Source organism: Pagrus major, chromosome 11 (genome assembly GCF_040436345.1).
Source record: "Pagrus major chromosome 11, Pma_NU_1.0".
Lineage (NCBI taxonomy): Eukaryota > Metazoa > Chordata > Actinopteri > Spariformes > Sparidae > Pagrus > Pagrus major.
In genome coordinates, this window is record NC_133225.1 from 8,744,057 (window position 1) to 8,856,244 (window position 112,188).

Here is a 112,188-nt window from a genome sequence, read left to right on the forward strand (position 1 = left end):
AGTGGCGCCGCTGACGGTTGACTGCGCAGGGCTGAGGCGGGCGGACTGGAGGTGGAAACCGGAGCCAAAAGGGCCTAACGCCGCGCTCCAGATCACACACACATGCCCGGGGAGAGAGGGAGGTGAGGCGCTTCCAGGTGTACACGGATCACCTGTGTGGACAGTCACACACACACAGAGCACCTGTGTTTTGAAGCCGGCTGCTGGTGAATAGTTTATTGTGAGAGTGTAGGTAAAAAAAATGTGTCAGATCAGACTGAACCACTTGTGGGAATTTAAAATAAGTCAATTAAAGCTTCTTCTTTGCTGTCTAATTCATGTAAAAGTGCTGTATTTAATTTATTTGAGGCCTATTTTCACAAAGGAAAACATGGATAAAGGTTAAAATATCCCACCCTCCTTCCTAATCCCATTTTTTTATATTATTATTTCGCAGGGACTGTTTTTCTTTTTCTTTTTAAATGCAGTGTTTAATCTATTGTCAACAGTAACTCAAATTAAATCTGAACAGCCAGCAGTGTGTAGTTAACAGTGTGAGTGCTCTCAGATTAATTAGCCGTCAGATTATTTTTGCGTTTCCCCATCTCCGGCGTGGTGCTCGTCACCATGGCAACAGTCAAAGTCGCAAAACAAAAAAAAAAAGGCTGCAGTACCATTTCTGACCACACCGAGGGAGCAGACGGGCTGGTGGCGCTGTTGCGTCACATTATACCATCAGGTTTTGTTTAAGTATTTGCATCCTGTGCTTCTCCTGCAAGCCTCTCTTGTAAACAGGTCATGTCAAACTTAAAATGTTGGTTTTTAAGTGACAGTCAAGAGAAAATTATATATACATATATATATATAACCCACGTACTTATTTTGGGTAAAAACTGTCCTGAAGTATGAGGCCTATATAATTTATATACGCACATTTCTATCCCCCTGGAAGTAAATCAATGGGCTACTGTCTATAATCTGAGTCAGACTGAGTGCCCACAGCAAATAATTTGGAAGTTAGCCGTACTTTATTGATTCAAGTCCAACATGACTTGAGTCCAGTGTTGTTTTATTTTGTTGAGTTGGCCAGAGGTCCTGCGGTATTTTACACAGAAGCTCATTCTGTTCAAAAATCTCAACTGCTCCCAAACTAATTAAAATTTTATTGTGAAAACACTTGTGTTCATTGTTGTTTGTGGTGAAGTCACTATTTGTGGGCTGGAAATGCCAGCAAGCACTCAATCCTGGACCCATCTTGAGCCAAAAATGCTCTGTTCTGTAAAACCTTCACAAACAGGGTGGAGTGTGTTTTACCGTGCTGCAGCTGAACCATGAAAAACTCCTGCCGTGTTGTACTGATGCACGCAGAATACTAAAAACACACCTCTCTTAGACATTTCTGTGCCTTTTTGTAAATTTGTTTATATCTGTCATACTCATATGTGTCTTATCAGTTTTATCAGGGTGTCAGATTGGTGTCATAATCATCACACAATCAGCATGATCTGAATAAATATGCACCTTTTGGGATTCATCTTCTTATCATACCCGTAAAGGTGAGCCATACTTTCAAAGGCTAATGAAAACATACATACCAACTGTACACCATGGATAAAAACATTACTGTGCATACATTGTATCTTCCCATCTTCTCTTACACATCAATATAAATGAAACCACCTACGAGTTTGAGTGGCACAAAAGTAAATCTTAGATTGATCTGGGTGGTGATGGTGACATCTACTGTTTATAACCGTAATTACGTATTCAGGGAAGAAAATAACAATTTCCCAGAGAATTATCAGTGTTGTGGGGTTTTTAGGTTTTATTATATTTTGATTTGAGTTTTACAAATAAAGCTTTCATATCTCTCATGCAAGTCTATGAAATAAAAATTTTAGTATCAGAAAACAGGATCAATCCAAATATTCCTAATGTTGTAAATGAACTCTTACATTTTTGTTTTTAAAGAAGAGTATGTGTAGGTTTTTAAGATTGTATTTGTCATAACTCATGCATGTTGTTGTTCCTGTTCTGCACGTCTTCCGAATGCAGTCAAAGTTTCTCATCCGTGTAGCAAATCAAACCAGACCCGACCACATCATAGCAGTTTTAATGCAAATGACACACGCATATAACATAAAATAAAATCTGGACAAGTGAATAGTATTTTAATCATATTCTTTGTGTACATTCAGACATCACTATACAGCAGTGGTAACGGGCCGTGTTTGGAGTCTGGATCACTCAGTCGTCGTGCAGCAGCTCGGGTGTCAGGGTGTGTATGGTCTCTGGACACTACGCTTCAGAGGTGGAAACTCTACCACACAATAATGACACACACGATTAGATGATGATTATAAGAACAAATACACTTCTAACTCCATATAAACATGGTGTTAGCAGCCTCTAGTTCATTTTAATTCTAACAATTACTATTGCAATCAGGATAATGACAGGATTTCAATAGCAATTATGGACTGTGTGAAAATTACTGGGTTGTTGAGAGGAGATGATGGTTTTTATCCGAGGTCCTCCCCAGAATTATTAAATGTTTTCTTTGGATTTTTGCTCAAAGTCTAACACCCTTTCCTCCCATTATCGCAAAAATAATAAACAGTGTTAAATTGGTACTAAACACTCAAACACTATAAAAGACTCTTTTAAACTGTAATTTTTCAGAGTTACCACTAAAATACACATTAGATGTTAAAAAGTTATAATATCTGAAGTGAATCTAAGAAAGATGTCATAAAAACTTGTTTGAAAAGAAGATGGACGTCTTTTCAACATTTGACAAAGACCTTGACATGACGTCTTTTGGACATTTTGCTCAGTGGGAAATCATTAAAAATGACAAGCTGTCTGGAAGGTCTCCTTCAAATAAATGTACAGTTGCACGGTTTCATTATGATGTGAAAAACACTGCTGTCCTCTACATATAGCAAATCAAAAGTAATATTTTTGATACACTTTCACTCAAACTATTTGTTGTATTTGTATAACTATTCTGTGTTATTGTGAATTTTAGGCTGACCCCTACATTGCATGTTTTAAAATCCTTCCTTTGGCCAAAAATTAAACCTTCCTTTGGCCAAAAAACAAAACAAGACACCTCCCATCCTACAAATTTCCATACAGTCCCTGAAGCATCCAAATGTTCTTGTATCATGTCTTGTGTCCATGCATGTTGAGTATTACCTTTAATTTAATCATATTCTAAGGATCGTCTTCCATTTCTTGGCTGTAAGCACATAAAAAAATGTATTAAATGTTCATCATATCATCAAGGACAATATACTTTCTTTTACTTCCTGACATAAACGTGTTGAACATGTTCATACCCGGTAGAGGAAATAACCTCTGCTCTGGATGCCCCCAGGTCCCTGGAGTTCAGCCTGACACACAAAAAAAACACAGAATATAACTTGAGGAGAAGAACATGTTTTTTGACACTTTCTCAGCGTTGCCTCCGCCAGCAAAAGCCGACAGCACTCGCTCAAACACTCTCCGCATTTCTCACTCGCAATTCCTCTGGGTCCACTTGGATGTCAGCTCTTGTCCGCAATGAGGGATAAGTTCACCTGTCAGCTGCACTAATTTTAGACCATAATTACTGGCAGCTTGGGAAAGAACAACTAATGTATACTGAGGCTGTACAGAGAGTGATGAGAGCTGCCCGATGTGAAGCAGCATTATTGACACGTAAGCTCCGGGAGAGCGAATCATACGTTCAGGAGGCAGAAAACACACATTTCAATACCAACATTTGACAAAAACATACAAAACTACAACACAAGTTCCTGTTTTTTCAACTAAGGATCCGATCGCAGTTGTAACATCTGAATGAATTGTGAAAAGATGTCATAAAATAGGATTTTCATGTTTGCACCACTGATTGTGTGCAGGTTTTTGTTTGCTAAAAACAAAGAATTTGTTTTCAATATCTTTGCTTTATCAATCAGTGGCTGTGAGGCTATTTTGTAAAGCATGAAACAAAAGAAATGGGGAGTGAAAGGAGAACTGACGTGGGTAGTACATACGCGCGTTGAGAGTCCTTTCTCTCTTCTGGTATGGAGTTGAGAAACTAGATGTAGGAGAGGGTGCGACTGAGGGGTCTGACGAACACAGAGCCAGACACACAGACATGAATAACAGCTCCAGCGTACAGGAGAGTACAAACATGGAGTCTTCAGAGGGAAAAAGAGATAATCTCAGTTTCTCTCTTATAAACACACAAGAACATGCAACACAGAAATGCAAAAATAAAACAAATGCTTCAGATTTCTTCATTGCAGCCTCAGCCTCAGCATCGCATTCTCCATTATTCACACATCAGTGTTGGAGGAGCAGGAGACAAAATAACTTCACATTTCATGTGAGAAATATGGTTTGTTGTGGCAAGTGAATGTGCATCCTGGAATGTTTTATGTTTCTGTGGGAGAAATAAATACAATGCATATAAATCATGACTTATTTCTTTCTCATTGAGTCTGGTGCAGGCAGTGGAGATATTTCACTCTACTTTCATCACAGCTGCAAAGAGACAGCTCTCTGCATCATCTTTGTCGAACTTTTATCTAATAATTGATCAGAAATCTTCTGTACTTTCAACTCACTCATAAAAACAACCAAGAAGGATCATATTTAACTATCAATATGCTCTTTGATATCTAATTTCCCCAATATCAATAGCTATACTAAGAACTGCAGGCATATTTTGGAGTATTGACATTATTTTTCTGCAACTTTTAAAGCTTTTCCCTTGTTTTTTTGATCAACATATATGTGTTTTTATTTTGTCCAGTGTGAGTAACAGAGGGGGCAAACATGATCCAAGTTCTCATGCAACCAAGAAATAAAGCTGGCTGTGGGGCCATGCCGTCTCCTTCCTGCACAAAATGCTGCTGGTTTACGAGAATAAACATCTGACATGCAGAGCACAGAACAAGGGAGACTAACACTGACAGAAGATTTTCATTTTTGTTTATATGAGGACTGTGTATCCACATTGTAGTATTTGTCTGCATGCATACACATACACTAGTGGGTAATACTTTAATTTACAGGTTGTTAATTAAGTAGAAATGGGAAGAAATAACAAAAGTAAAATCAGTTAGAGCAGGATACTTGTAAGGAATCACTGTAGAGTGTTTGGTAATTACAGAGCAAAATGAATGCAGAGTAAAGAGGATTATATTAAGTTAACAATATACTTGTGTTGTCACTGAGTATTTAGCATTTCTAACCCTCATCTTATTGTAAAGAGACTGTTAGTAGATAATATCAAGTTGTTAGTGTGGTCTCATGTCAACACTCTTGTTGCACAAGGTAAATGCAGCGGCCAGTTTCCATGACTTTCAGCCATTAGTGACCAGAGAGCCTTTTTGCTACAAAAATACAGATAAAAGGATGAGAAGAAAAAAATACTCCTAAAAGTACCCAAAAAATGACTTAAGTACAGCAATTTGAGTAGTTGTAATCAGTTACTTCCACCACTGGAAACTACCCGTATGTTTCAAGGAAAAAAAATAGGAATTAGGAGTAATTAGGAGTTAACTATGGTGAGATCACACCACTTGGTGTTATCGACGCTATAATGGATAAAGATGGAAAATACTAGCTTAATTGCCATATAATTAGACCATTACTCTGCATTAATTTTACTCATTTACTCAATTACCCAAGCAATTCAACTTGTCATTACATTTGTTTAACTGATTTTACTTTTGTTATTTCTTTGCAATTTCTTCATATTACTATGTAATGAACAGGCCTCAAATTAAAGGGTTACCTACTAGTGATCCTCTGTGATGGTAAATGTGCATCGGCATGCATTTTGGTTTGGTTTGGGGAATGAAGCATGATCATTAACAAAGTTGATTCAACAGATTCAGTCTTTTTTAACACAGAAAGTGCAGGTCACACATAGTTGTAAAACATCTGAGGTGCTTTCTTAAGTCACGCAACATACTGTAACAGAGATGTATCTTTTACCTTACTTACCTTACCCTTTGACAAGGCAGAACCATTTGCTCTAGAGTAATGAAATAAAAACTGCACATATGGTGCATAACAAACAAATAAATGACCACACACAAGCAGGTACACACAGACACACAAACAATTCAACACAACGCAATCTGTCATTATGTTTAATCTTTACATGTCTCTGTGGGTGTAGTTGAACCATTTAAGGGAAAATAAGAGAAAAATAAGTGGAGCTTACCCTTTTGCTTTTTTCTCCCGCTTTCAGCTCCTGTGAAAACAAAATGAGTCTTTTAGTGGACGTCACTCTGTGGATCTACTCAGCCATGATCAACGATCAACATTTCACTGAGCAGTTTCATATCAAATCTCCTGTAGAAAAACATACACACCATACCGTAACGTTTCCTCTGAGATGTTTGCTAAGAGATTATAAAGTGTGAGGTACCTTTGACCTTTGAACCAGCATCAAGACACAGAGTTCTCCTAAGACATCAGATGCCTGGAAACAAAAAGAAGAGATTAATAAATGTGCTATAAACTTGTAATACAACAAAAATAAAGGAGAAGCCAGGCAGAATCGCATCTCACTCACCCAAGACTTCAGGTCTGCAGAGAGGTAGGACGAGCACACGGCGTCTATCTGTGGAGCATCACAGAGGATGATGAAGAGGTGAACAGGAGGGATGAAGAGGAGAGAAAGAATGAAACTGTGCTGCTTACAGTACCTGGAGAAGCTGCCTCTGGTCTGTTGTGGCTTGCTGAAGTTCTGCTGGAGCACCTTTGGTTTCATACAACAACACAGAAGTAAACAGTTAATATAATACTGATAATTCAATATCATCTTTAAATTTAACATTCAACATAAATAGTATGCGTTTATCGATGGATGCTGCAGGTCGGCAGTGAACACCATCTCCTGCACGACTGTTTTGTTTACGCTCTGCTTCGACTTGATTGCAGCGGGTGTCGATTAGCAGAGGTAAAAGCTCAACTGGAGAACATGGAGGGAGTTATCGTCCAACATGATGATGGAAGTCTGCCGCCCTCTAAATATCAGCTTTTGAAAATATTCCTGATTCTTAAAAAATAGATTTCATTCACTTTTTTACTTTTCAGAATCTCTCTAATCACATTTCGATAATGAAGATGCGTTAACAGTACAAACTGACGATGAGCCAATCTGACATCGTCTGAAGAAGTGATGGTCAATCTACATCTTTGCACATCTCAATCATTTGTGACTTTGTGTCAGACAGTTGACACATCGAGTCGGAGGCTTCAGACCAAAGCGAGGGTTCTGGCTGTCTTTGCCTGTTTGACACCACATCAGTTACGGAGAACAAATGACAGCGATGGGTGGATGATGGCTGGATAAAAATCCTTTTTAACATGACTAGATGACAAATATTCAGAATATAGATTTGAATCAGCCGCAAAACAAAGTGAAATTACAAGTTTTTATATTTAAAAACAGTATACTTAAAGGTGCACTATGTAGTTTTGGAGAAGACATTTTAATCAGAAGAGAAAGATCTTCATTGACTGATTTCTTTTATGCCTAAACACACTAAATAAACAAACTCTTTGTTTTCATGACTGAATAAACTGAACAAACAAACTGACCTTAAAGAACAACACAGCTTCATACTGTTTTACTTTGTTTATCTGTGGCGGACCCTGCCACCTTTCTAGCTTCAAACAGTGTTCAAAATTTTCCTTTTGAGAACAGCTTGTTTATTCACTGATCTGAGTTTGTATTATTTCCTCATTAATACTGTAAATATTCAAATTCTTAATTGTAATTGTTTTTCCAAAACTACATAGTGCCCCTTTAAACTGAATATATCTCCATCTATCAATCGATTCTTGTCATTAACTCATATACAAATTATTGGTCACCAGTAATAGACAAAAAAAGATACAAATTTCACATATTTGCTATGAAAATATATCATTATTTGTTCCTATTAATCCCATTATTACTTAACAGTAACCATAATGTTTGGTTTGTTGAAAAGCTAAAATGTTACTACACATATTTATTTGATTTAAGTATTTATTATTGTGGTTTTCCCTCCAAATGTGTTGATTTCCCAGATTTCCCATCTTAGATTTTAGTACAGATGAAAAGATACTCTTTATTTATCTATTCATACTTATAGATAGATAGATAGATAGATAGATAGATAGATAGATAGATAGATAGATAGATAGATAGATAGATAGATAGATAGATAGATAGATGAGGAAAACTGAAAGACAAAAAAGTTTGATGCCAGAACACATGCAAGACTTTCAGAGAGTTTTATCTGCCAAAAAGAAAAAGAAAAAGCAGCTCTTACTGTTGCAGACTGGGATGCTGAGGATGAGCAGGGCTGTGAGGGTGATGCTGGCCGTGCTGAGTGGACTCATGGCGCTGCTGCTGAGGCTCTGCAGGCTGCTGGCGGCTCCGCGCGGCGCAGGCTGACTTTGGCTCTGGAAGGTCCTCATCGTCTCCCCGCTCTGCTGGCCTGTTTTTGGGGGTGGTTTGGTTTTTTTTGTTGGTCCGCTTGACTTCTTGCTCTCTTGAGACTTTCTGTCTCACGTCACAGAAATATGCAGGCTCAGTGTCGCGCACACACACACACACACCCACGCGCGCTCCACAAACGACTGCGTCACTGAGCTCCGCGCGGGCGAATAAAAAGTTGGCGGGATGTGGTGAACAGGTTGGACTGAACGTGACGTGAGGAGGTGATGCTAATATAAAGTGAAGGTGAGTGAAGTGTGAACTCCAGCTCAGGATACCTTAACTTTGTTTTCACGCACCTGTTGCTCGTGTCAAGTCAAAGCTTCACCACTTTTGTGTCTTTTATCACATGAATGCAATTTGAGGCAGTTTCCTCTGAGAAAAGCACTTATTTAGCTATGCTATACTTATCTTGAGATGCCATGATGGCATGGACACGTGCACGAGTAAAATACACCTTGTTATCATTCAGTAATTTGCCCTGTTTTACACCTCATGTTGTAATGGTAAGTGAACATGAGGACAGCAGCCTCACACAGAATGTAAGTTTCTGTAAATAAACTTTCTCAGAATCAACACTTCTTTAAAGCAATACTGTAAAAGAGTCTGTGGTCCTGAAACCACCACAGTTTTTTTAGTTGGTTTTCGGTTAAATGCCTCAAATAAGATCTGTGGAGGCTGAATATATTTACACATTTTGTAAAATACATAACTCAGTGTCCCACAGTTTAATTATAAGGCGCTTAAGTGTCTTAAAAACGGCTAAGAAGTTGTCATGGACATTGAAAGTCATCACGCCGTACAGTCCAGACTTTTTTTTTTACAAACTATCCTAACTCTAACTTTGCAACCTTTAGATTGATCAATTTACAGAAAATGTGTATAGTAATAGTATAGTCTGTTTATAGCCTCACGTTAGCTTTTTACTTCTTAATTTACGCTTCGAAAATCACAAAAGTGGTGTTCACCTGTGAAGATTATCGTGCTGAACATAACGTGTAAGTATCATAAACTTGTGTTTGTCACAGAGGTTGTTATTACAAAATCCAATTAAAAAATCCCATAGACTTTTTGTGAGGGAACCAGGGCGATGCTAACTTCCAGTTTAGCCAACAAAAATACGTCATCACTACACTCGCTGACTCACTTCTCCCAATGTAAAGTGCGACTACAAACAAAACTCGGTGGCGTCACGCTCACCCAAGTTACATAGTCCAGAAACAGGCGCAGAGTGGCTGACACAGACAGTATTCACCCTTTTACAAGTCAATGTACCATCAAAATGATTTTGTGTTTTTAAGGTTCAGTAGTGACAGAATGTTGCAGGGGCAGCAAGCACTTCTGGAGAAAAGATAGTTCAGTGTTGAGTCTCATTCCCAGGTTGTCAACATAACGATGCTTTGGGTCGGTGGCCTGCCAACAAAAACATCATGTCCACATACACAAGTCAACATCAGACTTTTAGATTGTAATTTTGTGTCTGTTATCGTCTAAGACAATTCAAGTTTGTTTGGAAAGGGCTAGCATTTTTCAACAGCATTGTAATTTAGAGTGCTTCACATAAGAATAAAAAACTGCATTAAGACAGGCTGTAATCAGACAATAAGACAAAATAAAAGACGTGTGAATAGGATTTTGAACAGGCGATTTAAATTAAACTAAATATGAATCCAACTGAAAAAACAGAAAAGAGTTAATTAAAGTGCAGTGCAGGATATGAGTAAATAATAATCTGAGAGTTGGACTGATGTGATCATCTTTCTTGGTCTTTACGAGGACTGTGCTGTTTCTATTTAAAATTGGCTCTAATTTTCTTTTCCTCTGGTTATTTGGAAAACATTTCTGTATAATGTCTTGTTCTCATATCACCTGGCTGTGTGATGGAAAATGTAATTTCACGCTTGAGCCACATAGTTATGACCAGTGGCAAGATGTAAACCGGTTTAGAGTTATAATACCATTTGAGGCTGATCCTTGTATTATTACATTTTTGACAAAATTCAAAATCATACCATAAAACTACAAAGTCATCCACCACAGCTACATGTCCCTTTTATAAATAAAAACAAAGTAAAACCGTATGAAATTGCGTTGTCCTTTAAAGTCAGTTTATTCAGTCAGGAAAATGAAGAGAGTTTGTTTATTTAGTTTGTTTAGACAAAAAAAAAATCAGTCTGTGAAGATCTTTTTCTTCAGATTAAATCTGTAACTACATACAGTAGTGCGTCATCAAAAGGCTAATGTACAGTAATGTAATCTGACTGTTCGGGGATAAATAAACACTCGCGCGCTAAACACAAATGATCCCAATCAAACTTTTAAACACACTATTAAACAACCACCATCGTGGCAGAAATCTAACTGACCTGACTCAAGCACAAATGTTCACAGAAGAGGTAATGATTTATAGACGCATAAACAGCCATGATGCATTTAAACATGACAAACATGACATATTATTAGCGGCATTAGTTTTGCGTTAAACACTAGCTGCCATTATAATGTTTCATAATGCCACTCCACCAAATCAGCTCAAGCCCAGCCTGAACTGTAACTGTTAGTTCTGTATATTAAATAATGCTTTACTTTTCATGCATTCACACATGAATTTTACATCATCTTATTATTTGAGAGAATCATTACTGCTAAATCACCTTGTCCTATAAAACTCAGATAATGTGTTGGTCTTTGTGTGAAGCTGCACTTGCGATGGCACAAATACTCTGGTGATATGACTCATTTTGATCTGTTACAATAAAGTAGACGACCTAATTAAAAAAACAACCACTGTCCTGTTTTCCACAATGAATACAAGATAAATTAACGTTATAAAGGAAGGTGGGTTTATTTTGGATGTAATTGGCGTCATTGTTACAAGAGGGGAGTTTCGTTTTATGATGAAGAGGAGATGTGGGACAACCTGAGGAGAGACGAAGATCATTTTTAAAGATTTACTGGAGTCGTGTAGCCAGTCCTCAAGGATTTTGTACAGAGAACGTACGATGCTTTTGCATTGCAATCCTGGACTTTTGTCGCTTACATACAAACAACAATTTACATAAATAAATCTTTCTGAAAACATAGTTATATCCTGATTCATCTCTTTCATTACTTGTCATGAAAGCAAAGCCTTTGTATTTGATCACAAATGGCATATGATTTACGAGGCAGATTGCTGAGTAAACAAGAGACACACTTGACGGATGACTAAAACAACCAGCGGTCACGCCCTCATCACAGCTTTGTCTTTTGAAATCTGATGTGAGAGTGCGAGTAGCATCAACCGGAGTTCATTGGTAATTGAGCAATTCCAAAGAATCATCACACTCATCCCCACCCATGTCATCCTCCTACAGTAACATCTAGCCTCTTTTAGTGTATGGAGGTCAATCAGCAAGCACAGCAACAGGACGACAAGTTATTATTCTCGCAGCTTTGTCATAGGTGCGTTGTTTCTTAAAGCCCTTCGCGATGAAATGACACAGGTTACTAACATCACTGTTGCATAAGTCACAAAACTTGATGTGTTTCTTGTCTCCTGGAAGCTCTGGAGAAGCCCTGAAATGTTGTGACCTTTTAAAGACATTTCCTTTATTATGAAGTTGCCTTGCATTTGCATATCTAATTGGTTTATTTGAGGGAAAACCCCAAAGGTATTGAGGGAAGGTTAATATCTGTGATTCACACACAGTCACACCTTGAAGGCGCCACACAGATTACAGTCTTAATTGTATTCTTATAGAGTGGTGTTGTGATGACGTATTTTTGTAGGTTTACCCGGAAGTCAGCGTCGCCCTTGTTCCCTCGACAAAAGCCCATGGGATTTTTTAAATTGGATTTTGTAATACCACCTGTGTTTGCTCTGTGGCAAACACAAGCTCATGATACTTACACGTTATGTTCAGCAAGATAATCTTCACAGATGTACACCACTTTTGTCATTTTCGAACCATTAATTAAACCGCTGGAAGTAAAAAGCTAATGTTAGGCAATGAACAGACATTGCAGTCCCATGACTTACACACAATTTCTATCCACGCTTTCTGGAAATTGATCAATCTACAAGTTGTAAAGTTAGAGTTAGGATAGTTTGTAACTAAAGACAGACTAGTGAGAAGATGAGTCTCCGTGTTCGGTCCCTGACAACCTCTGTAGTTCTCATTTGACCATTTGTTGGCAACCGACATTTTTAAGACAAAGTAAAAATGCCCTTTAATCATTTAACACAGTGGTTGTATCGTTCAACAGAATCAGGCTAGCTGTTTCACCCACATTACAATGAATCCCACAGTTTATTTTTGCAAGAACCGTCCTACTCCACCTTTGATTGATTGTCTTCGTCGGTTGCATTTTCTATGCTTGACTCACACTGTTAACTTAAACTGTAGTGTGGGTATGTCTGTCTTTCTTGCGGCTCTGGTAGTTTACGTGCTGTAGTTCCCCCTTTTGCTTTAAGCACTTGGCCTAGAGTCATGAACCAGTAGAAGTAGAACCAGAGCCGCCAAATGCGTTCATCTCCTACACATAAAGTGTTTATCTGCATGTTCTGACTGATGTTCATCATTTGAAACAAGAGGAAACTGAGCAAGGAAACAAGTCACATCCTCCTCCAAACACCATTAGTTAACCTTATAAAATATGACAAGCCTCTGAGTTTATTGTATTTCCAAATGGTAGAAATCATAAAAAATGGATCATTTGAAACAGCTGCCTTTAGTGAAACATCTCGTGCATGGAAAGGAAGTTACTGCCTTGTCCAAAGACTAATGAGAAAGTGCTTCTGTGTTTATTGAATAATCTCATTGAATATATGAGTTTAAAAATGCATGAAATATAAATATGAAAATATTCTCTTAGTTCATTTCAGAATATTCTGTTAATACGATCCCATTTAGATCGGGCTGCAAACTAAACCAGGAACTGGTGCTTTAATATTATGTCTTAATAATAAAGGAATATTAACTTCAATCATTTGTATATTGAGGAACCTAAATATGAAGGAGATCCTCTTCATAAATCTGATTATTTTTACTTTACAATCTGCTTTAATTCTCTAACTCATAACATGCAATTCACGCAGAGTGCATCAAGTAACGGGAAATCCACTTTGACTTATGTTGTCCCGCTATTTTGACATATTATGTTTCCCTGTCATTATATTTCGTCATTACTCTGAGTATCACATTGTATCCCAGCACATTCACAATTTCCTGTTCAGGCGGAGCCATGCTAAATGAATGTGAGCATGCAATAAGCAATCCTGTTACCCTCACTATGATAAATGTGAAATGGACAGAAAGATCCTTTCATCCCATCCTTGTTCTCCATGTTGGCAGTTCAATCAAGTTAAACACGCTTCCTCTGAAATCCTCCATGAAGTCTTCATTTTTAGAATGACATTTAACAGCATTAACAGGCAAATAATATACCATTTATCTTAAAATGCATTCGGGATTTAGAAAATAGTGGTAATGCACAACTAGTGCAGAGCTCATGATTATTAACACATCAATTAATGGAATATGTATCATGAGTTTCTGTTGCTGGATGGATCAGCGATAGTCAATATGACATTAACTCACAGTCACTTCACACGATGTGTAAGTCACCACGTTAGCTGGAATCCAGTTATATAGAAAAGGGCATTTCAGATCCGTGGAATAGGCTCCATCATACATCCTGCGTTAATGCAAAACTTTTGACGAAAATGCACTTTTCTCTTTCTTGCTGCGAGTTTGACATGAAGCTTCAGCCAGCTGTTTGACACGTGTTTTCCCCTGAAATAGCAAAATGTCATTTCTTCATTTAGGTTTTTATACAGATTAAAAAAATAAGATATTTTTTAAAAATTAGGGTCATTACCTTCGTCTGTTAGATTAGTTCTCTTGTTATATTTGGAGCTATGATGACTAGGGCTGGGTTTTGTTGAATTTCGATATTACAGTTCCTGAACAACTTTTTACAATACAGATTTTATGAAATCTGTTCAAAACAGAAAGATTACATTACACATACACCTTGTGAGCCATAACCTAGTGTTTTTCCTGCACGCCTCAAGACAGCCAAACACCAGCACTATTAGATCTTGGCACAAAAAGCATGCTGCATGCTTATTGGTTCACTGACGCTGATGAGATTAACTCCTTAGGTTTTGAAATTTGGTAACGAATGAAAAGACATTTTTCGATACTCAATAGCGTCAAGGCAATTCGGTCGGTGCCATAAAAGTGGCTGAAAACTGTGGCAGCCAAGTGCTGGGATTTTGTGGACCAACTGCCTGACCAACCAGAGCAACGTGGTCACAGCTAAAAAATGTGTTGAAGTAATGAGGCTGGTAAAAGAAAACATCTCCTGTATTTTGTTGTTGTAACCAGCATTTCCTCCCATCAACCAGCAGCATCCATGAGCAGCAACACAATACTTACTACATTATACTATAATACATTCTCAGTTATTGTTATTGTCAGATCTGATTTTATTCTTAGCTAAATTCCTGACATCTTTCTTTTTGTACTTTTCCAACAACATTGTGAATTCATTCTTGTTTTCACATTCATTCATAATAATCCTGCTTTTTTATTTCATCTCCTACACACGCTCTGTCTCTCTAAACCCTAACTAACCCTAACCCCACGCAAACAAACCAGAGAGCGCCTTCGCAAGAGCACCTACGCACACCGTACACACACACACACACACACACACACAGACACGCACACTGTAAATTACATGATTACTTTAAAACAAAATCGCACACGACGGACCCTCCTAACAAGCAAAGAGCTTTACACGGAGCGTTGCTCATGTAATAGCGGCTCTCATGCTCACTTCAGTTTGGAAGACCGGCGTGTACTTCTCTGTGCGTAATTTGGCCATGACGAGCGAAGACCTCACCTTGGGATGGGGTTACCAAAGTGACGCCACAGTTTTCATATAACTGCTCCTACAGAATGTTTGCACTGATGCGTTCAGGTGTCACGATTATATGTACTCTCTTTAAAACCACTACAGCTGCAGAAGGACACCCGAGTCCATACATGTTTATTCCAGTCTGAAGTCAGAAAGCTGTAAGAGATGTGACCTCAACAAGTAACGTCATTCGAAGAAGTTAAAGTCAGGCTGCACATATGCAGATTTATTCTGATTTTTATTTTTCGACAATGCAACAAATATGGATCTAAAACAACACGGATGATGCCTCCTTCAAACGCATTAAAGGGCTGCACTAAATGCCATCCAGATAGCAACTCCAACGTTTCTGATACCAGCAGAAAATGCTATTAGCCTTTAATCAGCAGCGTGAATGTCAAATGTAGATTACACAGATGTAATCACCTTCCCCCGACGCTGTGTGAAAAGCCCTTTTGTTTGTAAGTCACATCTGCATGTCGCCGGGGCTCCCTCGACGCCGCGGTGCCCTCCTTACACAACAAGTTCATTTTCGAGGGAGGACCTCTCACCTGTAGAGTTTATGTTCCTCCTCTGAACTGACTGAAAGTGAATGCATCTTAATGTTTCCAAAGCAAACGATGTGTTGTTCTCGTTTGTCCAACAACGAGAGGAAAATCAGCACCGTCCGCAGACCTTTGACATTAACAAAATATATAGAGAGTGAGTGCCAGAGGAGCAGAAAAGGTGAATCATGACTACAGGAGAGCACAACATGTGGCAAAAACAGAAATGTTAATGGTAGTGTGTGTTTGTGTGTGCCTGCTTGGTAACATGTGTGTGTTTGTGCATGGGATTCAGATGTATATTACACATGTTGGGCTGAAAAACTATATTTTTTACAGATGTAGCAGCACAAATACAAGAAATATATATTTCTAAATGACTTAAGGTTAAGAAAAAGTTGTTGATTGTTGAAGGTGCCTTCGTGATCATTTAACATTCCTATGAAGTCTAAATCAGCTTAGGTGTTTTTCACATCTGGCTCGCTCCATGTGGCGAAAAAAGTTGTTTTGTAGGTATTTTTAAAGGTACTTTAGAGTTAGTAACTTCCTGGAAAATCATTAAAAATATTGATCACTCATCCTGCACTCAGGGGCGGACATACATTTAAGTCTGCGAACCGGACTTCCCAGATTACTGTGCAAAAACACAGCTTGTACATAAACTGAGTCGTGTTTCATGGAGAAACTTTGTTCTGGTTTTCTGCTCTCTGTGGTCCTCGGGCTGTTCTGCCTGGAGCAGCTCTGTGCAGGTCGCTTTACTAGAAATGTGTAACTCCTTATGTCATGTTGCATTAAATCCAAAATAAAGATCAATAAAAATCTATTTTAATTGATTAAAATGGCCTTTCAGTGTCACCTGTACCGGCTGGACTTAATATCAGCTTCTTCACTCTTTCCTGTAAAGGCAAATTATTAATATTGTTGTGTGTTTGTTTACATATTAAAGTGATAACTCTACATATGTTCCTACTACTAAAAGAAAGACAGTAATGTCCAGGGAAATTCATGTCAAATACATCATCGTGACAGCAGCACACTGAAAGACACCACAGAGACCTGAGACATGATTACACACCCCACACTGATGCTGTTTTCTTTGCTTTACTAACACCTATAATGTTCACTGTAAAGAAGATATATCTGTCTCGTAGCTGCTGTAACCCGGACCCATAAAACATGGTTTATGTTAAATAATGACTGATGCAGATGTTGATACAAACACATACAAAACATCTTTCAGATACATGTTGAAGCATTTCCGTTGCAGTGTCGTGTTCGGAGGGCTACGTCACAGGCAGCAATAAACGATGAATTTAACTGCTGATGACAGCACACGCCACATTCACCAGCTGGGAAATCCAGCGTTGTCCCCGCTCAATAACTTCAACACAGACGGAGCACCTCCAGGCACTGTCTGCAGATCACTTGTTAATCTGTGACTTTCTTTTCCATCACGTCAGACTCGCAGTGTTGACATTTGTTTGAATGGCCTCTATGGGCGTTTGATGCAGATGGTGCGTCGCTTTTATTGTTAGAAGAAAACATGATTATACTACAACGTGGAGAAAAAACACTGACAAACAGATCAAGTAGAGACACACAAGACAGAAGAAACAGGGTACTTACAGAAATTGTAACTATAAAGTGGATTAACAATGCCACCTGGTGTCCTGAGAAGAACATGTATATGTGGCATTTGCAGGTTTACTGTCAGAAGACATCATCATGATAAAGAACTCTGCTGAAATAATGAGAAATTGTGCATTTGTATCAATATTTAATCAATACAAAAGTCAATTTTCTATTATTTATTCATTGGTCAAGTAGATAAACGCTAAAAAAACCCAAAAAACTAAATGCTGTACCTTAATAATGATCTTTCAAAATACGAGCAGTAAAAGTATGTCCCTTTTTCAAACCTGGCCTAGCCGCAGTGAAATCGGCCTGTTTTACTGTGTTAAAGTCCATTTCTGATCCTGCATGTTGTCAGCTCATTGCTTGGATGGAGGTCAGCTCATTCTGATAAATGTGAGAAAACTGTGAGTCACAATTTGAGGCTCTTTATGATAATCTGTCTTTCCCTCGTCTGTGCTTTTGACGCAGAAAACGTCTGAATGTGTCCCTCAGTAAAACATGAGTAGAAGATTCGACACAGCACACAGTATCCTACACTCTGTTTATTATCTACTCAGTGACGGAATGTAACTAAGTACATTTACTCAACTAGAGCACAGTTTTCACTTGAGTGTTTCCATGCGTGTTTATACTTTTTACTCACTACTTTTGTTTGATAACTTTAGTTACTAGTTTCTTTCCAGATTACATGCTGCAGCAAAGCCAAAGTAGCAAATTAATTTATTAATTATTTTTTTTATTAAAAAGTATAAACATTCATGTAATATGTATAATGTACTGCTTCATGAACTTTTGATACTTGAGTACATTTAATATCAGACACTTTTAACTATATATATACTTATAGACTCAGGTACTAACTGGAATGGGTGACTTTCATTTTTACAAAAGTAATAATTTAGGATGATATCTTTACTTTTCCTCAAGTGTGACCTTTGGGTACTTTCACAACAGTGTGTTTACTTTGTGCAAACACAAGGATGAGGACTGTTTTTCTGTGCTAGACTAATATAATACTACTGTGGTCACTTGATTGAAGATACATTCATTTAGGACATTTGCTGTAATAATGGAGGTCCTACAGGTACAAGGTAAATATATGTTTTATTTATTTGTATTTCATGTACATAATGATACATTTAAGTGTGTTTGTGTGTATAAACCTCAGAGAGACCAGCGGAACTGGGTGCAGCAGCCTGTCCTGCCTCTGTGACTGGACCAGGGCGGATGTTGACACTGTCGCTGTCACATGACAGCTGCGTCTGCGAACCAGGAAGTGGGAGGGCGGTGCTTTGCAGAGGGCTGGTGGGCTGATAAAACAAGGTAGGAGCTATTTATGATACTTACCTCTGTCAAAAAATACAACAAGAGTGCGTTTTTGATGAACAGCTCTCAGTGGTTTCGCAGATTATTTCGGTAATGTACCCACAATCTGTTTTAATGGTTGCTACCAGCTAACACTCGCTAGCTCTCTCAAGCTAACAGCGACGTCATTAGCCAGCGAGCTAACACACACAGAGAGGACACCAGTTCATTTATTTTAGGAAGGGCCTGTGGGTGCTTCATTGCTGTTAGTCCGGTGTTAAAATGCCCAGCTCCGGTAGCTGACTTTGTAAACGTGTTTCAACACCTTCTCGTGGCGTCTTCTGGTCACTGTTGACAGCCTGTGACATCCTGTTATGTTAGCCAGAAGTGCCGAAAGACACCAAACGAGTATTCGCAGTAGGTTTAGACAACCAACATGACAAGAACAAAGCCACAAATACAAGATCACAGGTTGTCATTTATATACATGTAATTAAGTCAAATGTGGGTTGGTAAGTGCGTATTAAAATGACTGTAAAATCATATATATACATATTTATATGGTCCTTGATGGCTGTGGTTGCTTGATATTGGTTGAAGAAATGCTCTATAGGTGAAGTGGCGTGTGAATCAGACTTTGTGGCTTGTGTATATACGTGTACAATAGATGTGTGTCCCTTTATGGTCATAACATTAACTACCTGCTATCCTCTGTATGACAGCATCCACCATGACAGCCATCAAGCACGCACTCCAGAGGGACATCTTCACGCCCAACGACGAGCGTCTCCTCGGCATCGTTAATGTGTGCAAGGCAGGAAAGAAAAAGAAGAACTGCTTCCTGTGTGCCACAGGTAAATGCATTACACAGAAACAGCTGAAGATAAAGGTTAACGATGAAATAAAGTGATTGCTTCTGACGTGATGTGCTTTCCTCCTTCCAGTCACCACAGAGAGGCCTGTTCAGGTTAAAGTGGTGAAGGTGAAGAAGTCTGACAAAGGGGATTTTTACAAACGACAGCAGACGTGGGAGCTGCGAGATCTGACCGAAGTAGACGCCAAAGATGCGAGCAAGGTCAGACGACTGATAGATCGATCATTTTTTTTCTCCTATAACCTTGTTTAGTCGCCCTAAATGTCCTCTTTCTTCCTCATTCTGTGCTCACTTACTCTCCACGCCCTTACGGTTTTCAGGAAAATCCTGAATTCGACCTTCACTTCGAGAAGGTGTACCGGTGGTTGGCCAGCAGCACGGCTGAAAAAAACTCCTTCATCTCCTGCATTTGGAAGCTGAACCAGCGATACCTGAGGAAGAAGGTGGAGTTTGTGAATGTCAGTTCTCAGCTGCTGGAAGGTGTGGAAACGCTCTTATTCCTACTGTAGAGCACCCCTGTGAGCGCATGCCTCTTCTCATGATTTGATTATATTTGTTTAAAGGCCTGTCTCTTGTGCATTGGTATTCTGATTTTAGTCCAGAAGTGCGATTCTCTGCTGGATTTTGGTTTATTTGATTTATTAATAGCATGTTTAAAAAAAACAAAACAACATATTCAGCCTCCTCTTTGTATCTTGGTTTGTGGTATGGCTTCCTGTGTTAAATTCTTCTTTATTCTCACTTTTCTCTCTTAAACTTTCTCTGGCCAGAACTTCCTAAAGCGGAAGGTTGGTAGGACTTAACTCTCCCCTCCTCACTCCTCTCCATTGTTGTCTCGTGACCTCAAACTGCCATTCTCATTAGAGACTCTCACCTCCTTTGAGCTCCTTCTGTTTGAATTATGTGACACTAAATACGGATCGGCATGATTCCTTTTTTTATTTTTCATCATAACACACATTTAGCTCATGTTTTTACCTCACGTTTAGCATTTTTACCTATCCATTCCACCTTAATTCATAGGATTATTTACTGACATGTATTCATTGATGTACTCTGCATCTAATTAGACCGAAAGTTTTTGCCATTGTTGTTTCAGAGCAAAGTCCGGTTGTTGTACTTAAATATATCAGACTTTTTTATCAGCCAGAACAAATAAAGAAGTACATTTAGCTGATAATAGCTATGTAAGATTGTAGAGAGTGAGTAACTGGTGGTAAATGAGTACAATTCTACAATCTATATTGAGTTGTATAATACCTGATGTGTTCGAACAATGTCTTCAACAATCTGTGCTCATGTCCTCAACACACGTTTTCCATCTCTTTTTTTTTTTTGTGGGATCAGAGTCGGTGCCGAGTGGTGAGAGTCAGAGCGTTGCCGGCGGCGATGAGGACGCTCTGGACGACTACCAGGAGCTGAGCACCCGTGAAGAGCAGGACATCGAGAGCATGATGGAGATGTGCGAGTACGCCATCTCCAACGCTGAGGCTTTCGCGGAGCAGCTCTCCAGGGAGCTGCAGGTTCTGGACGGGGTGAGTGGAGCGGCTGCTAAAGTAAAACTAGAATGAGAAGTATAAGTACAAGCTTTGTACTGACAGAAATATTAATAATATCTCTGAATTTGTCCCCCCTTTAAGGCCAACATCCAGTCCATCATGGCGTCGGAGAAGCAGGTCAACATCCTGATGCAGCTGCTGGATGAGGCACTGGGCGAAGTGGACACCATCGAGGGAAAGCTGAGCAGCTACGAGGAGATGCTGCAGAGCGTTAAGGAGCAGATGGACCAGATCTCACAGAGCAACCGCCTCATCCAGATCAGCAACACCAACAACGGCAAACTGCTGGATGAGATCCAGTTTTTAGTGGTGAGGAATGTTAATTACTAAATCAAAGCTTCTACAAGGCCCATTTCAACAAAAGATGAAGATGGTGAAACCTCTGGATGTGAGACACCATAAAAAATGTTTTAATTTTATGACTTATCATAAAAGTTGGAATCGGATCCAGTGACAAGCATTAAAAATAACTACAACTTTTATACAGAAATAGCCAATCTTCTCCCTGATGGTCTTGTTTGCTAATATAGGTCATATAGAGGGATCAGTAGTAAATTGAGACTTTGTTTGATGATGTTTTGATGTGTCTTTCCACATGTAGAACTACATGGACCTGTCAAAGGGACACATCAGAGCCCTGCAGGAGGGAGACCTGACCTCCCCTAAAGGTATCGAGGCGTGCATCAATGCCTCTGAGGCTCTCCTGCAGTGCATGAACGTGGCCCTCCGACCAGGTTCGTTTTCACGTGTACTTTAAACCCGATCAACTAAATCTGTTGTTTCTCACTGTGGTGAGGAGTAGCTCTCAGATTCTCAGATTTAAGGGGAAAATGTTATCTTTGGTGTGGTTACAACTGCCGTCATTTTCCTTCCACAGGCCACGAGAAGCTGATGGCTGTGACGCAGCAGCAGCTCCTGTTTGCTGAACTGAGAGACACCTTCGCTCGCCGCCTCACCAATCACCTCAACAATGTGTTTGTTCATCAGGTAACAGGCACACTTTTATTGCAGGGAGTAAAACATGTTTGAAAGCAAATAGTATGGCATTGCTTTACTTTATAAGTAGCTTTTTGGGTGTTAAGTTACATAGGAACATCTTTTAAGGCTGTATTTTACTGATTTACTGTCAGATGACCAAATTGGTCCCCAAACTATTACATTTAATATCTACACAAACATCTGTAAACAGTGGCGAATGTGACTAAGTAGGTTCACTCAAGAATTGTACTAAAACTTTGAGGTATTTCAGTATATCCAAGTACAGCACTTTTTACTCCTCAACATGTGTTACAGAGTCAGATTTTACATTAAAAAACATACAGTGATCTTCTAAAATAAAATATATTGTTAAAATTAGATCAGTGGTTCCTGACGTTGAGCTTGTTACACCTTGCAAAAGCTAGCTAGCTGTGGCTTCTTGGAGCCCTTAGTCACATTACAGATGTTGATGTTTCGAGGCCCAAAGTAAAGGTCAAACCATCTAATGTTTCACAAAATAAACAAAGATTAGAGAAAAGTCCCAAAATTTAAAACACATCTGTGTATCAGAGCTTTGTTTTTTCTACTTAACTCTCCTTTTTAAAAAATCTCTCAGCCCCGAGGATGTATTTATCTGGTGGCCCTTTGGTGGGGACCCCAACCCTAGTAGTTTAAACTAGCTCCACTATGACCATCTACAACATTAAAATGCTGCTGACACATTGTACCATTATAATGTCATATACAATATAATAGTATGTAGTTACAGGGGACATTTTACTGCAGAATGAGTACTTTAACTGTTAATACTTGAAGTACATTTTGCTAGTAATACTTGTGTGTGGTCGTCCTTACGCCTAGCCATTGTGAGTCTGCTGCACCAGGCAGGGCTGCACTCTCTCCTCTTCTTGTCCAGGCACTCTCTCGCTCCTCCCTCTCCTCCCTCACGGGACTTCCTGTTTACTTCCTGTGACTCTCTTCCTGGGCTTCCTTGTGTCTTTTCCTCCTGGTTGTTTCCCTCCTATTCTTGACGCTCTGTGTTGTTCACTTTGAATCATCCCACTCTGCTCTCTGTCTCTGTGTCAGTTCAACCACTTCAGTCACTTCAAAATGACCATCCCTCAGTTCTATAGGTCCTCCTGTCTGTCACTTCCAGTGAGTACCCTCACAGCAACCCCCACTTTCCCCCATCTTTGCTAATGTATGACCTCTCACTCCAACTTACATGTCATTACATGAGAGAGCTCAGGCCTAACACAGCCTGTTATTAATTAATTGCATGGGATATGTTTCTGACTACTAAACATCTCTCATTCGATCTCAAAGCTGAAGAGACACCGCTCATCTTTCTCCTCCTTCACCAACTGTCTGCACTCGGCTAAGGGCTTGGTTGCTAACTCGGCTTTGTTGCAAAAGGTCTCATGTCATAAAATCCTGTGCCTGTCTGCTCTGCGTGCATGTCTTGTATCAACAAGCAGTGGATACTGAACAAGATAACAATGAGGGGAAGTGAGAGGAAGATCAGTGTGGCAGTAAGATGCACTTTTCAATAAGCTTGTCAGTGAGTTGAGCTGAAGAAGTGGTGGAATTTTGGAATGAGTAATGTGCTGTTTACTTTGAAAAACATCTGGTTTCCTGGTAATTCAAGGTAACGTATCCTATTCACAGATGTTTGTGACAGGAAACAAGATGGATATTGTGTGTTTGTGTGTATTCAGAAAGATGGAATGGGACTGACTACTAGATTTGTCTATCCTGACTCTCTAATCGAATGTATTATGAACTGTCCCGCCTCACTCTGTCATTCAGGGTCACGACCAGAGCTCCACCCTGTCGCAGCACACAGCTGAGCTCACCCTGCCCAAACACAGCCCGCTCCACAGGGACCTGCTGCGCTACGCCAAGCTCATGGAGTGGCTGAAGAACACCCACAGGGAGAAGTACGAGGGCCTGTCCAGGGTCAGTACTTATTATAGAATACTCAAAGGAAATACTGGAAATACACGTATTTGCTTTCTAGACGAGAGTTTAAAAAGAAAATAGATACCAATCACATATCTGTCAGTCAAAGTTGTAATTCCCCCTCCACTCTTGGTTGGTTTGGCAACACTTGAGGTTACTGTGGTAACAGAAAGTGTGCTTTCATAGCACAGCAAACTACTTTGTCATAAATAAAAAGTATTTATATAATAAAAGTGTAATAATAGAGTTTCAGCAGTAGCAGAATAAAATGTCTGAATTGGATTAGCAGTAAATTAAAGCAACTCTAAGGTGTGAAGAGTGAACAGTAAGCAGTGAGGCTGATAACCATAGAAAATGGATTACAGTGGATTAAAGGCATCAAAGCATCATTTCCAGAGAATCATTGTGCGTACAAAGGCAATCAAAATATCCAGCGCTGGATTTGGCGGACTCCGCCACTAACAACGGCTTTTGCCAAAAAACAAAGCCAACCATAAAAGTAAAGTAGGGCTGCAGCGATTAGTCAATTATTTAGTCTACTGAATCAGAAGTAATGGCCAGCTATTTTAAGAATGTATTCGTTCCAGTCGACATTTGCTGGTTCCAGCTTCTTAAATGTGAGGATTTGCTGTTTTTCTTTGTCATTTAAAATTGTAAATGAAGAGTCTTTGGGTTTTGGACTTTTGGTTGAACAAAAGAAGTCACTTAAGCTCTGGGACATTGTTACATGCAGCCCTACATCGAAAGCATCAATTTAACTCTTAGCAAGAAAGCAAACTGGTGTAGTTAAAAAATTATTTTGATTCGTGGTGTTTTGAATCTAAACAAATGTCCTCTCCTTTCTCTTAGACCTATGTCGACTATATGAGCAGGTTATATGAGCGAGAAATCAAAGACTTCTTTGAGGTGGCCAAGATAAAGATGGCGGGTACAACCAAGGAGGCCAAGGGCAAGTTCGGTAAGAGCTGTGACTCACGGGCCATCGACGTGAAGCACGTTTGTCTTCTGCAGTTAATATGTGTGATTACAGTCTTTTCCCCCCTTCTTTTACAACGTGTAGCTCACTCAAAGGCAATGAGATTTTTTCTGAATTATTTTGTCGAGTATAGTCTACCATCCCACAGGACTTAATGGAATATCCATGTGTAAATGAAGAAACAAGGACTCACAGCCTTCTCTGCATCACTTCTGTGCCTAAAACCAGATTTTTTCCTGCCTCTTGTTTTACCTTTTGATGGTGTCTCTTTTTCCCCATTGTGCAAGGACCTCACATGTTCAACTCTTGACTCTTTTGAATATTTAAAATCTGAGAAGGACTCCTGGTTGAGCTTTGGTTTTGGCAGAATTATAGAACTCTGCTTTCTGCACTCTGTATTAGCTTTTCCTGCTGAAAACAAACAACAAAAGTTTGTTTCCAAAGGTTTGTCCGAGCTACGAGCATACCTAAACCGCTGCAGTGCACGTCAGCATATGTGTTACTTCGTACATCTAACATCTAGCTTCACCCCTCCCATGCTGCATGTGTTTAAGCCTAACCTGTCTCTGTCTTTGATGCCTGCCTTCTTTAACTGGCTGCAGCCACGCTTCCGCGGAAAGAGAGTGCACTGAAACAGGACACGGAAAGTAAGTATGACATTTGGATAGAGCTATTCCACTATCAGTTACCCACCCTGCTTCTTACCACTGTGTCTTACATAGCTGCACTAAAAGGAACCTTTTACTCAAAGCCCTTCGCTACCCCGACACATAACCACTTTAAGCTCTGCCAACCATTACCTCGCCATGTACCTGGTTGGTTAATGCTTAATGTTCACAGTACAGCTGCATCATGACGTTCTGATTCTATGAGAAATGCCTAAAAAAAAAGCTAACCATTGATAGCCGTGTCATTTTTAATGATTTGACTCATTCTCACTACACGCGTGACATTAAACCTTGCTATTTATGTTGTGCTGTGTTAGGCCTTCACGGCAGCTCTGGGAAGCTGACAGGCTCTACCTCGAGCCTGAACAAGCTGACCGTGCAGGGCTCCAACAGCCGGCGCTCCCAGTCTTCGTCACTGCTCGACATGGGCAACATGTCCGCCTCCGACCTGGACGTGGCCGACAGGACCAAGTTTGACAAGGTGACGCTCCCGGAGATACAATGATATAATTAAACCATTAAAGAGTCTCAGCCTCTTCATCACACACACAGAATGCAACTTGTCCATGTACTTGTGTGCCATCGTTCCAATGTGCAACATGTAAAAATATTGATATTTGGCGTCGGCGTATTGATCTGTCTTTCTTTTCGCAGATATTTGAGCAGGTCCTCAGTGAGCTGGAGCCTCTGTGTCTCGCAGAACAAGACTTCATCAGCAAGTTCTTTAAGCTGCAGCAGCACCCGGCAGTTATACCCCCCCTGGCTCAGGTAAGTCTGCGGTCAGCTATTTGAAAACAGCTGTGATAAAAAAAGAATAAGGTTACCTCACTTTACATCAGTAGTGGAGTGGTGGCATCTGAGACTGGAACGTTTGTCCAGCCTGAGAGCGCAGCATCATTCATATACATGTCAGCAGATGTTTGTTTGGATTTGTCATGTTTTACGTCTCTTTTCTCGTCAGCCCGAAACAGAGGAGTCAGATGGAGGCACTCCGTCGAGAATGCCTCCCCAGGCTGAACACAGACAGTCCTTGTCATCAGAGTGAGTTGCTGCAAATCTAACCCACCTCCACTGCCAGAAAGATTATACATATATCCTATGAAACGCTCTCTGCTCCTTGTGTCACTTGTCACTGCCTTTTTTCCCTCAACTCTCTGTCTCGCTCGCTTTGTTTTGTGACTCAAGGAAAGACATGGTGCGGCTGATGATGAATAAAATCTTCCAGAGCATCGAGACGGAGCTCAACAGTCTCATCGCTCTGGGCGACAAGATCGACAGCTTCAACTCTCTCTACATGCTGGTGAAGATGAGTCACCACGTGTGGACAGCTGAGAACGTTGACCCGGCCTCTTACCTCAGCACGACTTTGGGAAATGTGCTGGTCACCGTCAAGAGGAACTTTGACAAATGCATTGTGAGTGGAGTCGAAGTGATGAGTTGAATTCTCGCTTGTTTTTAAACTGTTTTTGTGATGACATTCCTACGTTTTTACGCATTTTTTGACCTGTCTTGTTCTCACAGTCCGGTCAGATCCGACAGATGGAGGAAGTGAAGATTTCTAAGAAAAGCAAAGTTGGTATCCTGCCTTTTGTTACAAATTTCGAGGAGTTTGCTGAGCTGGCTGAAACGATCTTCCGTAACGCAGAGCGGCGAGGAGACCTGGATAAAGCATATGTCAAACTCATCAGGGCTGTCTTCATGAACGGTGAGACCAGTGGCCAAACAAACGCACCTACGCATTGACTAGAGGTGATGTGCTATTCGTTTGGATGCCTAGAAACAAAATTCTGAAGATTGTTTTGTTTTCAGTGGAAAAGGTAGCCAGTGAAAGCCAGAAGACGCCACGAGACGTTGTGATGATGGAAAACTTCCACCACATCTTCTCCACGCTGTCTCGTCTAAAGATCTCCTGCCTGGACGCAGAGAGAAGAGATGCGAAACACAAATACACAGACCATCTGCAGTCCTATGTAATCAACTCTCTGGGCCAGCCTCTAGAAAAACTCAATGTAAGTCAGAGTATTTTTTTGTAGAAAATGTCGTCATGTTCCTGGACACGAGTAGTGATTTGGGAGATGTTGCATCATAGGTAAACTGTTCCATCTCTCCCGCAGCATTTCTTTGAAGGAGTCGAGGCCCGTGTAGCCCAGGGTGTCCGCGAGGACGAGGTGAGCTACCAGCTGGCCTTCAACAAACAAGAGCTACGCAAAGTCATCAAAGAGTATCCTGGCAAAGAGGTGAAAAAGGGACTGGACAACCTTTACAAGAAGGTCGACAAACACCTGTGTGAAGAAGAAAGTCTGCTCCAGGTGAGTGATGCCTCTGCTCAATGAGTCACGGCAACACGTTCCCTCATCTCGTCTCTTAACTGCTGCACGTCCTGTTTTACTCCACCAGGTGGTGTGGCACTCCATGCAAGACGAGTTCATCCGTCAGTACAAGCACTTTGAGGATTTGATCGGCAGATGCTACCCTGGATCTGGAATCACCATGGAGTTTACCATCCAGGACATGTTGGAGTACTTCTCCAGCATCGCTCAGTCTCATTAGTCTAGCTGCTGTGCACCGTTTCAATAGGAATTCACTACTGCCTCTCACTGACCGATGATACACTAGCTTCTCACAAACTATCCTGCATTGAACATTTCCTCTGTGTGTGTGTGTGTCTGTGTTGTAATGAAAGGGATTTGTACATTGGACTCTGCATTGCGTACGTGTGCCTGATCCTCTGAGATTCAACAACCCTGCTCTAAATACTTTATTGTTTGTCATATTTTTGTTATTTCTTTCATGCCATATGTACATAATAAATTCGCAGTTGCCGCCCTATTCAGCGCTACATGGAATATTTGTATTTATTTTATTGTTGGACACAAAGCATTTGGTCATTTCCTCTGCTGACTCCGCCCCACCCGCCTTCTGTACGGGCTACGCCGGGCCACAAAACACGCCTCCCCTGATGTTCCAGTGTCTCGGCTCCATGGTGACGAATCCAAAGCGGAGACCATCGGCGCTCTTTTCAAACATCTTTACCGCGGAAACATGTTACTTTACGAGTTGTTAATCATTTAACTTTTAACGAAAAACAACATGAGATGCCACTGATAAACTTGTGATGCAAGTTAGTGGTCCGAGCGAGGCGTGTGTGTCGGTTATGTAGCGCCAAGTTGACGTTAGTCACGCTAGCTGTCAGGAAAGCTGCGTCTCTGCGGTAAGTTGAGGCAAACTTGAGATTTAACGCTAGCTAGCTAACAGGTTAACTGTAGCCAAACAGTGCTAACTAGCCGGCTAATGCTACTTGTTATCACATATCAGGTAATGCTAGTTAATAGTTAACAACACGTGAAGCTAATGTTGACTTATTAGCCTGTAAGCTAGCTACGTGACGTTAGCTACCATCAAATACCGCACTAACCTTAACTGTAGGTTAGCTAGCGTACAGTTAGCGACTAGCGAAAACAAATGACGTTGGTTATTCAAGCCTATTGTATCTAACGTGACCCTCGCTGTGTTGTGTCAGAGCCCATATCACAGCCATGAACAGCAGCGCAGAGAGGAAATTCATCAATTTGAGGAAGCGTCTGGACCAGCTGGGCTACCGACAGACACTGGGGATAGAGTCACTGCCACTAGTGGAGAAACTCTTCAGGTGAAGCCTTGAGCCTCCCTGCACCTGCTGCCCTTAATGCCTTACCCAAAGTTGATGAGATGAGATGATGCATGTCTTCCTCTGTGTCACAGTGACCTGGTTCACACAACTGAAAGCCTGCGCAATGCCAAGCTGTCAGCAGGGAAGACTGAGAAGGAGAGCAGGAACTTTGATGCCCTCCTGGAGCCGTACAGGGCAGAGAACGCCCGGGCTGTCAGGGAGAACAACGAGCTGCACCAGGAGCTCCTCAAGCTGAAGGAGGAGAAGGACCGTGTCAGCAGAGGTAAACCCTGATGCCCTCATCCTCCTTCCCACCAGCATGGTGCTTATGATAACTTCACACAGTCTCGTCTTGTTTCAGAGCTCAAGACCCACATCAGAAAACTGGACCACGAGTCATCTGACTTGAAGTTCTTGAACAATCAGTATGTGCACAAAGTTCGCTGCTTGGAGAAGGACAGCAAGGCCAAAGCTGAGCGCATCCAACAGCTGCAGGAGAAGAACATGCAAGCTGTGGTGCAGACGCCAGGTAATGCCGCAGTTTTGACCTCAGCTCTGTTACGACACATTGAAATTGGTCCATTTTATTTTCAACTCCTCCTTTCCTCTCTGACACAGGTGGAAAGAAGCGCAGCATCCCTTTCAGACGCCAGAGGATGCAGATTGATGAGCTCATACCTCCGTCCTTTACACCAGCTTATCCTGTGTCGCAGCCTGATGATCCGTATGTAGCTGACCTGCTGCAGCTGGCAGATGGAAGGTTTGTTTTCTTTTGTGACAGCGAAACCGTATTATTGTCCGAATCGGCAACTCCCTTAATGGATGTGTCGATTCGACTGTAGATGCCTGCGTTTCCTTAGCGGCTGTATGAACAACTGTATATTTTTATCTGTAGGATTCATGAGCTACAGGAAGACATCATAAAGGTCAAACTAGACCTGGAAAATGCTCAAGAATATATCAAACACTTAAACACACAGGTGAGAAGTAAATGAACTGGAAGCGTTTAAACTATGACTTGTTCAATGTTATTACAGAGGTGAAACAATGGTTTCTCCTCTTTCAGGTGGAGGAGAGAGACAAAGAGATCGACCGTCTGAATCGTGCTCTTCAAGGAGGACGACCTCATGATGTAATTTCCCTCGAGGCTCAGAACATCAGCAACGAGAAACTGATCGCCCATCTTAACCTTCAGGCAAGCATATTTACCCTGACTTATGAATGCATAAATACACAGAGGGCCTAACTTGTGTGGTGACTGTAAACTTCTGCTCTCTCTTATACAGATTGAGTACCTGCAGGAGACCAACAGGACACTGGAACAGAAGGTGCAGGGACTGCAGCAGAAGAAGAAGGACGCCTCCACCGAAGTGGCCAATCTGTCTCTAAAGAACCTGGAGCTGTGCGAAGAGCTGACGCATATAGACGACCTCGCCAAGCGGCTGGAGATGGACAAGGAGCTTGTGTTGGAAACTGCTGACATGGAACTGCAAGAAGCTAAAGTAAGAATATGAGAAAGTGGAAAAGAAAGACTTCACAGGCTGCGTGTTGGGTAGCAAAGTGTGACTAGGGGGTAATGAAAACAAACCTCTTTTCTCAACAGAAAGAAATTCAAAGGCAGCATAAAATAATTGAAGACTTGGAGGATATTATCACCAAAACAAGAAGGGTACGCACATTCATTACGTATTATATTTCTTTGTTCTGTTCTGTGGCAGTTTTTACATAATCTGTTGGAAATGATTGAATTCAGGAGCAGTCTGAAGGTGACTTTGAAAAAGACCGACTTAGAGACCAGCTGCTGGAGCTCAAAGAGCAGAATGAGAAAATGGAGGGACTGGTGAATTTCCTGGAGGAGGAGAAAATCAGGCTGCAGGACAAAATGGAGAAAATGATGGCAGCTGGTAAGAAGCAGTGTGGCTGAACCCTTTTCGCATAGCAGCTTTACATTGTTGACATTTAGGTATTACTGACTCGTTGTTGTTTTCTAGACAAAGACCTGGTGCTGGAGTTGGAGACGATGCAGGCTAAACATGGTGTTTGTGGAAGGGAACGCTCCCCATCGCGGCTGGATGCGTTTGTCAAGAGTCTGGAAGAGGAGAGGGATTATTATCGCCAGGAGGCAGAGCGCTACAAAAGAGCCCGAGGGGCTGGTGGGCTGGATTTAAGCCCCAGTCGTAGTCCAGACCGGGGCAGGAGTCCTCGGTCCAAAGTAACAAGGGTAAGAGAATAACATAACATGTTTTCAGGACATAAAAGTGATGCAAAAATTATATAATGTCCTTAAATTTTCAGGGAGGCGTTGCAGAGACAGAACTGCTTCTTTTAGTAAAGGAAAGAGACGAGCTGAAGGCTGTTCTGTTGGACTTTGAGGCACAAATGGAGGATATCCAGGACAACGTGAAGGCCCTCAGCGCTGAGAGAGACCGTTTCAAAACGCTGTTTATACAGGTAAGTTTTAGAAACAGCGTCACACCAGCTGGAAACAGCTTATCTTACACTTCTGAGGACCAAACGTTTTTTTGTCCACTTAGGCTCAAGAGGACTTGAAGCTGGCCCGAAGCACTGACGTGTCAGCTGACCTCTTGAAACTGAAGGAGGAAATTAAAGAGGCAGAAATTAAAATTGAGCAGATGAGTGTTGAAAGAGACACACTGATGGGGAGATTAAAGGTAAGTCAAAAGAAAAATACTCTTGTCGAAGTATAGTATATATACTCAGTCAGTAGTAGTCAGTTGTTATCTTTTGTTAGCATGTTCATGTTGACTAGCCAAACCTTTTGCAGGTTGCCCAGACTTCAGCTCTCACAGACAGACAGGTGGAGGACAGGAGGATTCTCGACCTGGAGAATGCCGTTAAGAGTGTAAGGACGCGGTTATTGTGTAATGGTCACTACTGTTACTCTGGTCCCTTCCTTTACCTGGCACATTGTGTGTTTTTGGTGTGTAGTTGGAGCGGGAGAGGCTGGAGCTGCTCTCACAGGTGTGTCTGCTGAAGGAGAACAGGGAGGCTGCGGAGGAGGAGCTGAAGACTCGATCTGCTGTTCTGGTCCAGAACGCAGAGGAGGTCGCACAGCAGAGGGCGGAGTCTAATGCTCTGAGGTTTGTGTTGATAAGATGGCGAATAGAAATGTGGAAAATGAATAATATGATTACGAAACATTGATGTGTAATACGTATCCTCAGTTTACACTTAGACTGCTGAGGTTTTCTTAAAGGGTTCCCTCATTGTTCTGCTGCCAAAAGGTGTGTTGAACACATGAATCAGGGGTTGTTGAGGTTGTTAACGGCGTGTAAAAAGGCTGATGGATTTCGTCTCTCTTAAGGCTGCTACAGGAGCAGATGGAGCAGTCACTGTCTGATACACAACACAGGCTGTCTGTGAAGATGAACGAGCTGCATGCTGCTCATGAGCAGATTGAGAAACTGGAGGAGAGAATAGGTGAATATCTGGTAGTGTTGTAGTGTGTTGTAGTGTTTTCTTCTGTGGCTGCTCGACTGCTCGCTTGATTTTTGTTCTGTCTGACAGGAGAGCTGAGTCAGCACGGTTCCAGGCACAAAGAGGAAGTGGCTGTTCTTCACAAGTCTATCTCTGCCCTGGATAGAGAGAAAGACACTCTGCAGGATGAGGTGGATCAGAAGACTGAAAAACTGGTTGTTCTCGAGGAGGAAACTGCTAAAAAGGTAGTAACAACCAGCAAAGTTCATCAAGATTACCATCGCGACAAGTCCCCCCATCACTTACATTGTAATAACATGTAAGGGATCTCCTTGTGGCCAGTGTGGATGGAAGGAATGACTACAAATACCAGTGACTCCTTCACTGTACATATAGACATGTGAAAACTGTGTTAAGATAGACAAAATGTGAACCTGTCCTTTGAAATGTAACTGAACAATGACTTAAAGAGAATTAATGAACTATGATTCTTTGACATTTACACAGGAACAGACCCTTAAAGAAGTGAGACTCACAGTCACAAACATGGACAACTCACTGGCGTGAGTATAAAATAGATATTCAAATATCACAAGTTCCTCTCAATAAGCTGATGTGGCTGATTTCTTGCTGTGATGTCAATGTGTGATCCTGGCAGTCAGCTGCAGGGGGCGTTGAACAGCCGTGAGAGGGAGATCACCAGCCTGAGGAGACAGATGGACGCCTGTCAGGAGGAGCTGGCTGCACTCAGGAGAGACAAAGAAATCACAATCAGAGAGAACAGGAGGCTGCAGGATGACCTGGCCACAATGACCAGAGAGAACCAAGTACGTTGGCGTTTCTTCTGTGTCACATATGAAGAAAATGAAGGAAGCAATGAAGGAATAACAGCAGCTTCTGTTGTGTTTCCACTGTCTGTCTGTGCAGGCCGTACATGTGGAGATGGAGGAGGCTTTGCATGAGAAGGATGAACTGAAGTTGAGGGTCCACACTTACATTTCCGAAGTGTCCAGGATAGAGAAGCTGATGGCTACAAAGGCAAGAGTAACCCCTGTAGCTGTTTCAGGCTCTACGTGGTTGATACTCTGATATAGCTGACTGTTAAGTGTTGACCCACAGGAGCAGGAGAACAGGGACCTGCTGGATCGTTTCAGGATGGCCCACTCTGAGGTGGAGGAGCGGGAGCAGAAGCTGCAGCAGGCTGAAGGCCTCAATAGCTCCATCCGCCTGGAGCTGCTCTCTTCGGACACGGAGCGCAGACACCTCAGAGATACTGTCGGCCAGCAGGAGAGAGAGATCCAACAGGTGAGATAAAACAGAAATTAAGACTTTAAAGGACCAGCAGACACGCCAATAATGTAAGAATATACAGTATACTGAAACACTGAGATGTTTGTCTTTAGTGTGTGACTATTGTACCTCTCACCCTGCTGTTTCCCAAGCATGCACAGGCCCTGCAGGCTTACGAGGCCCAAGTATCCTCGCTGGTGCGTGGGATGTCCCGGCTGGAGGAGGAGCTACATAAAGCCCAGGAGGAGAAGGCCGCTCTCCTCTCAGATCTGGCATCTGTCAGGGAGCTCTGTGTAAAACTTGACTCTGGCAAGGAGCTCACATCACGTCAGCTCACCTCCAGGAGGATGGATCTAGAGAGGGTGAGGCCTGAAGACACTTAAGTTGTAGGTTTTTTCACGAGCAGCAGCAGTTATTAATTCTTTCTTTAAATAATTGTGTGTTTTCTAGGTCACAGGAGAACTGGAGGATGTTCAGTCTGAAGCAGAGCTGCTGAAAAAACAGCTGGCCAGTGAGAGGCTGACTGTCCGCAACCTGGAAACGCTGCTCTCCACCAATCGGCAGAAGGAGTTTCAAACCCACCTGACAGCCAGTGAGAGACAGTCAGAGCTGAAGGTCCTCCGTGATAGGCTGACCCTGGCTGACAGCAAAACGTAAACAAAAACAGTTCAGTTCTTTTGCTTTAAGTGTTCGACTTGAATAAAATGTTTTTCTTTTCAAATGGTTGACTTGTTTGCGTGTGTGTGTGAATACTCTCAGTGCGGAGCATTTCAGGGAGGCGTCCCAGCTCCGCGGCAAAGTCTCTCAGCTGCAGACAGAGATGGACGTCCTGAAAAGACAGTTGACCACTGAACGCTTTGAACGGTGAGCTGAACAGCTGTTGGTATTTACACTGACGCAGACTTTTCAACTCTTCCCAGGACACAAATCATTTAATGGAGTGGAACCAAAACTCACAAACTAGATTTTCACAAGTGTGTCTAGTTTCTCACTTGGCTGAAAAAACAAACTTTCTCAATGTTTGCTCTTTGGATAAGCTATCGTCAGGGTAGTGACATTACTGAAAATGCGCCAGTTTACTGTGAACCAGCAAAGTCTGGTAATACACAAATATTCACATTATTGGAGCTGGATGCAGTGATTTTCTGACGTTTTCGCTTTAAAAAGTTACGCAATTGATTATGAAAACTTTTACACTAATTACCCAAGTATGTACAGCTTTAATACATGTTGTATTCATACAGTTTTAACAGCGTAGTGAGGGCTCATAAAGTGGATTTTGACCTTGTCGATTGTCTCCGTGTCCTCAGTGAAAGGGCAGTTCAGGAGATGCGCAGACAGGGCATGTCGTTCTCGCCCCTGCAGACTTCGCTGCCCCTCAGCTCCTCCGGCAGTTCTCATCACATCTCCCCAGACCGCTCCATCCTCCGAACTCTTAACCGCTCCACTGACAAGTCAGCAGACAGGTAACGATTTGGACATGAAAATGATGAAACTGATTTTTCACGAATATTTCTTTTGAAAGTCTGGGAATAACTTTTGGAGTCAGAACTATTTTTAAAAATTCACCAAAAACTTCTCTTTTCTTTCTCTTTCCAGAAGTGTGAGCTTCAAGGATTAACTACTGGAGAGACAGACAAATGAAGGCGTCGATGAGTGAGTCAGAAACCACTAGAAGCTCATGCTTGAAGTCTTGAGTCTGGACATGAATTGTTACACCCTCCATAAGCCTCAGCATTAGCTAGCCTTTAGCATACGTCCAGCCTGAGGCGCTCAGGATTAAATCATGCCAGCTCTTCAATGACAGTGCTAACACTTGAACTGAGTTTTCTTTTTTCAACTTCTCATCGACATTACAGTGTTTGAACAAATTAGGATTCAGCTTCGAGAATTCATTTGGTTCTTGGCAACAATAAGTGTTCGTTCAGCCCTGTGGTTACGTGTATTATGCTTAATATTCATGTTTTTTAACGATGTTTAAATTATTAAATTATTCACAAAATAAAGCAACACACATTACAGAACATGCTGTGATGTATATCACAAAACTTGAACTTGTGTTTTATTACAAAGTGAACAGTCCAAAGTGAAGGAGAGGCTGTGACATAAAACAAAAAGGAACACAAGCTTGATTTAAACCCAACAACCCTGTGAATACATGGTGTGTGTTTTAGCCTGCTAAACCACCAAATGCCCTCCGAAGACATTAACCCTTTACCCTCTCTATGTGTAAATGAAGGAACAAGCAAAATACAATGTTTGGTACATTTCCATCAATGTATACTGAATCGGTTGAGTTACTGTAACAGTGCTTGACAGGTACATGTTGAAATTGGACACAGTGATTTTTTTTTTCTTTTGTCTGCAGCTGATTTCAAGCTTTAGTGGTTTTGAAGTCTCTGTCTCGTCCAATAATCAGCATGTTGCGATGATAATCGAACAGCTCAAGTACAAATGTGTAACAGCTATCAAAATACTGTTTGTTCCCTAGGAATAAAAAATAGTACAAATGATTCTCTATCAAAAATAATCTCAGAGCTATAAAACATCGCACGTTTAATGCCGGCAGTGTTCAGTGGTTGTGTTGGGGAGAGGATACGTGAAGAGGGAAAAGTCTAAAATGTATTTGGGCAGCAGTTCCCTCAGCAGCTTCTGAGGTAAGCTGCACAGGTAATAGTGTAACGTCTCCGTGGTGACCGGCTTGTACCACGTTTGCCTCTCTGGGAAGTGAACATAAGGAGGCGCTCCGATGCGCTGCAGCACGAACTCTGCATCGCTCTCGAGCTGCTCGTGGGAGCCGATGAAGTCATAGTTCACAGCACAGGGTTGGCATAAGTTGTACATTGGCATCCAGTGCTCATTCATGCGCTCCACGTCCTCATCCAGCAAGTAATGGACGAACTCTGCAAAGGTCACGTCATCTCCTGTAACAGCGGCGTCCTTAGCCCGACCTTTTCTGTACCGCTTTATGATCTCCACGCCGTACTTTTTCTGGTAGGACTGAATCTCTCCGAACTTGTTCCTGTACGCAGACAGCAGGCGCTCCATGGGCTCCCGCACAAACATGAACTTGAAGTAGTGCTTGAGGCGGTAGCGGATCTCCTCGGGCTTGAGAGAGGACAAAAACAGAAGGTCGCTTTGATGGTTCATCTTGATGTTGACGTCCACGTTTTCCAGAGCTCCGCTCAGAACCTTCAGCACCCTCTTCCAGTTGGAGCAGGCCACCTTGGGGACGTAGCAGTAGAGGAAGTGGTACTGGTCGTTCACCAGGACGTGCTGCAGCAGCGTCTTCCTCTGCAGGGGGCTCAGGGACCAGATGCTGCGGGGCATGTTCTTCTGGCTGCACATGGTCCTGATGGTCCGGTTACGGATCTCCTGGAGGATCTAAATGTGAATGCAAATGAATGACTTTTAAAAGTGCATTCCACCAATTTATCACACATTTTGCACCACTTGGCATGTGAAAACAGATGTGTCATGTCAGGTCATAGAAAATAACCCTGAGTTTGTCATAACGAGGTCATCAGAGTTAGGTCAGCTTGGGTTTGGGATTACGCGTCATGACAGAAAGTCTACAAACATGGACTTTGTCGATGTTTATCAGGCAGAGAGGGTCTAATTAAAGGACAAGTTCACCCAAAAATGAAATAAATTCAGTCATTATGTACTTGCCCCCATGCTGATTAAAAAGTCAGGATGAGTTTGGTGCTTCACAAAACATTTCTAGAGCTTCACAGCAAAACAGCTTTGCAGGTGAAGTAGGTGGAGGCTTGTTTTTCCCCATCTACTTCAGTTGTTTCGGAGAATGCTGCGTCGCTGTTTTGCTGTGCAGCTCCAGAAATGTCTTTCAAAACCACGAAACTTGACCCAGCTTCCCATCAATCAGCACGAGAGTGAGAAGGCGATGACTGGATTTTCATTGTTGGGTGAACTTCTCCTTTAAATGACCTAAGTTGTATTTAGGGGAAACTGGCTCGTGTTATGATTTCCCAGCCTCTGCTCTGAAGTGAGCAGATGTTTGGGGGGAAAAAAAGGAGAGAGTGTGAATAAACAATACACACACTGGAAAATGGAAAATGGCAGTCTCACTTTTAAGCCTCACAGGAACTTTTAAATCAAAGTGACACGCGTGTGTGTGGAGGAGAGACTTCGGTGGGGTGTGGTGTTTTGCCCTTTTGTTACCTACTCTAAAGAAAATCTTAAGACAGATCTTTAAATCTCAGCTGGTCACACTGGACCTATTTAAAAACACCCTCCAGCAGCTCCTCCACGACGCGACTCTACCTGGGACTCCACGTCCACAGCAGCCGGGCTGTTCCTCCCGACCTGCCGCATGAAGTCCAGCCGCCTGCCGCTGCCCCTGGGTGGAGGCGTCTCCATGCTGTTCAGCATTCCTTTCTCTATCATGAGCAGCAGGCCTCCGGATGCTACGATCACCAGGAAGGTTAGCACCGACGGCAGCACGGCGGAGCTGCGGCGGCCGGAGCCGGAGTTCACCGTGGTCCTAAAGTTTATCACCGAGCCGCCGCGAGCTCCTCCGCTCCGCTTCAGCCCGTAGTCCTGCCGGCGGGGCAGCATGTCGCGTCCCGGTTCTGTTGTTCGGTACCTGTTAGCTCTGTTTAAAAGTCCACAGCGAACCACCGTTACTGCGTAAGAGACGGGAGCGATGGTTACCTACCACGTACCCATAGTTAAACTTTGGAAACTGCGTCAAAGCCGCGAGCGTCGAGACAGCCACTTCCGTTCGGGCTGTCAAAATAAAACAGCTTCGAGCGAACACGTTCCGAGTTAAAATGAATTAAAGTGACCAAAACATATTTACATTCAATAATCTGTCTCCGTGAAGATTAACTATCGATTACAGGATTAAGTCGAACACATGACACTAACGTAACTAGAATAATAGCACAAACACGTCCGGTTGGTATTTTCAAAATAAAATCTTCCCGATGCATGCACGAAATACAGTAAAATCAAATCTTGTGAGTGGATTTAGTTTTCGAGAAGTGCCTCAGTGTAGGTATATTTACAGCCAGAGAGGTTTCTGCCTCTCTGTGTGTGTATTGTTTACAACAGGCCATGCAGAAGGAGGTGCTGTGTACAGGCTTGTCCTCAGCACCTCCTCCCTGAGGGATCCTGAAGTCCCCCCTCCCCATGCCAGCTGGGAGATGTAGTGCAGCTAATGCATTTAGGGTTTGAAGCCATGACTCAGGGGACTCTCAAAGATCCCCTGGTCCTTATAGCCAAAGTTTGACATGTTTTTTGTAGACTTGCTGCAGATGAACTGTGTTTAAAGACGCGTTTTGAGACACTGTCCAGTTGTGTGCAGTTCTTGTAGTAGCTTTCAGAAACCAGAGTCCTCTCGGTGTGGAGGAGCAGCAGCAGCTCGACTCATCAACCCATCCTTCCAGTCAACGATGAGCTCACATCGCCTTTTCTCACGGAAGTATGATGCAAAACCTCCTTTGTGCAATCACTGCATGTGATCACCAGTCAATCTTATGTTGCACCATTAAGATGATAAGATATCTGAACCTCTGCATCGTTTCCTGCTGAGGCCAACAACTTCTTCAACAAACACAAAACATTAAAGTTGAAAGCACATTTTGAAACTGTTTGTATTTAGCCTCTCATGAATGATAATGCACAGGAGATAATTACTAATGAATTGAAGTACTAGGCCTGTAACTCCTCAAAGTAAAGGATCAGTCTATAGATATAGGTTACATCAGTTTGACAGCGTAGCTGGGACTAGCTGGTTACGCAAGCTACGTTTGAGGCTATGTTTAGCCTCAAGTTTGTAAAGCCTATTAGCATAAACCTGGAAAAAATGCCAGATTCTGCTATTAATCCTTTTCACACTTCCTGTAGCAGTTAGTTTATACATTAGCCAGTAATCTGTCAGGAAAATGTTCTAAGTCTTGGCACGTGTTAAAATGATATCTTCAGAGTTTTAAAAGTAGAAGCTATTTTTCTGCTTTCTTGTGCTTATAAGGTCGAATGTGTTAAAACTTAATTCTTAGTTCATGTTTTAAGACCTGGCAGCTAAAACAAGCTGCCGGGTTTCTTCAGGGCCGACTGTGTCTTTACTTTCATGCTGAGAAATAAATGATGAAATAAATAATGACAATTTGATAGATTGTATGTTTTTTATTGTGCAACATTTTATTATATTTATTATATCCATTCTTGATTTAATTAATTCCTTGTAGAAATTAGAAATAAATGTGAAAAATACTACAGTGTCTTGTTTTTTTTTTATGACCAGCTGCCAGCACAACCCAAAGAGTGATGTAAAACAAATAGGAGCCTCCCAAATGATAAATAGGTTATTTTTGGCATTTTTGCTTGAGAAATGACTCAAAAGTGTAATGGATTATGAAAATTGATGCCTAACATCTGTCTCTATGTATGATGAAGACAGGCTGAACTGAAAAGAAGATTCCTCTCCAAGATGTCTACTACAGCTACGGTCTTATAATTGATCAATTAAAGGTATACTATGCAGGATTATTATTATTATAACAATGTTTAGCATCATACCGATCTCAACCCATCAGCTATCATCAGACAAGAATTTAGTGCCAAGGGACCATCCAGCAGATATCTGGAAAACTAATAACAAATATCCAGGCAGCGACTTCTTTTTCTTTTCGCCGGTCTGATGAAGACACAGTAAATCTACATTTAAGGAAAAAAACATGCTGATGCAATGTGTTTTCCCCTCTTTTCTTCCATGTTGTGCAGATGAATGTAGATGAATTTAAAAGTGAAAACTAATAAACAGCTGAATCATCATCAGACGACAGCCGATGGTTCCTGAGATTGCAGTGTTCTGCCTCTTTTGCGCTCCACACGGACTGTTTACCTGCAAACAACCGAAGCCCGCCTGCTAACACAAACCAGAACTCATCCGATACCAAAATCGAGTCATTTTCTGCCTATCGTTCATTTATATGCAGATATGTGTTTATAATCCCTCTCAATCCTCACATGTGAACCACTGGAAGCATCTGTACCTGCCGCACCCTGCCCTCTGCCTGTATTTACTTATTTCATGTACAAATCCTGCAGAGTGCCTTTAAACTAATATTTTCAGTTTGCTCCTCAATTAACTTTTTATGGCATGACTTTGGACTCTGCTCTGAGGTGCTCACATGTGTGTCAGCCATGGCCTACATGCTGTATATGTGTGAATTAGAGATTACTCTGCCTGATCCCTCTATTGTCATACAGTGTGAGCTGAAACACTGGTTACTGTAGCTCATAAATACAGAGCAGGATGACTAATGTGCACAGTGCTGGTTTATAAATAGAGCTGGGACATCATCACTACACTACAGCACAGACACAATACATCCCAGCAGGATTAACACCTTCAGCTCCACGCTGTGTTTCTATTCCTCGGGGTGGTTACAGTCTTTTCCATTCAGCTCCTCGCTTTTTCCTTCCTAACACTTCCGAAAGGCACGCGCTTACGTCCCAGTAACGTGCCCGCATCGTTGCTCATGTGTCGCCACCGCCGCCGCCGCTCGCCCATCTCTCTCGCAGCCACACCCTCCCTCTCCCTCCATCTCGCACGCGTGCAGCTGTGCGGGACTTGACCGTGCGTGCCGTCTCCCCGACGGGCACCCGCAGCATCAGCAACACAAAAGCGGTCGGAGCAGCGGCAGCAGCAGCCGGAGCTGGGAGCGAGGAGGGGACCGCGCTCAGACCGGACACAAGGTGCTGGGGTCTTCTCTTCCATGTCGATTGTGTTTGTGCTCACTGTTGTTTTTTTTTCCCATTTTCACGACGCTGATGACCTTGTCACTGTATCCCCCCCCCCCCCCCCCCCCCCCCCCCCCCCACCTCTCATTTGTCTCATTGACCCGCTCAGATCTTCTGCTCCATCCTTCGCAGATGTGTGTGTGTGTGTGTGTGCGCGCGCGCTGTAAATGGGCTGGGACTCGCAATTTCATCCGGCTCAAAATGCGCAAACGCCGATGTCAACAGGCCGAAATGTGATTAATCGTTATTTATCGTTTTGAGTGATGCATCACCAGTAGATGGTTTTTGGGATTTCATGTGTGACAATATGTGAGAGAATGAGAGGCCAGATTCTTTGTTCTCCGTGCGCCTTTTTTTTTTTTACTCTGCAAGTAACAGACTGTAATCCCTGTGCGGCAGCATCCACTAACCTGCCATTAACTGTTACATATTGATCCGTGCCTTTAGGTCTATGTTGATGTGGTCTTTCACTACAGCCATCTCCCCGCAAACGACACACACACACACACACAGAGAGACACACACAGAATACAGCTTTTGGAAATGTCAGCTGGAAAGCCACGCACAGGCCATATGGTGCGGGCCTGCCTGCATGTGCGAGGGAAAAAAAATGTAAATTATGGATCTATTTTTTGTTCCACGCGTCGTTTAAAGGCTTTTAAATCAATGGTGCGTTTACTGTCACCGTCAGTGGACTGTGTGTGTGTGTGTGTGTGTGTGTGTGTGTGTGTGTGCTGAGACAGAATATATGGCAGTGGGCCAGAGATGAATTCACAGGCTGCTGGTGTTGGATTTATGGGGCTGGTTTCTGGTGTTTGGTTGGCTGCTTCGGCACCTGATTGACAGGCAAGGTGTGTGATGTGTTGGTTCGTGTTTGTGGACTGATGGTTGAGGTGTGTGTGTGTGTGTGTTTCAGGAGGAATATGTGAGGGCTCTCATAGTAAAGACTACGTCACTATCACTGTCTCTGTTTTATGAAGAACTGCAATGTTCAGCCTGAAGGTTTGGACTCACATGCACCGAGCTGCACAGTAAACAATCGTCTGACTGAGTTCTCATGTCATCGGCATCCAAATGGTGACCAGTGAGCGTCTCTTCAGAGACATCTGTGGAGTGTCTCGGCGGTGCCAGACAGCATCCATTTTATTTGAGCCATTTATCACCCCTCTTGACCTCAGATAAGACAGGGCTTGATTTTAAATCACTGGAAGGCAGACAAAGAACAGTGACACGTCGTTGTTGTTTCTGCAGGTTTTTAATGTCGATTGATTAACAGTCACATTGTCGCACATTTGACAAACAGAGCTGGAAGCACCGCAGCGTCCAGTCCAGCTCTCTCCCACACAAAACACTGCTCCTGAAACGCCTCGTCAGTGGTCCCGCCTTTAATTCTGTGACTTCTTCCCATCACACTAAGTCACCATGTCACACATTTGCATAATTTGTGCCTATATTCACAGTAGAAATGACGCTAACTGTAAGCTAAAAAGGCACGACAGAGCTTACCGGAGATACAGTAAGCGGTGCTGGCTCAGGCGTGTGCGAGCTGACCAATTAGAGTCAACTGGGTATTCAGGAGGAGGGGCCTAGACAGGAGCTTAAACAGAGCGTTTTGAACCGAATTATGAGCCTGAAAATGAGCACTATTTATATTTTCTCCTAATATTTCTCCTTTAGGTAAACATAGACATAAATGCTCAAAACCAAGACGTAATAATCACCCAGCAACACTATGTACAGTATTGTATATATGCAGTGTGACAGATATCGTGTTAGTATCAGTGCTGCCTTCATCTGAGGCACAGAACTGTAATCACAGATCACAGCCGACCACTTAATTTCTTACGAGGGCTGCCCTAATTATTCACCATGGTCCAAGTTATCATCAACTCTTCTGATGTGTGGTCACCCAGAAAGCTGATACACATTTATGTAACACATCTCTGCTCTTAATAATATACTATAGGTTGTTATGTATTCGGAAATACCACTGACGTCAAGGTTTGTTTTAGTGTTTTGATATATAATCAAACAAAACAACAAGACGGCATCAGAGTGACGATGCATACTGTAGGTTGCCACTGCGAATAGGTAGGTTTGTTTATTTTATGTCATGGCAAAATAATTTATATACTTTTATTTATTTATAGTGCAATACAAGTGGCCAACATACACACTTGACAAAGCACAGAACAAGAGGGGGAATTAGTCAAGACAAATGAGCAAAGAGAATAAACACACTGTAGGAGCAATAACAACAGGGCCGAAGAGGGAAAAACAAAACAACAGAACAAAAACAGCAAAAACAAATAATAATTTAAATAAATGAATATGATTCACGTTTGACTATGATATTAGTTTTAAAAAAAAAGCAGGCTGGAGCTAGCTGGCTAGCATGCTACCTTCAGTAGATGTCTCTGCAAAACAATATGTCGACTTCATAATGTCAAAACTGACGTTCTTCACATTTTATTGATAGTTTTACACATTGCACCTTTAACATGCCATTTAGACTTCTGTATGAAAAGAAGTGAACAGATCTGGGCGTTGTTTCCATCTTCTCATTTCCATGAACCGCATGTCAAGTGCAGTAGCTGCCTCGGTATCATTGAGACTAGCAGGAAGTGGATGCTCCCGGCCTCCTCACACATAAAGTGTGTTCCTGTCTGAATATCTGTGTGAGAGCATGTTGATGCTGCTTTTACTGGGGGGGGTGGTCTATTTCTGCACGGAGACAGTCAGAGAGCAGTCTGTCTTTGAAGAGCTGTGCTGCTGTAATGTAGGCTGCATCCAGGTTGGTAAAGCCCTCATCATTACCATATCCCTGAGAGACTGCAGTGTGATGCTGCCAAAACCAGGGGGGGCGGCCTTATTACACACTGACACTATATGCTGATGTGCACGGCTATTATGATTCCAGATCAGACTGATATGACCATAAAATGAGGATCTTACAGATGTATTCAGATCGTTTTAACGCACATCAGTGACCATAAAATCATCATCAAGCAGTTGTGGTGCGCCACATTACAAACCGTTCTAATCAAACATGTGCGTCCACGGTTACTGTTAACCCACAATGAAAGCCTTTGTGTGCATCAGCCAGTCCGAATGATGAATGCCACTCTGTTCTCTGCACTGGCTTTCTGGCGGAGAAACAAAGTGTCACTTTGTGCCTCCTCAGCACAGCAGCACTAACAGGACAGACACAGGAGAACGCCCATCTCTCCTCACTCAGAGCTCACACTATACCCTGATCCCCACTGACACACCTCCTCCTCCCCTCGCACTGTACATGTGCTCCGCTCTAACATGCATCTGCACTCGTGAACCCACGCTGCCACGAGCTCTCATTCCCCAGTACGTGACTGCGCCTCAGAACAGCAATCAAATTTTCATCTATACAGGAACATCAAGGGATGCTGCTCTTGTACGCCCACACACACACACACATACTCACACACACTCGCACACATCTAAGGCCTCACTGCATGTGACACCTGACTCCAGGTAATGCCCTAGATCCACAGTGACAGCAGGCAGGTGGAACGGCCACACGCTCATAGATACCCTCGCACACAGAGCGGCTGTAGGACGGTAAGAAGGCATTCTTATACAGAAAGTTGATGAAAATGTTAGGTGTAGATCACATGCATAGTTTGTCGGGGTTTGATTGTGTGTATTTTCTGACTCTCGGTGTGCAAAACAAGTCTGAGCAGCTCGTGTTTTACAGGGTGATTTAGTGAAGTGTAAAACTAATACTGCACTTTAAATTCTTGCGATGTGTGACAGCTTTGAATATCACAAGTGACAGTGTTTGTGTTTGAGACGCTCAGAAAAGAGAAGAAGGCCTGTCATTGTTGGTTCGCACACTTGGTTAGTTAACCGTTAGCTAATGTGGAAAATATAACCACGGTCATGTGATACATGTCGCGTGTCACTCTAAAATCCATTGTTTTTCCACACGCTCCCTGTGGACATCAAGAGAGTAGACAAATGCCAAGAAGACCTTTCAGCATAATGTGTGGAGCAAAAGCTGAACATTATATAACTCATAAAATAAGTGTTCACTGCAGGCTTGTTGTCTGGATTGTTTTTTGTCCAGTAATGTGCTGATAGCTACCGCTGGTGTTTGTTAGGTACCTCGAACCTGGTTAGGAATGGTAAGGTCACTTAGTCAGGGGGTTTGTCCCTTTTGGTCAAGGCCGAAATATGTCAACAATTACTGGATTGATTGCCGTGAGATGTTGTACAGACTAGGGGTGGGCCGGGTATGAGGCTTTATACTGGACAGGTAATAACGACGGTCGCACGGGACTCAGTCAGTCCCAAGATGAAACATAATGAGAGCCCATGAAGAGTGTAGCAGCACTACAGTCCATCACGTTAACTGTGACACATCATTTTTTATTTCTCACAACAATTTAACTTAGCTTTTCTTATTCTAAAGCTTAAGATCAAAACCTCCTCAACCTTAGTACAGACATTTATGGTCCCCAGGCGGTGAATCGTACTGACTTCTGTGACCTAATAAGTTAAACTAAGATGGTGAGTATGGTAAATATTATATCTGCTCTACATTTCAGCGCTTTTACGGTGCTATGCTATGACGCACTTTGCAGATCTGGTTGTTGGTGTATAAATAGTTTTCCATCTGTTTCCATATAAGCAGCGCTGGAACGTTGTTTATTTGGCGTTGAGTTCGTAGGAGAAACAGAAGTAAAATATATGAAAATAAACCACCGTAGGATTGTCACTTGCTGCCATGCTGCTTTCTACTGTTTGTGCCGGTTTTTGGCACATTCGTATTTCGAATGGGGGGAAAAAAGCGGAAAGGCAAACTTGTCGCCTGGAAATAGGAAAGGTGTCAGTCAACATATTTGTGTGCTACTTCTGGTTTAAGAATTGAGGCAGGATCGGAAGGCAGAGTAAAAAAAAACAGTCATCACAGACAGAGAGGGGCGCAGTATTGTTCAAAATGGCGTATGTTTCCAAACAGGCATTCATAGTGTTGCACATGGTTGTTTACATGAAAAGCGACAGAAATAGTCGTGAATGAAAGTTTCTCACCTCCACACAGCTGGCCAATCACAGCATGAATCGGGCGCGAATGTCAGACTGTTGGTCTTTTTTCCACAACGGTCCAACAAAGCCCGCCTAATTCAGATGTATGTATGTGTATTCTACCATCCAACAAGCAGGTCTGCAGAAGCATGCTGGCAGGTTTAATCTCGGTCACACATTACATCTGAGCTGTAATTGAAGTTGACGTAGAGTTGGGTCTGACACGCTGAACTTGTTCACTAACACACACGGGGCTGTGCGTTTTCACGGCAGCGTGAACTTTAGCACAAACAGCGTCACCACATGTAGGTGCTTTGCCCACTTGTTTGGCACGTTCGTGCCCCGTTACAGGCTGCGTGCCACAAAGGTGGGAGGAGGTGAGCTGCATGAAAATGAGGTAGAACGTGAAGATATGGAGGTGTTTTGGTGAAAACTGGGTCTGTGATGTGCTGAAAATCAATGTCCTTGTAGCAAGGTTGTTGTCAGTCTAACAGCTCAGTTGATAAAAAAGCAAACCATAACTTAATACTGATAAATAGTGTGAAAAAAACACTTTGATTTGACGCTTTGCAATCAGTTGATATGTACGGAAGCCTTAAATGGTCATGGGTCAAACATATAGTTACCTTTGTTTTAAAAAATCTTATTTGTTTTCTCAAGATCACAAGTTATTCATGTCATTATCACAGAATTACAAATTACGCTTCCCAGAGATAAGGAAATATTATTTTTTTCTCTAGAGGTAACAACCTTTGTTTATATCATTATCATGTAATAATAAATGTTGTTTCCCCGAGATAACGAGATGCTGGCATGGCACCGCTGATCTAAAACACGTTAGACTTTGTTTGTTTTCTCATGATGGGTTATTGGGTTATTTATCTCGTTACATCAGGATAACAACGATCGTTTTCGCAAGAAAATTATCTTATTATCTCTTTACAACATTTGTTTTTCTGTGATAATGAAATAAGTAACTTGTGATCTCGAGAAAACAAAAAAAATGTGACTCTTTATCACGGGAAAACAGAGGAAATAATATATTTGACCCACGACCGCTTAGGGCTCCCGTACATACGTAGCCAGTTGATGTCAGATGTATTGTGACTATGGAGAGACTCAGTTTATAGACTGTGAAAGCTGAATGAATTGTGACACGAATGATCCATTTCATGAATCTTCTGTATTTGATTTGTATTCATTTCGGCAATCTCCCATAGAGATAGAGACATTCTGGGGAAGCCTTCACTTCACAGTGAAAATTATTAAAAGAAACATAGATTTAACATCAGTCGACACCAGCAGGACCGCCCACTCCTCCTGACGACGATGCTCTTTTTATACTCTCATTCAAAAATGATGGCTCACCAGCAGCAGCAGCTGGTGGCATCAAGGCCTCCTTTCCAACCAGTCTGGGAGCGTAGCGTTGCATTTGTGACTGCAATATGATGTGTGAGACAGCAGAACCGGTTAGAATAATTATTGTATGCCAGTATCTTTTGTATGTAAACAGGATTACTGTGGGGTTAATCAGTTTCGCATCAGCATGTCATGACTTGCTTTACTCACAGCTTTTGCAACAGCAATATGACGGGCTGAGGAGGTTATGATTAATCACCGCACGTCTGATATTTATCCTCAATACGTAATTACCACTTTTGCACGTCAGGTGTGCGAAACAACAAATATACTTGTGCACTCCCTTGTTGTCCTGGCAGAAGAAACACATGCAGTGTGTGTGTGCCAAGCGAACTATTTCAGTCTGTTTGTTGTGTGACTTGAATCTGTGTTGCGTCTGTCTCTTCTGGCTAACACATTGCCATGGAAACCAGAGGAGAATGAGACTGGGATAAAGGCGTCGATGACACGTTGTTGTGTTAAAGGAGAACTCCACCAATTTTACACATGAAAGTGTGTTTACAGGTCTCGGGGGAGTACTACTGCAGATGTGGGGGGGGGAAAAAGTAGTGTAAAGCCTTTTGTGGCTCCAGAGGAAGCTGCATGTAATCTGGTAAATTGCCTCTAGTGATGTCACTCAGTGGCTGAGTTGCATTGTGGGTAATGTAGGCACCAGATGTCAAACTGTCCTTAATGAGTCCAACAGTGTTATAGGATGGCAATGCGAGACTGTTTCTCAAAACCTGGCACCTACATTACCCACAATGCAATGTAGCAACTGAGTGAGTGAATGCTGAGATATTGTTATCAATATACCACTTGCCAACTGATCAGCAACTGAAAAAATGATGGATGAACACATTTAATAACTCATTACTTTCGTTTCGTAAATGGCTAATGTTAGCATTTAACAGCTTCCTAGCTAACGTTACAGTTTGATACGCGTTACACGAAACAGAAAAAAAACAAAAGACATAGTTGATAAGCCATTAGCTAACGTTAGCATTCAGCCACTTCCTAGCTAACATTACTGTTTGATTACATCCGGTGTGTTTTACTCTCAGGCTTAAATAAATGTGTCCAAGATGTGCGTGTTGATATTTTAGAGTGAGTTTACGCCTTTCCTATCGTATCGCGTAACACCATCAAACAGTAATGTTAGCTAGGAAGTGGTTGAATGCTAACGTTAGCTGTTGGCTAACGAGTTATCAAATATGTCGTTTTACCTTGAAATATGGCCCGATGTCTCTCTGGATTTTCACCATCCATAGTCATTTTTGTAGCTGATTGATCAGGAAGCGGTAAAATGACAACAACTTGTTTCCCTTCCATTTCCTATGTTGATATGTCTCGAAACCTTTAAGACAGCAGTACGGTATTCAAGCTCCCCGCACTGAGCGTGATGTCAGAGGAAAATGGCCGCCGTGTGGTGTGGATATGGTCCCCAAGACCTGTAAACACACTTTAGTTTGTACAGTTGGTGGAGATGTACTTCAAGATGATGAACAGTGATTGTGAACGTGTACTTTTGGCGATACAGATTCACATGTTTTGTCATTGTCACTTCATCCATCCTGATCATGTTCATCTGTTTAAAAGTGCTTCCTCATCCATCTTCTCCTCCGTCACCCTCCACGCCATGCTGTCCCTGTGACTGCACCTGATGCTTACAGAGCTAACAAACCCAAACCTGCTGTTTTGTCTCTGTATTTATTCCACCGTTTTCTCCCAAAGCCACAGTGGAGGCGGCGGCGACGTTCACCTGGGTAAAACAAGCTTTGTGCAAAAGGGCAGATCGATGTTCCCTAAGGTTTTACTGCATTGGTGCGCAGCTATCTCGAGCTGTGCAGCTGAAATAGGTAAACTGCTCCACCACGTTTCGTCTGTCTGCTTTGTCAGCAAGCTACTTGTGCTGTCAGGTTATGGCACTTAAACGCTACAACACTAAGCCATGCCGTTGGACTTTGGTAGTTGTCAGGCCCGCTCTGGTGCAGAGCCGGTGTCACCATCAAATGATGATGAGAGAGCGCTGAGATGCCGCCGCCATACTATGATGCAGCTGTATCCTTGTCAAAGGCATTTCTCTGCTTCTGTAGAGCACATGGCTGCTCCTCGTGCTTCTCTCATCCCATCTCTAGCTGCTCCCCGAGTCTGTCGTCTGCAGCAATAGGACTGTAAACACACAACAGAAAAAAAACATGTCAGACACTCGCTCAACATTCGGACCGGCAGCCAACATGTAAATAAACAGACAAACAACAAAAAGAATCAACAATATCTCTCTTGACACCAGCAGACACAATCACACACAGTCTCTCTCCGCACCACACACACTCTCTGTCTGTGTTCACACACCCCTACTACCAAACATGCTTGTTTGCTCCTTGTTCTGCGCTGGCTGGAATCAGACAGGACAAAGAGCCTTTTAGGGGTTGAGACATTTCTGAGAGAGTCTGTCCGGCTCTGTTCCCCTCAGGAAGGAAGCCCACGGCATGCTGATCCCACTGGAGACGGCGGCAGGGCTCCTCTCCCTCTCTCTCAGTACTGTCTCTCACACTCTCTGGTTTTATATTGCCGGCTCCGGATGCTTGTGCTTTTTCGCACAACACACATTTTCCCGCAGTACATCAGAAAACCTCTGGCTCGGCCCGACGCGCCGCAGACAGGTGCTCGAGGACGCAGGGTTCAGGAAGCAATCTGTGGGTTGTCGACGCAAATACGAGGTGGTTCATGTGGTTTGTGTGCTTATTCCTGCTGGGGATCTCGAATCATCCTGCGGAAAGTGAACATGTCTTTTTTTAATTTGTAATTTCAGCGCTATCTGCATTACCCAAACCACTTGTCATTTCACATGTACAGCTGACATTTTACTATCGCCATTTCGAGCCACAACAGAGTGGCCTCAGAGTGCTCGTTTTGCTTTTAAAACAGCAGAGGCTTTATCGTGCCCCAGACAGGCCGATCACCAAGAGCCATTCTGCTAGAGCTGACAAAGCCGAGCTTTTTGATGAGAATGCTAGAGGCGACGGAGAGCAAAAATAAAAAGCAAGACATGCACCACTGTCAATATTCAATGCACCTTTCCTGATCCCTCACATGTCTCTCCTCTTGATATTATAAAGGCTCCCACTTTTACCCCCCTGATAACAGCATCCCCACGCTCACTTCCTTCTTCTCTCACCACAGCCAAGGTGTGCAGTGACCATGGCAACAGACGCCACGGAAACTAAGCATGACATGCTTTTAGAGGTAACCGAACCCAAAGGCCCAGGTAAACAGGAAAAAATGAGTGCTTTTAGTGACTTCTTAAAGAGACAGTGGTCACATCACGAGGATGAAATGGCCTCAGTGTTTTCTGTTTCACTGTCTCTTTAAGACCTGCATGGTGTGGTGATGGGTTTGACGTGAGCCTTTACATAGATGTGTGCTGTGTCCACGTTTCTGATCTTTACTAGCTCTTGATTCATCCCTTCAAGCTGTTTTAAGACTTAATCTGAAGCCATGTAGCAAGATTAGATAAGTATATGGGGAAAATAAGACATTAATATGAAATGTGAAATGTTAGGTTTTTGGAATAAGTAGAATTCAAAAGCAGTTCTTCTTCATCCTCCTGCTGTTTTTTTCTGCTGCCAGCTAGGTAATTTGCCTTCACCAGATGGGAACTATTCCCCGATCAGATGGCTAAAATGAAAAACCAGCAGGAGTCCAGGGCATCGAGGTCAAAACACACTGCGCGGCAAGCACACAGGAAGCAAGAGTTAACCCCGACGTTAGGTTGGGTGCTGCTGCTGAGTCGTCTACGCTGCAGAAAAAAAGTGTCCTTTCTTGTTTCACGCATGGGTGTGTGAGCATGCCCATGGCAGTGCATTATGGGCTTTGTACCAGAGTAAAAACGCTGGACAGGCCCCGATGCTCGAAGAGCATGCTGCAGGGAAACTGAACATCAGTGTCACACCATAATATCACTCACTGCACACAGACAGACAAAGAGAGAAGACCGTGAATTTCATCTGTGCTCCGTAAAAACGTACGTTTCTCTATTAAAAGAATGGTTTATCAATTCAATAAAGAAATGTTCCCTTTTCTATCTCGTTGTTCTCAGAATTGGCACAAGAGGTTGAAAAGAGAATAAACAAGGCAGAGGTTAAAATCATAAGTGACGTCTTATAATCACTTTATACTTGCAGAGATATATTTTAGACCTACCACCCAGAGTAATAACTGATGTACTTTGTGGAGAGCCAGATGAGAAGATTGATACCACTCTCATGTCTGTGTGCTAAATTTAAAGCTACAGCCAGCAGTCGTTATCTTAGCTTAGCACAATGACTAGAAACAGAGGGAAACAGTTAGCCTGGCTCTGTACAAAGGTAACAAAATCTGCCGACCAGCATCTCTGAAGGTTTCCCACCAAATCCTACCAAGCTTTCCAACCTCTACCAAAAACAACCAGTGGTTTATGAGGATTGAGTGTGGGACTATTTCTTGGCGGGGAGCAGTGACTTCAACTCTCCGCTGATTAAGCACAGCACATAACCCCCTAGCTAAACCGCAACTTGTTGTATTTACACTTTAGTTTTTGGGAAACTTAAAGGTAAGCTATTTAGTATTCCTAAATAACAGTGAAGACTTTATGTCAAAGACATCTATATATTGTGTTGCAGAGATACATGTTGAGGTTAGCATGCTAACCAGCTAACCCATGTCCATTTTGTACCTCAAGAGCTGACAGCCTGACAGCCAGTTAGGACAGAGTCAGCTAAATCGACCGCTAGCTGTAAGTTTAACTGAACTTTCTCGCTAACGGCAGCTCTGTTAGCAGCAGTTAGCGGTTACTCTGGTGATATGCTGGCCCCTTATATTGCACCTTTAAACAAACAAGATATAACATGTTAATGAGTGAGCTTTAGAGGTGCTGGTAGGCAGATTTTGTGACTTTTGCACATAGCCAGGCTAGCTGTTTCCACTCGTTTCCTTATGCTAAGCTTACCTAAATGGCTGCTAGCTCTAGCTTCATATTTACTGTACAGACATGAGAGTGGTGTTGATCTTAGTATCTAACTCGTGGCAAGAAAGCGAATAAGTGTGTTTCCCAAAATGTCAAATTATTGCTTTACAGTTAAAACAAAGTGGTAGTGAAGACGATATAAGTACATTTTAGGGGGAAGTTGGGTTCATAAGATGTTAAAACTAGAGCAAATTTGATTATTTCCAAATGCTCCCTAAGTGTGGGTGTGATTCAAACACATGACACTGGTTGCAGAATGAGTTTTATCTTTTGACCCTTCCTTTGTGAAACTTTGCCCTTGTGGAGGTTCAGAGTTTTATCATTTTAATTATAGCACAGATGTGATTAAGACCTGATCCTGATACTTAATGTGATTTGGGTTCTTGAGTCATGAGTGACACGTTCATTATTTCGATGATAAAGCATATAAATACTCCCGTCACTTAAACTCTCCCACACAAGAATAAAGACACACACACACTCCAGAGTCGAGGACCAAAGCGGGGAAATTAGTTTACTGTATCATTTCCCATGATGCCTCTGGTGTAGTGAGGCAGCATGCGAGGTGAAATCCCACACCAGTTGCTACTTATAGCTCTGAAAGGGATACCCGCACAGCCCTGAGAACGCCTGTCCGCACAGTGGTGTAGAGTGGCTTTGTAGCTCTGTAACCTCACCCACTAAGCTCATCCAGTGGACCTCCAAGAGTACACATACACAGACACACAAACAGACACACAGACAAAAACAAAGCACGCAGATATGTTTATTATATGTTGAAATTAAGCCAAAAGATATCGGTTTCCATTTTCAAATGACATCACGTCAAAGAAGTCTCATCTGTGGGATCCTGAGGAGAGAACAGAGTGAAGTTTTTCTCTACACATGGGAAAGTTTAGCTCATGTGTGAGAGTTTATAACCCTCTGACATAAAAGACGATGAGGAAATAAAGACATAAAGTTAGTGCCCTTACTTGGGGTCATGACTTCCTCATGAGCCGGCCCTGATTTTTACCAAAAGTGACAGCTCTTTTTATGACAGAGGACAGATGTCGACATGTTTTTTTTTTGTTTTTTTACTGCACCTTGCTCCTTTATTGTCCCATATTAGTTTGGTAATCTGCGAGTCATTAGCTGTGTCGTTAAGTGTAGCGTCTGATAACACACACAGCCTGTCTCGTGGAGAAGTGTTGCAGATCAAACATCATGTGAGCGATGTGGACAGCCAGGATGTGGTTGTGTTTTTTTTTTTTTTTTTCATTTCTCTCGGGACCAATTGTGGATTCGCATTTGTCTCTTTTCACTCAATAACTCAGGGATCTGTTCAGCATTTCTCCAGAGCTGTGGGTGCTCCCTCTTTATGCGTGTTGTTTATCTTTCCAACTTCCTGTAAATACCAGTAAGTATGAAGCAAAGAGCCAAGGTTTTCTTCTCATTCCATCTGCTACTTTGATTTATTTTCCTTTAAGTCAATCGATTGCATTTCATTATCTACACACACGCGCGCGTACACAAACACGCCCATACTTACCGTCCTGCTTGTTATTTAGCCCCGAGGGCGAGATATAAAGATTGATGATCTGATTGCATGTGGCCGAGGATGTCATCTATTTTGTTTTTCCAACAGAGAGAAGGCGACAGGGCAAATTCCAGCCCTTCAGACGACTCTTTGGGAAGAAGAAGAAGAGGGAGGCGAAGGGGGGCTTTGATGGAGCGGAGCTAAAGGCGAGTTTTTCTACTGGGGAAGTGTGCAATGGAGTTGTGTCTGACGATGAGGAGTCCAATCAAAATCTGAGGTAACTACGAGGATTCATTTTTCATTCATTAAGCTTTTCTGCTTCATCATTTTATTATTGCTGAATAAAGGTCTTCTCAATTATATGTGCCTATATAGACAAATGCAAATATCTTCCAGACAGTGAGGGTTAGACAGACAACTTGGCTTCTTCACGGGAAAATGAAAGTGTCAGATCAGACTCTCGTAAACGCTGTGAGTTGCGTTTACACTATCTGTAAAGAAAAGGGTGAGGCTTCTTGTGAAAGGGCACAATTCGAGCCTTTAATTGATGTGCTGGGACTGCCGCTGTAAAGAGGTCATTCATTTGTTTGCGTAAAATGATTTACAGAGTGACGCTGCAGCCCGCTCATGATAAATGAATGAATGACTGACAGTAATGGCACACTGCAACGCTCTCATTTGTCTGCAGGGAGTTGAATCCCATCGGATCCCGAGCTCTCTCACACGACAGCATCTTTATCCCAGAGGAGCCGGCGGCTGAGCCCGGTCTAGATCACAGCATGTCCCAGGAAAACGTCTCGGATAAAGTCAGGAATCTGCAGGTGGGCCTTGTGGCGATGTGGGCTCAGTTGCTGAACAGTGATCTTTTCCTTCTGCATAACGTAACGTGTTGCTTTTGTTGTTGATCGAACAGAAGCAGATTGCTCAAGGTATAAAGTTTGGCCAGAGGCCTCCCTCTCTGAGGAAAAGTGAAGGAGATGAGGGGAGTTCAGATGAGGAAGAGGTTCCCCGGAGTCCTCTGAAGGTTTTGGCCCAGGTAGAAGCTGAGCCAGCAAACACGGAGCCAAAGGTAATGAATTATTCTTTCCCACTGATTTTACACATCCAAGTCTGTTGTACAGGTGTTGTATAGTACTACTGCACGTATGACAAAAGTTGTATGAAGCCTTTTGTGACTCCAGAGGGAGCAGTGTGATGTCAGACACGTGTCCTCAAGTGATGTCACATGGTGTAAAGGTTGAGGGAACAGTTTCTTGTAGCATAACACGAACTGAAAGTTGGAGGAAATCTTTCTTTCCATGTGAGTGATATACAGTAACTCTACTTACCAGGAGCGTAGCAAATGCTGACATGTTTCTGCCACATGGGTGGAGAATGAGATCCTGTGTTTCTGCATCAGATTTTGCTATTATGACAAGAGGTTTTATGGATATTCCTAGTATGTCGGATTATATGGATAATATAGATTGCCAAAAAATCTTTCATCCTGTGTCAATCTAGGCTACAGAAGTTTGACAATGAAAAATGAAAATAAAAAACTGTGGGTGTAAAGTTAGAAAGAAGTGAGTTTACCTGAACTCTGAAGGGATTCTGAAAACAGTAACACGCAGGTAGCGGGAGGACGGAGGATGAAGGCTGCCTGAAAAAGGTGCCAATTCCCAGACTTATACCAACATCCTACACCAGTGAGTCAGACTCAACGCTGACGGTGCTCGGAAATCATTCTTACGACTTCGGTGCATTCATGTAACAGCTGTTCAAGTCGGAATGTGGGAGAAACATGGGGGCCAAAAAAAGTTATGTTGCATTTTATCGCTCAGAGCGTTTAAACAACACATTGACAGCTGTGTCCAGTACTTGAATGACAAGAAAGAGCAAAGGAAACGGATCATTTAAGCCATGAAATATATTTTACGCATATGCACATTGCACCCAATGTTTACTTTCATCTGCCATGTTTCAGCGTCATATGACTCGGCAACTCGTGTACCAGCATTTTCTCTGACTTTCTGAGTTGTTCCTCCAACTTCACAGTACATGAACGCACTATGAGTATATACTGACCTTTGAGAGGTCCATTTGCATTGTGGGTAGTAGGCACCAGGTTTTGACAAGGAAGAAGAATGCATGGAATAAAATATCTGGTTTTACGTGAATTTTGATCCTTTTAAAAAAAAATCGGTAGTCCAACAATGTTTTAGGGGCACAATGCTGAATCGAGTACTCTTTTCACATATTGCTAAAAGCAGATGTGTTTCAGTCCCTCATAGATGCTCTATTAATGTGACAAAAGCAGGTGCAGGGGGCTCAACAAGCTGAACCACACAGCACCCCAGTGAAGTCCCCGAGGTCCAGGCGAGTTCTTCCACCCACTGGTACCATCGAGTCCATCAATCTGGATGCTGTTCCACAGTCTGTTCCTCGCTTAGACAACACCGCTGCCAAGCATAAACTGTCCGTCAAACCTAAAAACCAGAGGATTTCCCGCAAGCACCGGAGGTTTACGCAGGTGGGCCAGAGCTAAGGTCAAACTGTGATTCCTTTTGTGACATTTCCAACTCTTTGTTGTTGAAACTAATCATGTTTCCACATTCTCAGGACCTCCAAGAGGTGTCTATCCCTGGTGTGCTGCAAGAGGACTTCGAGGCCGCAGGCGTCTCAACAGTCGACCAGCGCAGGGCATCTGCTGATTCCCTGGAAAGCTTCAAGAAGCAGAGACTCCATGAGGAAGAAAGACAGGAGGTGAGGAAGAGGAGGGAGCTGCAGGAACAAAGACTTAAACAGGAAGAAGAGGAGAACAGGAAGAGAGCAGCCGAGGAGCTGAGGCAGCGTGAACTAGAAGAGGAGAGGTGTCGTAAACAGCGGGAGGAGGAAGAGCGAAGGCTTAGAGAGGAGGCGGAAAGAAGGAGGAAGGAGGAGAGAAGGATCAGAGAGGAGGAAGAAAGGAGGCAGCGAGAGGAGGAAGAACGGATGCGGAGGGAGGAGGAGGAGAGGATGATGCGAGAGGAGGAGGAGCGCCGACAGCGGGAAGAGGAGAGGAAAAGACTGGAAGAGCAGAGGAGGAAAGAGGAGGAGGAAAGGAGGAAGCGAGAGGAGGAGGAAGAAGCGAGGAGGCAGCAGGAGCTTGAGGCTGCGAAGAAGAGGAAGCTCAGAGAGGAAGAAGAGGAAAGAAAGAAAAAGGAGGAAGCAGAGAAGCTGAGGTTGCAGGAGATTGAAGAGAAGAAAAAACTGGAAGCAGAGGAGAGGAAGAGAAAGGAGGAGGAGGAGCAGAGGAGGCTGTCACTAGAGGAGGCTGACGGCTGCTCAGATCCACAGGAGAGGAAGAGGAGGGCCGAGGAGCTGCGCTGGAGGGAGATGGAGGAGAGACAGAGGCCTTTCTCTTTCAAAGTTTCCTCGGGAGAGAAACAGATTCTGTTCCAGAAGGTTAATCTGACACCTGTCACGCCGGCCTCCAGCCACCAGAGCGGCGCTGTAGCTGAACAAAGGGAGGGCGCCAAGGCTTCCTCGGCTGAAGGACCGGACTCCCCCAACCTGCCAACGTCTCCATATGTCCCCCACACAGCCATCTTAGTGACAGGCGCCCAGCTCTGTGGGACAGCCGTCAATCTCGACCAGATCAAAGACACCGCCTGCAAGTCTCTGCTGGGTCTGGGAGAGGACAGAAAGGCCCAGGGCACACCGCCGACCAAGAGCAAGACTTCACCCGACCGCAAGTCTGCCAAAACCAAATCACTCAGTGAGACCACATTCACCACAGACCAGTCCGGTGCAGCCGTCCTGGCAGAATGGGCGAGCATCAGATCAAAGATATTCAAGGGGGTGGAGGAGGGGAAATATGACGAGTACCCCGAGCCGAGCAAGAGCCAGCCTCTGCCCAGCAGCGAAGACCCGCCTGCCTTCTCGCACACCAACCTCAGGAAGACCATGTCTGCCAATGCCAAGTTCTCCATCACCCCTGCGAAGAAGAAGTTTGGAGATTCAAACAGGAACTCCGAGGTGTTTGGTGCAGATGAGAAGGAAGCGGGAGAGGAAGCCACTCCGTCCGAAAGCCCCACTGCAGCCTCCCCAGCTCCAACCAGTAGACCTCAGAGCAGGACGAGTAAAACTGTCCGCATCTCAGAAAGAGGGTCAGAGGAGTGTATGTTTGCCAAAGACCTCCCCTCTTTCCTGGTTCCCAGCCCTGGAGCCAAAATTGAGGGGCCAGAGGGGAAGAGCAGGGCTCAGAGTGAGACAGCGGTGTCTGAAAGTAGAGAGGAGGGAGAGGACCAAGGCCATGACGGTGAGGACAAGCCCACACCTTTTGGTATAAAGCTGAGGAGGACCAACTACTCCCTCCGCTTTCACAGCGAACAGTCCACTGAGAAGAGGAAGAAGCGATACAGTGCTGGGGACAGCTTTGACGGCGTCCCATCACCTCTCACCCCCATTGAGCCAGACTCTGACGCTTCCTCTGTCTTTTCTGATAAATCAAGTCCTGCATCGCCTCAGAAAGAAGGCGCGGTTGGCAAGTACTTACATGCGTGTGCCTCCCCCGCCGTGCCTCGGGCTAAACCATGTAAGTCTACCAGCGAAGGTGAGAAAGTACTTTCCAAGCCACCGATCTACCGCAGACCGACCACGTCACCCAAACCTGTCGGAGCAGTCCCAACGCCTCCCCCATCGCCGCTACCTAAAGTGGCCCACGGGCCTCCCAGTGATGCTGTGACGCAGAGGACAGGGGCTGCGGAGTCATCCAGCCGGGAGCAGCCGAGCAAGAGCGAGGAAGCTTCGCACCGGAGCGGCCAGGGCCACGTCCAAGTGGAGGAGGAGCAGAAGGAGAAGAGGTCCTTCTTCCCCTCCATCAACATCCCCTGGAGGGAGAAGGTGGACCGAAAGACAGAGCTCATCAGGAAAGGTCAGTGTAACTTTGAGTGCAGATTCATACTCACGTTTACTGAGTTTTTGATCTTATAGGTGAACCCTAACTAGTATAAAAGAAGAAATTCAGCATCTTGCCCCAGTAATGTGCCAATCTGCATGTGTTTCCCTTCAGAAAAACCTTCACTACAGAGCAGGCACTCGCTGGACAGTTCGAGGGTCGGGGAGAAGGAGGCCGGGCCCTTGTGGATCACACTGGCTCTGCAGAAGCAGAAAGGCTTCAGGGAGCAGCAGCAGAGCCGAGAGGAGCGTCGCAGCATTAGAGAGGCCAAACTGGCCGAAAAACAAGCGAAAGATAGAGACAGCGTATGTGAAAAAGATTGCTTCTATACACACTTTTTAAGATTTCTTCACATAATTTCCTCTCACACAATCATTAATGTCTTGTGCAGGTTACGCTGGTGAGCCCCACAGAGAGCAGAGGCAGCGGGAGCTCCAGTCCTTCCTCTAAACCTCAGACCCCAGAGGAGCCCAAGAGACCCGACAGCCTCCTGGGACGATTTGAGCGCCGAGAACACCTGAAAAAAGCCAACACCTTACCCAGCTCTGTCACTGGTGAGAAGCTGCACATTGGGGATTAAAGGTGCACTATGTAGTTTTGGGGAAGAAAACATCTTCATTGATTTTTTTATGCCTAAACAAACTTTTTGTTTCATGACTGAATCAACTGAATAAACAAACTGACCTTAAAGGACAACACAGTTTCACCCTGTTTTACTTTGTTTATATGTGGCGGACCCTGCCACCTCTCTAGCTTCAAACAGAGTTCTGAAACCTTATTCTCCTCTGAGAACAGCTTGATTATTCAGTTATGGAAAAAAATAATATTTCTGAGTTTGTGTTGTTACCTCATTAATATTGTAAATATTAAAATTCTGAGTTTGAATTTCTTCTCAGAAACTACATAGTGCACCTTTAAGTCTAAAAAAGATAAAGCCTACCTGCCTACATAAAAAAAAAAAAAACATTTTTTTTGTTTATTAACAGGACAGCATTGAGAGATGGCAGGAAACAGGATGAGAGAGAATAAATAATTAATTATTTAATGCTGCATATACTCATTAGTAGCAGCACTAAATCCATATTTACAGTTTGCTTACATTCTTAAATGTTTCAATAATTTGTCATTGATAAAAATGATTCATTCAGAATACATTTCAATTCAGATTATTTGATTAATCATGAAAATCTTTTTCAACCAGAAATACCAAATATTTGCTGGTTCCAGATTTTTTTAATGTGAAGAGTTGCTACTTTTCCTTGTTTGAGGACTGTTGGTCGGACTAAATAAGACATTCAATGACGTCCTCTTAGGCTCTGAAACAATTGTGAAGGTCATCTTTCCCTGTTTTCTGAGGTAAACTCACAGTTGCAGCTAAATCACTTCAATAAAATGAGCCTTAAAGGGCTGTAACCACATGTGTAACTCATTTTTTGTCCTTGTTTCAGTTGAGATCGCAGACTCTACACCGTCGCCACCTGCTGTCAAGGAGGTGTCAAAGCGCTTCCCCTCCAGTGACTCTCCGCAGTCCACAGAGCCGGCCTGGCTGGCCCTGGCCAAGCGGAAGGCCAAAGCCTGGAGCGACTGTCCACAGATCATCAAATAACACCCCACTACAGCGTCACACCGGGCTCTGGCCTGCATTGAGACTGCACACTGCCCCACGGACTCTGAGGCACCTGGAGAGTCACCATCCACCTTCCCCCGTCCCTCCCAAAAACTCACCTGACTGTGAAACAAGTAAAGCCCTCCATCACCTCGTAACCCCCACACACTGGCTGGTACTATTATCATGTTAAAGTGCGCTTCACATTCAAATATTACAATACAGTCGCACAGATATATGTAAACAATTGTTGCGCGCATGCACATACTGTATACAAACACGCGATTATATGTCCCAAAAAGACGCAGATAGAAGGAACACGTTGCGGTCCGCCCGGGGGAGTCCTCAGCAGCCAATCACAACCATGGCTGGCCATTGCAATAGCCAACCCCAATTTTTTTTGTTTTTGTTTTGTAGCCAACTGTGTCACCATGGTTGTAAATAACTCATCCGCTCAACACAACAAAAGGTGAAATACTTCTTGTATTAGAGAGGGGAAGCTCTGGCATACGACAGTGTTTAATCAACAGAGGGTAACTGTCTGAATCGTGTTTTAAGGGCTACCAGTAATAACAAACTGCACCTGATGAATCTGCTCCTGGACGGCTGATGGAAGTGTTACAGGCATCTCCTTGGTATTATTTATGTAAAGCAGCGGATTTGTCTATGTTGAAACGATACTGTATCTCCTCTCTGAGCCTTGTTTGTCATGTACAAAAGAAGCCTTTCTTTTTTTTTTACTCATACTCTTTGCATAACAATTCTCACTGTGTCCGTGATGACTGTGATCACTGTCAAAGAGGCTATTGTGCTACTTCGCCATTATAAAGTAAACAGAATCCGTCATGATCACACGGTGGGTGCACCTAAACACAGCACTGACGACCACTGGAGTGTTACTGGGCATTTACAGTGAGCTGCACATTATCCTCACAGCTGTGCGATGACGTAATTTGGACTTTTTTGCTTTGGTAATGGAGACAGACACAACATCTGCTTGCTGTAACATAAGGTTTTTGTAGCTGTCCTCCCGTAACACACTTGTGTTTGTAGGCTTTACGCCCTCACTTCCTCGTAAATGTGATATGCTCTTAGATGAAAGCACTTCCTCTATGAAAAAAAAAAAAAAAACTCCTTGAGCGTTCTCATTTCCTGCCACTCATTTCTTAATGATCTGTATGTATGTAAGTATGTACTGTACGGAGGTCAAAGGCGACACACGAGCTTCGATCAGAAAGAGTCACCTTGTCATTTTGTTTCTAACGTCGGTCGTGCACAATAGTGTAGTGTACGCAGTGTTATATGTAACAAGGAAAATGTTTGGTATTATTTGCACTTTTTTGTCCCACTTAGAGATATTCATGAGAAAATTCTTAAAGAGACACAAAATGTTATGAATAATGTAAATTAAATACTGATGTCTGAACTGAGAGCGTGGTCTCATTATTTCCCTGAACTTTAATTAACGTTCGTTTCCCGAAAGCTCTGCTCTGACACAGATACAAAAGCCATCAGTGTTTATTAAAAAATCAGTAAAAAATGCATTTTATCCTTCCGTTTCTTCTTTGAGAGTCAGCTTTAGACAATACACATAGTCATTGCGGCAGCCGACAACGAGGGAGCGTCCCCACACCACCGGGGATGAAAACAGCTCCCCAGGTAGAGCGAAAGAGGCCAGCTTTCGTCCGTCTCGTCCATCCAGGATCCACACTGCGCCGTCTGTGGAGGCCACGGCCACCAGAGTCCCCCTCCTGCCCACGACAGAGCCGTCGAACACACACGGACTGGAGTACGCCTTCCCCGTGGTCTGGAAAGTCCAAACTAAAGAGCCATCGGCACAGTTCAGACAGTACAGGCAGCCGTCGTGTGACCCACACAGAACTCTCTGCTGGTCCGGCGTGACGCACGGAGAGGAGAAGACGGGTCCTTTTGTTAAAAACTGCCAAACCTGCAGAGACAAAAACAGTCACATGCTGAAATATGACAGTATTTTAAAATAGCTTTGGCTGTCCTTACTGGTGGCAACAGAAGGTGCAGTGTTGCGAGTCCCAAAATCCTACTCTTGTCAGAAATACAGCAGGAGAGAAGTAGAAAACGCTGCATCATTTCCTGTGAATCACATATATGTGTGCAATTTGAATCAAAGCTTCACTTTGACTCTGGTGCACAGTGGATGTTTCTCACCAGTTTCCCTGTGTTGCTGAAGCAGCAGATGTTTCCATCCACCGAGCCGATCATCACGTGACCAGAGGAGGCGTTTGGTGACGAGAAGAACGGGACGTCTCTACAGTACGACCACAGGACCTCTCCGCTGTCCTGAGACGAGACAGACAGCAAAGTGCAACAAAATGAGTGAACAAAAATGGCAAAATAGTTTGCTGAAGTTTGTTATCTTCTGTACTCACAGGGTTGAGACACAGCAGGTGACCTCCCAGTGAAGCTACATACAGCTGCCTGAGTGAGGCGTGGAGGTAGGGGGAGGAAAACACAGCTCCACCCCCACAGTGACGCCTCCAGACACACTGCTCCACCTAAAAACACAGAACACATACACACAGTTTACCTTGATTTACTAGTTTAGAATAATGGACCAGAAAACAGGATGAATAAAACAGGTAATAAAAATTAAGTGAAACCTTAAAAACAAGGTCAAAATCACAGCCCATGCTTCAGAGAACAAACATGTCCTTCAGGTTTCATAGTTGTGGTCTGTGGAGCATCTTGTTTTGTTCCTGATGTTGGCAGTAAAGCTGCTTCCCAAACATAAAAGTGATGGAAAAAAAACTTTAAATGCTTCCTGCACACCCTCGAGGATGATTTTCCTGAGAAAAAACAACATGGATTTTGTTTTTCTAGACACAGAATCAACACTTTCTGACCTTTAACACTTCATTTATTGAATTACATCAACACAATACATTACTATGACACAGCACATTTAGACCAACTGAACATGGATCATGTTGTGGTACATCTGTAGCAGTGTTGTGTGTATCACTTTATGCCACTTTGTCTTGCACAGCCATTCTCACTGTTTTATAGTGTGTTGACAGACAACATCAATGTGTGGGTACAATGAAAGGCTAACTACACAGCAAAGCACATGTTTATAGTTTGGAGTGTTTTGTGAACAATATGTGTTTTCTGTTCATGTATTTGGGGTTTGGGTTTTTCTTTTATCTGGTTGACTGAAAAAATGAATAATCAAATTGATTTGTTGCATGTGGCGAGTCAACAATTCCCGCATGTGCAGTGCTGAGAAACCAGAGACAGGCCTCCGTTGTTTGATTCCAAAATAAAAGTTTTAAAAGGAGACATATTCAGGTTCATAATGTTATTTTGGGTTACTACTAGAATAGCTTTAATCATCAAAAATATACTGTCCAGTGCTGCAACTCTGTATCCCCCCAGTTCTAGCCCCCCCCCCCCCCCCCCCCCCGAATACCCAGTCTCCTCTGATTGGTCAGCTCACACACGCCTGAGCCAGCACAGCTACAAACAACCGAGCAGCTGTGATAAATTTATTCTTACGTGACAAACTAGCCGCTAGGCATAAATTATGCAAATGTGTGACATGGTGACAGTGTGATGTCAGGAGCAGTGAAGAGAGGAGCTTCTGTTGGTGCAGACTTTGACCTTTTTAACTCTCAAGATCTTTTACATGCACGAGAATCTATAAAACACACAAAAGGACTAAAGAAAAAGCACAATAGGTCTCTTCTCAAATTGAAATTAAAGTCATGTTCTTCTTGTTTTGGCAGTGTTGAACGTGACACAGCCATAATGTACAAATCTCTGAGTTTTCTGAGTCATTCGAGCCTTTGTATCTTTTTATACTGAACGCACTCACCTTTGGATTCGTGGCGTAAACATGCCCATCATGTGAGCCCACTATCACCAGACCAGTGAGGGGATCCACAGCAGGACAGCTCTTCACAGCGTCTCCCGTCTTAAACACCCACCGTGTCTTCCCAGACGCAGCGCACAAGAAATACACACAGCCGTCGTAGCAACCTGGATAAACAAAAATAATTAAAATAAAAAATAAAATAAAATAAAGGCAGATAACATACAGTCAAATATGTTTGCAGAGTACTTGAAAGAGCTGACACTGACCTACAACCACGAGGCTCCCGCAGTGAGACACAGCAGCCGAGGCTTCGATTCTGTCTCCGAGAACTCGCTCCCACAGAAGGCTCCCGGTGATCAGGTCTAAAGCCTGGATCCTGTGAGAGTGGGAGCCGATGAACACCGTCGTTTTACTCTCGTCTGACCTCTGATCTGTTCTGCTTTGTACTAGAAGAACCGGGGATGCATCCACACATCTGCCTGTGTCTGAGGACCAGCTCAGACTGAGGCCCAGAGCACCAACCCAGCGTCTCTTAAGAGGATCCTCCTCTCCGAGTGCATCGGCCTGGAGGCTTGTATGTGTCTCTGGATTTCTGACCATCAGGTCCGTCCGCTCACCTGCTCGTCTTATAACTTTAACAGCCCACGTGTCCTCTGCAGCTGTGGACTCTGTGCGCTCCCTCTTCGCTGGCGCCACAACAGGAGCATCATTGAGACGTTTCTGGGCCTCGGGCAGCGCTGACAGGCTGTTATCCAGCGGCAGAATCAGTACGACCCTCGCAACATGGCGCAGTACATCAGAGAAGGTCCCATCAAGTAAAACCTCCAAGAGCTCCGGTGACGTTACACCCACAGCTGTGAGGATGTCTTCACAGAGGTGCAGCGCCTTCAGAGAGTCTCCTCCGCTAAACAGGAAGTTGGATTCCTCGTCGATAGTCGCATCTTTGGGAAGACCGAGAGTTTCCTGTTGATAGACAGTTGAGTTAAGACGTATTCAAGGAACAAATTAAATCAGTGTCAGTAGTTATATTGTGATATGTAGTGGAATACCTGCCACATTGACTGAAGAGTTTGCTTTAGCTTGGTGACGTCTCTCCGTGAAGAATCACACTCTAAACACTGTCTCTGCCTCTGGTATATGTTCATCAGCGCCTCCATGTCTACTTTTCCTGCCATAAAACAAACATACGGATAACTGAGCCAGTGATCCAACACATCTCTCCTCAGGGATGACTGTGTGCGATGCTCACCATGAGGAGTCAGACTTAAGGCCGGCACTGGCACCAGTGTGTCTGGAACGCTGTGCGACGGCAGCAGCAGAGACAGCTGGCTCAGGATGAGTCTGCTCAGATCTCCATCTGCACCATCCGTCTCCTCCTGATGGTGCCTCGCAGAAGAGGGGAGGTCTTCCCAATGCTCGGCCCCGGGTGTTTGTTCCACATGCTTCTGCACAGATGTGAGAGGAGAATCTGCTTTCTGGTCTCCAGATGTGGACGTCACGACAAAGGCGAGCAGTCGAGAGCCTTCATGCAGCCCGACGGCACAGGCCTCCACCTGAGGCAGACTCAGTATGAGCTGGAGGAGCAGAGATACAACATTATGTAAAGCTTGCTATTTTTATATTTAGTGTAAACCTTTTAACTTCAACCCCCGGTGTTCAAAGACACAATGACTCTTTCTTTCTATAAAAAATAACCCTGTAAAGTATTCCTGAACATAACTGCCTTAAAATATAATTGTCACATGCTTATATGCTAATAATAAATGTATTATTTTATTCTTCACTTTTTCTTTTTATACTTTTCTACACGTGTTTCTGCTAATCATTCCTTCTTTTCTTTTCTTTTCTTTTCTCATTTTATTTTAGTTATTCATATTCTTATTTTGTTTTATGCATCTGATGGTGGACATACATGGTCAAAAACTCAACTTGAATATTGCTACAGAACGGCCATTGACACATTTTAAAGCTGCACCTGCCAGTATTTTTATTTCAACAATGGAACAAACAACTACTGTACGTGTAACGAGAAAGACTGTGCTCATAATGACAAACCCACAGAGAATAATCACCCACTGCAGCTCCCCAGATCATTTTTAGCACCTTTCAGCTCGTTGTTTTGGTTTTACAGTTGCCATATTTTGGTTGACTTTCGCTACTCTCAGCAGCATTATTTCCAGCAGCAGCAGACATTTTCAATGAGAAAGCTTTGATAAACCTATCATCTTCTCACCACAAACTATGAGACAGACACAGTTAGCAACTAGCTGGTGAACACGGAGAAGCATTTAGCTGCTGAACAGCCAGATATTTTCACAGGATGTCGGTGAAGACCAAAACAAAGCTGAAAGAAGAGTAAATATCAGACTTTTATTTTTAAAGGTGGGCACAATCACGACACCAAATGAATGCTAATATTGTTTTATGTCTGCGGGATCTATTAATAAGAAAGTTTTATCGAGCACGTTCGCCACAAAAACTTTATACAGTTAGAATATGTTAATGTTAAGTTTACAGTTTTATTCTGCTGCCCCCATGTGGCCAAAAAATAAATAGTTACTGCTTTAACTTCACTCTAGGATTGCAAATCGGATCTATCTATCAGAAAAAAAAGAATTACATTTCTGTAACAATTATATTTGGTGGCAAAATAGTTTACACATAAAAACATCTTACTTGCTGCAGGCTGTCCAAGTTCACCCGTTTGCCGTGGCGTTTGATCAGCCGGTCTTTCCGTCCCAGGTAGTACAGCTGTGTGTCTCTAACATTCACCCAGTCTCCAGTAGCCCTCATCGTCCCGGCGATAACAGTCTCCTCATCATCCAGGAGACACACTCTGTCCTCCCCTCCTGCACCAAGGATCATAGGGATTTCTGTGGATTTTGTCCAGTGAAATCAGATTTTTATGCATTTGTTCGTCAATGAGATCGTTCTCACCTATGAACACCTGTCCTTCACCCTCTGTGACAACACGGCCATGTTCGTCTCTTACTTCCACCACTGTGTCCATCAGGGGAGTCCCAAGAGGCACAGAGGACACCGAGCTGAAAGGCACTTAATGTAAACTTGACTGCAGCTGGTTTAACAAGAACATTCAATAAATCATTTTAAGCAGGAAACACTCACTTGTCACTAGACTTAAGTACAGACTCTGGTATTTTGTAGAAGCAGGCCCAGCAGGACACCTCAGTGATACCGTAGATATTAAAAATCTGAGTTTTATTGTCCTCGTGCCTCCAGCTCCTCAGCAGAGCTGGCGAGGGGCAGGCCTCTCCACCCAGAGCCAACACCCGCAGCGAGGAGCCAGATGACAACACTTCCTGTTTTAGGATACGGTGCCCGAAGCGGACGAGCAGCGTTGGCGTAACCTGTGGAAAGAAGAAAACACCACATTTTAGTGACCGAAAACTCTTCCAAGAAAGACACAGTTTCCTTACACTTGCCTGCAGGACAGTCGTCTTGTGGTCCGTGAACAGGAGTTGAGCCAGTCGACTGGGCATTTTCTTGATCACAGTAGGGATAATTAGGAGCTGAGCCCCGGATGTTAAGGCCAGGAATATATCGACCACAGAGGGGTCAAAGGTTAAAGGTGAGGCGAGGAAAACCAGATCGTCTGCGCTCATCTGAAACAAAGATCTGAGCCGAGCGAATCAAATGTGTCAAATATCACATATCAAAATAACATTGTAGAGACCAATAAGAGGAAAAGATACAAAAACTCACCTCAGATGCAGAATATTGGGGAGTATACACTTGTGTGGCACCCTCACAATCTTTGGAAGGCTAGTCGTTCCAGATGTGTGCAGCACATACGCCAAGTCTCTGTGCCCAGCCTCCTTTAACACGGCAGCTGCTTCACGGCGAGCAGCACCACCTGCTGTCTGAACTCCGGCTTGTTCTGATCCTCCTTTGTGCTGGACTTTTACCACGGTTAGTTTGAACTTGGGCAACACCACACAAACCTCCACAGATGTGTGTTTGACCAGAGCAGCCTGGAATCTCTTGATGGGTGAGAGAAGGTCCATGTGAATATTCATACAGAGTAAAAACAAAGAACATTCATAAGAGACGATGTTTAGGCTTTAATAATCCCTTATCTATCAGGTGACGATGAATCTGCCTTAGTGGATACATAGATACAAAAAAAGGATAAATATAGTGTATATGGTAGAATAAAAAGATAAAGTATTTTAACTTTATAACTCTGCTGTATGGACTATAATTGAACAAACGCAGATTTTTGATTGCACTCAAAAATCTGCATCTGTAGAAAGGCTGTAACTAATGATTATTTTCATTAGTGATTCATCTGCAGATTATTGTAATGATATATTGATTATTAATTAAATTCCTAGAGGCCAAAGTGATCTTTAACTTGCATCTTTGTCCAACCACCAGTCCAAAACTGAAAGATTCTTTATTTATCATCGTAAACAAGAAAAAAAGCCACAAATTCTCACATTTAAGTATCCCGAACCCACAAAAGTTTGACATTATTGCTTGAAAAAGGACTGAAATGATGAATCGTTTGTCAAAATAGTTGGCGATTAATTTTATTTCGATCGACTGAACGATTAACTAACTAATCGCTGCAGCTCTACTTTTATGATTGGCATTTTTCCAGCAGTAGCCACTGTTAGTGGCGGAGTCCGCCATTCCAGCGCTGGATTTAAATCGCCTTCGCATGAATTAGGGATTCTCAGGAAATGATGCATTCATGTAATCCAGTGTGATTTTATAACTTTCCGACTAATTTTTGCAGCTCTAATCCATACTGTGTTGTTAATATGATTTATTCAAGGTTAAGTGAATATTTGTGAGGGAATTTGGACCACTAAGGTACAATAACATCTGTAGTGGGTCCTGGATTATCAGATCTATTGTAGTTTATATTGTGCTCACATCGTGCATTTTTTTAAATAACGTGTTTAACCACAAACACATAGTCCAGAAAATCAGTGGTTACAGAGAGCAGGAGGAGGTGGATGTGGGTGGACCTGTCAGTCTGTTGCCACCTGCTCTAACAGGTTAATCTAAAGATTTTTAATCAAATATTGCATTTACACAGTTAGTGTTTAACATTATTGTTGTATTCATATTAGTAAAACCTGAAATATTCTACCTGCAGGATGTCAGTCTTCACAGCACAGTACTGGAGGTCACACCGGGTCATGACTCTGGCTGAGAGGAGTCCTGGTGCTTCTGGGTCCAGTGGGACATAAGCAGCAGGTGACTGCAGGATCCTGGAAGACAACACAGGACTTATTCTTCACACCACACACTCATCATTTGATATGGCACTGGAAGTCGTTTAGGCCACACTCACATGATACACACTGGTGGTCACCTGCTGTATTAATTTACTACAGTGAACTCACCCCAGAATCCAGACAGGTATGAACAAATCATCCCCACAGCACAGCCCAACCACGCCGTTATTAGGAGAGCAGTTCTTCCGCAGGATAAGAGACAGTTCACCGGCCAGTTCAACCAGCTCTCTGTACAGCAGGGACACCGGGCTGCCCGACGCTGACCCGCCGTCATATGTCACTGCTGCTCGGTCAGGGTGCAGCGAGGCGGCGGCGGCTACGAGCTGCTGCAGCGTCCGAGCAGCCATGCTGACGTTTTAATTCACATGAGTGAGGGTTTGTTTACATCCAGGCAGACCCATGGATGTATGAGGGCGACTCACGTTGGGCATAGTGTTTGTCGCGTGAAGATGACGTTTCAGACAACCATGACTATTTCACTTGCTTCTCTAATACTCGTTCACCCCGGAATCGTCAAATCTTTCCTATTATTATCATTCATAGCAACGATAACAGACCAAAAAGATAGCATTTTTTGGGCTAATTAGTTTAGTAATTTGTCGAAACAGATTATCGGGACAACATTGCGTGTTTCGGGCACGTGTTTGATGTTTTATCTGTCAACTAATTGCTGTCGACATAATGTTGTTACACATCATTATGCTGACATAGGGCACATTCCCTTTACGATATGATTTACACACACGTGTAACTCTGCATTGGATAATTCAAACATTGGTATTTCTAGTTTATTGACGACATTTTGACTTTTAATCGAAATGTTTATGTATCTTTGAAAGCATGATTTCCTAGCAGCCTTGAATGCACCACAGGCTTCCTGTCCAATCATCTGTCGTTATTTTGTGACGAAAGAATTTTGAACTTTAAGCGCCGTTTGTTTTGGGCCCGTTAGCCTGCTACTTCCGTTAGCTTGCTACTTCCATCCTCTATCAACAACAAGAAAAACGTGTTTTCTATGAAATATGGACGCGTTTTTACAGAAACAACTGCAATGCAATAGCCTTAACTTCAAAATGTCACTGGACCGAATCGCAGAAAAGGTGTGTTAATGAAACTATCGGTACTGTTAGCATGAAGCGAAGTAGCTAACGTTAGCTTACGATAAGATAAAGTGTAAATATGTGATGAAGTGAGTTTAATTAACGTACTTCTGCACACCTTCAACAGTACTCAAAGCCTCAATACCAAGACGGGGGGATAGAGGTGGACATCAACAACACAAATTACCGAAGTAAGTGACTACAAAGCGATCTTAACGCTGTTTCTGCCACTTAGATAATGCACGAAACAGTCGCTGTAACATGACATTAAGGTTTGCTAACACACGCTAGTGTACAGAAATAAAATCAACAGGCCGTTTGGAATTAAAACAATTGATTATGTTGAAATGGACATGGAATGGCCTTTTAATAACTGGTAAATTGTTTCAATTGTAAAGCAAGGTTAACTGTTTTTGTTGACAGATTATATTGGGCACTATGTAGTTTTGGAGAAGAAATTCAAAGTCAGACTTTTTATATTTACAATATTAATGAGGTAATGATACAAACTCGCAAATATTTATTTTTTCCATAACTGAATAAACAAGCTGTTCTCAGACGAAAATAAGGTCCCTTAACACTGTCTGAAGCTGGAAAGGTGGCAGGGTCCGCCACATATAATCATCATGAAATTGTGTTGTCCTTTTAAGGTCAGTTTGTTTATTCAGTCATGAAAACAAAGAGTGAGTTTATTTAGTTTGTTTAAGCATTACAAAAAAGTCAGTGGAGATCTTTCTCCTCTGAATAAAACGTCTTCCCAAAAACTACATAGTGCACCTTTAATCAATTCTGAGTCAGTAATGTGTTTGTCTCTGCAGTTCAGTAGTTGTCATGTGGTCTCATTGTGTGTCTTTTCTCCTGACTTTTTGTATGACGAAGCCCTTGCAGGCTACATGCAGCAGTCAAGAACGGCGATGAAGAGGCTGGAATCACAGGTTTGTGTCACCATAACAATGCACTGCAGGAGTATCTGAATCCAGATATTAAATTTATGTACAGCTATTCTAATTGAACACTTCTCCCCTCCTCAGAGCCTGACAGATGAGTCATTGAGATGTAAGTATCCAGAACTTAAAACCAGAGTAGAGACTTACAGAAATGTTTAAAAGTTGTGTATATATTAATCTGAATACTTGGTTATTTCTTCCACCACAGCCCAGGACATTACAAGAGACTCTCAGGTAAGGTGCTGTACTTATGTCAACATATCTGTCCTGACATTGTAGTATATATTAAGTTAATCAAGGTTTATTTTCAACAGTTGGACTTCACGCATGAAGATGTTGAAGCAGATGAGAGTTGTGTTTCTAGTGTTTCCTCTACCCAGTTTTCTTTGGAGGATCCTGGTAAGACCATGAAAGCAATAGGCAAACTTTTAAACCGCAAAATGGCAGGAAAAGCAGCTGTCTTATAACTTTTTCTACTTTTTGCGTCCTACAGGGATGGCTTCAAGTCACATGACTCAGCTGACTGTGAGCTCGTTGGATGAGAGTCGGAGAAGCCTCTCTGAGACGGAGCTCCTGCCCGAGGACCTCGATGAAGAGCTCGAAATGTCTCTGAGAAGTCACGGCAGCTCTCTGGTGGACCTCTACCCCAGCATGATCAGTCGAATAGGGAAGGCCTGGCATCGACAGCATGTCTCTGATGCCGCTGACTCGGTGCTGAAAAGGTACCGCAGATGGCGACAGAAGCCGAATAGAAGCCATCTCAACAACACCTTCATTGTACCGCAGAGACAAGGCAATCCAAATAAATCGAGCAAGATGCTGCTCAAGGAGACTTTGAACAGCCCTGTGAAAATCCAGTACCTGGAGACTGATGCTACCCCTTGGTCTCCCTTGAAGATAATGACCAATGCGCAGGATTGGCAGGCACATCATCAGTCTCCCAAGAGGGTGAGAGACTCACAGCACCAGCCTGTCCTCGTCATGGACTTCTCTGATTCCTCTGAGACCTATAAACCAAAAGATCTCTCGCTGAATGAGACATTTGATGTGTCAGAACAGCCATCCACTTACCCTTCACGACCTTTCTATCCAACAGCAAAAGCATCCTTGGACCTGTCTCTCAGGTCGAAAAGGCTTTCTCTCGCTGCACCCTCACCGCAGACTGATGTTTGCTCCGTGTACGCATCACAAGAGAGACCAGACATCTATAGTTCCCCAGTCAGGCAGAGTCCCTTAAAAGCAAGAGTGATAGCCGGCCTCATTAGATCACCTCATGCCCTTTCCAGAAGCCCCAGAGCACAGTCCGTGGAAAGCGTTTCCAGAGTTCCCTCAAGGCGCAGATCCTTGTCTACATCCCTCTCCTCCCCACACAAGCCAACTGTGCAACTAAGGATGCTTAACGCTCAAGACTCCCATCATTCCCTCCAGTCACAGTTGCCCTCACCTCAGTCAGCCACAGCAGCAGGTGAACGCCACAGGCTCCGTCGGCACCTTTCCTTCGACTCCTCAATCCTCCAATCGACCCAAGTCTCCTCCTCCCCGAAGAAAATTGACAAGGACTTTGTAAAACTCTACCACAAGTTTGTCTGCCAGAACAAATCATCTCCCTTTAATGGGGCTCCGTGCCGTTACTGCGCTAGGAGCTCCGAGGCCAACAGAGGCCACTCTTCCTCAGCTCTGGCCGCCCTCGCCTTGTCGCCGCACCGCTCTCTCCTGAGGAAACGCCACAGGGTGATGAGCTGGGACTGCCATCCCCAGTCCAAACGCCCCAGGGACGAGTACTCCTCGCCAGGGTCCAAACGCCATCAGATGCTGAGGTGCCGTCTCTCTTCGTCTGACAATGAACTGTCTCATGATTGCTTCTCCTACAGCCCGAGTAAACACAGCATGTTTCAAAGATACAGCAGCCAGCAGCGCTCAGCAGATGCACATCAGGAGACCTGGATGAGTCGGGGCCGCGACTTATCTGCAGCTGAGTGTTCCAGCCTGGGTGAGCTGCTTCTATAAATTGTGTCCTATTTTTTAAAATGCTGAATACTTTCTCAGGTTCCTTTTAATCATTATTATTATTCATTCAACAGGAGGTTCACTTGAGAGCAACATGACCTACAGCCACTCCCCAAGGTAATTTATAATAAATTCTTATGTACAGTATTGGTCCTCCAGCATTACCCGTGTTCTTGTAATAACCCTCTTTTTCCTCCCAAACTTTTGTAGAAAATGGTGGTGAACAGGGAGAACAACGGCCTGTCCATAGAGGTCCTCAAACAAGTATCACTGTGGGAAACTACTGTCATGTAGCAAATATCAGTGTGTAGCAGCGTGAGGTTTCTTACACAAATGTTGGTGTAAAGTACACATGATAACCAAAAGGTGATAGTGGAAGCATTTGTTTCTCCCAGCTGGTGTGAGCAGTATGAGCTCAGGGAATTGTTTTAAACTACAACTATAAAGGAACACCCAAAAATGAAAAATCAGTCATTATCTACTCATACAAAACATTTCTGGAGCTTCAAAGCAAAACAGCATTCTTCTAATCAACGGAAGTAGATGGGGACTTGTTTTAAAATGTAAAAAAAAAACAAGGTTGTCTGGCAAGATCCACATTTCTGGGAGCCCTGAGATCCCAAATTGAACTGATAAGACAAGGGAGCTCTTGCACCCACTTCAGACAGGCTGGATGCTAATGATTTAGCTTAGTTGCTAATGTAAAGTTTTGGGATCTTGGGGCCTTTTTAGAAACTTGGATCATGCCAGACAAGCTGTATAGAGCCATTTTATATTTTGTTTTTTCCTCCCCATCTAGTTGTTTAAGAGAACGCTGCTTTGCTGTAAAGCAGAAATGTTTTGCGGACTAATAAACTTCACCTGACTTTCATGGCCTCGGCATGGGGATGGAGTAAATTACTCAATTTTCATTTATGGGTGAACTTTCCCTTTAAAGATCTAAATGGTCATTGCTTGTGTTCTTTGTATGTTATTTTTTATGAGTACTTCTGATGCCATCTGTGACGTCTGTGGGACTATGGATTGCACTCTTGGATGTTCAATAACTAAATGTCACTAAGTTAACAATTTAATGTTTATTTTTAATACCTGTTCATTATTAAAATTTAAATTGTGTATTGTGTGATGTGAAAATGAACTTTTTGGAAAAATAATAATTCTTAATGCAGTTTCTGTTTATTTAACTTTTTTCAAATTTATTCATGTAATGCTCAAAGTTAAGAAAAACCCAAAATATTCAACAGCCATACTCAAAAGAGGTAAAGTTAAAGGTAGAAAAGTATGCTTGTTAAGGAAAATAAAGACAATTTCATGTTTTGGTCACGAGCCTTGTGCGCTTTTCTGACTGTAGTTCAGACTTGGAATGTGAAACTATGTATTAAGCTTTTTATGAAAATACATTTACAATCTTCAAAAACATAAAAAGCATCCGTGTTGTGTGGTCAGACATGCGCCTGTAATCAGGACATAGTAAACATACACTAGACTGCTAAGTCACTGCAGCTAGGTGAGACAGCAACCACTGGAGGTCATCAAGAGCAACATTTTCAACTCAAGCGAGATCGAGTGGATCTAAACAGGATAAAGACCATCTAAAGAGAAAGTATAAAGTAGTGGTTGCATATTAAATACATCTCGTGTCCATGATAACAGTATTAAGATGTCGGACCACATTATTTCCAGTTTACAGAGAACATTTCATTCACATGTATCAGCTTTTTCGGAGCTTGCAGTGAATCCACAGTGCTGCTCCTGTAACTATGAGTGGTCTTGGCGTTGGAGCACCAGTTACCACTCCAGCTCCACTGGATATTTCCCAGTCAGGCAGGCAGTGCAGTGGCCCACTCTCTTGCTGGACTTGTTACTGGAGCTGATCACCTTGTCGTTCTGGATGGAGGTGACTCCCTCCTGGACAGCTGATACCAGGCCCTCCACAGACAGATACTTAACACTGTCGGCACCTGCACGACAGGACATGTGTTAGTACTGACTAAAGCCACAATAAGGAAGTGAGATCAAGGGAGAGGATGAGACATTGAGAGGTACTACCACATTAGTCCTTACCAATGTATCCAGCAATGTCCTGAAACTCAGGCCTGTTGGCAATGAGCTCCTCCTTGGTTGGAATATTGATGCCCATGTAGCAGGGGAACCTGATCGGAGGAGAGGCCACCCTGATGTGGACCTGTGGAGGAGAAAATACTGTCGGTATTATGTCGTGTTGATGACCATTTATGCACACTGGGTATGAGAATGTAGCCAAATAGCACAAAATGTAAATTTCTACATAATGTTGCTGTAACGATGAGACATGGAAACATGACTGCATTTCACAGAATCCTTCTGGATAATGTTATTTTCATTTTTTTTTTAAATGTCAGCCAGTTTTGTATCTCTTTTCCATCATTGTACTTTCAGTATCTGTATCGCTCTAAATATAGACATCACATCCATTCTGTCAATGTACAAAATAAAATACTCCACAATATCATAACACATACTCAAGAGTTCATATTAGCCAATAATAAATGTGTGTCTGTGTCATCGTTTTCAAAAAGGTCTGTTTCTGTCGTTCAAACATAAATGTGTGTTTGCATGTGTTTAAAGAAATACATGTGTATGTGTGGACAGGGCCTTCGAAGGCATTTCCTTGTCCCCCTGACTTTGCAATGTGCTGCTCTGATTTATCACTACAAAGTGAACCTTTAGTGTAATCGATCAATCAATCAATCAATCAATCAATCAATCAATCGCCTGCTGGACTGAATCACACAGTTTAAACGATTGTCTCACTCATTAAATAAGTTGCCTTTATTGTACAATTTAGTGTGCTCATTTTCACTGATGCTGATTAGGGAGCCCTACTAAAACATCACATACAAGAGTGTGTAACGTCCATAGTCAACAAACCTCAGTCGCACCAGCTTCCTTCAGCAGTTTTATAATGGGGGAGATGGTGTTGCCTCTGACGATGGAGTCATCAACTAGCACCACTCGTTTTCCAGCAAAGTTGTCTGTCAAAGCTCCAAACTTCTTGGCAACTCCCAGCTGCCTCAAGCGAGTATTCGGTTGAATGAACGTTCTCCCGACATAGCGGTTCTTACACAGAACTTCGATATAAGGCAGCCCGGACTGTGAGAGGACAAGAAGAGGAGAGCCAGTGAGGACAGAGACCCATCGGGAGGTGAGTGTATTACAGCATTTCATCACAGAGTTGGAGCAGACAGCTGGTAGACTGACCTGCTGAGCGTAGCCCAACGCAGCAGGAGTTGCAGACTCTGGCACGGTGCTGACCACGTCTGCGCCTGTTGGCGCCTCGATGGCTAACTGCCGACCACAGCGCTGCCTGACAGTATAGACCATCTGCCCTGCAGCACAATGGGACACAATACTGAACATGCAATACAGTCACCTAGACAAAGTCAATTTTTCAATAAAAAAAGCCAAACATTTAAGAACAGTTTTACAAAGGATGATCCATAATCAATATTCAAACCTTCAAAAATCGAGTCTGGTCTGGCAAAGTAAACATATTCAAAGATGCAGAAGGCAGGGAGGTCCCCCTCAGGACGAGGGACAACACTCAGAGTCTTGACTCCATGCCTGGATATCTGGACTATCTCTCCTGGTAACACCTCTCTGTAATATCTGAGAACCAGGAAGGACATGAAAATTGTCATCACCCACAACACTTCCTTCCATTTTAATGCAGAAGATATTACAATGGTGGTAAGAACTGACCTGGCACCGATGGACTGGAAGCTGCAGGACTCTGATGACACAACCCACCCCTCTGTGTCCTCCTCTCCATCACCTAAGCAAAAGGTCAAACAATGACATTAATAATCAACCAGCTTACACATCTGACCTCTGGCGAAATCAAACGCCGGCTTGTGACATAAAATAGTCCGGCCTGAGCACTGATTAACCACTCATGAGGCCTCCATCTTATCAGTAGTAGAAATTAGGTTTGTTCAAGGACAAACATGTTGACAATACCTGAACTGTGCAGTTTAGAGATGGGAACAATCCGTCCAATGCAGAGCGGCCGGTTTCCGTAAGGGTCGCGCACGGCGTAGATAACATCTTTGAACATCACCAACAGTGAGTACGACGTGGGGGTCTCCATCATCAGGTTTTTAATCCTACAATAGAAAACAAAACAAAAAAAACACTATTTGAAGAGTGTAGAGAAAAGATCTGCAACTAACGACTTTTCATTGTAGATGACTGTTTATTTTCTCAATTAATTGATTATTTGTTTTGTCAACATGTCAGAAATGTTGAAAAATGTCAATCAGTGTTTCTCAAAGGCCAAGTTGATGTTTTTTGTCTACAACCCAAAGATATCTGAAAGGACTTTTTTATTCCTTTAAAAATTAGTCAAACCGATTTACTAATTTACAAAAAAGTTGGCAAGACAACTAACTGATCTGTCAATTAATCCCTGGAGTTCTAGTGGAGAAAACGTAATTTATGCAGCATCAAGTCGTTACACTGACCTGGCAACCCAGTCTGGTGCGTCCAGCTCCTCCATGGGTGGAGTTAGTGCCAGCAGTTGTGTGATGAGCTCACTGTCCGAGCTGGTGGAGAGGCCGACGCCATGGCGCATTACCTGCACACCACATTTACATAACTGACTCAGCATACTGCATAAACAGAAGTTTTAGTTCCTGTTATTACACACACAGGCATAAAACTGCATGATTAAACACATGTCATGCATTGGGATTTGTCATTTAGTTTGATCCATTTGTGTTAATCACCCACTATGGGCCATTGATATGCACCAGGTTGACTGAGACCATCCTCACCTTTTTCCGCAGTGCATGAGCATTAACCAGCTCTCCATTGTGTGCCACTGCAATCTTGCCATGCAGTGTATCCACCACAAAGGGCTGGCAGTTTTGCAGCTCGGAGATCCCAGTGGTTGAATAGCGTGTGTGACAAATACCGAGGTTACCATAGCGCAGCTTCTGAAGAGCCTCGGGTGGGAAAGCAGTGCTCACTAATCCCATCCCCTGAAAAAAAAAATGTCAAGCGGATTGAGAGAGAAATGTTTTCAGTGACACAGTGCACAAATAACAACACAGGAAATATGCAGTAATATGCAGCTATTGTGTGGTAGAGGGGGGAAACTAGGACACAATCTGAGTGTAATAAAGCGTAATTTGTCAAACTGTGTGTGTCTGTAAGGATGAAAAGATTGTATTTATGATGCCCCTTTAAAAAAAAGCAGCTTAACTGTTTCCTTTATTTGAAGAGTGTGAGTTAAATTATGCCTCTGTTACAATGTTACCTTGTGGGTTGTGTATGTGGGTGGACTGGCTCCATTACATGTGACAATCCCGGCACTTTCCTGACCCCTGAGTAGACACAAACAATCACATGTGAAGTCTAACACATCAGTAAATACATCAAGGAGAAGTGAGTTTTATAATGAACCATCTCTCAGTCTCTTTCTGCAAGACTCAACGTGAATTAACTTGTTCACTTCTAATAGCCTCGTATGCGCCTTGAGGCAAAACAAACTGGTTTAAAATCGAGCACAGTGAAGCAGGAATGAGGAGCAAGAGAAAAAGGAAAGGAAAAAAAATAACACAAACGTCTGCTTCTCCGCTGAGGAGCTGCCATATAGGGAGAGTCGCCTTGCTGCAGTTTCAGCCTATTTACCAAGCTGCTTCTCAGATTACAGTTGGTCCCGCCTCCTCAGCACACAGCTTAAGCCAGTGGTGAGGCTGCTTTTCTGCATGGAGGCGTTGCTTTCAGGCTTAACCGCCTGGTTGCCTAGGGAACCGGGCAGCAGAGACAGACGGATTGGGGAAAAGAAAGCGTTTCCAGGTCAGCTCAAACATGGAGAGAGGAGCAGAGAGACAAAGAGGAGGTGATAGGGAGGTGGTGGAGGAGAAAGGCTCGGTGGAGAAGCAATGGGGGGACGCAGAGGTGCTGGCTCTCGTGTCAGTGTGGGACGAGGTGGGAGCTCAGCACGTAGCTGAGAGTAGAGCCACATTTGAGTTGATCTCAGAGCGTCTGAGGAGGCTCAGTGTTGTGCGCAGCTGGTGGGAGTGTCAGGCCAAGTGCAGAAGCCTGGGACTTCAGAGCAGGAAGCCTGACGCAGCAGCAGCAAACTACAGCGCAGGAATGGATGGAAGGCCAGAAGAGGGCTGGGAGGAAGAGGTGGAAGGTAAACAAAGAGCAGTCTACCCTTCCTCAGTCACTATCCCAATACAGGAAGGTAAACATAGGTTCAACACCAACTGCAACGCTGATGATCACAACAACGCTCAACACATTTTAGGATTTAATCCAGAGAGACCAGAAGATAAACAAGCATGTTAAACTAGTTTTAGTAGAAAGCTTTTGCCTGCTTTAAACATTTCAAAGTCAGATTAGATTAAAGCATTTCGATACAAGCTCCATCTTATTTTTTTTAAATTAAACTTGATCCAAAGATAACAGTGTGTGCATGTGTGTGCAGGTATGGTGAATCGAATCCATCGGGCTCTTCCTTTCACCCCCAGTGTGGAAGAAGGGGGCCGCCACTGGACGGACGACGAGGTGCGAGCGCTGCTGTGCGTCTGGGCCGACCGGCACATCCGAGAGAGCTTGAAGTGCACGCTGCGCAACAAATCCATCTTCCAGGAGATGGCCCGCCAGATGCAGAGAAACTTTGGGGTGGTACGCAACTGGAAACAATGTCGAACAAAATACAAGAACTTGAAGTATGACTACAAGACGGCGAAAAACGCTCACGCTGCTGGAGGCAGCAGCGCAGGAGGCCCCGGGAAGTACATGAAGTTCTTCGATGAGGTGGAAGCCATACTGCTGGACCGCGGGCTGGAAAACGGGGCCACAGAGATGAAGAAGAAGTTGTATGAGGGAGAGGTGGGAGCAGGGAGGCTACAAACAGCGTCACAAACAACAGCCTCAGAAAGTGAAGTTGTGATTGAAATTGATGATGGTATGTATTCAGCCTGAGGTGAAAACACTAGTTTTGCATTCAAAGCTAACAGAACAATACATTTTTCATCTAGTGTTTTTTATTTTCAGACGACAACAGTGATGATTATGATATGGACGGAGACATGGAAGCAAAATGGAGAGGATCAGGTATATCACAGTCACAACCAGTGTAGTTTACAGTATCTAAGTGTTGTCAAAAATATAAAATATCAATTCTGAGTACATTATCTTAATTAGTATCGTAATCTTTTCTTTCCTTGATCGATCTGTATTTACTCCAGATGCCCATCTAACACTCACAGACCCATCCAGCTCTGACCAGTTCCACGTGGTCACCGTATCGGACACAGGTCGAAACTGGAGCGACCTGGAGGTGCGAGCGCTGATCCAAGTCTGGTCGGACGAGCGCGTGTGCAGGCAGCTGGAGAGCTCGACTAGAAAGAGAGACATCTTCGTCCAGATATCCAATAGGTTAATGCAGCAGGGCATTGAACGTGACTGGAAGCAGTGCCACACCAAGTACAAAAACCTCAAGTACCTTTACCGCTCCCTCCAAAGAGGAAAGACTGATGAAGCTGACCGGAGACGCGTTATGAGGTTCTATGATGAGGTGGACGCCATAATGAATCGCACAACCAATGGCTCACCACATGACACAGGAGCTGCAGAAAACCAGGCAGATTCAGGCCGACTTTCGATGTTGGATGACTGTGAGGACAGTGACCATGTAGATGTGTATTTGACAAAGATGAACACAGTGGCCTCATTGGTGGGAGCGATGGAGGAAAGATCTTCCAGTTCTGGTTCTGTGTCATCTATAAGTCTCGATGTTACGCCAAACAATGAAGACCTGAGGCTGAACGCTGGCAAGGAGCTTCGCTTGGATCAACATCACAGATTGAGTGAGCCAATATCATTATTCATTCATGTACAGAGAGCACATGTTTTCCTCTTTCTACAATCAATACCAAAATCCATTAATGAAACCAACAGAGGCAGAAATGCATAGCAGCAAAAAACTCTTTGTTTTGACTTTACATCCTCAAGTTCTGTCATCAAGACACATGGACGAAATTTAAATGTTACGTTCCTTAACTTAAATCCAAGTTATGATCTCCCAAACATCAACCATTAACAGAAATATTCAAAGGTTCGGTTCACCCAAAATAACCAAGAAACATTATTTTACAGACCTGGTTGTGAACAGTTTTTATAGGGGCCATGGTTTGGTCCTAACAATATATTTTCCTTAGTTTCTTTCCCTTGTTTTTCCCAAAGTATATCCAGCTGCAACTGCAGTACGTACGTGAAGGAAGTTGAACTTCTAAAAATGGTTCGTGCAGGGTTTGTAGGCTTATTTTGGTCACACAAGAGGCCAGAAACGGGTTATAAGTTATACCACACTGTGAGGATAACAAAGCAACAACATGAGGGTCTGTAGTCTGAACAAAGATGGCAAAATTTTATTCCACTCACAACTGCAGCACATACACAGACAGACTCTGTTTTTGTACCTTTCACAATAAAAGGCCTAGACTGTATACACTGTCATACTGCTTATCAGGGGGGCACTTATATTACTCAGACCATTTTATTAACAGGCCACTTAAATAAAAATGCTTACAATATCAACATTTATGTATAAATACACTTTTAGCAGTTAGGCTAACACAATTCATAGTTTATCCTCATTATTAGAAAGTTGGCCACCGTACACAGATCAACAATCAATAGCTAGCTTTGTCACCAGAAGTAAGTTTGATGATAGCTAAAGATATCCTAACAATAGTTTCCAGTGAATATCGAACAGCATTTTCGCTTGAAATCACTAATGGTAGCCGTTTTATTTTGTCTGCAGGCTCTTCTGAAACGAGGCCTGAAAAACAGAACACCTATTCAGGAAACAGAGGGATGAAGAGGAAAGCTGTGGATCAAGGTCTGAAATTTGCCTCCTCCTGTAATCACTTTGTATGTCACATGAATTGACTGAGTCGGTCCCATGATGGAGCCTGATAATTCAATTAAATTATGGATAAGTGTACTGCTGTAACTGCTGACAAAAGGTACATCTCATGATAACCATCAGACCAAGAAAAAAAAAGTTGCTTGTCCAAAAAATATTATATAATATATAGTATTAGCACTTTTTTGCAAATCCAATAATGTAAGAATAATCATCTGAATTTAAACCTGCATTTGTTCCCTTTTTCAGACCCCACACTTCAGACACCCGTAAAAAGAAAGGGCACCGATTCTGACTTTGCTGACAAGGCCTGGTTTAAAGAAGAGCAGGATCACATCCCGATAATAAAGATCAATTCAGTCCGATCAATGGCCTCTGATCAATCCCCAGAAAGAGAGGTAATATCTACTAACCCCACTTGACAGATAGTACGTTACGCAAGCAAGGTAAACTGAAGATATCAGTCTTGAACAGGCTGATAGAGACTGGAAAAGACACGATGCTGCTATTTTAGGAGAGTCTGCATGTCAGCTTTTAGCACTAGCTGATTAATCGAGTTACTCGAATCAAGTTATTTTGATAACTAATTATTGTAGTCATTTTTTAAAGCAAGAATGCCAAATATGTGAGAATTTTATGCTTTTTTTTCTCCATCACACGTGATAATAAACTAGATATCTTTAGTTTTTTGACTATTTATCTTTTTAAAGAGGCACTATGTACTTTTGGAGAAAAAAATCTAACTCAGTCATTAATTAACATTGTGAAATAGAAAAATTCTGACAGTAACGCAGAATTATTTATAATTAACCCATATCTGACTAACCAGATAAGGTCCCCAGAACACTGTCTGAAGCTGGAAAGGTGGCAGGGTCCGCCAAAGACAAACACAGTAAAACAGTATCAGACAGCGCTGTCCTTTAAAGGTCAGTTTGTTTATTCAGTTTATCATGAAAATGCAGAGTTTGTTTATTTAGGCACAAAAAAAAAAATCTATAAAGATCTTTCTCCTCTGATTAAACTACATAGTGCACCTTTAAAGAGTAATCTGAGTATAACTTTATGGGCTGTGGGAAGTTTAGAGGCATTTTTTCCACATTTTTTTTGTATAAATAATATAATTAATTAACCAGATTGATCCATAATGAACTCAATATTGATTAGGGTTACTTTTATCATACTTATTTGGGGGGACTCTGAAGCATCACTGATGTGTCTTCATGAGTGTAGCTAACATCTTGGTAGCTTTAAATCACAGAAGTACTGTGTTGCCTCGAGTCACGCGTTTAACAACACGCATTTTGTTCGACTCACGCAAACCTTGTGACATTAAGCGTTGTCTTCTTCACAAATGCAACCATTTTACTTGTGTTTTTTTCTGTTTTTCTGCACCAAAAAGTAGGTTTAGCTCCCAAAAACTCATCTGTGTGAACAATAGTTAACTATAAAAATGGCGTCTTTACTGTCATCTTATCTTTCACCGTTATTTAAATTAAAAAAGTACTCACGTTACTCGTGTTACACGCACCCTCCCCGTTACTTACCTGTGCTGTAACGCCACCAGCCCCAGGGTTAATATCTGAGCCACCTCCAGCTGCGTGGGCCACTCTCCCGCAGCCACGCACCCGAAAACCCCGCATTCCTCCCCGATACCGGACTCCTCGAACTCCATCTGTCGCTGGCGGGTCGGTCGGTACCGGTGCTCCCTCCGAGGGACAAGTAGTCTCGTGCCTGGTTGCCAGAGCAATCAGCGCGTGCGTGCCTGAACGCGCCCTCAGTGAGCGAACACGTGCGGTCGAGGCTGAGCGTCCGGCGCAACGTGGCTCGTTAAAACCAAATAACTTCAGCTGACATTGTTGGGAAAAAAAAATCAATGAGCGCGGAGTTAAGAGGAGACACAGGCCGCCATCACTGTCATCACAGACCTTACGCTAATCAAACACATTCAACTGACGAAACACACGTGGTGGGTTTTTTTTGTTTGTTTTTTTGCGACAACAACTAATCAATCGGTTTAATCGACCCGGTCCGGCGGCCGCTTGTTTCTTCCTGATGAGGTTTTAAGAAAATCAATCCTTGTCAGAGAGAAAATGGGGGTAGTTTGATGGATAAACTCCAAAAAAAAAAAAAAAAAAAAAAAGTTCTGTGGTGTTTGTTAGGTGGTGGAGCGTCTTCCCCCTCACGTGGTGAGGAATGCGCTGCTGTGATTGGTTGTCTGAAAGTGTAGCGGGGACGTGATTGGTTGTCAGGGCACGTAAGACGGGCTCCACTTCCCTCTTCTGCTGCCCGCACGCCTCTCGCTGCCTCTTCATCTCGAAACTTAGCCAAAGTTGACTGGCAGCTCGGTCCATTTTGTGTTTTGTGTTGCAGGACTGCAGGTTGTTGAGCAGCACCATGGCCTCCACACCAGGTACAGTACACACACGTAAAAACACATATTAAGAGCTTAAATTAAAATGCACACGTGTAATGATGAACTTTTCCTCTGTGTGTGTTTTTTTTTTTCAGAGCTGAAGATCGGCCAGAAGCTGAATGAAGGGAAGACAAAGCAGATTTTCGAGCTCGTGGACCAGCCGGGACTGGTTCTGGTGCAGTCCAAAGACCAAATCACCGCTGGGAATGCGGTGAGGAAGGACCAGATGGAGGGAAAGGCTGCCATCGCCAATAAAACGACGAGCTGCGTGTTCAGGCTCCTGCAGGAATCTGGTGAGGACTCAGTAGAGTTATGATCCATTCAGAAGACACTGCGGCTGCCTGGTGCTGTGTCACACTCACCCCGAGGCCACTTTCACACGGGTTGCGAAACTTTCAGTGCTTTTTGTGAGCAGATTGAAGCCAGAGAAGTTTAATTACTGGAGAATCTCAGGATTTCTTTTACACACATAATCCAGTACTCAAAATCAGTTTGGGATATTTAGTGTTTCACTTGATTATTCAGTTTGTGACATCTAACTTTTTATTTTGACACATTTCATATGGCTTTTGTTGCATATCCATGCACGTGCACATATGCACCCATATCCCTAACTAATTTTGAATAGTGTAAATGTTTCACTTGATTATTCAGTTTGTGACATCTAACTTTTTATTTTGACACATTTCATATGGCTTTTATTGCATATCCATGCACGTGCACATATGCACCCATATCCCTAACTAATTTTGAATAGTGTTTAATAATCCCACTGACCTAGATGTTCTTGTGGGCTCTCAGTTAGTTAGTGAGGTAAGAGGTCAGTGAGGTGACTGTAGATTACTGACTCAGAGTCAAACTTTGGCCCATTTACCTTTTTCTGTTAGGTGTTTGGAAACAGACCAACAAGTTTCAGCTTTTTTTTTTTTTTTTTTTTAATCTTCAAACATCTTTTGTTGTAGCAGCCTCTGAAACCTTCAAATGGTCGTATTTCAGTCGATTTTTAAATTATATATTTTTTTAATCTCAGATTTATCCTTGGATGACAAAAAAAAACATACGCCCCAGAGTGCAGATGAGTCATCAACATTTTTAATGATTTACCTACAAAATGTTTTTTTGCTACTGATACTGGCATATGGGTGAGATTCGGAGCAAGACGTGTGATTAAAAACACTCAAACCACAATCTTGACTTCATGGGAACTTTAAGTGTACATTAGTCTTGCAATAAACAGCCAACTGTACTGATCCATGCAACAATGTTGGCATGTGTAGGAGCACGGTGGGTGCATGTTTGTCGTTCGGTCCATAAAAGCCCGGATTCTAAAATTGCTCTCCATCTTGCTTTAATTTAAAATTAATTGGGTAGATGTAACCCACATGCCACTCATGAGTGTGGTGCGTGTCAGCCGAGCTGTGGTAATGGCCGTCTTGTGACTTGAATCTTTGACGCTTGTAATTAACCAAAATGTGACCAAGCACATCCCCCTCACTTAGACTTTATTTTCTGGAGGATAAAACTCGTTTAGTTTCTGGTGTGTAGGATGAAGAATAAATGAAATTATCTTAATGGATTTCAGATGTTGCTCTACTTCGTTCGCAGCTCTCGACACAATCAAGATGTTTGGGCTCATGAGCTTTTAAAGGGGGCTGATTTTTTACTACCTCTCCTTTCTTCTAGGCATTAAGACTGCCTTTGTGAAGCAGCACTCGGACACCGCGTTCATCGCAACCCATTGTGAGATGATTCCCATTGAGTGGGTTTGTCGGCGAGTGGCGACTGGATCGTTCCTCAAGAGGAATCCAGGAGTGAAGGAAGGCTACCGCTTCACCCCCCTCAAGATGGAGATGTTCTTTAAAGTACGTCTTGACGCCTCACCTCAACTTCCTATGTTTTTTTTGTTTTGTTTTTTTCTTTTAAAAGCTCTGTCACTTAACTCAAAGTGGCCAAAATGTCACATCTCATCCACCTTTTGTGTAATCGGTTGCTTTCTGATGTAGGACGATGCCAACAATGACCCCCAGTGGTCAGAGGAGCAGCTGCTGATGGCCAAGTTCACCCTGGCCGGGCTCGGCATCGGTCAGTGCGAGGTGGACATCATGAACCGCAGCACTGTGGCCATCTTTGAGATTCTGGAGAAGGCCTGGGCCACTCAGAACTGCACGCTGGTGGACATGAAGGTATGCAGACAGTGCAGCGCTGCCCTCTGCTGGTGAAGCTGATACGCTAGTGTGACTACTGAACACCGTTTGTCTTCCTCGCTTCTAGATCGAGTTTGGCGTCAATGTGAAGACTCAGGAGATCGTGCTCGCCGATGTGATCGACAACGATTCCTGGAGGCTGTGGCCGGCTGGAGATCGAAGCCAGCAGAAAGATAAGCAGGTCGGGACTTGTCTTCAGTTCTACCATGTTCATTTTGAAGCTCTTTTTAAGAATTAAGATCAAAGCTGACATAACTTTCTCTCCCCTCTTTCTAGGTGTACCGAGACCTTAAAGAAGTCACCCCTGAGGCGATGCAGATGGTGAAGAGGAACTTTGAGTGGGTCTCCGAAAGAGTCAAGGTACACTGAAAACAATTTTCTCAATCTATTCTTTATCATGCTTTCCAATCATCAATCATGCCTTTAACCCCTTACGACCCAGGGCCTCCATTAAAAATGTATTCTGAAACACCCTACTGAGTGCCTTATTGTGTCTCTAGCTGCTGTTGGAGCACCAGGCCAGCGGCAGGGTGGTGGTTTTGATGGGCTCCACCTCAGACATGGCTCACTGTGAAAAAATTAAGAAGGCCTGTACCTCTTACGGGATTCCCTGCATCCTGAGAGTCACCTCGGCACACAAAGGTCCGGATGAGACACTCCGCATCAAAGCAGAATATGAAGGTGCGTATTCATTTTTAACATAAGTTTAATTTTTTGAGTGAGGATTTCGTTATGTCATGTCATGATATGTATATGCTTCTCCTCAGGTGATGGCGTACCCACTGTGTTTGTGGCGGTAGCCGGCAGAAGTAACGGCCTCGGCCCGGTGATGTCTGGAAACACTGCGTATCCCGTCATCAACTGCCCACCTCTCACTCCGGACTGGGGTGCACAAGATGTCTGGTCATCCCTCCGTATGCCGAGCGGTAAGCGCAGCACTTCCTGATTTTACATCTTTTAAATGTTAATCTCGTGTGAGTTAATTCATCAGTAATTGAACCTTCCTTTGTTTTTCCCCCCCTGCAGGTCTTGGCTGCTCCACAATCCTCTCCCCTGAGGCCGCGGCTCAGTTTGCCGCGCAGATCTTCGGGCTGACCGATCACCTGGTGTGGTGCAAACTGAGGGCCTCCATGCTCAACACCTGGGTGTCACTGAAGCTGGCTGACAAGAAGTTACAGGCCTGCAGCCTCTGAAGTGACCCAAGACCCCCTTTGAGCCTCTTGTGCTCTTTTAGGGCTCCACTGTCTGTCAATGTCATGTCCGTGCTTACCATGAAATGCCACTAACAATGTACTTTCTCTCAGATAAACCATTCCATTAAAAAAGAAAACGATTAAAAGCTTCTTAATTAAAAGCTGCTGTGGTCAGTCATTTTATTGCATTTTAAAATAAGTCCCCATCTACTTCTATTGTTGAGGATAGTTCTGCAAAGCTGTTTTGCTGTGAAGCTCCAGAAATGTTACAAAACGTCACCTGACTTTCTATCAGCATGAGGGTGGGAAGATAAGGCCTGAAATGTCATTTTTGAGTGAACTATTCCTTTTAACTCGCCCGTCATCTGTTAAACAAAATTGTTAGATAGTCGGGCCAGGGCTGTAGCTATGGATCAATGAGAACAGAGATTACACTTTAAAAATTGCACAGAAGTCATAGCTTTAAAGGCTTCTGATGTTTTTGAACCAAACAAATGAAATTTCTCTGACAGAATTATATCTCTGTGCATGTGGAGAGGGCTTTAAATAGCATTTAGGTCATTGTGAAATACTAAAACAAACATACAAAGCAATAGAAGTCAACAGTTAAAATGGAGGAAAAATTGAATTCACAAGTCATAAAGTTTGTGGAGTTTGGACTTCAGTCTTTATGAAACTTTGGCTGTGGCCCTAATTTGAGCCAAAGGAATAGAGCTGATCAGATTATCAGTATGTCGTATCAATATGGAGTTCAATTCATGGTCAGTGTTAAATGTTGATGAAGGTTTTAAATGAAGCCTCTGACGACCCTGATACTGGCTCAGGCTCATACAGGGCTGATGCTTCCATTTTTATAGCTGGACTATCATTCATAGTGTCCTATTTCACTTGCATTTTATTCATGCACACTCAAACTGCACTCTTTTAGAAATTCAGATGGCAAGTGGAGCTCTTTGATAGTGATGACAAAGCCTTTACAACAGCGCCTGGGCTGCTGCTAGTTTGCATGCAGCTCTGTCTGCTCCTGTTTCTATTATGACAACCAAAAGGACTTCTGCATGACTCACAACCTTTTCCTTATCAAACAAGACAGGTGCACTGATGTACTCTGATAGATATGCATACATATTTATGCTTACATTTGCCATTTCAGCCATATTTTCTCCTGCTCAGTTATTGGTCCTCAACTCAGCCACAAGAGGGAGCCCGTGTCCCACGTTGGCAAATTCAAAATCTTAACCTTTCAATCGGTTCCAGTAGTTTGCAGCCAAGGGAATGAGTCAGAATATCATGCCACCATTTTATTTTTTACTTCAGCTCTCCCTTTGATAACAAATGATGGGTTTAACGACCTGTGATGTGCTAAATCTTTGTGCACGTGTGGGAGGGAGTGGGAGGATGGAAGTGCTGAGGGTAGAGAGTGATACAGATGAGTGCAGAGAAGCTCGTATCTGACACGATCCTCTGCATTTTAAATTGGAGTTGAATTTTTTTGTTTAAAAATAAAATTTCTGCTGCAATGGAATCAGCCTTCCCATCTCTACATCTACACGGAGCGTAAGAGGTATAGTCGCAGAGCTGAGATGGACATATTGTGTACGTCTCAGTGATTCAGGTCTCCTTGACAACTGTAACATGGCAACAATCACTTTATATACAATAATCAGGCTTCCATGCTCTAATTGCCATGCTGAGCTCTGTTAGTCCAGTTTTTATCTCTTTAATTCCCTTCTCTCCTTGATGGCATTTCACCGGTTTACTGCCTACCGTCCCCATGGATACCACGATAGCTGAGAGTAATTGAACACAACAGGAATCATCAGCAAAGTCTGACCCACTAATGAGCTCTGAATGTGTGTGGTCATGACTTTATCCCGGGCTCGAGCGGCTGTAAGCAGAATGTGACAACTCAATTAATAACAAAGCAAACATTCGGCGACTTTCTCAAGACCTCAAAAAAATTTATTTAGCTCAATTACGTATCACTATGATAGTTTATTTACATGGATTCTACAACAGTATTTTATCTTCCTCTGCGTTAAGTCTTGTGTATAAAATTTCTATGTCGTCCTACAGATAAACACCACTAACATATTGTCATCCTCTCTGTTTACCTCAGCTGGATGCACATGATGATCCCATTGTCCTGCCATCACTCTGGCACCTTCACGCCTCCTCTGTTTCTCACATATCTTTGCTGCATCACTCCCTCTTCCTCTCTCTGTTGGTATACTACATCACCTCCAGCTACCTCTGTTTACAATCTGAACATGAAACTCCCCACGGAGCCCCATCACAGCGCCCCCAGGTCGTGGCACGAGCGGGACTTCTGCCTCATGAACTTGCCCACCTCTCGCTCTCGCGGGTACCGAGGCACCAGGCTGGACAGGAAACGTTTGGCGCGGGAGGTGATGCTCTCGCGTTGACCTCCGTCGATCATGTCCTCCGCGCTGGCCCCCGGGGGCCAGGGGGGCTGGCCCCTGGCTAGCCTCACGGCGCACTCTAGGAGCTCTGGAGTACGGTGGTCCAGAGAGGCGGAGATCTCCAGATAGAGGCAGTTGTAGAGGGCGGCGCTGGACATGGCCTCTGAGGGAAGAGGAGGGGAGGAGAGGGGAGAATATGGAGAACGTCAGCTGTCACAGCTTTGAAGTTTAAATCCAGGGTGACAGTGACCAGCGCTACATGACTCTGATAATGAAAACTTAATAAGCCAGAAAGGGTTGACATGCAGCAAGAGATACATAATCTTAAAGGAGACATATTGTGCTCATTTTCAGGATGATCATTTTATTTTTGGTTACTACTAGAATAGGTTTACATGCTTTAATGCTCAAAAAAACACATCAGTTTTCTCATACTCTCTCTCTCTCTCTCTCTCTCTCTGTTTTAGCTCCTGGATACACAGTCTGCTCTGATTGGTCAGCCCACACACGCCTGAGCCAGCACCGCTAACAACAACAGAGCAGCTGTGCTAAATCACTCCTTGCATGCCAAACTAGCTGCTTAGGCATAAATTATGCAAATGTGTGACTCTGTTACGTAGTGTGATGTCACAAAGTCACAGAATTAAAGGCGGGACTACTGATGAGGCATTTCAGGAGCAGTGTTTTCTGTGGGAGAGAGGAGCTTCTGCTGGTGCGAACTTACAAGATCTTTTTCGTGCACTAGAACGTCTATAAAACACTGAAGGAAAGGAAAAAAAAACAAAAAGCATAATATATCTCCTTACAATCTGGCCTAATTTGTCAGTTTTAAGGGGTGGACAAAATAACAGAAATACCTCACTAAACGCAGTAGCACTTCAGTCGAGAACCAATTTACAAGTCATATTTTTGGGATGTTTTACAGTTAATTCCACAGCATTTAAACAAAAAACAACATGTAGAACAGTGTGAAATTAAAGGATTTCTTGCCATTTTTGACTTTATTGGATAGTTGATAATGCAGATAGTGATAGAGAGAGAGAGAGAAAGAGAGAGGCATATCGCATACGCAACTGGAATCAGACCGTGAATGTGCAGTTATGTGATAACACATCATTTCCTTTAAAAACAACTGGTATTCATTCATCAGGGAGGGTACTTAGGCTTGCTTTGTACCAGAGGGGAACACTTGGTGAAATATCTTCTACACAATTTCATAAAAAAAAAAAACATACTTGCAAGCAATTACAGGAAGCTTTTTATCAACAAGTTTATGGTGTGATGAGCACAGATGGTTGTTTTTTTTTAGACTTACAGGTGTATTTATACTTGGTGCCTATCAAAAAAAAAATCAAGACAAGTAACTGTCAGTCACTGTGAACATGTCAGAGGAAGACGGACAATAACAGAGCAAATATGAAACCAAGAGATATAAGGGCTTGTTTGCCTATAGCCCCTCGGGCAATTCAGTAGAGAGGATACTACATCACAACACCACGACGAGCTGCAGATATCCTACCTCAGCTTCACTTTAATGAGTCTCTAGGCAAAGACTGTAAACACTGCAAACTAATTTAAAGGCCATGAAAACGTCTTTTCTTTATCAGCCTCTTGCAATGAGTGATGGAGCCTGAAAGCAACACACTGTTGTCTGCCATAGTTGGAACGGATCTGGGTATTTTCACATGAGAGCTTTCTGGACGTCTGTGTTCTCACTGGTTTGAAGTGGGCAGGGCTTTGTTTGGACGGTCATGGTTGTTACCAGTCTGTAATTTGTTGTTTTTTAACAGGGGCTGGCACAATGGCAGCACCCCCTTCCTGTACACCACCAACCAACACGCTGTGGTCATCTCTAAAGTATTCTGTCACAGAGGTGGCTTTGTCTGCGAGTGTATTTTTAGCACTACTGAGTGATCAAAGAAAGGCCACTGACATTTCAGAGCCATGGTCGGTACCACAGATACTGACTTGCACACTTGCTCTGCTCCTGTTGGATGGAGCAGGCGGATGGTGGGTTAACAGGGGGATGCATTTTGGTCATTTTGCTAACAAGGAGGATGTCATTACCCCTCATCTCCCTTCAAATCGCCAACTGGTTGATTTGGCTGCTGGATCCAGAAGTGATTTTTTCCCAATTTTGTATTCTAATCTGAAAAAAATTCTTTGGACCTCAAACGTTACAAAACATAGGAACATAGAAGGCATCATGGCAGGGTCAGAGCTGAAGCATATTCAAAATGTTTCCCAAATTTGAAAAGATAATACATAATACCCTTAATTAATCCAAAATGAATCCAGAAATCAAAAGAATCCACAGAAATCCACATACGCTGAGCTGCTCAGAGGAAGAGAGAGAGTGTCGGTGCAGATCCAGACCTTCTGGAGGAATGAACACCCGGAACAAATGTGACATAAATGTTTTAAAGTTTTATTAACCTTTAGTTTAGTCTTGTTTTCAGACCTTTTCCTCAAGTAGCAACAGGTGACCAAATGAAACCCACCGTTACCTTGAGTATACTTGTGGATTTAACTGAGTTTGAACATTGTTGGAAACATTTGGGATAATGTAAGTACACACCTCAACAAAACATACGAGAAACGTTGAGTTGTTTTTAGACGTTTTATTGCAAAATTCTTAGATTTTTATATCTTTAGGATGGATATTGTGTTTTCAGTTATTTTCCACCCACCCTTGACAGCACACAACATCATTTAAGCTCTGTGACTGGATGTGTCTTGCAGAAATCCACCTCAAGTTTTATGTCCAAAGGGTTGTATGGACCACGGCGAACCACCCAAAATAACTCCTTCACAACTCTACACTCTTAATAAAGAATAACTATAGATGTTTTTCCAAAACTTTCCCTTTGATTGTTGCTTATAAAGCTTTGTGTATTTTACTATATTGTAGAGAAATACTTTGAGTTTGAAAACCAAATTTTATGTTGGGAAGTAAGCCATACACAGGCGGTGTAATAGTACATCATTGTACTCGCAGTGTAGGCTCTCCTGCTTTAACTGTAATTCTGACTTCCTACATACTCCCACACTGCGATAAAGCTGAGACACTGACATTTACATTTTCACAGATTTCACCGTACGTTAGTGTTTACCGACAGAGATAAAGATCTGAAAATGTCAACACCAACCGTGAAGATAAAAGCCACAATGGAAGGAAACAATAAGACAAGTGAGGAAAAGGCCAGTATGGTAAAGATGACAAAAGGACGTTCGTCTTACCTTGAGAGGTGACCTCGCGTGTGCGAACGAGGTCGCTCTTATTCCCGACGAGGATGATGGGGGTTTGGGGCTGAGTCTCCCTCAGGAGAAGCCGGAGTTGAGCAGTGCGGTGGAAACTACGCCTGTCGGTCACTGAAAACACCAGGACACACACCTCACACAGCAGAGCCGACAGGTCCTGAGGGACACACAGAGTCCATACAGTGGTTGCCATTAAAAAATATATCGTAGGCGAGGTGTTAGGACAGACTCTGAGCACAAACGTTTGACTTTTCATTGCTCTCATAAATACTGTTGTCAAAGCTTTATGTGCAGAATAACAGTGGAAGTGCTGCCTGCAGAAAAAGCAGCTCTATCTAAAATCCCCTGTGGTTAAGTGAGAAATTACTACTTGGAATAACTCAAAATGCAGTACACCTTGAATTCTAGCTGACACACACACATACACTCATTCTCTTCTGGGAAGAAAGAAAAAAATCCCTACAAATCCAATTTCCTGAAGTAAATCCTTCACTTAGAAAACTGACTATACCTCAACCAGTCTTTAGTCGGAGCCGCCATGGTCCATTGACTTTTCATTTATTTCTGATTAAGTCCAGAATAGAGCAGCGCCCGAAGGCAACGTTTGCACTCGCGGGCGTAATGCAACAATTACATAAGAAAATTCCTTTCAAGGCGACCATTACTGCGTCTCTCACAATAAATATAACTCATTACACAACGAGTAACACACAACAAACCACACATCAAAAAAGACAGATTGTGTGGCGGGTTTGTGTTTTCTTATTTTCTCACACGTCCACCTAAATCAAAAACATCAATGCAGTCATTTGGCACATCTGCTCTGTGGGCAGCTCTCTCTCTCTCTCTCTCTCTCTCTCTCTCTCGGTCTCTCTCTGTTTCACACACATCCACACACAGATGCGTCTGAACAACACTCCGGGGAAAAGAGTAAAAAAGTGCAAAACAACCTGATAATGAGCTTTCCTCAGTCAAGCAGATGCAGCAGATTTATTGTCACTCTTTTGGCCACAACGTTTCTGTGAGCTTGGCATCGGTTTTTGTTTGCCGTCAAGTACAAGAAACAACGGCATGAGTCCAGATATATAATATGAGCACATCTGAATGTGCTATATACTCAGCGCGCATCTGTTTCTTTTCATTTTCTTTTTTGTTTACCTTTTTATGTAACAATTTGTAGCAATCTACATGTAGTAATCACAAGCCTGTGGACAATTTGTCTAAAGGTGCAATATGTAAGAATTCTGGGTGCAAACATTCAAAATTAAAATCGTGTTAAGCATGCTAACCAGCTAGCCCTGGCGCTTCACTGTACTGGTTACTCTGGTGATACCCTGCCCCCTATTTGTTTTGAGTACAAATTTAACCTCACAGTCTGCCCCATGCATGCTGGGATATGCCCAAAGTCCAACGTACTGTATGTATGAATGCATTGGTGCAGTTGCAGAGTCAGTTTTTCTTTAAATTATTCTCCATGCACTCGTAATCTAGGAACTATTTTCCCAGCTCATCTCCTGATAAAGCACTTTATTCTCATGTGCATCACAGAAAAATCTTCAAATAAAGAAAATAAAATTTGGCGCCAGGAAAAGCATATCAGACATCAAAAACATATATTTTGAGCTTCTTCTTCAGATCCCTTCAGCCTTCTGACAAGATCAGATGTTCATGTACTGTATGTACCACTGTGAAATGCCAGAAAGCAGCTGAGCATGCTGTATGTGGCTGCAGAGCGGGCTGAGTGGCCTAATGAGGGAGCAGGGAGGGTGGGAACGGGGAAGTGTTGTTTGGCTCACCTGTCTCCAGTTGTCATAGATAATGATGGTGCTGTCCTCATCATCCACAGTGACTGTGCGCACATAACCCTCTCCTGAGGACAGGGAGAGCAGCAGTTAGGTCTCACATGGGAGATGGGTACTATGCTTTATTTACCTGCTGCTCACTATGAACGCTGCCTCTCCACTTCATTATACTGCTCTGTGTCAGTCCTTTGTACCTTCAGAATCCACAGACGCAGCCCTGTCCATGTCCCCGGCGAGGGCGAGGGCCAGAGAAGACTTCCCCACGCCGTTCTGCCCCAGCAGGGCGATTCTTAAAGGCCCATCAGGTCTGCCCTCCACGGTCACAGTCAGAGTGTCATCCAAGGCCGGACTGAAGCTGATCGGTGAGGCAGAAGGTCCAGCTGCACCTGATGTCCAGTCGCAGTCGTCATGGACGGCCTCTTCTCGTCTGAGCTGGTGCTTAATCGGAAGAGGAGTGCTTCCTCTGCGAACAGTTGGGGTGCTGGACAGAGTCATACTGTCACACTGGAGGAGAGAGGGACACGCTTGTAGTATTTATTTATATGTATGAATGTGTATTATTGTCAATTAAATATTACTCAGTATTATCTACACTGTACTCCTAGTGTAGTACGAGGCATTACAAGAGTTATGTAACCCCATTTCCTCCTCGTGATCAATAACGTATTACTGATTCTGATTCATCAGGCTTTCCCTGCCTCTCAAATACTTGGTTTAGGCTACAAAACTGGTTTTCTGTCAAATATCTGAAGTCTCAATCCAAAATAACTCTGATGACATCATGAGTATGAATTTCAAAACAAATTGACGACACTCCTCCACAGACACGGGGTGAGTAAACTGACCTTTAACCAGTTTGGGGGCAGCGGAAAACAAGCTGTAAACACAACACTGACATTATTACCATTTAAGGGCACTGGCGAGACGGCTGGCTACGCTCACACAAACATGGATCAACATTAGCGTTCGCTTGGAGCCATGTTTGTGTTCTGCTGGTTAATGTCCAATATTTACTCTCTTTTGGTCTCCACCAACTCCGAAGGGAAATAACTGGTTTCCTAGATATTAAATGATCCACTTACTGTGGCCTGTGTTTACCAGCTAATGCTAATAGCTAACTTTGCCTACCTCTTAAATCCAAAATAACTCTTGACGACATCATCAGGGTTATTTTGAAATGAAATCAACAAAGCTCTTCAACAAACAGAGAAGATATAAAACAACACATTTTTTTCCCCACAGGCTGAGGTGGTATTCCTCACAATTAATTTTTGGCCACCTGGGGGCAGCAGAAACACGCTGTAAGCACAACGCTGACATATTTCTACTTTTGAAGCTCACTGCCGAACTTTTAAGCAAACACTTGGCTACATGTACACAGTTAGAGTGACATTAGCATTCATTTGGAGCATAGTTTGTGTTCTTGATTCACGTAAGTCAAATATTCACTCTACTTTTAGCTTTGTTTTGGTCTCCACCAACTCCTGAGGGAGATATCTGATCGTTTAAATATTGAATGATCAATTATGTTCACCAGCTAATGCTAATCGCTAACTTTGTCTGCCTTTTAGTGCAGGGTAGCTAGCATACAGTGGGGATTTAAACCCTGTAAACTGAAAACAACAGAATACTGCAGCAGGGTCTAAAAAACAAAACAGTTAAAATAGATATGACAGAGCTGAGAGGGTCAGGTGATATTATCTGTGGATGTTTTCACTATGAGGGCTCCTTCCACATTGTCATTTGACACACTACTCACAATGAGTTCAGGCTATTGGGATACAGGTGCATATATGCGTGTGCATGGATACAAATCAAATGAAATGTGTCGCATTATTTTTGGGACCAAAAATATTCCCAAAACACAAAATATAAATTCAGATATGTCACAGAACAAACAATCAAGTGAAACACTGACATATCCCATTATCCCTAACTAATTCTGTAGTAGTGTATAATGCTAAATACAGACTGAAGCCATTTACAGAGGCTCAACAAGCAAAAATAACCCCCCGATTAGACAAAAGTTGGATTCAATGATTTTGTGAATAAAAAGAGAAAGTGATTACAATGCTGCACACTACCTCCCTGCACCACCACCTACCTAAAACACACACACATACAGGCCCACACACTGGCAGCTCAATAAACCCCTGCAGAATATCAACCATCCCACCACTTCTCCCCGAACCTGATTGGCTGATTAAAAAACAACAAATAAACAAAGAAAAAACATAAACAAAACACTGGATATCAGGGCTGCGTCTTACCTTGGTCTCTGTCTCCTCGTTGTTGAGCCTGTCTTCGGGCACATCTGTCGGCATCTGCAAACTGAAATCAAGCGGCCGGGAATGAGGACATCCGACAACAAAACACACAGAACACCCCCTCCCCCTCCCCCTCCCCCTCACCTCCCCCACACCTCCACCTCACTCACTTTGTGAACCCCGAGCTCGAGCAGCAGTATGATGTCTCACCTGTCACGCGGCTCTCGGCAACTACAAAATAAGCTCGGTCTCTCTCCCTCTCTCTCTTTCTTCCCTACCTCTCTCTCTCTCTCTCTCTCTCTCTTTCCTTCTCTCTCTCTCTTACCTCCCTCTCCCTCTCTCTCCTTCTCTCTCCCTCTCTCTCTTTCTTCCCTACCTCTCTCTCCCTCTCTTCTCTCTCTCTTTCCTTCTCTCTCTCTCTTACCTCCCTCTCTCTTCTCTCCCTCTCTCTCTCCCTCTCTCTCCTTCTCTCTCTCTCTCTCCCTCCCTCTCTCTCCCTCTCTCTTCTCTCCCTCTCTCTCTCCCTCTCTTTCCTTCTGTCTCTCTCCCTCTCTCTCCCTTTCTCTCCCTCTCTCCCCCTCTCCCTCTTTCTTCCCTACCTCTCTCTCTCTCTCTCTCTCTCTCCCCTCTCTCTCTCTCTCTCTCTCCTTCTCTCTCTCTCTCTTCCCTCCCTCTCCCTCTCTCCCCCCTCTCTCTCTACTGTCTCATCAGGTTAGGGCCCAGGTCCAGTCCTGCAGTCAGCACCGCCATTCATCACCGCTCTCCACGCTCACTGTGACTCCTAAAGATGTGGATGATGGACCACCTCGAGGCCTCACTCACTCACTCATTCACTCAGTCCGTCCGGGAGAAGCGTGTTTTGCCTCCACCGCTTGATCTGAGCGGTAAAAAGTGGAGCGGTGATGATGCAGGGAGGCAGGGAGGCAGCAGCACTGTGGAAAAGATGCTCAGTGTCACGAAGCGCTCATTGACCTCTGGAAGATGGGGAGCGATGCGCAGAGCGGCCGCTAGGGGGCAGCAGACGACAAGTCTTCTCCTCACTAATTGGCTTTGTTTGTGTGTGAGTGAACATGTGTGTCCTTGGGGGATATATGTTAAAAATCATGTGGGTATTGCTTTGTTAGAAAAGAGGCATGACAACCTGTATACGCTGCCTGAGGTCTATCACTGTCTCCACGTGTCCCTCGTGCCCCCGAAGACACACACACACACACACACACACACAACTTAATTGCATTTATTTAATTGAGTCTTTTCTGGTCCCTGATCCAAGGAGTGTATTTGGACATGTTTTCTGTCAAAATGTGAGTGTGGCCATGAGCGGTGGTGCGTCCCTCCCACACAAAGCCACAATAGACTCCGGCAGTGAGCAGCCAGGGCGCTATTATAGCCCTAATCCTGCTCCTATTATACAGGCCAGAGAGAGAGCGAGAGACACAGAGAGGGAGGTAGAGCTGAAGATGAGGTCATCCCAAACAGTGCACACCCAGGGTCACTGCCTCACTATAGAGGGACAGAGATAAAGAGAGCGATGGAGCAGGGCACGGGGGCTGCAGAGAGAAAAGGCCTGTGGAAGACTGAACGCCCTGTGGTAGATGCTCAGATAGGTGAATGGAAAAAAAAAAAAAGAGGTGAAACCTGTGTGGAAAGCTGCACAAAAACACACCACAGCACGGCAGGGATGGTAAAGTACTTTGTTTATTTCATATGCATATGAAACCACACTACAACAGGAGCAGGAAACCATGATAATGGCCGTCATTTGTGTAATAATGTTAATTCTAATCACAGTTGGATCAAATAATAAACTGTAGGAAAGTAAAAATACACGCTAATGGAATAAAACCAGTAAAGTAAAATAATTAGAATCAGTACATAAATAAACAATAAATACTGAATAAATAAGTGAATAAATAAAAGAACAATTTATTTTTACCTACACCCAAACAAAATTAATAGCTCTAATGCATGAACCCTGGCAATGATTTCATGGGACAGTTAAGAAGTCGTCTCCACGAAAGAGATTTTTTGCATTTCTTTCTTTGTTTTTGGTCTTTTTTTTTCTTTTTAAAATCCCTGCACCGTTAATTTTCTGTAGCCCACAGTACCCGAGCCCACAGTGACCAGCTCTGTGGTGCCGCATGTTGCATTAATTTGGTGATCGTCGCTGTTACAGAGGTGTTCAATCTGCCCGAAAATAGCTTCTCTAGCCTGGAGAACTGGACACAACCACACAAATCATGCCACACTCTTTGTTCGCCTGCTGCTGCGATGGGTTTTTCTATCTCTCAGCCGCTTTAGTTAAGCACACTACCAGCTCCGCTCCTCTGTATGTAAAAACCCTTTTTATTTTTTTAAGAGCAAACAGCAAGTTTCCTGCCAATTTACCATTTTAGCAAAAGGTAGATTTCTTTGCTGTAAAAACACAAGAGCAATATCCCCCACTATTCATTTAGCACAATCACTGGAAGATTCCCATGAAAGGTATCCTTGTACATTCTTGAATCTATGATTATTCATCTTACAAAGAATAACAAGTCTTGGTGAGCTTCAACACTTTGGTAGGCAACTGTGAAATATTAGCTGGCAAATACAACTGCATGCCGTGGATACTTTATCCAAGCCCATACCACTCCACATTCAGCACCACTGCACTACTCAGACCTCTGCAGCTTTAGCAGCTTATTATAAAAAAAACACAACTACAGTTCGAGCCCCAGCCACTCCTTTAGAGAGCACATTGCAGCTAAATAGTATTGCAAAGATAATATTCGAAGCAGTGTAAGGGACTATTGATACGTTTTAAAGCTTTATTTTCACCTGTTTTCATTGTCTTGTTTGTCCGCCGTTGCACTGATATCACAAGCAAAAGACCTCAGAGAGCTCTCCGCTGGTGTTTGTGCAACTATCATTCACAGTGAGGTTAAAAATGAAGTCCATGAAGCAGCCTAGAGCCGAGTCTAACACTATGAATTAACAGTCAATTCCCCTTTAAACATCCAAGGGTGGATTTCACAGTTGTATAGCCCCCAAAACTGCCTGCCAATGTCTCTCACTTTCACTTTCTCTCTCACGCACAAACACACACACACACACACACACACACACACACACACACACACACACACACACACACACACACATACACACGTCCTTGTTTTTCTTCCCCCAAGTCTGATTACTCATCATTGATAGCTCCACGTTGGCTGGTCTTGTTACTCATTCCTTCTTCCTCTCCCTGTGGGTGCAACTCAGAGGAAGTAATCAGGGGGCGGGGAAGGTGGGTTGCTGGTGCGGGTCGGTGGGGCGTCGCCGCCGCCGCCGATGCTGTGGTTCGTGCTGAGGAGCTTCTCGTAGCGAGCCTTGTAGGCGTCCCTCTCCCTCAGCACTCGAGTCAGCTCGCACTGTAGCTGTTCCAACTGAGGAGGGAAAAAAAAGAGTTCACATTTTTTTTTGCCAAAGTGCAAAAATGGTTTTATTATTTTATTTTATTACTTTTATTATTCATGCTGTAAACTGTTTCCAAATTAAGGTTTAATTAAAGTTTGGGATCAGATAAGACTTGGACGCGCTTATATAAAAAGTGGAAATATTAACTTTGTCAGCAAGAGGTCAGGGGTGTAGGAACGGGGGGGGGGGGGGAAGGGAGGCTATAGCCCTGCAAGAATGTGTATGTACCTGTTGTGTGAGCACGTGTTTCTCCGACTCCAGCGCGTGGCGGTGCTGTAAGCGCTTATAGCGGCAGGATTGTGCATAGCCGCGGTTCTTTAGCGTGCGACGCTTCTGCTTCAAGCGCACCACCTCGTCCTTGCTCACTCCACGCAGGTGCCGGTTCAGCTCCCGCACCGACAGGCTCACCAGCTGCTCGTCGGAGAAGCGCTCGTTCAACCCGCACTGATGAGCAGATGGAGAAAACACACAGAGAGAGAATATGTTGAGGCTCAATGTTAATTGGCAACGAGACACATGCTGGAAATGTGCGATGTGGATTTGTCCAAGAATGAGACTTAAATATATAATGTGTGAAATGTGCGATATAGTGATGGACATGTGATGTGTTGTGCTGGGAGTCTGTCGGTCAGGGGGCACATTTCGGCACCACATGTCCCATAATCTGTCATGTAATCTGACTAAGTGTGGGTGACAGTTATCAGGATTACGCACAGCAATAATAGCAGATATTATCATAAGCTCACACCGTGCTCCATATAGAGATCCACCCAGACATCTTGATCGCCCAGAACACAGATAACCAAAGTTTTTTTGCCTATTAAAATCACATTCAGATACGGATCTTCCACACATGTGGTCATTTAAAGTCACATAAGTAGCATTTACAAGCAGCGTGCGGACTTTTAAAGGTGCACTGTGTAGTTTAAAGATCTTCATTGACTGATTTTTACCTTATCGAACTAAATAAAACCCACTGTCCTTAAAGGATGACACAACTTCATACTGTTTTACTTTGTTTATATGTGGCGGACCCTGCCACCTTTCTACCTTCAAACAGTGTTCTGGGGACCTTATGTTCCTCTGAGAACAGCTTGTTTATTCAGTTATGGAAAAAATACTTATTTCTGAGTTTGTTACCTCATTACCTCATTAATATTGTAAATATCCAAATTCTTAGTTTGAATTCCTTCTCCAAAACTACATACTGCCCCTTTAAGACATGGTTTTTAACACTCTGTAACATAGCTGTAAGCAGATGAATTCGTCTATACTATAACTGTACTGGCATTAACAGATAATGTGTAGAGATATGTGATAATTGATGACAAATGCATGTGCGAAATAATAAATATACCTTAAAAGACCTTAAAAACACAATATTATAGTGTGTCATGAACTGTGTATCGAATGTTTATGTAGTGCTTAAAGGCCTTAATACTCATTTAAGAGGGGTAAAGATAAATATATGTTTTTTCATGGAGAAATCAAGACTTTGCACCCTCAAAGACAAAGCTCGAGCTTCACTTATTGTTGCCATGTAGAGAGCGATCCTAAAGTGATACTTCAGATACACACGGACATTAATAACCATGTACTAATGTCCTAATCCTAATCCTCCACTACACGATCCCTCTCTCCATCCGCTCAGCCCTCTAAATGCAACAAGTGTCACTGTTCACCCACCTCCAAAAACCTGCCGTGCTTCACTGATGAACACTTCCTGTTGAGCATCATTATCATTATCAACCCTATCTCAGCCAATCTCGAATGATGAGTGAAGCCTGTGTACCTGAGTGAGCTGGTGGTGATGATGGTGATGGCTGCCATGCATGGGGTGGTGTGGGTGGTGCTGATGATGGTGATGCTGGTGGTGATGAAGGCGGCCCTGGGGGCTGAGGGGTTGCGGGTAAGGAGCCGAGGCGGGGGCGGCGTTGGGGAGAGAGGGAGGGGCCGATGAGAGGAAGACGAGCGGGCGATGGCACATGTCTGTCCCTTTGGCGCAGGAGATGTCACCTCCGCTGTCGCTGCTGGAGTCTCCCAGGTTGCTGCTCGAACTCTGAGAAAGACCTGGAAACTGATGATGAAGAAGACGAAGAAGAAGAGGAAGAGGAGGAGAAGTTAAAGGTCAACTCTTTCACGACAACAGAGAAGAATGGTAAGATAGAAATAAGTGGTTGTTACCTGTGAGCTGACAGCTGCAGCAGCTGAGTTCAGTAAAGCCTCTACAGCATCCTCACAGCCCAGAAATCCATTGACTGGCCCCCTCTCTCTGTCCCCTCGCTCTGGCACTCCACCCAAGGCTCCCAGCAAAGTGGCGGGCCCCGTCACCTCACCTCCAAACTGCTGCTGCAGCGCCGCCAGCCAGATCAAGTCCTCCAGGGAGGCCGGGGTGGGACCCTGAGGCCCGCTGTGGGCCGGACTGCCTTCCACGTTCCCCTGAGAACCGGAGCTGATGCCGGAGGTGAAGCTGTTGGAGATGGAGAGGGGGAAGGAGATGGAGGAGGATGACGAAGAGAGGGAGGAAGAGCCCGAAGGTGGCGGGTGGGCGTCGCTGAGTGTGGGCGAGGGTGGCAGCGAGTTGTAAGGGCTGGAGCTCAAACTGGAGTCCTGCGGAGGGTGGCTGGTGTATGGAGAGCTGGAGGGGTCCTGGGGGAGGCCAGATTTGGGGTACGAACACGGAGGAGGGAGTGGTGGAGTGTCAGGTTTCACCTCAAACTTGAGGAGGTCAAAGTCGTTTAGGTACTCCATAGCCAGAGGGCTCGGGGGGAGAGAGGGCATGGGGAGGGAAGGAGACGACATGCTGTCTGCTGCTGCTGCTGCTGCTGCTGCTGGTGGAGCTTCAACAGGGTTTTTCCGTATGTCAGGATTGTTGGACAGTCCACTCCTCTGCCTCAGTGCAGCTCATAGACAGCAGCAGGGGTGATGTCAGGAAGTCAACTGGTTTGTGAGTTTCCTCTGTAAGAAACTGTACGTCCCTGTGTCCTTGTCTCTGAGCCTCTTGTCCTGAAGGGAAGATGGAATAAAGAGTTTGAAATACGAAATAAGATGCTTTGGCAATACTGTACAAGACGACAGTCATAAAGCATTTTTGGTATGACTCAAGTGACATCACAGGTGGCAATTTGTGGTAGAGTTCCTCTTTAATAATTCACTACTGCTTTATAGATTAGCCATTAATAAAACTTCAAGATGATACTTGTTCGTTAATAAGTGCATTACGTCCATTTAAGGGAACTTCCTGATCAATTCAGGCTAGCTAAACGGACAAAATTTTTTCCAGGTTGGCCGAAAATGCTGGAGGAACATTTTCATCAACCTGGCAACCCAAAGAGTGGCTTGTAACTGATCTATAAAGGGTGTGTAAGTGATTTATACGCCTTTTAAAAGCATTAATTACATAAATAAACACCACAATATGAATAAGATCTTAACTTCATGTCATTGCGTGGACTGTAACATAAACATCTGCCTTTAAATCAAAAACCCGCCTCCAGTTTGTAGATGTTGGAAGTGTTTCGGCTCAGATGATCCACAAAAAGATGATCGTGTTATAAACGCCTCGACAAAAAGGTCATCCTGACTTTGTTGTTTGCAACATGAAGTTAGAGTGTGTGAGTCTGTGTGTCAGGCCTGTTTGTGTGTTATATTAAGACACTAATCTGTAGCATATCCCACTGGCCCAACACCTTAAATGCATGCACACTCACTGACACGTGTCACTCGCACGTGTAAAAGTTTAAGAGGTGTAAAGACAAACCAGAACTTCTCGAGTTTTTACAATGTACTTCAAACGCCTTTTTTTTAATGCTCTGTGCATGTTCGATAACTTTTTGTTGTTTCTTTTTAATAAAATCATCATCAAATTGCCTCTTTCTAGCCAGCAATGCCAAATCTCATCTGTGAAACTAATATATTAAAAAACGTGTTCGTTTATTTTTAAAAAAATGCCTCATCTCACGACTGCCAAGTGTTGTATTCATCTCAGTGTGGGAATGATTGCAGGTTATTGCTCTAATGTAATCACACACACACACACACACACACACACACACACACACACACACACACACACACAATAGATATAACATGTAATATTTCTAGAAAGATCTGCCGACTGAACACATAACCGACTGAAGCGTAAGAATTCAGAGGGCTTAATCATTTTTGACAGAAAGGTCCACAAGTCTCAGAGACCAAATCCAATTACCCACAGGTTCAGACTTTAATCCAGAGACCGAGACTTTCTAAAATGAATCGAAACACATTTCTATACAGCCAGAGGTGTGGAAAGAAGTTTTAAAGTTTCAATATTTGAGCTGGTGCTCATGTTGTCCTTTTTCTGTCTTGTTTTAGTTCAAGATCAAAAACTGGCAAATATACTTTGAGGTTATAAGAAGATAAAGTGTAATACCTTACAGGTTATTCTGTTTTCAGTGAGACAAATAAGTTAAAATATTCATCTAACAGTTCAAAACATTCATACAAAGCTGGCCAAACTAAAAAAGACCAAGTATTTCCTCAGAACATCAATGAAAAAGTTCAATATTTCCAACATTACACAGGAGTAGCTACATCAAAGAAAGCTGTCGAGGACCAAAGCTGTTTCCTCCAACAACACTAATTACAGGCCTTCACATAAAACCGTTATTAGAGTTAAAATGAACATCTAATTAAAAATCCACCTTTGACTAGTGCTCTGCTGCACAGCTCATTAGTTTTGCCCCCCCATGGGTCAAAATGGATTGTAAAAGAAAGCAAACAGTGACAGGGCTCCATGGAGGCCTCAATCTGGCTGTGGACCAGAGTCACGGCTAAAAAGCCAGTCCAAAAAAAAAAAAAAAAAAAAAAAAAGAGCAACACACACACACACACACACTCACTCACACACACACACAACCAAAGGCATGAGAGAAAAAAAAAAAAGTACAAATGAAAGCCGGGACAGATAAAGGCCCGATGTGAGAAACGTGACAGTCAAAGTGAATGAAATGATCTTACCGTCGGTCATAGAGATGAAGGATGGTACCGAGCTCTTTTCAACATCCCCCCACCACACACACACACACACAAAAATAATCAACTGACTGGTTGACTGACACGTTTGGAGAGAGACACAGAGGAAACAGTGAGTGTGTGTGTGTGCGCATGTGAGTGTGTATAGCACTCTGTCACTGAGTGCCACTGCCCCCTTTCTTTCTTTCCCCTCTGCTGCAAATCCCTGTTTGCAACAATCCCCTCCTCTCTCTCTCTCTCTCTCTCTCTCCCTCTCTCTCTCTCTCTCTCTCTCTCATGGTTCACAGGCATGTTCACACTCTCTGGCATTGTCCCCCTCGCTCTGTTTTTATCTCTCGCTCAGTCTGTCTCTTTAATTCTGTTACTCTAATTATTCATTTTGGCTGTTTTTGTCTCTTTCTGTGGCCTAGTGTGTGTGTGTGTGTCCCTGTGTGTGTCTGTCCCTGTGTGTGTGTGTGTCTCTCTCTCTCTCTCTCTCTCTCACACACACACACAGCTACAAATCTCCCCTCTCTCTCCCTCCGATGCTGCATAATATTGTCCAATTATGTATGGTACAAGTTTGACACATGCCTTGACACACACACGCGTGCTAAATGATGTAAATTGTAACACACACAGTTTTCACACACTCCTCTGCAAAGCGACGAGTCATGGTGTCAGCTCCGATTCAGTTTGTTCACCACAGAGTAAAGTTTGGTCAGTTTGTCAGAGAGTAAAACAAAGTCTCGACGGTTGAGTTGGCACAAGTTGGACTGCAGAATCTCCACTGCCTCACAGTGGACACTCACAGCTACTGAGGACTGAGTCTGATACAACATATGACCACAAATGTTAGGCTACTTTTTGAGCACCTAAGGTAACACACAAGGGAAATATAAAGTTTGGTACCTGAGAAATTTTAAACGGCACAGATGGTGCCAAAATGTGCCAAAATGGCACATTTGGAGGTTCTGCCCGAGTGCTCGGTACTAAAACCTCTCTAATTTTGTTCTGATGCACTTTATTAGCATCAAAGTTGGCCGAGGTAATGTTCAGATGTTTTGCTGTGGCTTGCTGCATCATTCCTCAGAGAAATTCATTCTAAAATTGTAATTTTATGCTGCGTGCCAACTTAATTTACTCGGACCCAGTGACATATATACTTACACTTACACATCTGAACAAATATTTCAGGTGTTCCCTTTATTATGACACCTTGATTATTCAAATAGACCTCGTAGTTGCAGAGATACACTCTGTTAATTATCGAGCAGAGACACAAAATAGAGGCTAGTTTGCAACAGGTTAAAAAAAGTCATTTTATCAACATTTCTCTAATCTTTATTTTAATCTGCTTTATTTTATTTGTTTGGTATTGAGGTAATCCAAAAGTCATGGAAAGTTACATTATTTTAATATTGTGATACTGTGATCTATCCAGAATCGATATATTAATATATTTCACATTTTTTTGACAACAGTACTTTTAATATACTTCTCTACAGTTCAGAGAGAAATAACAAACTCATAAGTCATCTTATTTAAAGGGGCTTTATGTAACAATTTGTAGCAATTTCAATGTATTAATCACTTCTTTATTGACCACATGTGAGCGGATTGTAACATTAAGTGAAAAATGAGACCTTCTCCGTATCTCTAAGTTGCCTATAAAAGCCTGTTTCAGTTGCTTCATGCTGTTGGACTGTGGATTTCTTTGTGAAGGACTCGGGTCTGATTTTCCGCGACAGTCCAAAGGATGTGACTTTACGCACGTTCTCGAGCGCCTCGTCTCAGTGCCTCTGCGCTCTGATAACGAACAGCAACAGTAGCTAACGTTAGCTCAGAAACGGAGTCCGCTCACATAAACTAACGACTCGACTTCCAGCACAACACAGACATACTCACTTTTCAGATTAAGATTTTACATACAAAACATTATGCTTATAACATAAACTTCAATGCTTTACTATTACGGTTAACATTAAGCGATAATAAACAAAAATATGAAGGAAGATCATCAGCTGAAAGTCTTCATACTGGATTCTGACACAAGGCTCCTTCAATTGCTCAGGATTCAGCAAGCGGTAGCATGAGTGCTTATCACTGATCAATTAGCTCTTTATCTACAGTATAAACCAGTTGGGATAAAGTGAAGCTGAACTTATGTAGTCAGAATCAAAATTCATGTTAACGTCCTGAAAAAATCTGGTATTACTCTCCTTATAAGCAGGAACACATACTGTGGTTTCGTTGTATTTAATCTAATCTATCTGGGACCATTTGAATCAGTGACTCAGCGTCATTTTAAAGATGAATGTTAAAAGTTTAACTGAACACACATTAGTACACAGCAATCTAAATAACTTGGCGTTGTGTCTCTCGTGAAACTTTTTCAGCTGCAGAATTTCTGCGCCTGTCTGAAAGATTTCATATTTTCACAGAGACGGTTTGTTTTTGCTCTCACAAATTAGCACCCGCTGTGTCTCCACACCGCCCTGCCTCTCGCAGTTAGGCTCAAAATCTGTGAATTAACTCTGTTTTTTTTTTTTTCCCCGACTCATTTAAGTCCGCTGAGGGGAGAAATGCACAACAAGCGTTTCTCGATGCTCCTTAAAAGCTAAACTTGCTAATCCGGAGTCTCTCTGTGTCTTAATAGTGTCTCGGTAAGGAATCAGTGAGTTAATAGTGCCTTCGCAAATCTGATTTGGACAGTAAACAAAATCTTTAGGGCAAAGCAGACACGCTGACTCATGGAAATAACGCAAAGACTCACAAACAGGATTTAACTATTTAAGGAAAATAGAGAACACACGCTGAGGTGCCAGATATGACAACTATTTAGGAGACACTGCCTCATTTAAAGTCAAAAACAACAACTTATAAATGTTTCTACTCTCTTCATTCAGTTTCTCTTCCTCTCTTCCTCTATTTTAACCTCTCTATCTGTCCATCATTTGTGTTTCCGGGGAAAGCTTAGCAGCTAAACTAACAGGGCCTCCCATGAGGGTTGAGGGACAAAGAGTGGGAGAGACACAGAGGAACTTACCTCATACTTCGTGGCAAACACACCACCAACCCTCCTGCATCTGAGGCCGTGCACACATTTGTCCTGTGACCGCTGAGACGCATCTCGGTGCAGCTCACGTTCAGGTGGGCCTGAGACTGTTCACTGTTCCTCCTACCTTATTTCCAGAGGTATATTTAAGTAATTGGCACTTCAGGATCCCACACTGTGGTTAATGGATAGAGGCAGTAGTAGTTGAATAGTAGCTGCCGTACTTGTTGTATTCTAATTGTAGGTTTTGGTTCCTCCAACTGCGAGGTGGATTACCACAGTTAATTTTACAGCCTTTTAACACAGATTGACAAACTGAGCTCATGTAGGCTACACACTTCCTCTCACTGGAAACAATGACATACATTTTAGACCTTCAGCGGTTGTTGGCAGGGTTTTAGAGGACTAGTTTGACATGTGGGGAAATATGTTTATACATATATATTTGACAGGCAACCAGCGGAGACTCCAGGAAGTAGCTGCACGCGGCAGAGAAAGAGTTCACATGAACGCCTGCAAAACCATAATGTGTTGTTTTTGTCTCTATTAAGCAAAATGAGATTAGACGTGCTAATTATTGAGCTTAGATGTATTCTGTTGTCTTTGACCAGAGTCAGGGTGCGTGTTTCCTCCTGTTTTCAGTCTTTATGCTAAGCTAAGCTAACCTGCTGTCCTGTCGTCTCAGGCAGCCAGCGGAGACTCCAGGAGGTTACTATTCCCGTCCAGGAAATAGTCCAGGACCACAACATAACATGACCAAATTAAACAAACAAGATATAACATTTATTAGTGAGGTGTAGAAGTGCTGGTCGGTTAAATTTGTTACCTTTGGACGGAGCCAGGCTAGCTTTTTCCACCTGTTTCCAGTCTTTATGATAAGCTAAGCTAGCTAGAGCGAGGAGGTGGTTGCAGTTAGCATGTCATAAAGACATTTACAAAGATTTTAGGAGCTTAAGTTGGCAGTTGTAAGCTAGATTTTAAAGGAATAGTTTGAGATTTTGGGAAGCCTGTCCTAGTCACTGTTTTTAGCTGTTAACCCTGTTTCCAATCCTGAAGTAATGCTAAGCTAACTGGCAGCTGGTGTAAGCTTCATTGCCTCATAGACATAAAAGTTCAATTGCAGCTAGCATGACTAAATGTTAGTTTAGTTTTGTGTGTGTGTGTGTGTGTGTGTGTGTGTGTGTGTATTCACCTCTTTTTACGTTGACAGAGCCAGCTAGCCATCCCTCTGCCTCCTGGCTAAGCTACGCTAACCAGCTGCTGGCTGTAACTTCATATTTAGCGTCCACACATGAGAGGGGTATCAAAGTTCTCAACTTAATCTTGCAAATAAAGCCAAATACATTTCTCCAAATTCCTTTATAGCGTCAGTTCTGCCCTTTAGAGTTCAGGGTTGGGACTAGGAAAGATTTAAGAAGCTGCCACCTCCATTGTTTTGGGGTATCAGCAGAAATCTCAAAGGCAAATCCTCA

The 112,188-nt window shown here is 43.1% G+C and overlaps 12 protein-coding genes across 14 annotated transcripts; 6 read left to right on the forward strand and 6 right to left on the reverse strand.

Moving 5' to 3' along the window:
• Positions 1-3,187: 3,187 nt before the first annotated feature.
• On the reverse strand, positions 3,188-8,460 carry nmu (neuromedin U). The gene is made up of 8 exons (XM_073475880.1): positions 8,313-8,460; positions 6,696-6,748; positions 6,563-6,610; positions 6,416-6,469; positions 6,209-6,238; positions 4,023-4,097; positions 3,324-3,377; positions 3,188-3,223 (listed from the first exon to the last, which is right to left on the reverse strand). Exons 1-8 carry the CDS (start codon positions 8,458-8,460, stop codon positions 3,188-3,190), a joined length of 498 nt encoding a protein of 165 aa, XP_073331981.1.
• A 10,374-nt stretch (positions 8,461-18,834) lies between these two features.
• On the forward strand, positions 18,835-28,719 carry exoc1 (exocyst complex component 1). Of its 3 annotated transcripts, none has more exons than XM_073476254.1 (19): positions 18,835-18,891; positions 19,596-19,727; positions 19,818-19,948; positions 20,068-20,227; positions 21,095-21,282; positions 21,388-21,615; positions 21,908-22,040; positions 22,184-22,293; positions 24,094-24,243; positions 25,096-25,204; positions 25,825-25,869; positions 26,208-26,371; positions 26,545-26,658; positions 26,852-26,931; positions 27,076-27,304; positions 27,412-27,595; positions 27,700-27,899; positions 28,005-28,199; positions 28,288-28,719. In XM_073476254.1, the coding sequence occupies exons 2-19, from the start codon at positions 19,604-19,606 to the stop codon at positions 28,438-28,440; spliced, it is 2,697 nt and encodes an 898-aa protein (XP_073332355.1). In that variant the 5' UTR covers positions 18,835-18,891; positions 19,596-19,603; the 3' UTR covers positions 28,441-28,719. The 3 variants fall into 3 exon arrangements, with proteins under 3 accessions (XP_073332355.1, XP_073332358.1, XP_073332357.1); XM_073476256.1 differs by lacking the exon at positions 18,835-18,891 and adding an exon at positions 18,917-18,984; XM_073476257.1 differs by lacking the exon at positions 25,825-25,869.
• A 157-nt stretch (positions 28,720-28,876) lies between these two features.
• Positions 28,877-35,737, forward strand: cep135 (centrosomal protein 135). Its single transcript, XM_073476959.1, has 25 exons — positions 28,877-29,101; positions 29,411-29,539; positions 29,632-29,822; positions 29,901-30,068; positions 30,158-30,299; positions 30,435-30,519; positions 30,606-30,734; positions 30,826-31,041; positions 31,143-31,208; positions 31,293-31,443; positions 31,531-31,760; positions 31,835-31,990; positions 32,074-32,211; positions 32,325-32,402; positions 32,489-32,640; positions 32,865-32,980; positions 33,068-33,222; positions 33,485-33,540; positions 33,636-33,804; positions 33,905-34,015; positions 34,097-34,282; positions 34,420-34,629; positions 34,718-34,920; positions 35,027-35,131; positions 35,578-35,737. Exons 2-25 carry the CDS (start codon positions 29,427-29,429, stop codon positions 35,735-35,737), a joined length of 3,486 nt encoding a protein of 1,161 aa, XP_073333060.1. The 5' UTR covers positions 28,877-29,101; positions 29,411-29,426.
• Positions 35,738-36,293: 556 nt separating this feature from the next.
• chst14 (carbohydrate (N-acetylgalactosamine 4-0) sulfotransferase 14) lies at positions 36,294-38,971 on the reverse strand. Its single transcript, XM_073476958.1, has 2 exons — positions 38,552-38,971; positions 36,294-37,651 (listed from the first exon to the last, which is right to left on the reverse strand). The coding sequence occupies exons 1-2, from the start codon at positions 38,843-38,845 to the stop codon at positions 36,824-36,826; spliced, it is 1,122 nt and encodes a 373-aa protein (XP_073333059.1). The 5' UTR covers positions 38,846-38,971; the 3' UTR covers positions 36,294-36,823.
• A 16,819-nt stretch (positions 38,972-55,790) lies between these two features.
• On the forward strand, positions 55,791-61,550 carry cracd (capping protein inhibiting regulator of actin dynamics). Its single transcript, XM_073477175.1, has 7 exons — positions 55,791-55,847; positions 55,940-56,095; positions 57,320-57,535; positions 57,625-59,920; positions 60,059-60,249; positions 60,336-60,498; positions 61,393-61,550. Exons 1-7 carry the CDS (start codon positions 55,806-55,808, stop codon positions 61,548-61,550), a joined length of 3,222 nt encoding a protein of 1,073 aa, XP_073333276.1. The 5' UTR covers positions 55,791-55,805.
• A 1,502-nt stretch (positions 61,551-63,052) lies between these two features.
• Positions 63,053-71,080, reverse strand: aasdh (aminoadipate-semialdehyde dehydrogenase). Its single transcript, XM_073475833.1, has 14 exons — positions 70,779-71,080; positions 70,523-70,643; positions 69,124-69,401; positions 68,844-69,036; positions 68,527-68,768; positions 68,338-68,444; positions 68,077-68,249; positions 66,650-66,974; positions 66,450-66,568; positions 65,667-66,363; positions 65,401-65,564; positions 63,956-64,081; positions 63,735-63,866; positions 63,053-63,498 (listed from the first exon to the last, which is right to left on the reverse strand). The coding sequence occupies exons 1-14, from the start codon at positions 71,015-71,017 to the stop codon at positions 63,097-63,099; spliced, it is 3,318 nt and encodes a 1,105-aa protein (XP_073331934.1). The 5' UTR covers positions 71,018-71,080; the 3' UTR covers positions 63,053-63,096.
• A 532-nt stretch (positions 71,081-71,612) lies between these two features.
• LOC141004442 (uncharacterized) lies at positions 71,613-75,840 on the forward strand. The gene is made up of 9 exons (XM_073475932.1): positions 71,613-71,770; positions 71,898-71,961; positions 72,650-72,705; positions 72,802-72,826; positions 72,926-72,951; positions 73,032-73,116; positions 73,211-74,707; positions 74,799-74,841; positions 74,935-75,840. The coding sequence occupies exons 1-9, from the start codon at positions 71,693-71,695 to the stop codon at positions 74,945-74,947; spliced, it is 1,887 nt and encodes a 628-aa protein (XP_073332033.1). The 5' UTR covers positions 71,613-71,692; the 3' UTR covers positions 74,948-75,840.
• Positions 75,841-75,893: 53 nt separating this feature from the next.
• On the reverse strand, positions 75,894-85,788 carry ppat (phosphoribosyl pyrophosphate amidotransferase). Its single transcript, XM_073475933.1, has 11 exons — positions 85,195-85,788; positions 80,024-80,090; positions 79,539-79,745; positions 79,227-79,339; positions 78,724-78,869; positions 78,466-78,538; positions 78,221-78,372; positions 77,965-78,092; positions 77,635-77,856; positions 76,789-76,909; positions 75,894-76,685 (listed from the first exon to the last, which is right to left on the reverse strand). Exons 1-11 carry the CDS (start codon positions 85,320-85,322, stop codon positions 76,513-76,515), a joined length of 1,530 nt encoding a protein of 509 aa, XP_073332034.1. The 5' UTR covers positions 85,323-85,788; the 3' UTR covers positions 75,894-76,512.
• Positions 80,450-84,072, forward strand: LOC141004685 (uncharacterized). Its single transcript, XM_073476342.1, has 6 exons — positions 80,450-80,908; positions 81,203-81,685; positions 81,775-81,834; positions 81,969-82,589; positions 83,546-83,623; positions 83,900-84,072. The coding sequence occupies exons 1-6, from the start codon at positions 80,578-80,580 to the stop codon at positions 84,070-84,072; spliced, it is 1,746 nt and encodes a 581-aa protein (XP_073332443.1). The 5' UTR covers positions 80,450-80,577.
• An 18-nt stretch (positions 85,789-85,806) lies between the features above and the next one.
• Positions 85,807-89,621, forward strand: LOC141004444 (multifunctional protein ADE2-like). The gene is made up of 9 exons (XM_073475934.1): positions 85,807-86,060; positions 86,159-86,356; positions 87,747-87,925; positions 88,067-88,246; positions 88,335-88,448; positions 88,544-88,627; positions 88,768-88,948; positions 89,035-89,193; positions 89,294-89,621. Exons 1-9 carry the CDS (start codon positions 86,045-86,047, stop codon positions 89,458-89,460), a joined length of 1,278 nt encoding a protein of 425 aa, XP_073332035.1. The 5' UTR covers positions 85,807-86,044; the 3' UTR covers positions 89,461-89,621.
• Positions 89,622-91,499: 1,878 nt separating this feature from the next.
• On the reverse strand, positions 91,500-99,270 carry LOC141005211 (GTP-binding protein REM 2-like). Its single transcript, XM_073477012.1, has 5 exons — positions 99,217-99,270; positions 97,141-97,450; positions 96,941-97,014; positions 95,124-95,301; positions 91,500-92,046 (listed from the first exon to the last, which is right to left on the reverse strand). The coding sequence occupies exons 1-5, from the start codon at positions 99,268-99,270 to the stop codon at positions 91,754-91,756; spliced, it is 909 nt and encodes a 302-aa protein (XP_073333113.1). The 3' UTR covers positions 91,500-91,753.
• Positions 99,271-102,464: 3,194 nt separating this feature from the next.
• On the reverse strand, positions 102,465-105,465 carry nrl (neural retina leucine zipper). Its single transcript, XM_073476398.1, has 4 exons — positions 104,848-105,465; positions 104,456-104,740; positions 102,892-103,107; positions 102,465-102,632 (listed from the first exon to the last, which is right to left on the reverse strand). Exons 1-4 carry the CDS (start codon positions 105,463-105,465, stop codon positions 102,465-102,467), a joined length of 1,287 nt encoding a protein of 428 aa, XP_073332499.1.
• Between the last annotated feature and the right edge of the window lie 6,723 nt (positions 105,466-112,188).

Bases quoted from the DNA above. Each gene is read 5' to 3' on its own strand.
- nmu (XM_073475880.1), bottom strand. From the start codon at position 8,460: ATGAGGACCTTCCAGAGCCAAAGTCAGCCTGCGCCGCGCGGAGCCGCC. The intron at 6,611-6,695 runs GTACTGTAAGCA...GATGCTCCACAG, and splicing joins ACCAGAGGCAGCTTCTCCAG to ATAGACGCCGTGTGCTCGTC. The intron at 3,224-3,323 runs GTATGAACATGT...ATGTGCTTACAG, and splicing joins GAGGTTATTTCCTCTACCGG to CCAAGAAATGGAAGACGATC.
- LOC141004442 (XM_073475932.1), top strand. From the start codon at position 71,693: ATGGACGCGTTTTTACAGAAACAACTGCAATGCAATAGCCTTAACTTC. The intron at 71,962-72,649 runs GTAAGTGACTAC...TGTATGACGAAG, and splicing joins CAACAACACAAATTACCGAA to CCCTTGCAGGCTACATGCAG. The intron at 72,827-72,925 runs GTAAGTATCCAG...CTTCCACCACAG, and splicing joins GACAGATGAGTCATTGAGAT to CCCAGGACATTACAAGAGAC.
- chst14 (XM_073476958.1), bottom strand. From the start codon at position 38,845: ATGCTGCCCCGCCGGCAGGACTACGGGCTGAAGCGGAGCGGAGGAGCT. The intron at 37,652-38,551 runs GTAGAGTCGCGT...ATTCACATTTAG, and splicing joins CTGTGGACGTGGAGTCCCAG to ATCCTCCAGGAGATCCGTAA.
- LOC141004685 (XM_073476342.1), top strand. From the start codon at position 80,578: ATGGAGAGAGGAGCAGAGAGACAAAGAGGAGGTGATAGGGAGGTGGTG. The intron at 81,835-81,968 runs GTATATCACAGT...TATTTACTCCAG, and splicing joins AGCAAAATGGAGAGGATCAG to ATGCCCATCTAACACTCACA. The intron at 82,590-83,545 runs GTGAGCCAATAT...TTTTGTCTGCAG, and splicing joins GGATCAACATCACAGATTGA to GCTCTTCTGAAACGAGGCCT.
- LOC141005211 (XM_073477012.1), bottom strand. From the start codon at position 99,270: ATGCCGACAGATGTGCCCGAAGACAGGCTCAACAACGAGGAGACAGAG. The intron at 97,451-99,216 runs GTAAGACGCAGC...TCTCTCCTCCAG, and splicing joins ACGAGGAGACAGAGACCAAG to TGTGACAGTATGACTCTGTC. The intron at 92,047-95,123 runs GTAAGACGAACG...CTCTTCCCTCAG, and splicing joins ACGCGAGGTCACCTCTCAAG to AGGCCATGTCCAGCGCCGCC.
- nrl (XM_073476398.1), bottom strand. From the start codon at position 105,465: ATGTCGTCTCCTTCCCTCCCCATGCCCTCTCTCCCCCCGAGCCCTCTG. The intron at 104,741-104,847 runs GTAACAACCACT...CTTCATCATCAG, and splicing joins CTGCAGCTGTCAGCTCACAG to TTTCCAGGTCTTTCTCAGAG. The intron at 103,108-104,455 runs GTACACAGGCTT...TCTGCTCATCAG, and splicing joins ATCACCACCAGCTCACTCAG to TGCGGGTTGAACGAGCGCTT.
- exoc1 (XM_073476254.1), top strand. From the start codon at position 19,604: ATGACAGCCATCAAGCACGCACTCCAGAGGGACATCTTCACGCCCAAC. The intron at 21,616-21,907 runs GTGAGGAATGTT...TTCCACATGTAG, and splicing joins ATGAGATCCAGTTTTTAGTG to AACTACATGGACCTGTCAAA. The intron at 28,200-28,287 runs GTGAGTGATGCC...TTACTCCACCAG, and splicing joins AAGAAGAAAGTCTGCTCCAG to GTGGTGTGGCACTCCATGCA.
- cracd (XM_073477175.1), top strand. From the start codon at position 55,806: ATGTCCCAGGAAAACGTCTCGGATAAAGTCAGGAATCTGCAG. The intron at 56,096-57,319 runs GTAATGAATTAT...ATGTGACAAAAG, and splicing joins CAGCAAACACGGAGCCAAAG to CAGGTGCAGGGGGCTCAACA. The intron at 57,536-57,624 runs GTGGGCCAGAGC...CCACATTCTCAG, and splicing joins AGCACCGGAGGTTTACGCAG to GACCTCCAAGAGGTGTCTAT.
- aasdh (XM_073475833.1), bottom strand. From the start codon at position 71,017: ATGGCTGCTCGGACGCTGCAGCAGCTCGTAGCCGCCGCCGCCTCGCTG. The intron at 69,037-69,123 runs GTGAGTTTTTGT...CGCTCGGCTCAG, and splicing joins CCCAATATTCTGCATCTGAG to ATCTTTGTTTCAGATGAGCG. The intron at 65,565-65,666 runs GTCAGTGTCAGC...TTGTTTATCCAG, and splicing joins CGGGAGCCTCGTGGTTGTAG to GTTGCTACGACGGCTGTGTG.
- LOC141004444 (XM_073475934.1), top strand. The intron at 87,926-88,066 runs GTACGTCTTGAC...TTTCTGATGTAG, and splicing joins AGATGGAGATGTTCTTTAAA to GACGATGCCAACAATGACCC. The intron at 88,247-88,334 runs GTATGCAGACAG...CCTCGCTTCTAG, and splicing joins GCACGCTGGTGGACATGAAG to ATCGAGTTTGGCGTCAATGT.
- cep135 (XM_073476959.1), top strand. From the start codon at position 29,427: ATGAACAGCAGCGCAGAGAGGAAATTCATCAATTTGAGGAAGCGTCTG. The intron at 29,823-29,900 runs GTAAACCCTGAT...GTCTTGTTTCAG, and splicing joins GAAGGACCGTGTCAGCAGAG to AGCTCAAGACCCACATCAGA. The intron at 34,630-34,717 runs GTGAGGCCTGAA...TGTGTTTTCTAG, and splicing joins GGAGGATGGATCTAGAGAGG to GTCACAGGAGAACTGGAGGA.
- ppat (XM_073475933.1), bottom strand. From the start codon at position 85,322: ATGGAGTTCGAGGAGTCCGGTATCGGGGAGGAATGCGGGGTTTTCGGG. The intron at 80,091-85,194 runs GTAAGTAACGGG...GTGTCTACTCAG, and splicing joins CTGGTGGCGTTACAGCACAG to GGGTCAGGAAAGTGCCGGGA. The intron at 77,857-77,964 runs GTCAGTCTACCA...GTCCTCTCACAG, and splicing joins CGTTGGGCTACGCTCAGCAG to TCCGGGCTGCCTTATATCGA.